This window comes from Lepidochelys kempii, chromosome 8 (genome assembly GCF_965140285.1).
Source record: "Lepidochelys kempii isolate rLepKem1 chromosome 8, rLepKem1.hap1, whole genome shotgun sequence".
NCBI classification, from domain to species: domain Eukaryota; kingdom Metazoa; phylum Chordata; order Testudines; family Cheloniidae; genus Lepidochelys; species Lepidochelys kempii.
In genome coordinates this window covers 72,682,002-72,826,180 of record NC_136387.1, presented here as the reverse complement: position 1 = coordinate 72,826,180, position 144,179 = coordinate 72,682,002, and the positions used below count along the sequence as shown (strand labels likewise).

The following is a 144,179-nucleotide window of genomic DNA, read 5'->3' as shown; positions in this document are numbered from 1 at the left end:
CAACTTCTGAATGCTCAGTTCATCAACCTTAATCTTTATGTATAGTATGCATATACGTCTCTATACATGAGTAATGTGAAATCAGAAAACAAATTAAACTACAGAATGAATGAATAATTAAATCAATTCTACCATAACATAAGAGCATGAGCTAGATGAGCTCTCTAGGTCTTTTCAAATGATTTTAAGACTTTTCCCAGTGCTGTTAAAACTGATTTCCTTATCCTTGTGCTTTTTCTTTTCAGTCTAGTTCCACTATTAGAAGGCCATCAAAAGTTTAAAGGAATATTTCCTACAAGTAATTAGTTTATTATGATTCCATAAAAATGAAATAACATGGACAACCCCCCAAAATATTACTCCTTCAAAAGTATAACTTAAAATCAAATTTAGATTGCAAATACTGTTGCAATATCAGTAATTTTCAAATGTTTTCTTTAAAAATGTGAATATTATAAAGGAGTCAATTGTTTGTCTTTTTCTGAACAAAAATTATGCAGTGGAATTTGGAGACATCTGAAAATAGGTGAGCAAAATGGACACAAGGAAGTATACTCTGAACCAATTTACTAGCTTAAATGAATTTGCCTTGCTGCTGTACCCTCAGCAAAACCAGTAAACTCCAGTGAAGAATTCAGTCCCCTTTGCTACAGGTATTATGGAAAAGCAACTCTGTTAAGCGGGGGCAAAGTACAACACTCTAGGTCTACCAACTCTGCCAATTCAAAAACAGTTTTCACCACATTGAAAATGTTCTCTCTTCCAGATGCTTAAATTTAGAACATTTACAATGGCAATTATAAAATCACAATTGGACTAATTTATTCATTAATGACCCCATCACAGGCTAAATTTTATTTTAAGGGTGGTCTTCTAAAAAATGTATAATAAGCAGAGGTCTTTTTAGGAAGATATAGTAAAGCCTAATGACAACAGTTTCTCCTTTCATAGAATCATAGAATATCAGGGTTGGGAGGGACCTCAGGAGGGCATCTAGTCCAACCCCCTGCTCAAAGCAGGACCAATCCCCAACTAAATCATCCCAGCCAGGGCTTTTTCAAGCCTGACCTTGAAAACCTCTAAGGAGGGAGATTCCACCACCTCCCTAGGTAACCCATTCCAGTGCTTCACCACGCTCCTAGTGAAAAAGTTTTTCCTAATATCCAACCTAAACCTCCCCCACTGCAGCTTGAGACCATTACTCCTTGTTCTGTCATCTGCTACCACTGAGAACAGTCTAGATCCATCCTCTTTGGAACCCCCTTTCAGATAGTTGAAAGCAGCTATCAAATTCCCCCTCATTCTTCTCTTCCGCAGACTAAACGATCCCAGTTCCCTCAGTCTCTCCTCATAAATCATGTGTTCCAGCCCCCTAATCATTTTTGTTGCCCTCCACTGGACTCTTTCCAATTTTTCCACATCCTTCTTGTAGTGTGGGGCCCAAAACTGGAAACAGTACTCCAGACGAGGCCTCACCAATGTTGAATAGAGGGGAATGATCACATCCCTCGATCTGCTGGCAGTGCACCTACTTATACAGCCCAAAATGCTGTAAGTCTTCTTGGCAACAAGGGCCCACTGTTGACTCATATCCAGCTTGTCGTCCACTGTAACCTCTAAGTCCTTTTCTGCAGAACTGCTGCCTAGCCATTCGGTCCCTAGTCTGTAGCAATGCATGGGATTCTTCCATCCTAAGTGCAGGACTCTGCAATTGTCCTTGTGGAATCTCATCAGATTTCTCTTGGGCCAATCCTCTAATTTGTCTAGGGCCCTCTGTATCCTATCCCTACCCTCCAGTGTATCTACCACTCCTCCCAGTTTAGTGTCATCTGCAAACTTGCTGAGGATGCAATCCATGCCATCCTCCAGATCATTAATGAAGATATTGAACAAAACTGGTCCCAGGACCGGCCCTTGGGGCACTCCGCTTGATACCAGCTGCCAACTAGACATGGAGCCATTGATCTATATCCGCTGAGCCCGAAGATCTATCCAGCTTTCTATCCACCTTATAGTCCATTCATCCAGCTACCATACCATACCATCCATACTTCTCTAACTTGCTGGCAAGAATACTGTGGGAGACCGTATCAAAAGCTTTGCTAAAGTCAAGGAATAGCACATCCACTGCTTTCCCTTCATCCACAGAGCCAGTTATCTCATCATAGAAGGCAATTAAGTTAGTCAGGCATGACTTATTCTTGGTGAATCCATGCTGACTGTTCCTGATCACTTTCCTCTCCTCTAAGTGCTTCAGAATTGATTCCTTGAGGACCTGCTCCATGATTTTTCCAGGGATTGAGGTGAGGCTGAGTGGCCTGTAGTTCCTTGGATCCTTCTCCTTCCCTTTTCTAAAGATGGGCACTACATTAGCCTTTTTCCAGTCTTCCGGGATCTCCCCCGATCACCATGAGTTTTCAAAGATAATGACCAATGGCTCTGCAATCACATCCGCCAACTCCTTTAGCACCCTCAGATGCAGTGCATCCAGTCCCATGCACTTGTGTTCATCCGGCTTTACTAAATAGTCCCGAACCACTTCTTTCTCCACAGAGGGCTGGTCACCTCCTCCCCATGCTGTGCTGCCCGGTGTAGTAGTCTGGGAGCTGACCTTGTTCGTGAAAACAGAGGCAAAAAAAGCAGTGAGTACATTAATTTTTTCCACATCATCTGTCACTAGGTTGCCTCCCTCATTCAGTAAGGGGCCCACACTTTCCTTGGCTTTCTTCTTGTTGCTAACATATCTTCTTGTTACTTTTAATATCTCTTGCTAGCTGCAACTCCAAGTGTGATTTGGCCTTCCTGATTTCACTCCTGCATGCCTGAGCAATATTTTTGTACACCTCCCTGGTCATTTGTCCAATATTCCACTTCTTGTAAGCTTCTTTTTTGTGTTTAAGATCAGCAAGGATTTCACTGTTAAGCCAAGCTGGTCGCCTGCCATATTTACTATTCTTTCTACACATTGGGATGGTTTATTTCTGCAACCACAATAAGGATTCTTTAAAATACAGCCAGGTCTCCTGGACTCCTTTTCCCCTCCTGTTATTCTCCCAGGAGATCCTGCCCATCAGTTCCCTGAGGGAGTCAAAATCTGCTTTTCTGAAGTCCAGGGTCCGTATTTTGCTGCTTTCCTTTCTTCCTTGTGTCAGGATCCTGAACTTGACCATCTCATGTTCTCATGTTCCAGAATGTCAAATATATATTCTGCCTTGTAGTAAAAAGCTCATAATGGATTTAAAATGTTCATTTGAAAGGTTGTCATTTGCTAGTGATCTGGAGATAAATCCTTCTCCGTTTTTAAAGTTTTGGATTGTAGTTAATGACCTTTTTCGTTCTGTGCCCAGGAAAAATATATTAACTTTAGAAACAGGCAAGGAAATTATACCTGACCCTGAACAAAAGGTAAAGCTATTTAACAATTATGTGGCAAGATCAACTGATGAGCGTTTGGTTAATCTAGATAAAGCAGAATCTATTTTACCATATAACTTAATGGTATTTGGTTACTGTGACTGGCCTATTCAAAGTGAGGGTTTTTCCCTGTCTTAATTTTTTTAAGACTGGATTTCTAGACCAGAAGAGAAGGATCAAAAAAGGAGCTGGTCAAAGGACTGTTTCTTTGCCAGCCCTGGCTACAGGGTTCCTTAGGGTAGTCTGGGATAGCCACAGTACCCTGGGATTGCCAGAGCACACTATCACTCCAACCATACCCCCTCTCACCCTGAAACACTGCTACACTGGGGGCTGCTGGGGCAGGTGGCATAGCAAACTTCTATATTAACAGTGTGCCAGCTGAGGAAAATGCTTACTTCTGAGTAATGAATTCAAGGAAATTGCAATGCAGTCATGTCCCATGAACTGAAAGAGGTTATCTTTGTCAAATAATTTTCTAAAATTATTTATTCCACTTTAATACAGTTTATATAATAGCTTGCTATTTCTGTGTATCTCTCCAACTGCAAGGTATATGTGTAGCATTGTCCTTTACTGGGTTGGACCTGCTCAGGTATGGTTTTGCTGGTTGCAGTCTGAAGGATGTATATACTAGAGCTGTGCAAAATGTTCACCAAAAAACTAACATAGTTTCAAGTTTCAACATGAACTTGAAATTCAGGCTATGATCATTGAAAGACTTGCGACAGGTTGTAATCTTCTTAAGCTGAACTGGAATCTTCTAAACATGGCCCACCTTAAGGGAGATGCCTCAGAATCATGCAAAATTCAGTTTTGTGTGGATTTACTGTGCAAACAGGATAAACTTATGGTTTTAACCCAGCTTTGTTTTTTAGATTTTGAGTTTTTAAGACTTTGGCATTGTGAATCCTAGTAGAACTCTGAAGTGAAATCTGGAATTTAGACACAGCTCTAATATTAGATCTGCTACTGTAGTACAAGTGTGAATTATTTATTGCGGTGTCCCTTTTAAAACTTCTCATATTAATTTTCACTTATCATGAAATATAAATTATTCACAGAACTCAGGCCCTATGTCAGTCTGAATAAGCTGTATGTACTAGATCTCCATTACTGACCATTTTGTTAAGGCTATCAAAGTAATTTAAACATGTTAAAGAGCCATAACTTACATTTACCAAAGCCATGATGATTTTTCCCTAGTCCACTCTCACTAGTTGTTTTATTACTTTACTAGCTGTGACCCTACTGCATTAAGGTGTAATCAAATAACATACCAGCTGTAGGCATTCTTCGTGTTATGCAATAGTTATACATTACAATGTTAGGCTGATTTTGTTGTAATTTTTTTTTATAAAAACATTTGGGACTTAAATCATCAGCGTTCCTGAGTAAAAAAAATAAAATGCTTAGACTTGTCAATGATTGCTGTTTCTGCCATGTGGAGGAAAGATAGTTTTGTGGTTAGGGCATTTGGCTGTACCTTAATAGATGTGGGTTCAAATTCTGGCTCTGTCACAGATATCCTGTGTGACCTTGGGGGTTGCTTATCTCTCTGGCTGTGCCTAAACAGGGGTGTTTGTCATGAGACTGCTAGCAGATTGTAAAGTCCTAGCATAGGTGGGGTAAGTTAGAGTTTTACCTCAGCATAGCTGGTTGAGGTGAAGACTCAGGTGAAGCCTAAACATGGCCCCTGTGTCTCAGTTCTTCTCCCCTACCTTTGCTCTGTCTTGTCTCTTTAGAGTGTAAACTGTTTAGGGTAGCATCTATCTCTTACTGTGTGTGAGACCAGCTGTTTCCTGGCTGGTCACTTTAGGTCAGTGGGCTGTGTGCCAAAGTCTTCCAACCCCTGCTCTAGGTATTGTGGCAGCTGGTGCCCAAAATTAGTGGGGCTGGAGCTGGCAATTATATACCACAGAGTTATAGGCCTTTGATATCGTGGAAGTGCTTAAAACAAGTGATACAGTGTGTCATAAATATAAAGGGAAGGGTAACCACCTTTCTGTATACAGAACTATAAAATCCCTCCTGGCCAGAGGAAAAACTCTTTCACCTGTAAAGGGTTAAGAAGCTAAGATAACCACGCTGGCACCTGACCAAAATGACCAATGAGGAGACAAGATACTTTCAAAGCTGGAGGGGGTGGGGGAACAAAGGGTCTGTCTGTCTGTGTGACGCTTTTGCTGGGAACAGAACAGGAATGAAGTATTAGAACTTGTTAGTAAGTAATCTAGCTAGAAATGCGTTAGCTTTCCTTTTGTTTAAATGGCTGGTAAATAAGCTGTGCTGAATGGAATGTATATTCCTGTTTTTGTGTCTTTTTGTAACTTAAGGTTTTGCCTAGCGGAATTCTCTATGTTTTGAATCTGATTACCTTGTAAGGTATTTACCATCCTGATTTTTACAGAGGTGATTCTTTTACTTTTTCTTTAATTAAAATTCTTCTTTTAAGATCCTGATTGCTTTTTCATTGTTCTTAAGATCCAAGGGTTTGGGTCTGTGTTCACCTATACAAATCGGTGAGGATTTTTTTATCAAGCCTTCCTCTGGAAAGGGGGTAAAGGGCTTGGGGGGATATTTTGGGGGGAAGACGTCTCCAAGTGGGCTCTTTCCCTGTTCTTTGTTTAACATGCTTGGTGGTGACAGCCTAGGGTTCAAAGACAAGGCAAAGTTTGTACCTTGGGGAAGTTTTTAACCTAAGCTGGTAATAATAAGCTTAGGGGGTCTTTCATGCAGGTCCTCACATCTGTACCCTAGAGTTCAGAGTGGAGAAGGAACCTTGACACAGTGCAACATTAAAAAGCAAACATGTGCTTTATTTCATTTCAACAATATTAGGTAGTGCCTCAGAGGTCCCAGTCAGGATTCTCTCCCCACTATTAAAATCATAGTAAACTCCCTACTCCCACACAAATAAAGCATTTCAGACCCCTTAAATAAAACAATTTTTGTTTCTCCTACACACTGAGTGAATTCACTTTGGATGTCCTATTCCCCCCTCCCCAATTTTTTGCTCCCCTCAGTTTGCCAAGTGTCACACACATTGTGTGATTCTCATTTCTCCAGTCTCCCACCCTCCAGCTCAGCCTGCGTGTCCCTCATTCCGTTCACTTCAACTGCAGTTGATATTCCTGGCTGTTAGGGGGCTGCTTTGGTACCTGGTGAGGCAACCATGTGGCTTCTCTAATACTTTTTACTTACCCATTTGGGTCCCAGCCTGCATGGAACAGGAAAGAGGCCTCACAGGCATGGGAGGTGAGGGCTAGTGGGAGGGACATGGGAGGTGTTAAGGGGACTGGAGCTATGGGATAAGGAGTTGTTGTGCGATAGTTACAAGCTACTAGAGGAACCGGCAACGGTGTTGCTCAAAGGCTTTCCCTTGTCCAGTACTCCCTCAGCAGGCTGCAGAGTCCCAACCCTCCACCAAGCTTTAGTGCTCCCATGATTTATCATACCAGGCTGCAAAGTCCCTTCTTCCTACTGGTCCCTCTTGCTACCTCTACTCTTCAAATGGACGCTGTCTCCTCTGGAGCTCTGCAAGGAAGTTGCTCAGGCTTTAGGAGCGTAATCTTCTTTAGTCCCAAAAGGGATTGAGACAGCAGTCTGGGAACATGTCCTCAACTCAGCACTGTTCCATTGTTTCAGTGACAGGGAAGCAGCTCTTTTATGGTATATCTACACTGCAAAGAAAAGGTGTTATGGTAGCATGGCTAGGCATACTTGCATTAGCATTAATTTAGCGAGCAGGGGTAATAGCAATGTAGAAATGGTTGCTTGGACTTCAGCATGAATTTACAACCAGAATATGAACCTAGGGTCCCTGGGAGTATATCTACACTGCAGCTGGAGAAGTGTGATTCTCAATGCGGGTAGACACTAATGCTAGTTCAGCTTGAATTAGTGCACTAAAAACAACAGTGTGGATTTTGTGGAACTGGCAGTGGCTCATGCTAGCCACTTGAGTTTGGTCTGAGGGGATTGGGTGGGCTCAGACTTGGGAAGCTAGCCTGAGCCACCCCAAGTGCTGCAATGTCCACCCTGCTATTTTAAGTGGTCAGGCTCAAGATAAAATTTTTTAAAAAATGTAACATATGGAAAAAAGGGGAAGTTGATAGAAATGAATATAAACCAAAAGCTAGGAATTGTAGAAAATTTGATAATGGAAGCAAAGGGACATAAGAAGAAATTTATGGCCCACAGAGCTAAGGACAATAAGAAGGAGTTTTAAAAGTATATTAGGAACAAAAAGATTCCTAATAATAGTACTGGACCAATACTAGATGGAAATGGTAGAATTATCAATAATAAGGCAGAAGTGTTCAATAAATACTTCTGTCCTGTATTCGGAATAGAAACAGCTGATGTTGTCATATCATACAAGAGCATACTTTCCATTCCATGTATCTGAGAAGGATGTTAATGTAGCCGGATGTGGCCCCCCCGACATTTGCTCTTTCGAGTGCAGTCTGCACAGTTTCCTGTTACGCCATTACAAAGCCACAAGCAGCGGAAAGTCCCCAATAATGTTAGATGCTTGCTTAAAGCTGCATTGCTCTATATAATCAATTGTATTCATACTTATGAATATGCAATCAATTAACGTAAGGAATATGTGAGATAGTGTGAGTAACAGCCAATGGCAAAACAAAGAGGCAAATATCACCTTTTATGGAACCATGGTATTATCTTGGTGAAGGTATAAATCTTGAGATGGGTGGCCAGGTCAGCGGACCAACAAGGAAATGTAACAGCACACTAAACTGGGGACTAGACCGGATACAGTAGAGCCCTCCTATGGATCTGAAGGGACTTCGGGGACTCTCGTTGCCTCACAGCCGATCTCCGGGCAGCTGTCACCTGGCCAGCCTCAGCCACCTGCAAAATCAAAATCAATCTACACCCACACCTGCAGCTGGCCAGCATGAATGTGATGTGTGTGTAAGTATAGCTCAACTCACGCCAATAAACAAACCTCAGTGCTGCTCAGTTTCACCCTTGGTCTGGGCTCATTCCTTGGCTAGTCCCAAGGACAGGTAACAGTTAATAGCAGCTGCTAATGTTAGACATTTCAAGATCAGCAGGTCTGGATAACTTTCATCCAAGAGTTTTAAAAGAACTGGCTGAGAAGCTCATTGGACAATTCCTATTGATTTTCCAGAAGTCTTGTAACACTGGGGAGGTTCCAGAAGACTGGAAGAAAGCTAATATGCCAGTATTGAAAAAGGGTCTAGGCCTGTCAGTCAGACATCAATCGCAGCGAAGATAATTGCACACCTGATATGGGACTCGATTAATAAAGAATTAAAGGAGGGTAATATATTTAATGCCAATCAACAAGAGTTTATGGAAAACAGATTGTGTCAAACTAATGTGATTTTTTTATGAGATTACAAGATTGGATGAAGAGGTAACAGTGTTGTTGTAATATACTTAAACTTATGTAAGTCAGTTGACTTGGTACCGCATGACATTTTGATTAAAAAACTAGAACAATATAAAATTAACACTGCACACATTTAATGGGTTAAAAGCTGGCTAACTGATCTCAAAATGTAATTCTAAATGGAAAATCATCATCAAGAGGGTATGTTTTTAGTGGGGTTCCTCAAGGATTGGTTCTTGGTCTTATGTTATTTAACATTTGTATTAATGACTTGGAAGAATACATAAAATCATCACTGATAAAGAGTGCCGATGACATGCAAAATGGGGGAGTAGTAAATAAAGAAGAGGACAGGTCACTGATACAGAGCAATCTGGAATGCTGGGTAAACTGGGTGCAAGCAATATATGTTTTAATAGCATTGAATGTAAATATATACACCTAGGAACAGAGAATGTTGGCCATTCTTACAGCTTGGAGAACTCTATCCTGTGAAGCAGTGACTCTGAAAAAGGTTTGGGAGTCACAGTGGATAATCAGCTGAACAGGAGCTCCCGATGTCACAATATGTCCAAAAGGGCTAATCAGATCCAGGATGCATAAGCAAGATAACCTTTCTACCCCTACTCAAGATATTTTACTTCTGTATTTGGCACTGGTGTAATTGATACTAGTTCGAGTGTCCACAATTCAAGAAAGATGTTGATAAATTGGAGAAGGTTCAGAGAAAAGCAGCAAGAATGATTAAATTGTTAGAAAACATACATGATAGTGATAGACTCAAAGAGCTCAATGTATTTAGCTTAACAAACAGAACGCTAAGGGGTGACTTGATTACAGTCTATAAGTATCTCTGTGGGGAACACATATTTCATAATGGGCTCGTCAATCTATCAGACAAAGGTATAATACAATCCAAGGGCTGGAATTTGAAGCTAGACAAATTTAGACTGGAACTGTGATGTAAATTTTTAACAATGAAGATTATTAACCATTGGAGCAATTTATCAAAGTTCTTGGTGGATTTTTTATCACTGACAATTTTTAAAACAAGATTGGACACTTTTTCTAAAAGATATGCTCTAGAAATTATTTTGGATAAGTTCTATGACCTATACAGGAGGCCAGACTAGATGATCACAATGGTCCTTTCTGACCCTGAACCTGTGAATTTACTTGGGTTCAGAATCACACCTCCCAGAGGGAGCATAAACATACCTTGGAGAGCTTGTCCCATGGTTGCTAGCCAGTGCTGAAGACTGCCACCACACTACTGTGGTCTGATATTGTTACCCATGCTAGCTAGATTAAAGCTAACATGGGTATACCTATCCATGCTGCAATTATACCATTCACTTACAATGTAGGCATAACCTAAGGCTATGTCTGCACTACGAGCTAGGGGTGTGATTCCCCTGCTCATATACACATAGTCACCACATGAGTGCTCATCCAGCTAGCCCACGCAGAAATAGCAGTGTAGCCCTGGTAGCAGCACCAGGTGAGGCACAACTGAGCTGAGTACGTACCCAACGGTTTCAGGCAGGTTTGTACTTGGCATGGCTCAGTTGTGCCTTTGCTGCCACAATCAGTGCTACCCTGGTTACATTGCTATTTACACTTGCACTAGCTGGATTAGAGCTAGTGTGACTGTGCTCGTGAGAGGGGAATCACACCCCAGCTTGTAATATAGATGTAGCAGTAATGGCTCAAAATTACCTGCCCCTTCCTTCCATGACTGCATGCCATGTTGCTGCAGTTGCAGTTGTAGAGCTAGATACGACGACCAGTTCCTCCCTCCTTGGACTGCACTCAAGGTCTCAAGACAGTATCTGCCTGAACAGCCCATTCCCCACAGACTGCACTGAGAGAGAAGGTATCTTGTAGGAAGTCTTTCTTTTCTTTCAAAAAATAAGAGGGGATTTAATTAGTGAGGCTTATCCCCATTAGTCCTTGATTACCAGTCACTGCTGCACTGGTGTTATAAAATAATAAATAATGGGGTAATATTGTAAATATGGTACCTCAGCTGGCATGTGGTATATCAGACAGCAGTTACTTGTAGCTATTAAGAAATATATAGTATGAAAATATTGTCTGTGATGTATTTGAAACATGTTTTATTAGTGGTTTGTGATGGAGTGTTCACCCCATATGACCCCTGAAGGAGTTAAAGTGACTCAGAAGAGGCTATTTAACAGGATGGGCTGCCCCTGGGGGTGGGGGAGGCTGCCTATACAGCCCTAATTGACCCTGAAGCCCAGCTGGGCTGGTGTACAGCCAGAGAGAGGAGAGGAGAGCAGAAAGAGGGTGCTGTGGGGGAGATAGTCATTAGTCACTCTCAGGGTTGAGCGAAAGGAGTAGGAAGAAGTCTAGGGAAAATAGCAGTACGGCTGAGGTCTCATGGACCATAGCTTCTGATTGTAGGGTCCTTAGGCTGGAACCCAGTGTAGAGTGTGATCCTGGGTTCCCTTACTAGCCACTGGGGGAGTGGCATGGGGATGGCAGTGGCCTTTGAAGACTGCCTGAGGCGTTTTGGTTAGAGAGACTTTGATACCATGAAAGGGGGGAAACTGTAGTGACTTGGCTGGAGGACCAAGCCGCAGAAAGGAAGTGCTGCAGTTTGTGGCATAGGTGAGAGGCCACTGAGTGAGAGACTGGGACAAGGGCTTGGCTGGGAACCCATCAGAGGAGCTGTTAAACCAGTGGGGAGCCAGATGAGCCCCAAGGAGGTGCCACAGCGGTGAGTGGAGCACCTTTTGACACAACTACATTATAGTTTTGTTAGAATGGAGGATTGAGGAGTCTCTTAAATTCTAATTTAGTGAGCCCAGCATAAGTTGTGCTGGGAACTTTAGTAGAGCTGTTCTAGTCAGTGGCAGCTGTCAGCTTCACAAATTTGGAAACTTTCTTGATTGAGTACAAAACTTGAAAGCTTTCTACATTCTGTGCACAGCTCAAAATATTAACTCTGCTCCTAGAAAAGTGTAGATAAGGATGGTGAAGTTGCCAGCTGTCATTTTATCCTTATTTGTTTTTTGTTGTTGTTTTTTTTAAGTTATCCTATTGTCATCATGTGAGCTTAGTGGTGGGTGAAATGGTGGCTCATTTTTAGCTGCTGATTGGTGTCAGAGCTGCCTCTGGAATTTTAAAATAGTCTTTTCAGTGCTGACGGAAAGATTTTACCTATCAAAACAGTCTGACATCCATTTAAACATGGCTTGCATTTTCTGTCATGTCACATCTATGAGAACAAATCCCAAATTACTGTACCACAATTAAAGACATGGACTTTGAAGTGTGGCCATTAAATTGCCCTTATGAGAGCCAACATGGGCATTACCTAACCTCATATTTTGACTTTAAGAACTAGAGGGAAAATGGTTTATAATTAGCAATCACATTTGTATTTTCTGTGTCTCAAAATGCCTGCAGGAGAGACTTTAATAATAAAACTTGACATTTCTGGAAGCCTAGTATAACAACATATTGTTAAAAAATTGTATACCAGGGAAAAGTTGGTGTCTGGAGAAGTCTTACAGGTGAAATCTAACACTTGACTTGGGCCACAGCATTAAGTTTCAGTCAACCCCTTTGTACCAGTTATAGCATCGGTACACGTATGGATTCCCCTGGCCCATTCCCACTGCACCCTTTTGAGCCAGTCTGTGTAGGGTTGGCATGACAACAGTGTAAAGGGGTTGAATAGGAATTGCTTTGTGCCCCTGCACCTATTCAGGGCTTAAGAGAGGCAGAGGACTAGTCTGGCCTTCCACACCACAGGCGAATTTCACCCCTTAGGAATGTTATCTGGAACTACCAATCTGAGTGGAAACCAGGTGGGCTTCTGACTGGGCAAATGAGGAACCTTAAAAAGAAACTGTCACGTCACTCAGTGGAAACCTATAACATACATCTTATTCTCTCTTTAAAAAAAAAAAAGGACTTAATGAAATATATAAAATAAAGTGCACCATGGCATAAGTGTAACCAACATAATGGGTTCCTATATAATTTTATATCTGAAATGCTATCTCTTGGCTTTGCCAACTATAAAGCAACTCTTATAATTTTCAGTCTGGCAGTTTTTCATCAGAATCTGCTTCATATAATTGCACTTTAGGGGTCTTCAAATATTTCCTTATCTTTGCAGGCTTCCCAAGCATCAGCCTGAATGATTTATTGTACTTCTGCCCTTTCTGTGTCTCCTTAAAGGATTTTTTTATTAGGTCTCTTTCCTCAGGGATGTACTCCTGTAGAAAATGCACTGTGCCAGGCTTGTTACAATTTTAATAGTTTATCTTGTCACCTAGTCTTGTAAATGGGCCTTGGAACTTTAGGCATCTTTGAGACTTAATATTATTTAAAAAGTGCCTCCTGCCTCTTCTCTAATTAATTGCAATCAGGAAGGCTAGTTGGTGGACACATGGTGTCACAGCTCTGTGAAATGCTGCCTGATGGCTATAAACACTGCCATATGTTCTCTGTGAAATATTGCCATAATCACTGGCAACAGGAACAGCTGATATGTGATGAAGGATGGTTTCTTCTCTTCTTTCTGTTTTATTCTCAAAATCTGTGAGGAGCTGACTGATCAACTTAATATTTTCTTTCTCCTGCCTCTACCAGTAGTTGATTTGTCTGCTTTTCAAATTTACTTCACTAACTTTCAGACTTTTATATTCATGCTTCAGATTATAGCTGCCAGTGGATTGGTTTGTATATCTTGTCACTTTGCGAACACTACGCTTTAATGAGGCTATGTCCTTAGTTCAAAGGAAACTTTCACCCTGAAATAGACAGATAATGTAATTATTAAAGCCAGGTTGCAGGAAAATGAGAAAGAAATGTAAAAACGAATGAACAGGAATTTTTCAGTTAACTAGCAAAGTTCAAGTTCTCCCATGAAAATGCAGGTGGCTGGACAGCTTCTTATCTTAATTGCTTGCCTGCTTTTTTTGGCTTGGGAAACGGTATACACTTGTTTGGAGGGTGGGGAGGGAGATATCTCAAAAGACAAGACTTTAATATTTAGTCAATATTTTTAGGTCTGATCCTTGATCATCCTTTGAAATAAAGGTAAAAGTTCATAGAATCATAAAAATGTAGGGCTGGAAGGGACTCCGGAGGTCATCAAGTCCAACCCCATGTGCTGAGGCAGGACCAAGTAAACCTAAACCATCCCTGGCAGGTATTGGTCCAACTTATTTTTAAAGGACTCCAGTAATGGGGATTCCACTACCTCCCTTGGAAGCCTATTTCAGAATTTAGCTACCCTTCATAGTTAGAAAGTTTTTCCTAACTTAAATGTCCTTTGCTATAGATTAAGCCCATTACTTTTTGTCCTACTTTCAGTGAACATGAAGAACAATTGATCACCATCCTCTGTATAGCAGTCCTTAACATATTTGAAGACTATCAGGTTCATCTTCAGTTGTCTTTTCTGAAGACTAAACCTTCCCAGTTTTTTTTACCTTGACTCATAGATAAGGCTTTCTAAATCTTGTATAATTTTTGCTGTTCTCCTTTGCACTCTCTCCAGTTTAGCCACATCTTTCCTAAAGTGGGGTACTCAGAATTGGACACGATACTCCAGCTGAGGCCTCAACAGTGCGGAGTAGAGTGGGACAATTGCCTCATGGGTCTTATATACAATACTTCTGTTAATACAGCCCAGAATATTAGCCCTCTTCACCACTGATCATATTGTTGACTCATATTCAATATGCAATCACTAACCCCGAGATCCTTTTCAGCAGTACTACCACTTGCTAGTTTGTCTCCATTTTTTAGTTGTGCATTTGATTTTCTTTCCCCCTTCCAACTGTAATACTTTGCACATGTCTGTATTGAATTTAATCTTGTTGATGTTAGACAAATTCTCTGATTTGTGATGGTCGTTTCAAAGGCTAATCCTGTTCTCCAAAGTGCTTGCAGCATCTCTTACTTTCATGTCATATACAAATTTTATAAACATACTCTCCATTGCATTCTCCAAGTAAGTAATGAAAATATTGACTAGTACAGGACGCAGGACTGACCCCTGTGGGACTCCCCTAGCTATGCCCTCCCAGTTGGACAGAGAATCATTGACAGCTATCTGACATAAAAAGAAAAGGAGTACTTGTGGCACCTTAGAGACTAACCAATTTATTTGAGCATAAGCTTTCATGAGCTACAGCTCACTTCATCGGATGCATACTGTGGAAAGTGTAGAAGATCATTTTATACACACAAAGCATGAAAAAATACCTCCCCCCACCCCACTCTCCTGCTGGTAATAGCTTATCTAAAGTGATCACTCTCCTTACAATGTGTATGATAATCAAGTTGGGCCATTTCCAGCACAAATCCAGGGTTTAACAAGAACGTCTGAGGAGGGAGCGGGGGGGGGGGGGGGGATAGGAAAAAACAAGGGGAAATAGGTTACCTTGCATAATGACTTAGGCTTGAATAGAGACTGGGAGTGACTAAGTTAATTGTATCCAATTTGCAAATGAATTCCAATTCAACAGTCTCTCGCTGGATTCTGGATTTGAAGTTTTTTTGTTGTAATATTGCAACTTTCATGTCTGTAATCGCATGACCAGAGAGATTGAAGTGTTCTCCGACTGGTGTATGAATGTTATAATTCTTGACATCTGATTTGAACTGTGCCCACATGTCTATTCAGGGGACACCATCACAGGGCCTTATAACATCAGCCACACTATCAGAGGCTCGTTCACCTGCACATCCACCAATGTGATATATGCCGTCATGTGCCAGCAATGCCCCTCTGCCATGTACATTGGTCAGACTTGACAGTCTCTATGTAAAAGAATAAATGGACACAAATCAGACGTCAAGAATTATGACATTCATAAACCAGTCGGAGAACACTTCAATCTCTCTGGTCACGCGATTACAGACATGAAAGTTGCAATATTACAACAAAAAAACTTCAAATCCAGAATCCAGCAAGAGACTGTTGAATTGGAATTCATTTGCAAATTGGATACAATTAACTTAGGCTTGAATAGAGACTGGGAGTGGCTAAGTCATTATGCAAGGTAACCTATTTCCCCTTGTTTTTTCCTATCCCACCCCCCGCTCCCTCCTCAGACGTTCTTGTTAAACCCTGGATTTGTGCTGGAAATGGCCCACCTTGATTATCATACACATTGTAAGGAGAGTGATCACTTTAGATAAGCTATTACCAGCAGGAGAGTGGGGTGGGGGAAGGTATTTTTTCATGCTTTGTGTGTATAAAAAGATCTTCTACACTTTCCACAGTATGCATCCGATGAAGTGAGCTGTAGCTCATGAAAGCTTATGCTGAAATAAATTGGTTAGTCTCTAAGGTGCCACAAGTACTCCTTTTCTTTTTGCAAATACAGACTAAAATGGCTGCTATTCTGAAACCTATCTAACATAGACATGTGCAGGTGTGTCCTGACTGGTATATTAAATCTGTGCACTTGCATTTGGAAAGGGCGGGGCTCCTGTATTGTCAGTGGTTGGAGAGGGTTCCCCATGCTCTCCACAGACAGGCTCCTTCACAGTGTAAGCAGGTGGCAGTGAGTCAGCCTGGACAGCTCAGGTAACCCTGTAATGTCTCAAACTGTTCTTTGAGTACAGGCTTTCAACCAATTGTGCACACACCTTATAGTAATTTCATCTGCACCACATTTCTCTAGTTTGCTTATGAGACTGTCACATGGGACTGTGTTAAAAGCTTTTCTAAAATCAGGCTGTATCAATGTCTATGGCTTTCCCCCCCATCCTCAAGGCTAGTCACTGCCCTGCACTTTAAGCAGGGAGGGGTTTGTCTGGCTTGCTGGGAGAAGAGGGCAATGCTTTCTGGCTTTGGGGAGGAAGGGAGATGTAAAACTGCTGGAAAAACAGTCAGCATGGTGGATGACTCACCACCTAGGAATGAGGGGTTTAAAAAGGTCAGCCAGGGCCTGGACCCTCTCCGCATCACTCAGAACAGGCTGGGCAGCACCCCCACATCCTCCCTATTTAGGTCACCAATATGCCGGGTGTTTAGCTATGTCTGCTATGGGCATCATGCTAGCCGCCCCGCCGAGGGGGGCTGGGAAGGAATTTTTCCCTTACCACCATATTGGCCAGGTGCAGCTGGAGGTTTTTTCCGCCTTCCTCGCAGCAGGTTCAGGTGGGCTCTGTTCATGCAAAGCATGACGGGCGGTAGGCCATATGTCGCAACTCTTTATTTAAGTGTATAGCGGATGTTCAGTGCAGGTACTCCATAAATTAAGGCATAAAAGAATAGATAAATGGCTTGGAAAAGAAATTAAGGAGAGGTAAATGAGCGAGCCGGGGCAGCTGGGGACCCCTCTGATTGGTACAGCAGGGAGCCAACCTCCCACAACATTATAGTCCACTGTAACCTCTCCTACGAGTGGGGGCTGGTCGGTAAGGTCCCAGAAAGGGAATTGCTGGAGGGGCCTGGATGAAAAGTGGGGGAGTTGGTGGAAGCCGCCCCTGCTCCCCCCAAAAAATTGTCTGGAATTGGAGGGACCCAGCAGTGGATCTGCTGGAGGGACATAAATTTTTCACCTGCACTGTACATTTTATCTGCTGGGTTAGTTCCAGACATCTATCTAATAATAAAGTTGCAGCCTGATTAAACCCATATCTAATGTCTCCTGTCATTCTTTTGGCATAGCCAGACAATAACCCCGTCAAAGAACAAAATGAGGCTGGTTTGGCATGATTTGTTCTTGACAATTCCATGCTGGCTATTCCTTATAAACCCTATTATACTCTAGATGCTTACAAATGGATTGTTTGTTCCAATATCTTTCCAGGTGTCAGCCTAACTTCGATTAGTCTATAATTCCCAAAGTCCTCTTTGTTTCCCTTTTAAAAGATAGGTACTATATTTGCCCTTCTTGAGTCCTTTGGGATCTTACCCGTCCCCCATGAGTTCTTGATGATAATTGGTAATGGTTCTGAGATTGCTACAGCTAGTTGTTTAAGTATCCTAAACTGAATTTTATCAGCCCCTGCCGACTTGAATACACCTAACTTACATAAATATTCTTTAACCTGTTCTTTCCCTATTTTGGCTTACATTCCTTTCCCCTTATTAATATAACTGTGTTGAGTCTCTAGTCACCATTAATCTTTTTAGTGAAGGCACTGAACACCTCTGTCCTCTTGATGCCATCAGTTAGTAGCTCTCCTTCCCCACTAAGTAAGTCTTTCCTTCATCTTTCTTTAGCTCCTAATGCAGTTCAAGAACGTATTATTGCGTTTCATATCCCTTACTAAGTATAACTCATTTTGTGCTTTAGCCTTTCTGATTTTGTGCTTACACACTTGTGCTAGTCTTTTGTATACTTCTAGGTATTTGTCCATGTTTCCATTTCCTGTGGGATTCTTTTTTGACTTTCAGGTCATTAAAGAGCTTTACATGGAGCCATATTGGTGTCTCACTATTCTATCTTGATTCAAAGGAAAAATAAGTCTGCAGCTGTGCCTTTAATATTGTCTCCTTTAGAAACTGTCAGCTCTCCTGAACTCTTTTATCCCTTCAATTTTTCTTTGCATGGGGTCCCACCTAACAATCAACAGTTCTCTGAGTTTGTTAAAGTCATTAAATCCAGCTTGCCTGGCTGGCAAGATAGAGTCTGGAATGTCCAAGAGGAATGCTAGTACTTTAGGAGTTCACACTTGTTCCTGGGTTGATGAAATCTAATTATAGAGAACACAACCAGGTTGGGGTGTCTGCCCTGTTTCTTGACAGTCTGCCCTGAGGTTGGCACTCATGGTCGTGAGCCTCTCCAGACAGTGTGACAATATCACAATTTCACCCTCCTCCCCCTTTTATCTTTACCCAGGCACTTTCAACTGGTCTGCCTCTGACCTTCTTCTGGACCAAGTGTCTTTATTTTTGATGTATATTGCAACACCTCCTTGCTCTTTTCCCTGTCTGTCCTTCCTGAACAAGCTATGCTCCTTTATATCAATATTCCAGTCTTGAGATCTATTTCACTAAGTCTCTGTGATGCCAATTAAGGCATAATTTAGCTCATGTACTAGTACTTCCAGTTCTTCCTGCTTATTCCACCTATTCCTTGCTTTGCATATAGACATCTAAGATGTTGATGATGCTCCACCTTGATTTCCCTCTTGTTGCTCCTATCTTCCTATTGTAATTTTCCAGTCCCCTCACAACATATAGCATTTTTATGCTTACCTTTGGGCTTTTGTCACCTGCCCCCTTTGAACCTAGTTTAATGCCCTCTCATTAGGCTGGTGAGTTGGTGTATGAAGATGCTCTTCTTTTTGCTCCCAGAGCTCTGTAGTCATTTCTGATCTGCTCAGGGTACCTGGCAGTGTCATTAATGCCTACATAGACCAGTGACTCTGAACCTTTCCAGATTACTGTACCCCTTTCAGGAGTCTGATTTGTCTTCCATACCCCCAAGTTACACCTCACTTAAACTACTTGCTCACAAAATCAGAAATACAAATACAAAAGTGTCACAACATACTATTACTGAACAATTGCTTACTTTCTCATTTTTACCATATGTCAAGGTTCCTCCCCCACTCTGAACTCTAGGGTACAGATGTGGGGACCTGCATGAAAACCTCCTAACCTAAGCTGGTAAAAGTAAGCTTAAAACTTCCCCAAGGTACAAATTAATTTTATCCTTTGTCCTTGGAATATCCACTGCCACCACCAAACTCTAACTGGGTTTACTGGGAAACGTAGTTTGGACACGTCTTTCCCCCCAAAATCCTCCCAACCCTTGCACCCCACTTCCTGGGAAAGGTTTGATAAAAATCCTCACCAATTTGCATAGGTGACCACAGACCCAAACCATTGGATCTGAGAACAATGAAAAAGCATTCAGTTTTCTTACAAGAAGACTTTTAATAGAAATAGAAGTAAATAGAAGTAAAGGAATCACCTCTATAAAATCAGGAGGGTAGATACCTTACAGGGTAATTAGATTCAAAACATAGAGAATCCCTCTAGGCAAAACCTTAAGTTACAAAAAAGACACACAGACAGAAATAGTCATTCTATTAAGCACAATTTTTTTCTCAGCCATTTAAAGAAATCATAATCTAACACATACCTAGCTAGATTACTTACTAAAGTTCTAAAACTCCATTCCTGGTCTATCCCCGGCAAAAGCAGCGTACCGACAGACACAGACCCTTTGTTTCTCTCCCTCCTCCCAGCTTTTGAAAGTATCTTGTTTCCTCATTGGTCATTTTGGTCAGGTGCCAGTGAGGTTACCTTTTAGCTTCTTAACCCTTTACAGGTGAGAGGATTTTTCCTCCGGCCAGGAGGGATTTTAAGGGGTTTACCCTTCCCTTTATATTTATGACACCATATAATTATAAAATAAATCAACTGGAATATAAATATTGTACTTACACTTTAGTGTATAGTATATAGAGCAGTATGAACAAGTCATTGTCTGTATGAAATTTTAGTTTGTACTGACTTTGCTAGTGTTTTTTATGTAGCCTGTTGTAAAACTAGGCATGTACCTAGATGAGTTGATGTACCCCCTGGAAGACCTCTGCATACCACGTACTGCTGATTGAGAACCACTTACGTAGACAAGTTGCATGGGGTAGTGGTCAGAGGGATCGATGAGCCTGAGCAACTTTTCTGTAATGTCTTGGATGTGGGCTGCAGGCATCATGGACCATGTCAGGTCAGCAAGTGTATGCTTTCATCCCTCTCAGAACGGAGCTCCTGACCACCAGCACCTTACATCTCCTCCTCTTGGGTGCAGTGTCTGTGAACTTCCCAGTCTTGGGGCAGGTGGCTCCTCCACCTCAGCTGTTGGGATGTGCTCCTCACCATCTATTGCCAGTAGACCACATTTGTTCTTGACCGTGATGGATGGAGACCTGGATGGGGGTTGGAGCACTGTCTACTGCACGAGGTAGCCAGCAGCCAGTCTCCTCCCATAGAGCAGCCAGTTCTCCTTCCTTCTCTGGTGCCACTATTGTAATTTTGTTGTCAGTCAGTATTCTCTGCCCCAGATGTTTCCATGTGCATCCTGTCAATGAAATCCTTGTGCTTCTGGATGCTATGCAGTTCTTGTTCACTAGTGTAGAATCGGTCCCTTAAGGCCATCTGTCAGTATAAGCATATGCTTGGCAGAAGAATACTTGATATTATACCAAGAGTGGGATAAGAAATAATAAATGTGTTTGTGTATATGATACTATGCACCAATTTTTTTCCCTTTATATGTTTTGCCTCTGACATTAAGTTCAAAACTCTGGCCCCCAGTCTGTGAACCCTTCATTAAGAGCAGCAGTTCTCTTACTACATCACTGTGCTGGAAGCCTCAAATGACTGTCTCCACAGTAAGTACAATTCAATAATGGAGAAGCAGTGTATTAAAGATGTAAAGTATTTGTGTCTTCAGTTAGAATCATAGGGCTCATTTTGAGGTAATCAAATAGAATTGTTTCTAGTCAGTTTATCAGAACTGGTTTCTTTGGAGCCCCTTTTCTATTTAGAGATGTCTTAGATTACTAATTTTAATGGGTTTGCTAGCTCTGAGAATAATTTTATATTTTTAAAGAAACAGCTGACTTTTTTTTTAACAGCTCCCTTAATGCTTTGGGAGTTGTAGGCTATTGAAACAGGTTTCTCTCTTTCTCTCTCTTTTTTTAACCTTATGTGCACAGCTCAGGCTATTAAACTGTATGCAGGTGATTGATCTCTTTAATAAAACACAGTTCTTTAGTCAGGAAAGAATGATAAACAAATGTACTTTGTTTGTCCAGTGCTTTGGAGATTATGATAACATGAGGGCATCAAGAATGCCTTTTAACTGATAAGTTAGATGAAACACATCAATTCAGACTTTATTTCAACAAGGCTAGAAACCAATATGCTTAACTTAATTTTGTTCATGCTTTCTGTTCATTTGTAATTCTATGTGCATTTTAACAGAAAATATTTCATACTTAAGTAAAGAGAGGCCCTGGGAGGTAAATGATTCTGGCACTTTCTGGACAATCATTAAACAAGGACGCTGAACAATCACTTTGTCTGATTACATGCTTTTGCTGTTCGTTCTAATTCCCCATTCTGTGTGGTTTCAGTGGACACCCGTCACAAACACCCCTGGGGGGAGTGTAACTGTAGAACAACGTGTCTCTAGTGCTAGCCCTGCTGCATGTTTAAAAAGGATGTACGCGTTACTACAGTCCTGAAAGCAAATACTCCTTGTTCTTCTTACATGCATGTGGTCTGACTGTCTGCCTTTACACTCATGTAAATCAGAAGCATCTCCACTGGTATAAAAAAAAGAGTATATGAGAAGAGAATCAAGCCCTTATTTCTTTAGCTAATCACTAAAAAACATTCTTTCTATGGAAACCTCTGTTTTCATGGTCTATGCTGTTCTGAAGGACAATACAGCTTTATTAAGAGATACCCCTCACCCCCCGACCCTGTCATGTGAACAGTCACATTTTATGGCACTCTGAAGGAAAAATACAGGAAACTTGTCATTATTTTTCTTCAGGTTGTATTGCTTTTTTCATTATACAATGTGATGAAAGACTATTGCCCTCATTTTTTTGGAAGTGTTATGGGAATCTGGCAAAACATAATTCTTTCTACTAATATATGAATATTTTTTGTACTGCTGTATTTACCAGTATTTTAAGGTGACTGTTCCTAAACTCTCTTTGAGGTGAAAGTTGGCACACAAAGTAACTAGCTCAGGAACATATTAAAAAAAAATCCTTATTTTTAGGGTTAGGCTTGAAACTGAAAGAGGAAATGTTGGCAAGTTCACATACTTTCTGTTCCTCTGTCAAAGCCAAAACCCTAATGTTTTGGGTTTCATTACTCTGTGATTCTTAATTATTTGATTTTTGAAAGAAAATTAAAAATAACCAAAATTAGGATCTCTGGTATACACAGGAGGGGCTATAGTTTTATCTTGACTGCCAAAAAGTAGCTATAGAACTCCTATCAAAACTAATGGGAGTTATCTGCCTAAATTACTTTACCTCGAGCAAAGTAATCCTTTCAAATATGAGGGAACAATATTGTTCGTTGAACCAAACATGCTGCTATATCTTGGCAGTATGAGATGAATTAATGGCAGTTTCATCCTTAACTCTTGAATTTGGGGGGGCTGGTTCACTTAGTGAGACATGCCTCACGTGCAGTTTGACCAAGCTCTCTGGCCTTCTTTTATGTAATCTTTGTGTATGTAGGATGATAGCTTTTAAAAGCATTACTCCCACCTACCCAGTATGCATTGAATTAAAGACCCACAGACACAGTACTAGAAAACAAACCTATTTTAAGAAAAGATAGCTTCTTCAAATCAAAAGCTACTCATTTCAAAGATAGTGGTGATTCTTAAACTGTATAGAACTGTTAGAAGCAAGTGTGAGAGAGATTTTCTTTTTTCATTTAAAATATGTATTTTATTAATATGGAACTTTGCCTGTAGTACTTATGACAGAGATAAATACAGTATTATTAAATCATTCTTCATGTTATTTCTCTTGTCACAATCTTACCAGTGTCATAGTTGGTGGGTTAAAGACGTTTGTAGTTCATGCAGAATAGAAGACCAAATATTAAAACAAACAAACAAAAACCCAAGCGGCCCTCCCTTTCCCCTGCAACCCAGCAGGGTCCCAATATTTACCACACTGGCTGATGAATGTAAACATATCCATAATTACTGAAGAAGTTGGGGAAAATTCAAATGATGTCACAGAACATTTGGATGCCTCCTTTGAGGCATGGCATGTTGCTTTTTAAAATGCTGTCTGTTAGTAAGTGGATTTGCAAAAGTTTTCTATCTTGTCTTTTGATTTTGACCACTACACTTTCATTTGGAACAATACCCAAGAGTTGTCTAATTTGAAACCATGACTGGTTACACTGCTGTTACACAATAAATGCCACTTGGGCTCACCTAGGCTTATGAATTCTTTCTTAACACTTTTGTGTAACACAGTGTGTGTTGGGGAAATGGGAAGGATTAAGATACAAATCTAGTTTCCATCAAGTGCACCCATAGCCACATACACTGTAACAAGATTCTGTTGGGGTACAGCACATAAGCAGATGATAAAGAGTGTGATAATGGTGCTAATGCTAAGTTACGTTTTAGGTATAGTGAAATCTCAGTTAACTGACTAGTTCAGTAGGGCTAGATCCCACTAACAGTCACTATTACCAAGAACCTTGAAGTCAGATGTACAATGCCTGGCCCGACTATTCTCACACAACAGCTCATAAAAGAAGAATGATCTTTGTTTTATTTCTTGCCTCGTTTTGATATTGTGGATGTGCAACCCAACCTCTTGTGAGTGAAGGCCTTATTGTGTTTTCAACTGAGTTATGCTATGATGGCACAGAACAGGCAAGCATTGATATTTGTTAGTAGCCATGGCAACCATGAGTAAAATGTGGGCATGATGCGGGGCAAGATCAAATGACTGACATATCTAGCATGTGCTGGAATTATTTAGACTGCGCTATAAATCTCACTTTCTTTTTCAAGGATCTCCCTATAGCAGACAATAATATATTATAATAATTAAGGAAAAACAGCAAGGCACTAATGTTGTTGCTCCAGTCCACCAGGAACAACACAGCAATCCATGTGTTATGGTTTTTACTTTCCCTTTCCTTTAGCCTCTCTCAACAGAGAGCTGTATGTCAGGTTAACAAACTGGAGACAAAAATGCTGTATGAAAGCCAAACTAACAGCAAAACTGAGGGGTGCATTGTACTGCTTCTGCTGTATTAATTTGTTTTCTCCACTTGTCTTTCACAAATATTTGTATAAGAGGTGGGTATTATTACTATACAAAGTTTTTCACCAGTAGATCTCAAAGTAATTTACAAAGGAGGTAAATATTATTAGAGCTGGGTGAAATTTTTGGCCAAAGCCTTATTTTCAGAAAAAAATTTGATGACACAAATGGTTCATAAATTGGTGTCTGTCTCATAGAATTGTTCATTTAAATAAAAAAAATTCATAAACCCAAACTTTTTGTTTTGACATTTTCAAAAATGATGCTTCATTTTAAACTATCCTTCAATTGAATTAAAAAAAAATCAAATCTTAACAAAATGCTCTAAATTAAAACAAAATGTATAGTTTTGGGTCAAACAATGTTTCATTCAACCCCAAATGAATTGTTTTAAAAATTGTTTTGGAACAGTCAGTAAACCAACAGATCAGTTATTCACATAGCTCTAGTCATTATCCCTATTTTACAGATGGGGAAACTGAGGCACAGAGTTATGAAGTGACTTGCTCAAGGACACCCAGCAGGCTAATAGCAGAACCAGGAATAGAATCCAGGTCTTCTGAGTCTAACTGCTACTCTATCTATCTATCTATCTATTGATGATTTAACTGGGAATCGGTCCTGCTTCGAGCAGGGGGTTGGACTAGATGACCTTCTGGGGTCCCTTCCAACCCTGATATTCTATGATTCTATCTATTAGGTTACACTGCCAAACTCATTTGTGACCCCTCTTCTCTCCCTTCGCCCAAGACAAGGCTGTGTGGCACAGGGTTACAGATGGAGAAGTAGGAGCACTAACATTTTTCTGGGATGAGTTATACAAATTTACAGTATAAATAAGTAGTATAAAAGTACAGTATTGGAAAAAAGTACAGTATTGTACAAGCCCCAAGCCCTGACATTTTGTCACAGAGTAATGAAATTCCATGGAAGAGCCATCACAGATCTGGTGCTTTTTTGAGACCATTTTAAGCCCCACAAAAAGACAGCAAGCTCTACAGACATATCTATTTCTATCTCAGAAATGAGCTGCAAAACAAATGGCTCATGTATGTTATGAGGGAGACTGACTCATCTACTCACCTCTGAGAGCGCTCTTCCTGGGTGTACGTGCAAGACCAGTGTTCCCCCTTCATCTTTGCTTTGTGATTCTGAAAGTCTCCTAACTATTATTCATGTTTGGATTGGAAATCCTAAATAGCATCACTAATATTTCTAATATCTGTGACACTTGGGGAAAAATACTCAATTCTATTTCCATCCCTAAGAATTTTTTTTAATTAAAATTGGAACTTGAATTATAAGAAGGCAAAGCTCTCTTGGCCTCATTGTTCAGTATTTGAGAAAAACAAACAAGCTTATTATGAATATCAGGTATTCACTTCAAAGTAAACCTTTCACAGTGTAGACACAATGTTCCTTAGGTATTTATTGTAGCTTCTTATAGTGCAATTAATTAATATGGTAAATATTATTATAGTAGCTCATTATACAATGTAAAAACCGAATACATAAATGGTGTCTTATTTAAGTGAGCAGACATCAGAACTCATCAAAAGCCTCTTTACAGTGGTTCATTTCGCATTTTCTAACAAACCTACACCTGCTATCGTAGTATGCACACTACACAAATCTGCAAAGCGAATTTCTTATGGAGAAAGCAGCCTCTGTTGCTCCAATGACAGTGTGGTTCACAGTAGAAACACATTCAATTCCACATAGTAATAGTGCTTCAATAACAGCTAAAAAGTGTTTTATGGTGGATGTTGATAACTAAATGCTTATCCCATATATAGAAATTAAAATAATTGGAATTTCTTTATAGCCTGGATCCAGTGGAGGCCACTGGAGAATACCTTGATACAGAAGGTTAAAATCAAGACTGTTTTCATTATTTTTCAGGTGTCTGGGATATGTTTAATATAGTATATTTGTATCATGGGTTCTGATTCCTGTAAATCTGTGGTCTCTTTCTTGAATGAATGAGGAGATAAGCAATTGAATTTGAAAGACACTTTATGCAACAGAAAAGCAATTTTATTTCCAGTTATCAAAGGGCAAGAAGCAAACTACTGACTGAATACTAAATATTTATAATCCTTTGTCACAGTTCAGGGCAACTGAGCCCATATTTCCCCTCCATGGTCTAGCAAGGGCACCTACGCCTAGGCTTCCAGCTCCCCCGCCGTCATATATATTGGGTGGAGACCCATGTCTTTCTCCCTCCTAATCAGGGTTTTTCCAGGTTGCATAGTTCCCAGACTATACTGTGAGTTCCCCAGCAAGCCAGTCTGCCTAAACAGGCCTACATCTGTGCTTTGTTTTCTCCACAGAGGCTATGAACTGTTGTAACTACCCACAGTTATAAATTACAGACAGACCTTTCTAAGCAAGCACACTTATTCTTAAGGTGGAAGTATTAGGGAAAACATATTAACAACAACAACAACAAAAAGCTTACCAAAGATCACACCTCAACTCCAACAAGTGCTCTGGTAGGTGATCAGTCCTTCAAACCCCACACGGGGGTCTTTCTGGGGTCACAAGTTCATAACCGCTTTAGCTCAGAACAAGAACCATAACAATTCATTCTTTCCTTTATACAGCTTGGGCCTCTAACTTTCAGAATCTGGGAATAGGTAATCAGCAGACAATGGTTGCGTCCTCAGGGCATAGCTTCAAAAGATTTAGGTTTTTGTAGAACTGGAAGTGGAATTTTTCATTCACTTCTCCCCAGGTGTTTCCTGAGAAACCCAGTTAACTTTGTTTGTCCCAAAAGTTCATTCTTGTCTGGCACATTGTTTAAAATAGTCCTTTGAAGTTCATAACACTTTCTGGGGTTTACAGTTGTCACCTCTGTCCCCTAGAGAAGTTGCATGCAAACCCACAATAATACATACATTTTGCATTTTTAATACAGTGGACTCCAAACCTACTTAAACTTAATTCAATAAGATTTTTTTTCAAGGATATTGCAGGAAATTGCCATATGTATCATAGTCTTGTGTTGCCAGTTTGTTCTGCACCCACAAGGAGCTATATTTCTGGCCGAGCTTGAGGGGCACTCAACTTGATGGCATTTCTCTGTTGGGATGTAACATGATAACTTCTGAATGCTGCATCTAATCAATTCCAGAATTTCAGGGAATGTTCTAGGCATCAAGGGGCAGAACCCTATTGATTTTGATGGAAACCAGAAAAACCAAAAGGAGGAAATGAAGGACTCTTGTAGCCCCTGGCAGCTGGTTAGCAGAGATACCAATTTCAACCACCTCTGTAATTATTGGGTGATGGCAGCCATGAACACATTCCAACATAACAGTGCCCTTTATTATAGTTCTGCCCCCACAATACAGTTTAAACTGTTGACATGCTGAAAGAGAAAGGAAAGAAGGAGAATATGAACAGTGTGGGGGATGAGTGCACACACAACCCCTGGCATGTGGGGGAATGGGGACCCTGACATGGGGGGAATGAATGTACATGCACCCTTGGCATGGAGAGAGGGTATGGGGGACCCTGGCATGGGGACCAAGGGGAGGAACTGGGGGGGACAGAGTCCCTGGCATGATGGAGGTGGTGTGGGTTGCAGAAGGTCCCTGAAATAGAAGGGGATGGGACGGTGGCACATAGATAGCTTGAGGGTTGGGGAGAGGGGGAGGACTACAAGGAATAGAGAAGAAGGAATACAAGGAGACCCTGTGTGTGCAATGAACTTGGCCTACAGAAGCAACAAAGTGTCCAGCCCTCTGGTTATAAAGCTGTGCTGTGGAGACTCTTTATAGCCAAACAGCACTGGGAGGAAGGACTCTGGTAAAAGTTAAAAGCCTTTTTCTGTCTCAGTTTTTCCCTTTGGCCTCTGATTACAAATTGTTTTTATTTAAATAGTTCTAAAGAAAAATGATGCTAGCATCGCTGCTAACATAAAGTACTACTCATAGCATACCTTAATGCTAGTAATGGGTGCTTCTTTTGTGGTATTACCGTCATACCGGTGGGCTTGTTCAGGATTAGATTTATTTTCTGCAAACCATGGCATTTATTGTCTACAGGAAATGCTACTACAGTTACCTTTGTTCCCCAAATCAACAGGTTTAGAGTGCTGCCCATATGTGGATTATTGAATCTTATGAGGTTATCAGTTTAGCCCAAATTGCTCCAGAATTTAAATATCTAACCCTTCACTACAATGGATGATTTTTCTATATAGCGTATCTTTAGATGGATGGACTTTCCTTCCAACTTGCCTTTTTTTGGTACCCATGAAACATTTTAGATTATAAGCAGAACGGTCTGATTATAGCTGTGATGGTGACATAGCATAACTCATGAGTTGCAAAGTCATGTGTCACTATTATTTATATGGCACCATAAATGTACATGAAAGGTGATCAGTAACAAGTGGAAATAAATGTGTCCAGACTTGGCACAGACATTGTGTTTATGCAATAGTATTTTAATGCCCTTCATTTGTAGCTTTAGATAGTTAACAACAGAAGTTGAAAGTGGCCCATGTGGGGGGGAGCACTGGTTGAGTGTCTATTTGTCTCTCTTTTTTTTCTACCTAACTGTGTGTGTAATGCATGTATTTTAAATAGCTGCATTTGGAATGGTGTTACCCAACCATGGTTTTCAACAGCATTTGCTTTGTGAGAAGGCTGTGGTTAACTATTATTATTAGGTAACTATACTCAAAATATAAATTATAGGTGTTTCACACCTGTTTAGCTTTGTTAATAAAAAAAGTTAGAATTAAGTAGCCTGGAATAAGGGAAATAATAAAAGTAGCAGCTGGGTATGTGTATGTTGTAAATATAAAATGTCTTGAAGAACATGAAGAAAAGAATTGTAGGTGGAAAAAAAAATCAAGGACTTTCTACATCCTCACTATTAGTCAAACATTCTGACCTGGAAGTGCAGGGTATGTTGTACTCGAGCATTTTTCCGGCATTTTGTTCACTAATTGCAATAGTGGATATTTTATTATAGAGAGAGAGAGAGGGAAAACATATTAGCAACATTAGGGAACAGACGGATGGGACAGATGGGGCCAGACGGATGGGACAGATGGACCACACAGATAGACGGACCAGATGAATGCACCGGGTGGACCGGGTGCACCGGACGCACCAGATGGACCAGATGGACTGACCAGTTGGGACAGACCAGACCGGAGGGACAGACAGATGGACCAGACAGAACAGACAGACAGACTGGGCGGACCAGACAGACTGAAGGAGCAGACCGGATGGACCAGATGGACAGAGAGATGGACCGGACAGAGAGATGGACCAAACAGACCAGATCAGATGGATGGACAGACCAGATGGACTGGCCCAGACAGATCTGTCTGCTCGGTCTGTCTCTGGTCCGTCCGGTCCATCTGGTCTGCCTCATCCATCCGTCTTGTCCGGTCCGTCTGTCCTGTCTGTCCGGTCTGTCTGGTCCGTCTGGTCTGGTCGGTCTAGTCGGTTGGTCCGGTCAGTCTGTCAGGCCCAGTCTGTCTGGTCTGTCTGTCCGTCTGGTCTGTTTGGTGTGTCCGAATGGTCCGTCTGTCTGTCTGGTCTGGTCTATCTGTCTGGTGCGTCAGTTAGGTCCGGTCCGTCTGGTCCGTCCGTCTGGTCTGTCTGTCCATCTGGTCTGGTTCGTCTGGTCTGGTCCATCCATCTGGTTTGTCCATGTGGTCTGTCTGGTCCATCTGTCTGTGTCATCTGGTCTGTCTCTGGTTCGTCTCTCTGGTCTCATCAGTCTGGTCTGTTGGTCTGTCCATCTGGTCTGCTCTATCTGGTGCATCTGTCTGCTCCATCTGGTCTGGTCCATCAGGTCTGGTCTGATTTGGTACATCTGGTCCGGTCTGTCTGGTCTCTCTGTCTGTCTGGTCCGTCTGGTCCAGTCTGTCTGGTCGGTCCGTCTGGTCCGGTCTGTCTATCTGGTCCATCCAGTCCATCCATCTGGTCCATCTGATGTGTCCGTCTGGTCTGTCTATCTGATCCATACGTCTGTCTGTCTGGTCCATCTGGTCTGTCTGTCTGGTCTGTCTCTCTGTCCGGTCCATCTGTCTCGTCCATCTGGTCCGTCTGATCTGTCTGGTCTGTCTGCTCTGTCCGTCTGGTCCAGTTTGTCCAGTCTGTCTGGTCCGTCTGAATCGTCTGGTCCGTCTGTCTGGTTCGTTTGTCCGTCTGTCTGTCTGGTCCATCAGACCTGACCTGACCTGACCAGACGGACAGGACAGGACAGATCAGGACAGGACAGGACAGGACAGAGCAGATTGACAGACCATTCAGAGAGACGCGTGGACATACTGAGAATGAGAATCTGGCCCATGGGGTTTGATGCATTGTAATGGGTGTGCATTAAACTTTGACACATTCATGGCCATTTCAAAAACTAAAGGGATAACTGTCAACTTAAAAATCACATTTCTGGCTGAACATCTTTTTTAAACTTACTTTAGAACTTACTTGTAAAATAAGATTAGAAAAATTCAATTAATGAATCCTATGTAAATTGCATTTAAAATGAAGTGCACAGAAAAATGCATGTAAAAGATTTTCTATGAAAGGTTTAACATTAGCCATGCATCTCATTAAATCATCAGAAAAAGCTATAATAAATAACAATAAATCAAAACAGTTTAAAGGAATGTATTAGTTCTACATTTATATGCCACATGAGTCAGTGGTTAGGAAAATCAACTAGTTTTACATCAGATTGAGTGGTTTTATTTTTGGTTAGTATACAAAGCTAGTGGTACTGCAAGTGCGCCAGAGGTTCCTAGGATGTCTGTGATAAACTGTATAACTATCAATCAAGTCTGAGCAAGTGAAAGGAAGATACAGCTTAATGTTTTATAGACATTTAATAGCATTTCATTCATTATCTCAGTTTACTATGGCTATGAACTACTTAACAGCATACATCTCTCAGTGTCTTACAGCTAAGGTTTCAGGTATTTTTAAAAGAAAATGAGTGCACTTTGCTGTATCCTTTGTAAATGGAACTTACAAACAGAACTGCAATTTCACTTAATAGCTATAAACCATTACTTTAATAGTTTGACATATACCTATGAGGATCGACTGCAATATTTCAACCAAGAAAGGGCTGAATATTAAATAAATGTAACCTCCCATTGGGTTCTTCTTTAACCCCCTGCTTGTTTTGGAAGGTGAATTTAAGAGCTGAAAGCATTTCAGAATAAATGTTAGGGGACGGATACAGTAGGATCTATGCAGCAGATTAGCACTTTATGCTGGTAATCACAGATCCTTTTCATCTTCCCATTATCCTTTCAAACATGTGATTTCAAAGTGCAGAATTTAAGATGAGAGTTAGGTATACAATTGGCTTGTACCAGCATCATGTAGTGGGTTACGGACAGTTAGCTGATTTCTCTGCTAGCAGTTATTCTATTTTTTTATTCTTACTTTTGATAACCTGTTTGGATTGACAATTGGGGAAAGGCAAACTGATTTGTGATTTACCTATTAATGCAATAAACCAAGATCTTAGCTTTTTTGTTTAAGCCAAAAGTCTCTGAAAAAAGAGACTCAAGTATGACACCTCTTTGGTATATTTGGCACTCAATAACTAAACTTGTTTAAAGAGAACCAGGAATGAAATTGGCAAAATGAGACACACAATGTGAGCAGAGCAGGAGACTTCACATGATTTGGGGACTTATTTCCTAATCCAAAGCAAACGTTTCCTATAATTCTCCTCTTTACTTAATTATACTTCTGACATTAGTTGATTTCAGTTGGGGGAAATGAGATAATGCCCATGGGACAGATGTTCACACTGTGTTTGTGAAAGTAAAATAGATATTTTTCATACTGAGCATAATTTTTAAATTTTAGTTACGTGGTATGGAAGTACTTGAAATGCATATATATCATGATGTAGTGGAAATTTTGGGACAAGACTTTGATAACATCCTTAGCAAAACTGCCACAGTAACAATAAACCCTTTAATTACATTCAGGGGAGAAAGAAAACATTGAAGCCCACCTGTAATGGCTGTTTTTATTATATATTTTAATTTTTTTGACAAGAGAAAGTATGCTGAAAGCTTTTGATTACCCAATTGCTATTTCTACAGCAGACAGCCAATCAAAAGGCAATTTGGATTCCTAGATAAGTGAGTGTTATCAATTATGCTCAAAACAAAAGATTTTATTTTTAAAGTTGTTCAGATGTTTTCTTGTAGACAAAGTTTTGTTAGTAATAAGCCAAGCCTAAGCAAATCTCCCACTGAAGCAGAAATTGCTACTGTCAAAGCACCTATTCATCTGCTGAGACCTCTTTTTGTTCCTAGCTCCTCTTCTGATACATTGCTGCACCTGTATTATACCCATGAACTGCTGCATCAATGCTCTTTTTCAAAGCATTACATTCTGATGGAAAAATAATATCCTTACGAATCATCTAAATTACATAAAATCTTTCCTAAATTATATGAAATCTCTTACAAGTTAGTTGATTTCTAAAGAGCTTTAATAGACACAGACACACATAATGAGCTGATAACACAAATTAGCCTCTTTCTTAGGATGGAGAATACAAAAAATGCACAGAGTCATGAGGAGAACCCCCTGTCAAACCACCCTAGTTCAAGCAGCTAGCCAGCTTGTTCTGCAGATGGATCAGCAGCCATAGCAGCATGTATCTGGTGCACAGGTGTTTTTAAGCATGTTTTTGTTCTTGAGCCAGCCAGAAACTAGTCTTTTGTGAGGGTAAAGGAATAATGAGTCATTCACAGATGTCTGCCAGTAGTAAAGTAAATTGTCTACCTATTGTAGCAACAACAGAAATTTAAGAGGTGAAGGCCATGCACACAGCTGAGAATTAATTATTTTTTGCCTTCCATTATTTCTTTCTTTGTGATAGTAGGCACAGTGGACTTAATGCTTTCCTTGCAGATAAAAAGGCCTGATCCTAGCCTTGAACTCACAATCTAAAACAGACAGACAAGTGGAGATTCGGGTACAATATCCAACTAAAGTGGTCAAGATTCTCGTTGGTCAGTCACTCACTCACTCATGTTGCCTGGCCAGTTAGAATTTGTCTTCCTTATTCGCTTTCTCTTGTCCCTTCATTCCAGTTCACCTTTTTCACCAGTAAGTAATAAAGCGTCTTAAATTGTTAACGTCTTACATTGAACAGTTTGCCATGTGGCTGCTCTTAACCAAATGCTAAGGTGTTCTTGTGAGTGAGGCAACATGAGTTCTTATGTGTCTTCTGGAAGTTGAAATCTACATCTTTATACTATTGCAAGGTTCTGCCAGCTCATCATACTGTTAAGATTATTGTACCACATTGCAGTGCACCACCGTATTCACCAATCCTCTTTCTAAATAGTAACGTACAATCTATCCCATTTACACGTGTCAGAAAGTACCACCTGCTAAGCTCAAATTTCTTCTTGTAGGGGAGATGGGGAGTGGAAAGATGCACTCACCACTGTTTGTGCAAAGCAGGCATATTTTTAACCATGCTGTCAGTAGCACTGGAGATGAGATAGGGATAACAATTTTTTCCCACAACTGGCAACAGCAATATTCTCAGTTTGTTTCTTAACACCAATATAATTAAAAACTATCGGTGAAAGAATTTATTTGGTATGGATCCTTCATCAACTCATTATTCCCTTTACTGGCTTCTTAGTCACATCTGAATCCAATTCAGAATTTCCCACCAGGTTTTCAAATATCTGTCCATTGCCTTTGACCTTATACACATGAAACTGTACTTTCCTCAGGCAGCTCCACCAGTCTTGGCCACTTCTTTATCCTGTTTGCTTTAACTCCCCATAGTTGAGCGCCGCTATCTTTCAGTAACTAACTTCCCCTCTAAACATCCTTTTATTTTTAGCCAGATTAGCTGACTCTATAAAGCATTGGTACCTACTGTGTGTCAGAATCATCTCCTCCAGTGGCAGAATCTATCTGTAAAAAGAGATTAAGAGGATTTTAATAATAAACATCATTATGCCTGTACTGCCATTCTTTTATGGGATTGTTGCTCTTCAGGCTGAGTAGACTCCCTGATTCCTCTTATCCATTGATTGAAATGTAAGGTGAAACAATGGTGATACCAATGTAATCCACTTGTTTTTCTTTTCATTTGCTCAATCTATATGTGATGGTCACTCGATTAACATGAAACAAAAAATGACCCCCCCCCACATAAAATAGCATCAGCAGCAGCAAAATTAAGAGAACATACGAAAAGTATGGTGTTAATTTTTCCCTGAAAAATTATACAAACAACATTGTCAGCCAATGTTCATCTCTTTAAGACACTTTGCAGCAGTTTATTTTAGGTTCTTAAACAGCAAGCACACTGCTGCAACTGTAGGTAGTAACCCCTGTGGCTTCAATAAGTGTGGTTCAAGAGGCACAGACACACAATAGAAATAATGCTGTAGAAATCAGAACATTTTGCATTTTTAGGTCCACATTAGTAACTGGGTAGGTAGCTGTCTGAGATTTTTTGGGCAAGGAATTCCTCCTGCCCTTTTTTATTTTGACCAAATAATGTATATTTTGTTTAATAATGTGCACCCAATGATATGTAATTGAGGAAAATTTTAAACATCAAAAACAATTCATATACTCAAAACTCCTACATAGATACTCATTAATACATAAAATATGATTCTTTATCTGACAGACTTTTAAGCACACCCGAAAAGCTTAAAAATAGTTAACACCTCAATAAAGCGCTGATCCAACAACACTCATTGTAGTCAGTGGGAGTCTTTCCACTTACTTCAATGGGCATTAGAATAGGCCCTTTCACCATCAAAATACATATACCTAGATTTCTTTCCCCACATAGCCTGGATCAGGCTGATTTCTGAAATGTGAGGACACTTCCAAAGCTAGATATTTTAGAAGTGGAACTATCGTCCCATGTCTGTGTGTTTTCAGATGCACGCTTCCTAGCATGAGGTGTAGGTGAAATCCTGGCAAAACTCCTATGACCTCAATGGAGTTAGGATTTGACCCTATAGTTTTAAAAAACTTTGGCTTATGTTACCACTGCTGGCTTTGTAAATGACCTGTTTTTAAATGGATGGGAGAAGTAACTAGAATGGCACTAGTATTCCAGTTGGTAATGTAACAAACCAGGGTTATGTTTTACTCAGGAGCTGTGAGGTGCTAATGTCTAAGGTATCTACAAACTGTTTCTGGGTCTGTTCCAGTATCTCATGAAAATATCCATGCACTTTGGAGGCTCTTCCTGTGAATGAACATACGTAAGACACAGAGTAAGTAGCCAATATTGACAGGTATTTTGGCCAGGTTTCCAACTAGTCTAAAGTCACCCAAGTTAAGCCCTAGTCCTATAAAGAGAACCTTGCTTGAGTATGGGTCTAGATGACTAGCATTCTTAGCAGAAATTAATTGTTGACATAATCAAATGTCACGAAACCTCTGCCTGCAAATTGCTATTTTTTGTGCTTTTATCTAAATTGACAAACAGAATGTTTTATTTGGTTTTACTTTATGTGTGAAAATTCTCACACTGCTCCGTAGAATAGAGCATGGTAAGAACGGTCTTGATGAATGTCTGTCTTCTTGAATATATGCTTGCCTACATATTATAGCTTAGATGGGGTTGTTTTGAAGTTCCCATGTGCAGGAAACCCTTGTGCAATGATGTTTAGGAAAACAGTTATATAACTTGAGTGAGGTCAGATATTTTCTGGTCCTGACAGATTGAGGAAAGAGTCCACAGATTTTGTGTGTCATACAATGTGTTTTTTAATTGCCAAGGTTATTAAACAAGATGTTGTTTAAGTTGAAGACAACGTGCTGTACTGTATCTACTTATTGCAACTATATGTGCTGTGTAAACATTTTTTGATGGAATCATCTGTTTTTTAGAGCAGTTGGGAAGTTCAGCTCCCCCCACCCCCATAAGAGCATTTTGTGCAGAGGTCTGGCTGCAATGTGGACGTTGAAATAAAAAAGCCAAACTTCATTGCATGGTGTTGCCTGTTTTCTGACTGGTGGATGTAGGCATCAAATCAGATGAATGTCACTTGGTCTGGAGATAGGGTGCAGAAAAAAACATTCTTGTTGGCTGAAATGCAATCCAATGTATAATCATGCCTGTGCTAATGGAAACATGATATCTGTCATCTTTTGCACACAGATTCATGAAATTGTGAAGTCACCTACAATACCAGTGTGAGCAAAGACAATAATAGGAGTCGGCTGTAGCCAAAACTGTATACCTTAAAGTTTTGGTGTGAGACCATATTAAGTAGCACCAGCCTACATAAGAAGTTTACAATGCTCTTATTCCATATCTTGTAGCTGATCAGTTCAGTGTATCTGATTCTCCTCACCATTTCATGCTGTCATTTGTCTTCATCTACACATTTGTACCCATATTAGGGAGCTGTTGCTTTTGATTGTTTAAAAAATACTTTTTCCAAGAAGCAGTGCTACCCTGGATTGGGAGAGCTGAGCATAAAAGTCACATAATCCCTCCATAACTCTGAAATGATATTTTTTTTCAGTCTCTTGGCCACCTAGGCTTTTTGTTTTCATAACTTTTCTCTTCATTCTCTTCTAAATGCTGTTTTCAACATAATCAGTAGTTCTAAATATCCACCCTTCTTTCTTCAATTAACACTCGAGTAGAAGGTAAGTTCAGTGTTAAAAACAAAAAAAGTATTTATTTATTTGGTTGATTCAGCTGATTTGATGCCTACATCTACCAGTAAAAATATAATTTATTGCATTTAAACTTTTTAGATTTTCTCAGCCCATCTTTTATTGTCCCAGCAGGAAGAAAAACAAGATGCAAGGGATGTGGTTTAATTAGGCCACAACACTGATTAACCGTACTCATCAAGGAACTATCTGGCAATACCTTGTGTAGTGCAGTTCATTGTTCCTTCCTCACTAATTTCCACCTATTTGAAGGCTGGTGTCAAAACCTGGTCCCAGCCAATTGTTCAGCCCCTCTGCCTTCAAGAGGGATTAGGACCTGGTAAAAGAGGGTTGTCTCCTTGCTGTACCAGATATCAGGAGCCTAACCCCATTCCCCAGCTTTTTTTAGAGGATGCTTTCCCCTATGTCCATTTCCAGCTCCGACTTATCAGAGAAGCTGATCCCCATGGAATGGTACCAGCACTGGACACATGCTACCTGCTACATTGTAATAACTTGAACCCTGCCTTCTGATGTGAGCTGCTGTGAAAAAGGTGAAAAAAACCATCTTGCCTCAGCAATCTGTCAGTAAGAGAGAAATTCCTTCCTAGATCAAAAAAAGGTGACTTACGTATTGCCCACAACAGACTAAAAACCTTGGTCCTTCAGTAAACCCAGGTGTGGGAGCTGCTGATCTGGGTTAGACAGAGGGTTCTGGCCAGAGGTACAGGGCATATGTATCCTCCCCCTTGTGTGTAGGGGGTCAATGGATTTCCTGAGCCTATCCAGCCAGACCATGAGCTCAGGTGATGCCTCTCCCTCCCCCACCAAAGGATGAGGGGAACCCTTAAAGGAGCAACTACACCTCTCTTCCCATTGTCCAAAGACGCCATGCCTTTGCACCCCAACCCTCCTGCAACCTTATAGAACTTGCTCAATCACCTATCCAGAGCTACTTTCAGAATTTGATCTCTTCATTACAAATTCATCTTTCCTTATAACAGAGATGGTTGTAGAATATAAGAATTCAGTTGCTAAATCTTGGATCGCCATTAGTGTGTTTGTTGGAAGAGTCTTCCCCTCCCAGGGATGGCAGCTTGCAGTTATGATGACATTTGGGCATGAAGCAACATTTTCATAGAATCACAGGACTGGAAGGGACCTTGAGAGGTCATCTAGTCCAGTCGTGGCAGGACTAAGTATTATCTAGACCAGTGGTTCTCAAAGCCGGTCCACTGCTTGTTCAGGGAAAGCCCCTGGTGGGCTGGACCGGTTTGTTTACCTGCCACGTCCACAGGTTTGGCTGATCGTGGCTCCCACTGGCCATGGTTCGGTGCTCCAGGCCAATGGGGGCTGCAGGAAGGGCAGCCAGCACGTCCCTTGGCCCGTGCCGCTTTCTGCAGCCCCTTTATCCCCTTTCTTGAAGAGGGTGACAATCGGGGCATCCCACATTTCACTGGGTATCTCCTCCTTTATCCAGATTTTAAGAATAAGCAGGTAAAGCTGCCGAATTAGCTCTGGTCCACCGTCTTTAAAGATTTCAGCGGGGATCCCATCTAGACCTGCTGCCTTGTTGTTCTTCATCTGCTTGGTGGCATTGTGTACCTCATGCAAATTGGGAGGGTCTCCGAGCTCATCCCTAAATGGTCATTGAGGAATTTGCTCAAGGACTTCACCTGCAACCACAGAATTATGGTTAAGGAGATCTTCAAAATATTCTCTCCAGAGAGAATTGATGGCTTCATTGTTCTTCAGAAGTGTGATTCCATCTTTAGAGTGAAGAGGATTCACACAATGACAAATTGGCCCATAAACAGCCTTGGTGGCACTAAAGAAAACACACGTATTGTGGATGTCCAAAATGTTGGAGTTCTTGCGCTTTCTCAGTCCACCATTTGTTCTTGATTTCTCTGGTTTTACATTGTACTTCTGCCTTGCCTTGGCAAGGGCTTCTCTCTTTACATTACAATTTATCTCGTTCTGCCAAGCACAAAATGCCATTCTTTTCTCATTGATGAGTTGCTCAATTTCAGCATCATTCTCGTCAAACCAGTCCTGATGTTTTCTGGTTTGGTAGCCTATGGTTTCCTCACAGGCATTGATTACTGCTTTCAACTGGCTCCAATGTTCTTCAATTTCTTCTGGAAACTCTGATGGGAGCTTTTCTTCTAAGACTGCTTGGACGTGGTCACGCTTAATAGGGTCCTTCAAATTTTGAAACTTCAACTTGCTCCTGACCTGCTTCTTTTGCAGCCTCCATTTGGGAGCGATCTTGATTTTCATTGTGGATCAAATAAGGCGATGATCAGTCCCACCATCATCAGCACTTGTCATTGCTCTTGTGAGAAGTATGTCACTATGATCTCGGGCACAGACTGTGACATAGTCGAGGACATGACAATGCTTTGACCGTGTGTGTCTCCAAGATGTTTTGAACTTTTCCTTTTGTCAGAAAAGAGTGTTCGTAATAATAAGTTCATGTTTAGCACACTTGGTCAGGAGCAGAATTCCACTTCAATTGCTTTTGCCAGCTCCTTCTTTCCCGATCGTTCCTTTCTACAGGTCTGAGCCTCATCTAACTCGTGCATTGAAATCCCGCAGAAGGATGATCTGGTCTTCTGTAGGGATCTCTGATAAAATGATTTACAACTGAGAATAAAAATCTTCCTTTACATTCTCATCGGCATCCAGTGTTGGTGCCTAAGTGCTCACAATAATCGCCTGTTGATTTTTGGTGAGCCTCAGTCGAAGTGTCATAAACCGCTCATTGATGCTAACTTGTACCACAGAGAGGCACCTTACAAGCTTGTTCTTTATAGCAAAGCCCACTCCATGCAATCAGGGTTCATTTATAGATTTTCCTTTCCAGAAATAGGCGTATCCTCCTTTCTCCTCCCTCACCTGTCCTTCATCAACTCTTCTAGTTTCGGACAAAGCAACAATATTGATGTTAAACTGACTCAATTCATGAACAATAATGGCTGTACGATGCTCTGGTTGGTTGCTGTTTGAGTTGTCCATCAAGGTACATATGTTCCAAGTTCCAAAGTTGAAAAGTTTCTTACATTTTCGACTGCTGACGTGGTGATCCTGCTGCCTTGATTCTTTTTCTCTTCTGAATTATGTTTGGGATCAAAATTGATCTTTTCTAGACCAGTGCACTGAGGAAGTAACTGTTTAACTCCTCTCTTTGTTTCCCTGAATTAAGATTAAAAATATTGCCACTTTGCCAATCCAACTAAGCACAGGACATGGAGGGAATGGGAGGAAAAACCTTGCCAAGAGTCAAGGGTTGTGTAGTATCTACTTAGAATTGGTCAAACCAGCAAAACTTCACGTAAAAATAAATTGGAAACAGCATCCAAGTGATTAGAGAGCCATCCATATAACCTTCTCAAATGGAAATGACAAGGGAAAAATGTTTTGAAATATCATTGTATCCCTTTTCTCTCTTTTGCCTCTCTTTTACTGGTTACCCAAGCCTTTGGCTCTTCCAGTTTGGCAATGAGCTGGGGAGATAAGTTTTAATATCTGTATGTTAAATCTGAGTGAATATATACTCTCTAGACATAACTGAAATGTCAAGGTAGATTTTTTGTTTGTTTGTTCAGGTATAATATAGTAAGTACAGGTAAATGTGTCTTGCTATAGCTTGTGTTACTGCAGTAATGGAAAGATCATACAACAGGAAGAGTATGGCTTCTTAGTGTAGGAGAAGTTTGTTACCCATCCACTTATTAGGGACTTAAATATCTTCTCTCTCTGGTTAGTTACTGCACCTATGATTATACGAACCCAAACGTTTCCCCTGGTGGTTCAGCTGACTTCTTGTAATGCCATCTTTTGTTATCCTCCTGACCTTTCTCTTACAGATATGGAGGAGGATTATAACTGCTGCTGTTGTAGTGGTTATTATTTGGTAAGCACTGACAACATGCTTGGTACGATGCACTCTTCCTTAAAGAGCTGCTGGAGCACACAATCACTTCATGTCAATAGTGCAATGTCATTTGTCTCTAGGAATTCTCCTCCTTCCCCACTGTTATTCTGTTATCCTCTGACAGAGTGAAAACTGTTACCAGATATTATCAATTAAAATTTACTATTCCAAATTCAGTTTCCCTCCCCCAGCTTTTGTAGATCAACATAAGACCATGTAATCCATTAAGATCTCAGCTAAGCTGATTGCACTGGGGTCGATATTAATCGCCTAAAGAGTAGTCCTCATTCAGATTATCTTGTTTTGAAAACTGTTTGCATTGCAGTACTGTTTACTTGGAAATATGGTCATTAAGACTCAAAATAAAGTTTAATCAACGCACATTGTATTTTTGATTCCAGATGTTCCTTGAAGTGGCATAATACAATACTTTTCCTTAACCACTTCCACCTCATTCACAAACAAATCTTCATGATGATGCAGATACTTTTTTCTAAGTGTCTCTCTTTTCAGAAGTTGTCTTGTCATATTGACTAAGAGATACATTTGATGTTGCCTAGTTCATCTCCCCTTTCAGGCACATTTTGACACAGTGTATTTGAGCACTAATAATGACATTAGAAGATGTTGGAAAGAGATCTAATTCAGCATGCAGAAGTGACTTTGCTGTCATCTCCTATTTTCTGCACAATTGACAGCAGATACTTGGGGCTGAATTTTTATTTCAGGTCAAATTTCCAAGGCATGAGGCTGTCTGTTAGAAACAGATAAGACCAAAACCAATACCAAAGCACTTGTTGGAAGTGTCAGTAGTGCTGAGAATTTGAAAAGGATACTTCAGCTTTCTGTTTAGGACATGACACGACAACATATGTTTTAGCAGCAAGAAAATCCAACCAACAACCACCTGTCAGTTTCCCAAGTTTCCTACTGCAAAGATTCTACAAAAGAAGTCTTATTTATTTGGGAAGAGGAGATGATTTGTTTTCTACTAATGTGGCATCTCTGTCACACTTTCTAGCTAACATACTCTAAAATTCTTCAAAGGAATCAAAGTAGGTACAATATCTTCATGACCCAAAATAGTAAGCCATGTATTTTAGCCTTCATTGTCACACAGGCAAATGCAATTCATATCTATATCTGTTTTTTAGTGTGTAAGATACTCAAAGAGTAGAATAAAAATGTCATCAAAGGTAACTCTTCTTAAAATTATACTACATACATTTCATAAATAAGCAGATCTCAAACAGTCTAATTCCTCTTCGGTCTCTGTCATTAGCTATGCTGCTACTCCTAACTTTCCATCTGGTGTGTGCTGTTATTAAAGTATGCACTGTAGTAACTTTGCTCAAAGGGCACCCAAAAAGTGATTCAAAACTAAAATACACAAAGGACTTAATTTTATATAGCAGCCCGATGGTTGTGATAACACCCTGGGCACCCTCACAAATGCTTCAGAAACTCCCTAGACTCATGTCTATTATACATACTTTGTTAACAAAGAGGAATTCCATTGGTCTGGAGTTCTTTGATAAATCCCCTTCCCACATTTTTACACAGCCCTTAAAAGAATCCCAGTGGCATGGCATACTATGTATTATTAAAAATGCATCTGTCGCTCTCCAGGTATGCTTGATGCAACATTTTTTATTAAAAATGTATTGGATCTTACAGATGTTGCAGAAGATAAAGTTGATGTTTGTTGGTGCTATAAGAAAAAGAAACCCTGATGCATATGCTGCTTAACTAACAGTCAAATATCTGTGGAAAGAGGTGGACACAAGAATCAGCTTCAGGAGCCAAATTTAAGCTGAAAATTATACCCTCGGTTATTTAGCTACTAAGCTGCGTTTAACTCCACATAAAGACTTTGGGCTGCAATGATCACCAAACGTATGATTTTACAAAAGTGAACAAGGTGGCTTATGCATGGTATAGAGCAGCGGTATTAGGACCTATCTGAGTGAGCAGCCAAAAAAAAAGAAGCAAAAAGCTTATGCATGTAGAGTGCAACTATATGAGTGTAAGAAATTTGGATCCCATTTTCTGATACATTTGGATAAAAAATGTTGATGTGGCCCAAAGAATGCCAGATCTCCATCCCAACTCACCCCTTCTCTTTTCCACTTCCCCCGTCTCCTCCTCCTCTCCCTATTTATACATGTCTTCTCCAGTTTTATTACTGGGACATCTATCCTAACATGCTAGGTCTATGTAGTATTGTTTGTTTTTGTATTGACCGGTCTTGCAGCTTCAACAAGTTGTAAAATTGTGTAATTGTGTTGGAGCTCCCGAGAAGCATGTGGTATTTGGAAAGATATACATGCTGTAAGCCATTTACATTTTTGTACATTTCATTCTGTTTCTTTATCAAAATCCACTAAAATGAATTAACCAAATCAAACTCAAACAAACAAAACACAACGAGCACAACGCTGATCTTACATAGGCGTAAATCAGGTATAACTTACTGAAGTCAACAGAATTACTCTCATGTAAGTTCAGAATAGGTCCCCCCGGCCTCTTCTTTGTAAGCTCATTTCTGTGTTTTGCCTCTTGTGTGTAGCCTGATCTACACCCTCCCGGAAAGTATCTGAACTTAAATTCTTGAATGGATTCAGTAATGCTCACACCTTTGGAATTGCAATGATAACCTCCTAAAGTAATTTTTTTAATAACGGAAAAAGTGGGAGATGTGGGGTTTCGGGTTTTTTATTTATATATTTTTTTTGTTTTTGTAATATGCCAAGGGAACAGTATAGTTTAGGACCCAAGGGAATACCTAGTTCTCAGTTACTCTTTAAGCTGTGTTAAACTAATCAGCAGTTAGCAGAAGTACATATCTGCAAGTCATACTGCACTGCTTATAATTCTAAATTAAATGATTTAATGCTTTTCATAGCACTTGGAATCCACTGTGATCCAGGGAGGCTTTCAGGGGCCTAATGTCTACACTAATTTTACACAATTAAAGAATTCCAATAGGCAGGTTTCTATATGACAAAACCCATGACAGTTAACTAATCCTATTGTTATCAGTCCCAGTAAAGAGCCCAATGGTTGAGTAGACTCTGGAGATTAACCTGCCTTTAGAGATGGTCCATCGAGATAAAGGCGAGTGGCTCATTGGATTGTTAGTGTAGGGAAAGTATCACTACTGTGGCCTATGTTCTACTTGTTCTGTGCAAAATCAGACAATTTCGGCTTCCAGGCTATAATCAGGCACTGGTCAGAAATATTCCATTGGTTTTCCATAAGGAGAAAGTTTTCTCTGAGACTGCATGTTGGATTTACCCCCCAGGGTTGTCTCAGACTTTCATCTGAATCAAATGATACACTACCTGTCTTCTTCCCAAAAGCATGTCTTACCAATGAAACCAAGAGCCTTCATTCCCTGTAGATATGTCGAGCTTTCTACCTGCAGAAAACAAGACCATTTAGAAGATCACCTAGGCTGTTTGTGTCCCTGGCAGAACAGATGAAAGGAGAAAATATTTTTTGCAGAGACTTTCCAAATGGATCTCAGGCTGTATTCTACAGTGTTTGTGTTGGCAGGTGCCCCTCCTGCACAAGGTATGAAGGCCCGCTCTACCAGAGCCCAGGTGGCATCAATGACCTCACTTTGAGATGTTCTGCTCATTGAACTCTGCGAAGTGGCATTATGTACTAGTACAAGCCTCCATAGCTGATGCATCTTCCTCCTCCTTCTCCTTAATGTGTACTGCTTGTCAATCAGCCAAAATGGAGTACAAACAGGGACTAGTGCGTGATGAAGAAAGAGATGTTACTTACCTTATGTATGGAATTCTCCAAGATGAGTGGTCTTATTTGTATTCCATACATGCCCTCCTTCCCCTCTGTATTTGATCCTTTACATGTGAATTGCAGTGGAGAAGGAAGAGAAAAGGCAGTTGGTCTGCACTGCACCTTGTGACCTCAGTCCAGAGCAAGAGGAGAAGCAGGGCTAGGGTGACCAGACAGCAAATGTGAAAAATCGTGATGGGGTTGAGGGGTAATAGGAGCCTATATAAGAAAAAGACCCCAAAATCGGGACTGTACCTATAAAATCAGGACATCTGGTCAGCCTAAGCAGGGCACAGGTGCAGAACAATGGAAACTGTTAGCAAAAATCTTCCAGTCTCAGGAGCATAGAGCATATATTTCCCAAAGTGGAATACAGATGGAACACATCTCAAAGAATTTCAGTCACTGTAAGGTAAGTAACTTCTCTTTCCCAGCCCCCAAAACGTGATTAGCCCACAGGCCCAAAACTCATTCCTACTCTAAGTCCAAGGTGAGGAGAGATTTTTTTCCCCTGGTGCAGAATAGTGCACTCAGGCAGGTGGGGGAGGGCTTATGAGCCTTCCCTTAGAGTTTGAGGGAGAAAATATGCCATACCTTCCTGTCCAACCAATCAGCTATAGAGCACTCTGCCTCAAGCCCACAAGGCAGTTGGGTGCTCATGAGGAGAGAAGAAAAATGGGGGGTGAGGGGGAATTGCAATCCTAAAAGGGGCCAAGGTTTTCTTTCCTGTGCTGGCATAGCTAATGTTTACAGTAGCTCACAGAAGAGAGAGAGAGAGAGAGAACAAAAAGCCTCAAGAACTTTGCTAAGAGATGTCTGTCTGTGAAGGAACATAATCTACAGATTTTTTTGAAGGCTGAACCAGTGATGAACAGAAATTCACATTCTGAAGGCTAATTAACAAGGATTTGGTTCATGGGGATACTAAAAGGAAAGGAATGGAATTGAGAGGCAAAATTTAAACATCTTCATACTGAGATATAGTAGGATTGGAAAATTTAAGCTGAGAGTAGACAAAACACTAGGAAATATGCTGTATGGAACCTTCCTATGTTGCATGAAGACGGACTTGATGACATTGTGGAACTGCTTCATCTCTCACTTTTAAGATTAATATATAGGGCTCTTATTCTTCAATGAGCTCCATGTAGCTGAACCCCTGGAGACTGAATTAATTAAAAAAGGGTTCTCTCTGTAACAGAGGTTCTGGACCTCTCTCCCTAATTGATAGTTCATAACAATGGAAAATGTGTGGATTTTTTGTAGTGCACTTATTTGAAAGAACAGTATAGAAACTGACAGGGGCACAGATGTGTGGATTGGTCTGTGAAATGTATGGTCATTAAGCCTTTGATAAGTGGCTATTTCAAGCAGACTTCCCCAAAGAATAGAGAACCCAGTGACCTTTGAGGAGAGGGGCTGAAAAGTAAGATTTCTGGACCCTACACCCATCTCTCAGCATTGGCTAGGAGGTCTGGACAAAGCTGTCTTATCCCAGTGAGCTGTGTTTCTATTAGATTGCAGAGGCAAAGCAAAGGGGAGAAGCCAAAAGATCAAAGAGATGACAAGAATTGGCAGTGTTGTTGTTCACATTCCCTCTGGCGTACTTTTGGCAGTTGAAATGAGTACTACTTATAGTTGTTCTTTGTACTTTAATGTCTAGATGTGTCCTCTACAGATAAACTTTAAATGTTCCATCTATAATAAACCAATTAATTACTCTGGTATCTTAGTTTTCTATTTTTACAACACTATTATGACTTGGCCTGATTTTCTCATGTGTCATGAGAATGGCAATTGGTAACTCTACTAATATTGCTGCCCACAAGGGTTTGTAATTTTAGAAGTAATCACTTTTTGGCTGATGTAAATTTTGTAATGAGAAATACTAGATTTATGACTGTAGGATTTCTCACAGACTGTTTTATTGCTTAGAGGAATTGCTTCCTCTGGTGGGAAAATTCATCCTTAGATGTCTGCATCAAACGTTTGATGACCGTTTATGCTTGGAGAATGCTAATGTAATCACTGAAACAATAATGATGGTTTGAGACTGTGTAATTGTTCCCGTCTTAGCTCATTCAGTGTCTGGAATGAAGCAACCAGTCAAGTTACTTAATGTTTATTTGTACCTCTTTAGAGCCAGGTTTCTCTATAACTTTAGCGTTCATATTTCTGAATCCTTGTAAAGATAATGAACTTAGTCAAAGGACTATTTGGGTGAAACACTGGAATTTTATACTCTTTTGCAGATCTGAATGACAAAAGCATTCTGTATGTATTTTACATTTGCTCTGTTGGGTTGACACAGGAAATCTAACTAATAGCAGTAAATATGTAAAGAACAAATCTTTCAAGATCAAACTTGCAGTTTTTTGCTAGAATTACAAAGGACTCCATTCTACAAGGTATGGGTACTCACTCACTGCAACCTGACTTCTTTCCCAGCAAGAGAAGCAGAGCTCTCTCCTTCTTACTGGGCAGAACTGAACTGGGCAAGGCCTTCTCGTTTTTTCTCCCCTCTCGCTGTCTGACGTTGTCTGCAGGTGTAGTGAGATGGGGTGAAATTGGGGCTGTAGAAGATGGTGTTTCTGCAGGGTTGAGCCTTTAGGGTTTGAAAGGCTTTCTCACAGGCTTCTATGCAATGTTGGTTTTTTTTGGGCTACTGTCTTTGAACAAATAGAGAGGGGGCAGCAATAGAGGAGAACTCTGGAACAAACTGGCAGTATTGTTCTGCCAGGCCCCCAAACCTGTATATCTGCTTCTTTGACATCAGAGTAGGGCATAACTCCTTAAGGCTGGACTTTGTCCACAAGTGGATCTACCTGGCCCTTTCCCAATGTATGCCCCAGGTAAGTTGTCTTGCCTTTGCCTATGCATCATTTTGTGGGGTTTGCTGTTAACTCAGCCTCTTCAAGGGACTGGAATACTGCAGCTTCTTGCCTCAGGTGGTCCTCCCTGCTCCGGCCCATGACATCGTCAAGGTAGGCAGCAGCATAACTGCTATTGGGCCAGAGGACTTAGTCCTTTTGGCATTGGAATGTTGTTGGGAACCAGTGTAAGCCAAATTATATGATCTGGAACTGGTACAGGCAGAAGAGTGTGCCAAAGGCCATTTTTTCTTGAGACACCAGCATAAATGGGATTGCTAGTATCCCTTGGTAAGATCCATTAGTTGGCCTAGCCCAACCAATCTAGTAGCTCATCAAACAGTGGCATGGGGTATGCATTAAACTTTGATGTGGCATTGACTTTTTAAAAATCTGGTGGTCCCATCCAAGGATCAACACTACTGGACTCCTCAATTACCCCAAGTTCCAGCACAGATTGGAGTCTTGTTTCCCAATCTCTCTCATCTTGGGGAAGTGGCCATGAGGTTTCCCTGACTTGGTGTCCAGACTCTGTTTGGATGTGGTTGGAGGTGAGGTGGATTTGCCCAGGTTGGGCAGACAATACTATAATGAAAGTGGAGATCAGTAGTTATGCTCAGACCTGTTCCAGAATGAGATTTGACCCAAAACTGACCATCCTGGGTCCTGAATTGGCTATCTGTGGCCCTAACTGTGGTTCTGGAGGGTAAAAAACTATTAATAGACCCTCTAAGGCTTTCCATAGCCTTAGGAGATTGATGTGGTAGATTTGTTTTGGTTTGCCCTCTTGTCTGGCTGCCTGATTTCATAATTCACTTGCCCTACCTGGCAAATATTTTCCTAAAGGCCCTGCCAGTGAGCCAACAGATTTTACTCTGAACAAGGGAGCAGAAGAGTACCCAATACCCAGGTTGGAACACTCAGAGGTGGGCCCCTTTATTAAGGGTCATTTTTTGGGTGATCTGTGAGTTTAGGAGATTTTGCCAAGTGATGGTGCTTAAGGTCTCTTGCAAACTGTGAGAACATATTGCACAAAGCTGTCAGACTGGAGCTCCGGTTTATTCCTTATTTCACGTACTAAGTCCAGAATCTCCCACAGTTGCCTTCCATGCAACAATTCAAATGGGGAGTAGCCCTGTGGATGTGTGTGACACCTTTTGCACTGCAAACAGGAGGGAAATCCCAGTAACAAAGTTTTGGTGGCTATGAAAATTTTTTTAACATATTTTTTTAATGAAAGATTCTACCAACTTGTCAGTTTTGGGATGGTAGACAGAAATTGAGGGGGACTTGATCATCAGAAGTCAGTATAGTTCTTTTAGAACCTGGGAGGGTAAAGTGGGTTCCCTGGCCTTTGAAAATCTCCCAAAGTACCCTTACCCATTCAAAAATATTCATCGCTTCAGCTGTAATGGTTTTGGCAATCATGAAGCATTAAGGTACAGCCTTGGGATATCTAGTAACGTAGTTCACGATTATGAAGATATACTGATATCCCCAGCCATGCATTCTTGAACAAGTCAATCATGTCCATTCCAATCCTTTCAAATGGTGTGCCAACCAAAGGAAGAGGGACCAAAGGAGCTGACTCCGCAGGATGCAGTTAGTTGACAATCCAGACAAGGGACACAAGTCTGGAGCCTCCTTATATATCCCCAGCCAGAAAAATCAGGCCAGGGTCTGTTCTAAGGCTTTGTCTCTGAGGTAGGGTCAGGACACCAGGAGTTAGACTCATACCATTAGAACAGGGGAAGTCTTTCTCTAGGTGGTACAACCACTTGCCCTGAAATTCAAAATGGGAAAGTACTTCTGTCTGCTGGGGGTCCATTATTTCACCATTAGTCATATGTGCATAAGCCTGGCTTAACATCTCATCATCTTTTTGCTGAAAGATGCAGACAAAGTGAAAAAACAGACGAAGTCCCTGAGCTGAAAAAGTGTACAGTTTAAAGGTCTTAATGTCTCTAACTTAATTGCATAAACGTTGATAGGACTGAACTACAGTATGGTTCATTGTAGCAGTTGCTATGATGTAGAATTTTATTTTTTCTTTGCCCACTTCTACAAGTACAGTTTGGTTTTTGTGCTTAAAGGAAGATAACTAAAGTTTTTATATTTAAGTCTACTGTAGTTGTCAACTCCGATAGCATGACACAGCAAAGAAAACTGCTGCAGTCACCAAAGTGTTTTCTTCGCCATGTTTGTATCTACAACCTGAAAGCAAGTTAATTTAACATAATGAGAGTGTAAAGATAGAAGCTCCCTAGTTTAGAGTTAAACCAGGGGTTCTCAAACTGGAGGTTGGGACCCCTCAGTGGGTCATGAGGTTATTACATGGGGGGGTCGCGAGCTGTCAGCCTCCACCCCAAACCCCACTTTGCATCTAATATTTATAATGGTGTTAAATATACAAAAAATGTTTTTAATTTATAAGGGGGGTCACACTCAGAGGCTTGCTATATGAAAGGGGTCACAAGCACAAAAGTTTGACAACCACTAAGTTAAACTGTTATAATTACTAGAATCTGAACTTCATAAAATCATTCTTCCTCTGTTATATCCCTCTGTGTCCCAAATAGCCATTCTCATTGCCCTTGCCCTGAGGACCAGTGTAAGGCAGAGAAAGGGAGTGCTTGAGTCACGTCTAGTTCATGGAGGACTAGTTAGGGCCCCTATACTCTGTCACATCCTGTTTTGATGGCACACTCATAGGATACTTAGTACAAACATACTACATGACCCTTGGGAGTTGTTTTTGGATATAACTGTAGCTTTTGTGTCAATTCACTGTGTCCATGATGCTCTTGGCATTGTGGTGTGGACTAGCATTTATTTTTTAATTTTCTATTTTCTATGTATAATAGATTTACTTAAGAGTCAGCACACACGTCTCAGAAGGATTATTTGCAGTGCAACAGAGTTTTAAATCTTTGTCTGATTTGGCAAATTTTGCCTTTTTAATATAATTCACTCCTGTGCTGCTGATCTTGTTCTTTTATTGAAACAGCACATTTGTGGATCATTCAAGTTCAATTCTGGAAACAGGTTTCAATAACTTTAATTTATTTAAACTATTAAAATAGTTTAAAATATACAGAACAGTAGCTCTCTCGTTTTTCTATTCAAATTGCTGTTCTAACCATTGAAGTAGGCTTGAAATAAAGTATCTTGAACACTGCTTGACCTAATTCAGTGTTCCTGTTAAAAAGTAAAATTACTGAAAAGATAAACTCACATGCATTCCAAATTTGGTCCAGACTATTGAAATAGAATGTTATGACTTTGCCATAGCTATTAATATATGTTGTTAATCTTGGTGATATTGTATATTGCTTTTAAGTCTTATCTGAGGAAGTTCATATTCTTTTGTAACTTGTTCTGTTGCTTTTTCTGTACTCTGACATTCTGCAGATGAACCATTGCTCAATAGGTAAAGTCTAAATGCCTCTGCTTATTCAATAAAGTACCATGTCATTGAATGAATTACAAAGCAGCTGTATCCTTTGCACATTAAGAGTGTGGGTCTGCCACTTATTACAAAATCCTGACTTTTCTGATGCTAACCATACCTTGCAAGCAAAAAATTGTTAGTCATCTAACATAAACTCTACAAATATATTCAACTGACTTTGTTACATCCATACCTCTGCTTCTTTGTGCATATGTTGTGCAGTTTAGGTCCCAATCCTGTAAGGTGATAAATACCCCTTGACTAGATGACATTAAGGCCTTTAAACTGTACACTTTTTCAGCTCAGGGACTTTGTCTGTTTTTTCACTTTGTCTGAAAAGTGGCATTTACATCACGGTACTGTAGAAGTAATAAATTTAACTGGTAAAATGGTGATGGCTTATTTTATTTTATTTTTTGCTGTGGAAAAACTCGTTACGTAGAGTGCATGCTAACATTTAAACCATTAATATATGTTTTATAATTTCAGATTGCATGAGGTTATTTCTGCCTTTGGTCTTCTGTTGTTGACTTTTTGGACCCACTAAGCATAATTGCCAGATAGTCTAGCTAACCAAATAATTTGCATAGACATGTAAATTTTGTTTGTGAGGTGAACTAGTTTTGATCGAATAAAAATACTTCAAATATAAGGTCAAATCTTATTTGATCTTTCAACAGGTAGTTATTTTGAAAAAGTGTCTTTGTCCCTCTGAACTTGTGTTTCAGAAATGAAATATAATGAAAGCCTATTTGTATTGTACATTTGACTTACTGCAAGCATTTGAATCCTCAAGAGAGTTTATAGATTGAAGTGGCTTGGTTAAGTTTGAATATAAATTGCAACTCTTAGATGTTGATTTGAAACCAATTAACACCCAAAGAGTTGAATATTTACAAATAGTTAATTATACTGTACTTATTTGAGTTTACAACCTACACTATTGCCAAAGTAAAACCTAAACCATTGCTATGTCTAGTCAGATTAATATGAATTTATAGTCTGGAAGTTTCAGTTCTCATTCTAGTTCTATTTCCTGGCAATACATAGCAAGTCCATGAGATGGAGTAAGCAGGGAAGCAATAGTTCTTCCCCCTTTTTTCTTCTCCTAGCCTCAACCCCCTTTCCTCCCATGTTCCTCTAAGTCCTTGCTCATCTCATCTTTATCCCTCCCCTCCCCACACAAGTTTATGAAGAATTAGGGGAAATAACTGTTTTGTTTAAATGAAAAATGAACATTTGTGCTTTTACTAACGTCCTTCATTTTCTGTAAAACAAAAACTGGAAAAAACCCAAAACAAAACACTGAAAGCATAAGTTCTTAAAAAGAGAGAAATGAACAGATGTTATGAAACTCAGTCATGGACTAAGGACATCCAATTGGTTAAGTTTAGCAGAAAAAATGGGATATGAAGGCTGAGTATTTCCATATACTGCATTATGAATGCATGGGATTTTCAAGGGGTATTTACTGTGGGCTTGATTCTGCCTTCACTCCATGTTGCCATGTATCAAGGTTCCTTCCCCACTCTGAATGCTAGGGTATAGATGTGGGGACCTGCATGAAAACCTCCTAAGCTTACTTTTACCAGCTTAGGTTAAAACTTCCCGAAGGTACAAACTATTTTACCCTTTGCCCTTGGACTTTCGCTGCCACCACCAAACGTCTTACACCGGTATTATTATTATTAGGAAAGAGTTCGTTTGGAAACGTCTTTCCCCACAAAATCCTCCCAAATCTTACCCCCTTTTTGCTGGGGAAGGTTTGATAAAAATCCTCACCAATTTGCATAGGTGAGCATAGACCCAAACTCTTGGATCTTAAGAACAATGAAAAAAGCATTCAGTTTCTTAAAAGAAGAATTTTAATAGAAGAAAAAGTAAAAAAAGAATCACCTCTGTAAAATACCTTACAGGGTAATTAGATTCAAAACATAGAGAATCCCTCTAGGCAAAACCTTAAGTTACAAAAAGACACAAAAACAGGAATATCCATTCCATTCAGCACAGCTTATTTTCTCAGCCATTTAAACAAACAGAATCTAACGCATATCTAGCTAGATTACTTACTAAGTTCTAAGACTCCATTCCTGTTCTGTCCCCGGCAAAAGCATCACACAGACAGAACCAGACCTTTTGTTTCTCCCCCACTCCAACTTTGAAAGTATCTTGTCTCCTCATTGTTCATTGTGGCCAGGTGCCAGTGAGGTTATCCTAGCTTCTTAACCCTTTACAGGTGAAAGGGTTTTTCCTCTGGCCAGGAGGGATTTTAAAGGTGTTTACCCTTCCCTTTATATTTATGACACCATGTAACTTATTACATAACAATCTCATTAATTTGAAATAATCCGATGTATTATAATACATATTGTTTGTTAAATATGTGTAGATCTAGAATCTTTCAACCAATTCCCCAGAGCTAATAATTTAGAACCAATAAATACCATTTGAACAAGATCTTTGTGCAGAATTCAGTACATGCTTTTTTCCTAGAAAATCCATTTTTTACTGGATATTTATTCCTGAACTCTGATTGATGTTGTTTGCTATAAAAATAAAAATAATTTATTTTTTAACTGACGGGTAACGTTCCTTATTTTATGGTAATAATTGATGCTAGCAAAAACACTAACAGATGAAGTCAGGATAAATAAATAAACAATACTTGAGACAAACGGGATCCTGCAACAGTTATTCACATGTTTAACTTTGCTGTTATGATTAGTCCCATTGAAATCTATGTACTAAAAGCACTGGCCCCTCTACTTGAGCTAAAAGAGAATTTCTATTACCTATTAGCAGCATAAGGCCTAGTACTCACAGCTAAGAAGCTTAGATTCTGTCCATTAGAGGGCAGTGACTAAATATCAGCCAGTTCATTACAATCTCAAACACATGAAAAATACAAGGGATGGATGCTGATGTAATCTTTTCCCCTTCTTTTATGTTATTTTGACTTTACGTTAAAAAAGGCAGGAAAATGTCTTACCTTACCTTTACATTTCCTTTCTTCTAGTGGGAAAGTTCCCAGATTCATTACAATGGTCTTACTTCTGCTTGCAGCTCCTCAGAGACAGAATCAAGGCAAGCTGGGCATGGCTACACCCCTGAAAAACCAGCCAGCCAGTTCCGCAAAGCTGCTTCACACAGTTAAATCCTTTAAAGTTTAGTTTACAGGGTTTTAGGTAAAACAAGAAATTCATATAAACACTTCTTCCTGCAGAACAACTTCAAATACTACACCAGCATCTGGAGTATCTCTCTATATATTGGGCTCACAAAGAAAATGGAGGAGACTGAAGGTTTAAGCCTCCTGCAGAACCATAATCCTTGTGCCAGGTGGATTGGATCTGTGGACTTTCTGGCTAGAAGAAAGGACCTTTTCAGGTAAGGTAAGATAAATGTTGCTATTCATCTTTGCAGGGAAAGTTCACAGATCCATTAAAAGGGATGTCCAAGAGCAGAGTACCCCTGGGGAGGAAAACAAAGGATGAATGAGGGAATAGATTTGTCTCATTCATCTATTTATTCATTTATTTATTTATTTAATCAGTTGCTGGGGAATCATAGTATGCAGATCCCTCTCTAAACTTACTGAAGGTGTGAAAAACATGACCAGATGGCCAGGCTACATCTCTCTCTCTCTCTTTATATGTTGGATATGAACCTTCAGGACAGGAGGCTTCCATGGCTGTGAACAAATAAGCACAAATGACTGTATGGGGAAAGGGCTTTGAAAACTTCTGAAATGTACCAATATAGTTGTCTAATAACTGATGCCTTAACAACAGCTTTTTTAAAAAAAATTGATGGTGGGGGTGACAGGCCAGCAGAGCTACAGATTTTTTTTGAACTGGATACTGCACTCACTGCTGATTTTTAGAGCTCTCCTGACATCAAGAGTATGAGTTGTGGAGTTTTGTTTTACAGGGTTTTGCCTGTGGAAAGGATGGAAATTCCTTGGAACCATGTTTATTTTAGTAATCAAGGCTGTGTGAAACCTTTGCACAACTTTGCTCTAATAAGAGGTGCAGTGCTGCTGTTCCCCAATAAAACCTTTACATCTAAAAATGCTCCTTGCTGAAGAAATTGTAACCAGGATGACCATCTTGAAAGACAGAAAATGTATGGGCTCTTCTGCCAAGGTGCTTAGTTAGGGTGTTTAATGGTTCCCAGCAGGGAGGTCTCACTGGTGTGGAGTTGAGAAGTGCAACAGCTCTTAAGACATTTTTTTTGCATCTGGATAAGAAAATAATCCTGCTGACACATGCTGTGTTTAGTGCGTTGGAAATGGCTAAATGGGTTTCAGTCTGAGGTTTTCGGCTCATTTTAAGACTTCACTGTAAGAACACTAAAACTAAAAAAATGGTTTACCTTTGCATTGACTGGCTCAATCTATGCTAGTAATTTGATGTGTCATACATGTAGATCAGGCCCTGGAAGCTGCCCTCTTTGTGGAATACTTTCTCAAGACTAAAAAATAAAATAGCGTTATAAACCCACAGGAATATGCTATATTAGCTAGTACCTTTTACACATTGTATAGTTAGATTTAATTTTTATAAGTTGAAGTGTAGAATTTTGTCCTTTAGAACAGACCTTTTTGTTGACAAGGCATAACTGAGCAATGGTTGCTACCTGAATTGGACATGAAGACCAGAACTTCCCTGGACAATGTGGGGTCACTGGGCTCCCCTTTTAAATTTTTTTTAATCATTATGACCCTGGAGAACATTGTAACGGAAAAAAGACAGCCATGCTTTTGGCCACGAGAGAGAGTGCATGATCGTAGCTATGCCCTATTAATCTCTTTTCTGGAATGAGACCTTTGGTTTCTTTGCTGAATTCTGCATGCAAATAGGCCCACTCAGAGGTGGGTGACTCGGGGCCCAGCTGTCCACTTGAAGACCTTTGGCTATATACTCTGCTTTCCTAGATTTGTTGTTTGCTTTCTTAACCAACTGCTATGATGTTTATTTCCTCTTTATGTGCAGTGCTTGATAATATAGAAGGTCTTCCCCCCCTCCTTTTTGTCCTGGAGCAAAGAAGATATTAGATGCTCATAACCAGGCTAAGGATCTGATACTGCCTTCTTTATTTATGAAAGCCACTTCTGAAGTGATGTGAGACATCACCAATAAATCCTGGCTGATCAGGACTGGAATTATAGTTCTCAGGGCCTAATTCCTTGAGCTTGAACAACTGAGATTGTGGTTTGAAGTCTATTCTTCCACTAGCCTTGGATGAAATGTTCCCTGAAGGAGTTTCCCTGCTTTTGAAGCTGGCATAGATTTTCTTCACCAACCCCTCTCATTCCAACATACTGTGGCCTTTTGAATACCTCCTGACAATGAGAAAGGGAGGACAGGAATGATGGGTCCTGTGGGTTCAAGAAATTAACTTCTGGAGTAGATGTGTGGAATCTCACTCACAACAGTATATTGGAGCAAGACTCCTTCATTCTGATCCAACAAATCAGAGCCCTGATAGATGAGAATGAATGACACTATGCCTGGTGGCCACCAGCTTCTGAATCTTGTCCTCTCATACAAACTTCTGGGGAGGTTTATATCTGTGACAACTCCACAGAAGTAATATTGATTATGTGACATCATTCAGCTCATGTTTGCTAGAAAGATGCAGAGGGTTTTCCTGCTGTATAAGCTCTGTCTCTCATGCCACTTGGTGTATTCAATCAGATAGTTGGATATCCCTCTTTTCTAACAGTTTGTCTATAGTGAGAGTTATTGAGCAAGAAGCTGGGATTAAATCTACAGCGTTGTAGCATGCTGCATGCTAACTGGCTATGTGGAACTATGTGGACCATGCTAACTGGCCATGTGGACCTAAAAGTTTGGTGGTGCTCTTTGGCTGCACATAACTATGTACTTGATCTCTGTTGTAAAAACATGGGGAAAAATATTCCCTTGAGTCACAGTACACTTTGTATACCAGCTTCAAAATGAAGAAAAAGGACTTATTGGTATTTTGACTAGAAAAGGATTAACTATATGATTTTATTGTAGAAAGTTCACTAAAGCCAGCATAACTCAAGGTCTGTTAGTGGTTCCCTTCGAACAGGGGCGGCCAACCTGAGCCTGAGAAGGAGCCAGAATTTACCAATGCACATTGCCAAAGAGCCACAGTAATATGTCAGCAGCCCTCCATCCGCTCCCCAGCACCTCCCGCCTGCCGGCAGCCCCCACCAAGTGTGCAGGAGGCTATGGGGGGGAGGAGCAAGGGCATGGCAGGGTCAGGGGCCTTGGGGGAAGGGGTGGAGTGGGGACAGGGCTTGGGCAGAGCAGAGGGTTGAGCAGTGAGCATCCCCCAGCACATTGGAAAGTTAGCATCTATAGCTTCAGCCTTGGAGTCAGTGCCTAGGCAGGGAGCCACATACTAACCTCTGAAGAGCCGCATGCAGCTCAGGAGCTACAGGTTGGCCACCCCTGCCTTAGAAAATTTTGTCTGTTTTCATCGGTGTATAATTCAAGAATAAAAACTTACACAAAGGTTGACATTTGTCATAAAAGGTCCTGTTTTGGTTGTTTCTCTAAAAGCTTATTTTAAAACTAACATATATAATATGTACATCCATTTAAAGTGACAGGAATGTTTAACAATTTTGCATGCACTTTTTTTTCCCCCCCAGATCTGAACCTTAGAAATGGATTTAGTTTAAAGTTACATTTCTCAGTCCCTGATGTGGGCTATGCTCTGTTTGGTCACTAAGTGAGCTATATAAAATGTTCAGCTTGAACTGTAAATGTACTGTATTAACCTTTGCTTTGAGTTTGATCCAAGTTTGTAAAGAAGTTCATTAGAACTTTTTTATTATTATGAATGTATTGACTTTTTAAAATTCTGATTTAAAAACTACTGCAAATACTTTACAAAAAGACATTCCTGTATTTATCCTCTAATCACCCCATTTTCAGCACCTCCCTAACTTTTATCCATGTACTATCTGTCAAAGCTTACAAGGAATTGTTCCGTCTCCCAGTACTGTCTGTTTGTGGTGCATTTCACATTTCAGTGAGTTTCACTGGGAGGGAGCAAGTTACCTGATACTACTTCTGTGTTTTAAAATGGTTGAAGTTTTCTCTTAGTTCCTATACATATGACCCTGGCAAATGGGGACCTAATAGATTATTACTATGTTATTCCCCAAGCCCAGATCATACACTGTAGATTTATGCACAATGGAGCCTCTACTTGAGTGTCTTTCTTCTTTTGCTGGACTGTTGGTGTTTTGCTCCTTCTGCTAGTTCCCTACTTCTCAAGCTAAATGCACCAGAAGAGTTTTGTGTTTGCCTTTGGGTTCAGTTGTATTCTTTCCTGTGGTTAATTTTCTTTCTGGTAGTGCTCTTACCTGTCTCAGTTTTGTCTTCACATACAGTGCAGCAGGCAAATAGCAATTTCCTGTTAAAGTATTTTGACATCAGTGATCCTAATGTGTTTACAAGGCATTTGTTACCATTCTTCCCACCCTCTTGGCAGCCAGTAGTGTCCATGAACTCTGTCTCTTGTTCTTCTGATGCTTGGGTGTTCTTTGTTTGGTTAGAAAATATCTCAGCAGCCATGAAGTTTAAGGGGACACGTGATACCAGTGCCTCTTCAGGGATAACAGGGACAGAGGACTTTTTTTTTTTAAATAAAAAGACGTCATTTACAGCATTAGTTATACCAACCTTTGTCATGTTTGTTTGGGTTTTGACTGTATTTCTGAGAGACCTATTTAGTAGTGACACTTGCACTTCTGGCAATCTTTTGGTGTTTTCATCAGTGGCAAAAACATCTATGACAGAAGTGCTAGTTGTTTTTAAACTGTACTTGTAAAATAGAGTTCTTTTAATCCAATCCAATATACATTGTACATATTATAGCTTCACCCAAAACGCAAATACAGCCACCTCTGAAGCATAAATCCAGCAACCTTTAACGACACACAACAATGCCATTCGGTGATGGGGTGTACCTGGCCTTTGTAGCTCCCTATCGGAGGCCCCAGGCTCCTATGGGGACCTGCCCCAAGAAACAGTAAAGTGACAGGAAAGGAGCAGCAAAGGTGGGTCCTCCAGGCCTGCCTAGAGAGGCTTCATGGAAGCAGCCAATCAGAGCCTATTGGGCTTAGATAAAAGAAGCTGCAAGGCCGTGGCAGATCAGTTTCCGTCTGGGACCAGGAAAGTGAAGAAGGGTTCTCCTCTCTGATCTGGAGATAGGGAAGAACCTGAGGATGCTAGCTCTGAGAGAGGGCCAGAGACAAAAGGGGTCTGGGAAAGAAATCCTGGGAAATAACAGCAGTGGATTGGAATAAGCAGTACATGGCTGCTATGCATAGAGTCTTTGGGTTAGAACTTGGAGTAGTGGGTAGGCCTGGGTTCCACTACAGGCCACATGTAAAGAAGTGGACAGGCCTTATTTTGGAGCCAGAACAAAGGGCTAAATTTAAAGGACCCAGAGCCAGGGCGGAAGCGCTTTGTGAGGGCAACTAGACTGTTAGTTATTGAGCTCTTTAACCCCCTAGAGGGGGTTAATTTGGACTTTGTGACTTGGCCAGAGGGCCAAGCCATTGAAAATCTGCCCAGGTCAGCTGGCAGCCTGCAGGGCCAGTAGGAAGAAAGGACTGTGGTACCACACCCAGCTTCTAGGAGGCGCTCAAGGGGTGAGTGCCCCCATCATACATACCCAAAGAGAAAATGTAGATAGGCAAAAGGTAATAAATGAAATTGGAATGAGCCCAGACCACAGGGGTTAATGCCTCTCTTCTGCTCTGAGAAAAATGCTGTAAGATCCTCAATAACCACATGTCATTAAAGGAAATGACTAGGAAGTAATTTTGTTTATAAATGTAGTTTAAAAAAGAAGCCTAGCTAAACAGTACTTAAAATGGCCAGAGCTAAGTCTCTGTTAATTGTGTACTGGTGAGATGCAAGAGGAGTGAGTATCAGCAAACTAGTCCCACAGCCAGATGCATGGCAATAAGTGCTTGAGAAATACCTGAGTGAGAGAGATTTCCCTATTGGTAATACATGAGAGTACATGGAGAGTAGTACAAAAGAGCAGCCCATATCATGCTTATTGATGCCTAGTGAATTTGGAAGTTAGCATGAGGATACCTAAAGGGAAAAAATTTCACCCTGAATACCTAATGTTTTGAATCATGGCCTTATCCACGAACTGCAATCAGGTTACAGAAACTGACATTGCTATGATAAATTAAATATAGTATATTGCTAACAGCATGTAAATTATACACAAGCTGGTGCTCATTTGCTACAGGGAATAGTACAGAAGGAACTAAGGGGCATTTTAAAGAATAAAAGGTTTTTTTCTGTAAGAAGTAACTAAAATAATGATGTGACAGTCTATGAGTACAGTTTGGCTTAATTTTAGAAACTCATATGTATTATTTACTCTACTACTACTACTGATAAAGCCTCAGTCAGGATTGGAGCCTTATGATGCTAGCTCCTGTCCTCAAAAGCTCATGTTCAAATGCATTTTTTAATACTGTCGTGGATCAGAAAGCTTGATTTCAAATATGCAGCTAGGAAAGATTCTGTTTGTACATAATACTCACAAAAGGGCCGTGTCATCACAGCTGGAATCACTCATGGAAGCTCTTACCAGTAGCGTAGCTGGGGGGAAGCGGGGGGAGCAGCCACTCCCCCACTGAGCACAAGTGGTGCCTTTTAAATTTTTTGGCGCCTTTTTTAATTTTTACTCATCTGGAAGCGCTCCAGGTCTTCAACGGCAGGGGGCCTTCACTCGCTCCGGGTCCTCGGTGGCCTTTCGGTGGCGGGGGACTTCAGCGCTGCTGAGGATCCAGAGCGCCGCCTGGTGAGTACAAGTGGGTGGCACCTTTCCTTATGTCCGCTCCCCCTGTTCGCTCCACCTAGTTATGCCACTGGCTCTTACCCAATGTAATCATAGCATCCACTGTCTGCTCATGTAAGTTCCAGTTGCTCATGTTACAGAGAACATGGACACCTATGTCATTTGCTGGTGCTCGTTCATCCTTCCTCTACTTGTTTATGTTAAACTTTATACTTCAGACAGGAAGAGAGGGGAAAATGTGAGGAAAGAAATAAGTTACAACATTAGAATTAAATATAAAGATATACCTGAGCACCAGGAAACTGATGTTTGCCTTACAATATTAAAGTCACTGCTTTAAAAGAAATAATATCATCTTGCACTTTTATAGAGCCTTTTTATGAGACTATCTCAAAAACTTTGCAGTGATTAATGAATTAAGCATCACAACTCCTTTTGAAGTAGGTCATTTTTATTTCTATTTTAGTGGTAGGAGTGCTGAGGCATAGAGAGTCTAAGTGACTTGTCCAAGTTCGCATGGGAATTTTGGGTCAGAGCAGGATATAAACCCCAGGTCTCTTGACTCCCAGGCTTGTGCTACAACTGCAAAACCATCCTTTCTTTATTGAAAGGTGGCGTGTTCCCGAGATGGAACTGTGTGGTCCTACATGTGATAAGCTCCTTTATTTAAATGTCTGAGACTTACGTATTTTAATTTTGATCTTAAAAAACCAGCTTCATCCCAAAGGGTGTCCAACCAAAACTCTGGGTGCCCCGGATGTACATTTAAAGACAGTATAATAGAGGAGTTGTGTAATAAAACCTCGTAAGCATCAACACTTCTCTTTCCCTCCACATTCCATCTCATTTAATCACCACTCAGTAGGCCAACATAACTGAAATATCCCACATACCGCCACATGTGCCCACCATGCAAATGCATCTCAGTCCTCTGCCAGTGCCCATTCAACCAGATGCACAGAAATCTATTCTTCTTAATTTACATGACTGAGATACATAAAGTAACAGGTGAAAATGGATTTGCATGCACAAAATTTCAGGAACAACTGACAGATTACTTCGAAAATTTGGCATGAAAAAGCCATTTAGCTCGACATAACTTGCCCTTTTTTGGTGTATCTTATTTTCACTTTCCTGTTTCTTCTCCTCTCACTGACTCTGCAATAACCTCAAGAAGGAGGGTGGACAGTGGGGATCTTGAGCATCACAAGCACATTTATCAAAGGCAGTAGTTGAAATGATCTGACACTGACTCTGTTTAAGGCTAAATTGTGCATATTTATCCTTTGCTGAAAAGGATCATTAGATTAGGCCCAGTGTTCATACGAAATCGATAGTAACATGTGCAATGAGCCTATTCTGTCTTTTATGACATTATGGAACCAAGCGTTTTACACATAAATAGGGCAAACTATCATGAAGAATGCTGCTCTTTGAGCTGAGGAATGTGCACCATAAATCAGGATGTGTGTACATAATTACAAGAGATCAGAACAAGTCCCCAGGGTATGTTTAGCACTGTAAAATGTTTGTTAGACCTGCATTTTTAAAGAACATTATCCTTCCCATTTCTTCACTCTTAGGTACCAGACACCTTTGTCTGCTGGATTAAATGACACAAGAGTAGTGTGGTAAATTACAACTGTGCCAGTATACTGTGTTTAATTGCAAAATCACAGTTTAATACTTCTTCTGATTAAATTGTGCAAAGTTTCCAAATTAATAGTCTCCAAATGTCTTAAGGTTTTGAGTATTTTCTTAGTTAACATTTGTATCTGAGTATCAAAGGTTTGCCCTTGCTATTCTTCCTGGAATATTTTGATCTGTATGAGTGATTGGCAGCTCATTGGGAAGTGGTAAAGAGCAGTAAAATTTTTACTCTCCTAAATTTGGGTATCTCCTAAATTTGAAAGCACCCTCAGTTTTCCAAACCGCTTTAGCAATCCAAATTTGCACACTATATATGTTATCCGGGAGGGTCTTTTGTACATCGCTGATCTACCAGTATTAAGTTTAAATGCTGATCTTTAGGGCTCATATTTTTAGGGCTTATGAATTTGACTGTATTATTATTTATTATAATTATACCTAGTATTTTTCATGTAAACTCTCCTTCCCTGTTCCCATATTGGCTCTGCCAGCCTTCTGTGTCACTGTTTGGGAAGGAGATCTCTGCATTCTCTACGCCCTAGACAAGAGGTTGGCAACCTTCGGCACGCGGCCCATCAGAGTAATCCACTGGCAGGTCGCAAGATATTTTGCTTAAGTTGACTGTCCGCAGACGTGGCCCCCCGCAGCTCCCGGTGACTGCAGTTCACCATTCCTGGCCAATGGGAGCTGCAGAAAGCAGTGTGGTACTTATTATTGTACTCTAATAATTACCGAGTCTCAGCTTACCATGAAGGCCAGCAGTGAGTGCATCCGTGATCTGCTTCAAGACTTGATTCAGGTTGTGTGATGTAAAATAACGGGCCAAGGTTATCATTTTTACATTGCCCACTAGCTGACTGCAGGGCAGAGCAGAGAAGTAAGGGTGACTCATAGCTCCCATGTTTGCCTAGCTTGAGAGCCTGAGTGATGAGACAGTTTGAAATGAGAAGGATTTTTAATTGCACATTTTGTGGTGGTGAAGAGTCCCCCAGCATCCAACAGGCTGCCTGCCATAGAGGCAGAGTGCTGTGTTCAGATGCTGGGCTCAGAGAATGCCTTGTGAAGGACACTTGCATGTCAATTCTACTGGTGTTTCACTAGCAGATTTACCAGGCCATAGAGGTCTCTTGTGTAAACCCTTCAAATTGGTTCAGCAAAACAAGGGCTGTCAGGAGCAGGGTCCCAGCCAGAGGCAGACTGACATCATGTATCCAAAAAAATCCCTACAAGGAGCATAGACAGTTCATTCACAACATGTTCTCCTTTGTCAAGGGCTGGTTGTGTTAGAAGTAAGGGTGGCAATGCCACCATGCTACCCTTACTTCTGTGTTGTTGCCGACAGGGATGCTGTCTTCAGAGCTAGGCACCCCAGCAAGCAACTGATGCTCTCCATTGCCCAACTCTGAGAGTAATGCTGCCACCCCCACATGATGTTGCCAGGTAATGCTTTTGTTCCTTTTGTGTGTGCAGAGGTGGGGGGGGGAGAGGAGGGCAGCTTGTGCATACCTGTGTCCTTAGAAGAATCAATAGTTTGTATGTGGTCATTTTTTGCTCTCAAAATGTCCAGGAAATGTCTGTGCAATTTTAATGAAGACCTCCAAAAACAGTTCAAGTTTTTAAAAAAAGACACTTCCGCATTGGACAACAGCAAAGTTGTATGTGAGGCGTGTGGAGCACATTTCTCTATTGCCCACAACGGTCAAAATGACATTACCCAGCACCTTCAAAGCAATAAACACAGAGATGCTGACAAAAGTAAGTGTTTAACACCAAGCGTTTCAGGATTTTTTCTGAGGCAAGACACAGAAGCTGAAAAAGTTTTGGCCAGTGTTTGCTTACCACTTAGTGCGGCATGGACACAGTTTCCAGTCTGGTGACTGTACATCACAATTAATTAGGAAACTGTACCAACCTAAGTTTTTGTCTGCTCACACAAAATCTGAGGCAATCATTTGCAATGCCTTAGCCCCTTTATCCATTGAAGAAGTACAGCATAAGTTGACAAGTGTTCCTGTATTGCGCTTAGTCTGGATGCATCAAACAAAAAAGAGCAAAAACTATTGCCTGTTCTTATACGGTATTTTCTCCCACTGAGTGGAGTTTGCACAAAAATTATTGACTTTTCGTCTCTACCTGGAGAAACTTCAGATTTGCGGTGTGCATTCATCCAGCAAGGGATTAAGTACTCTCTTAGTGACAAGATTGTTGGAATATGTGCAGACAACACCAATACTAACTTTGGGGGTGCCAGACATTTTGGGAAAAACAATTTGTGGCAAGAGCTCCAAGCCAACTTAGGAAAAGAGCTCTTCGGTATTGGGAGTGGTGCACATATTGTGCATAACTGTCTCCAAACTGCAGTCGACTGTCTTCCTTTAGATATTGAGAGCTTTGCTGTAAAGGTTTACAAATACTTTCATATCTACATGGTGCGTGCTGAAAAGCTGAAAGACTTCTGTTGATTTGTTGAAATCGAGTATACCAAATTACTAGAGCATGGCAGCAGGCAATTCCTCTCATTGGGACCAGCAATACACAGAATTTTGTTGATTTTCAATGGGCTTAAAGCATATTTTCTTTCTTAAGATAAATGCCCGACACTTCTAAAGAAGCTCTTTGATGATCCTACTGCTCAACTGTGGCTTCTATTTGCCAGCAAACAAACTGCCATGTTCCAAAACATAACGGAGATGATAGAGAAATGATTTGTCAGTGAACACTTTGAAGTTGCACTGCAAATATGTTCCCTGCACTTTAACTTATCGGAGAGGTTTGGAGAAAGATTTGTCACAATGGAAGTGAAGAACCTACTCCACACTCTTGTAGAATGTGGGCAAATGAAAGAAAAGGAGTTTTACAATGCAGCTGACAATTTTTACACAACATGCCCGTCCTACTTAGAGCACTGGAGACCTGCTTTTGAGTACACCAAAAAGTTTGAGTGGGCTTATGAGGAATATGCTGCAGTGAGAGGAAATGCAAGACAGCGTCGCTGCATGCCACACCAAAATTCGCACCTTAAATATGTTGGATGAGAATCGTCTCTTTGACAAGTGGTCTAGAGCAAAATAGATTGTCTCCAGTTGTCTTTCAGACTGGAACCATCAGAGAACGCCCATCACGAAAGGTGGCAGAAGATTTTTCAAGAGATGGACCGTAATTACAAAGATCTAGCCAAGACTGTGGAATTTGTGCTGTGCCTGCCTGGTACAACAGCGCCTGTTGAACGTGTCTGTTCAATTATGAATGATGTGTGGTCTCCTGAAAAATCACGTCTGAATGTCTCCACCACGAAGGCTGTCTTGTGTGTGCGAGTTAACTTTTCTTTAGCCTAAACTGCATTCTATGACAATTTGCTGAAAGACAAGCAAGCACTTAGAAAAATAGCATAATTAGAGAAATATAACTGGTATCAAGCAGCTTCACACCTTGAAGAACGGCAAAACTAGGAAAAATGCCAGTAACTACTGAGTTTGAAGTAAAATATATGAAACCATGAAATATATGAACATATATATATATGAAACTGCCTTATCTTTTTTGCATACTGTGAGTAAACTCCTCTGAGCACCTCTTACCTGGTGTCCTGTTTTCAGTTTAGGGAAATATGGTCACCCTAAAGGTGGGATTATAGAGCATGTAAATGAAGGATGCATTCTCCTTCTCCTCTCTTCAGGGAGAAATGCATACAAACAACTCACCAAATTTCTGGGTTGTTCCTCCAGTCAAAATCTCCACAATATTAATACACCCATGACACATTTAATGATCTTTTGAATGCTCTGTGTGTGTGTGTGTGTGTGTGTGTGTGTATATATATATATCTTCCTGTTTCTCTAAGTGCAAATATAAATGTCTTTTAATAAAGCCTGTTGATTAATCACAGTTAACTCACATGATTAACGAAATAAAATTAATCACGCTTAAAAAATTAATTGCGATTAATCATAGTTTTAATTGCATTGTTAAATAATAGAATACCAATGGAAATTTATGAAATATTTTGGATGTTTTTCTACATTTTCAAATATATCTTGTAATGCCAGCTACAACAGTGCCATGAGAACACCTGTTCTCACTTTCAGGTGACATTGTGAACAAGAAGCAGGCAGCATTATGTCCTGCAAATGTAAACAAACTTGTTTGTCTGAGCGATGGGCTAAACAAGAAATAGGACTGAGTGGACTTGTAGGCTCTAAAGTTTTACATTGTTTTATTTTTGAATGCAGTTATTTTTTGTACACAATTCTACATTTGTGTTGTAGTAGCCAGGCAAGGTACTAACAAACTTCAACAGGACTTTATTTTTTAAAGTGGAAACCCCTTTTCCAAGCTGCTGTTGCACCCTCAGTAGCTCTCCCTCAGCCTCTTCAACTCCTCCCCACGCCTTTCTGTTTTCTGTCCTTTCAGACTCCCAACAGCCAGTGCTCCCAATTCTAATAATTACAAGCAACATTTAAACAACACATTCCCTCCTCGCTTAAGAAACTCTCCCAATTACAATAAACGTTGTTCTAACCACAGGAACAAATAGGAAACAAGGCACTATACTGTTGACAGAAATATTACACTAAAAACACTATAGATGCTACATAACATAGTCTCTAGTCCAGACAAGTGGTCGTCTGGGTCTGACAGGGCGCCTCTCAAGCCCCGGTTCCAGTGCAATGTCTTGTTGTGTTGATACTATGGTGAAGTCATCCAATGCAGAATGGGTGTTGGCATAATCTCCTTTTGGTGCATAGGCAGGTGCAAGTTAAGAAGCATTCCATACCCACCAATCAGAAAGTCAATAGGGGTAAGGTCCCTTCTTCTCTATGATTTTAAGAGGAGCTGTGAATTTATGGTCCCCTTTGTGTAAAATTCCAGGTTTTTGTATTCTAATGAAGGAACCACACTGAAACTTTGGTTCCTTAGCATCCTGCCACTTGTCTGTGAAAGCCTTATACTTTTCTTGGTTCTGTTCAACTGTTTTTTCTCACATCATCCTCACTTGGGGCCTCAGGTCATGCCTTTAACAATCCAGCAATGTTCAGTTTAGTATTCATCTGTTTCCCATGCAGTAACTCTGCGGGTGATCTTTGCATTGTGGCATGTCATGTAGCCTGGTATGCTTGCAAGAAATCAGTAGTGAAGGTTATCCACAATCACCCTTCCAGTTTAGCCATTTGCAAACTCTCTTTCAAGCTTCTGTTAAACCGTTCGATTTCCCCATTGGCTTGAGGGTAGTATAGGAATGACCTTCTGTGTAAAATATTCCTCTCTGCTAGAAAAATTTCAAACTCCAGGGAAGTAAATTGACTACCATTATCTGGAACCAGTTCTTTGGGGTTACCTTCCCTGCTAAAAACTGAAGAGAGGAACTTAATTACTGTAGCAGAAGAGATTTGCAATGTAAACGCTACCTCAGGCCATTTACTGAAATAGTCTATTAAGGTGATGGCATAACGACAGTCAATTGGAGCAGTATCAAAGGGTCCTACAATGTCAATCGCCACTTTTTCCCATGCAGATTCAGGACGAGCAACAGGCTGTAATGGAGGGGTACATGTCACTGCTGTCTTATCATGCATTTAGCAAGTGACACAGGATTTTATGAGTGCTTCAGTTTGAGAGTCCATCCCTGGCCACCAATACAGATCCCGTAGTCGTTGTTTGGTTCGGACAATTCCTTGATGAGTATCGTGTGCTAGGTGTATGAGTTTTGACTGTAATTCTTCTGGCACAAGTAGCTGGTGTGTACCTTGTAGCACACAGCCATCGAGCAAAGAAAATTCATCCCAAACTCTAAAATAAGGCAGAAAAACTGAGTGAAGGTTTTTAGGGTTACTGGGCCATCTCTTTGTCAGAAATTCCTGTAGTTTTTGTTGAATTGGGCACGCTGAACAAGCAGCTTGAAATTGTTCTCTTGTAACTGAAGTAAGAATGCTTGTAATAAGTGGTTTCAGAGTAGCAGCCGTGTTAGTCTGTATTCGCAAAAAGAAAAGGAGTACTTGTGGCACCTTAGAGACTAACCAATTTATTTAATAAGCGTAACTACTACATCCTCATCCTCCGGTGGACCATCTGGTGAAGGCAAAGGCAGGCAAGAAAGGCAATCAGCTACCACATTTTGGTTTCCAGGCTTATATTCCAGTTCATAATTGAAAGAGAGTAGTCTTGCAGACCATCTAGCAATACGATATCCTGCTCTTCCCAGTCCTTTCGTGGTGAGCAATGTTGTCAAAGAGCTGTGTGCAACTTGAAAGTGCGGCCCCACAGGTAAGTTCTCCATTTTTCAGTAGCTCAGACACAAGCAAGTGCTTCTTTTTCAACTGTAGAATATTTTCTCTCAGCATTACTTAGTGTCCTTGAAGCAAATGCAACAGTCCTCTCTGTGTTGTCCTCATGAAGTTGTGTGAGGACAGCCCCAAGTCCATAATCAGAAGCATCAGTAGTTACAATTGTGGGCAATGCAGGACTGAATAGTGCAAGTACTGGACTATATACAATCAAGTTTTTCACCGTTTCGAAACTAGCTTGTGCAGCCATTGTCCACGCTAAGGTTGAACTTCCCCATAGTAATTCCCGTAACGGTTCAATGACAGAAGCATAATTGGGAATGAATTTTGCATACCAGGAGGTAAGACCCAAGAAGGAATGTAAGGTTGGCAAATCTGTTGGAGGAGGAGCATTTGAAATTGCCAGGATATGAGTCGGATCAGGTTTTAGTCCAGCCTGTGAAATTGTATGCCCCAGAAAGGAGAGTTCAGTTTATCTAAATTTGCATTTGGACCTATTGAGCTTGAGGCCTGCTTTACTGATGCAGTTTAGTACAGACTGCAGGTTATTGTTATGCTCCTCCGAAGTATTTTCAAACACGATAATATCATCCAAATAGCACTGAACTCCATGTTGATTCTTCAAAATCAATGACATCATTTTTTGGAAGGCACTTGGGGCTGATGCGAGACCACATGGAACACATTTAAAACGGAATAGGCCCTCGTGTAATAAATGCTGTGAGGTCTCTGCTATCTTCATGCAACATAACCTGGTGGTATGCACTCTGCAAATCAAGAGTAGAAAACATCTTTGCTCCACAGATTTCTGCAAATACTTCTTCAATGTGAGGAAGAGGATGGCTGTCAATCACAATAGCTTTATTTGGCTCCCTTAAGTCCACACAAAGGCAAATGCCTCCACCCTTCTTCTGCGTCACTACTATAGGTGAAACCCATTCCGAGGAGTTAATCTCTTCAATAATGTCCTCTTGAACAAGTTTTCTAAGTTCCTCTGAAACAGCTTCCCTGACTGAAAATGGTAAGTGCCATAATTTCTGTCGTACAGGCATCACATTATTCCGCATTTTAATTTTATGCAGAAACCCATAAGCATAGCCGAGTTTCTCCTCAACCTGGTGTTGGGTCCCAGCTGAAACTGGTGTGTGTACCGCAAGAATGCTTTGCTGAGGAAAATCAATTCATCCATTAACTACCCTGAGATTTAAAGCAGCCAATAAATCTCTGCCAAGGATAGGAGTGCCTTTGTGGACAATGTAGTTACACAGCAATCAGTTACACAGCAATCACCAAAAGTAACTATTGCTGGCAGGCAGCCATGTACTGGAATATGGTTTTTCAATAGCACACCAAGTGAAGTTTGGGTTCAATAAGAGGCACATCTTTAAAGTAATGCAAATAGATGGAATCAGGTAGTATAGATACTGCTGAGCCAGTGTCCAACGTTAGCTGAATAGAGTGTGATTTGCCTGAGGGTATGGTGGAAACGTTTACCGTACACTTTATTTGTTCTGGAATATGTGCAGTAGTGATTTTGTCTACGCTCAGCACAGTAACATCTGGTATTGTAACTGCATGCACCTGTTGATTGAGCTGGCTGCTGTGACATACTTTAGTAAAATGCCCAATCTTTTTGCAATGATTGCACTGAGCTACTTTTGCCGGACATCCTGTGTAGCTTGCAAGGTGTTGTGGGGATCCACCGCGAAAGCATGCTTTTACTGTGTTTTGAATTTACTGATTTGGTGGTTTTTCATTAGTTTTCCTCTTGTAATTGTTTGTCTGCAGCGACAGTGAACTTTTCTGCAAAGGAGTCACAGCCTGGACTGTACCTCCTGTATCCATGCTCATTATTTTGGCTTCAGCTCTAGCTGACTCAATCTGGGTAGCAATGGTTATTGCTTTTTCTAGTGTAAGTTGTGGTTCTAGAAGTAAACATTCTCTTACACGAAGCATGGTTGTTTTCTCAATGAGCTGGTCTCTAATCATCTCATCTGCCATATTCCCAAAGTCACAAGTTACAATCAGACTCCTCAGGGAAGCAATATACTGCATTATAGTCTCCTCTGGTTTCTGCTCACGCTGGCAAAATTAGTAGTGATTAGCTACTACATTCACTTTTGGTACAAAAACGTTCTTTAATACAGTGAGTGCAGTCTCATATTTATTGTCTGCAAGGGGAAAAGTGTAAAATATACGCTGCCCTTCTGCTCCAAGGCAGTGGATTAGCAGAGCATGCTTTCTTACTTCAGAAATCTCTGTAGCACTGATTGCAAGCAGATAAGTCTCAGACATATGGATCCAGACAATAAAAGCAAAAGGCTCACCTGGGCTTTGCAGAAAGGGTGCAGGTGGGTTCAGAGGCAGAAGATCCATCCTCGTTGCCATAATGTTGTAGTAGCCAGGCAAGGTACTAACAGACTTCAATAGGACTTTATTTTTTAAAGTGGAAACCCTTTTGTCCAAGCTGCTGCTGCACCTCAGTAGCTCTCCCTCAGCCTCTTCAGCTCCTTCCCCCTCCTTCCTGTTTGCTGTCCTTTCAGACTCCCAACAGCCAGTGTTCCCAATTCTAATAATTACAAGCAACATCTAAACACCACAATTTGTAAATTCAACTTTCATGATAAAGAGATTGCACTACAGTACTTGTAGTAGGTCAATTGAAAAATACTATTTCTTTTTTTTACAGTGCAAATATTTGTAATAAAAATGAATATAAAGTGAGCACTGAACACTTTATATTCTGTATTATAACTGAAATCAATATATTTGAAAATGTAGAAAACATCCAAAAATATTTAAATAAATGGAATTCTATTATTGTTTAACAGTGAGATTAATCACAATTAATTTTTTAATCACTTGGCAGCCCTACTTTTAATATTTTTAAGATTCACAAAGCAAGACCTCTTCACTGATTTATTTGAAATCCCTTTATTCAGATCTATGCCTACCTTTTGTGAAGTGACTAGCTGTCATTTAGCTTGATTTAACCAATCTACTCTTATCAATTAATTGGATAATAAGCCACAGGCATTCTTTAGGTATCTCATAACTATTATTCTCATTTCATAATTAACTTCAAGGTAAAATGTAACATAAACATTTTCGCAAATATTCTGAAAGTATATGCCTATTTTAATAAGATAAAATTATCATCCTTAATTTAGTTCTATTCGTAATATGGAAATCATTTGCTAAATTATTCCTGACTTCTCATTTGATTTATATAGGGACATTCTGATATCTATCAAAATGGTAATGCTATTTATGATGGCTGAAGATTTTTACTATATTGCATCTATTCTATAGCCTGCAAACTTAGCACTATTGGTTGTGGTCTTGTTAGATATTTAAAGCTAAAAAGGGTAGGCCTCATTGTCAGTATCTAAGTGAGATCTCCCCAAAGCGAAATGACTGAATGGATGGACGTTGTGGTGGGAGAGTTTGGGATTTTTTCAAAGTTTTTAGGTTTGGGATATGTTTCCCCAGTTTAGGGGAAGTTTATGAATAATAGGGCCACATAGTCTCCTAGCTGTGGATGGATGCCTTTCAAATCAAATTAAACACAAACATGGGGTGCTGCAGGAAGTAATGCACATGCAGTAAGTGGTGTTTTTTCCACTGAGTCTGTAGTGAACCAAAGTCATGGCTTGTTGTTAATCAGGTATTTTGCTGCTGAAAGTTATGGCTGAGATATCAAACCAAAGTTGTGACAACAGTTGTGTTGAATCGGTATTGCATTATTTAATCCTCAGAAGTGGCTGCATTTCATGTGATGAGTGAAGTGATTCGTTTGTATATGTGCACATAGTTTGTAACATGCCCTGGAGTCTTTTGGAATAAAAGGTGTTGTAGCTTATGACTAACAATGTGAACTTAGAGATATGGCGCCTTAGAACCCCTCCATCATTGTAAAAAAAAGTGTCAAGAAAATACTTTGCATACATTTAGCAGTATTTTTTTAAAAATGCATTTCCAATATTAGAATTGCTACTTCACCTTACCAAATAAGCTTTCAGATTTACTTTTGGCCCGTGTTTATTTTTCTGTTATTCAGGGACAATATTCAGAGTCAGATTTCCAAGTGTACTAACAATAACTTCATTGAAAGCTCAGAGAAACTTCTGTACTGATATTTTTTTTATCCATTTTTATAAAACATTCACTGAACTTTCTTTGATAATCCTGGTACATATATTCTCATTCTTGGTTTTAGTATTATCTGACTCATGATTGCCCTTCATTTTTATGCTTTCATCTGTGAAACCTTGTGGGTTTAATGGGCAATTGTATTTTAAAATGCATTTCATGACTTTAACTCTACATCTAAGAAAGTTGTTCCCCTTTCTGTGTAGCACATTTCAAAGCATTTGGAAAGATATTAATCATACATTTTTTTTAAACCACATAAAGTATGTTAGTGAAAAGCCTTTCAAATGGAAGTGTGGGAAATACAATGTTTCATATACATGTCCTAATGTTTTTTCAATGTATAAATGAAAAGAGTTTTCCAGATGTAACAGTTTTTAGGCAGGAAAAAAATCCCTCTAAGGCAATATGTGATGGCCTGCAGCCATACTACCTAGGACTTGTTATCTTGTCAGATCTCTTAAACAGCAAGGTCTTGCCGGGGAGTGGTGTTAGATACTCAGGAGGCAGTGTTTTTACCTGTGAGTTAATACTGAGTTAATGCTTTCACATGGCACTAGCAGGAACAATGCTACTGGAGAGGCAGTTGAAAAGTAAAACGCCATTTCCTGCGAACTTGAGGGTTTTTAAAGATCCCCTGGGTCATTTTGCAAGGGTAGGGTTTCTGGTCTCCATGTCTTGGACAAATTAGATATATTGCTCTTCAGTTTTCCTTCTAAAAACACTCTTGTGACTTTGTTGTGGGCTGAAGTGTTTATTGATTCAGAAGTGCCTGCATTTTAGTAGTGGATATAATGATCCTGGAAAACACTTTGGGATCCTTCCTGATGAAATATTTAGTGGGGGTGGTAAGGTGTTTTCATATAATGGTAAATAAGCAGGCATTTATTGCAGCCAACCTGTATGAAAAGGTGAATAAAAACACAATTATTGCAGGTACTATTCGCTAAAGGTGTTGGTATTCACACGTATCCATACCGTATTCAATGTACAAAAGTAATTTAGGATTCAGTTCCACTCCTGCTGAAAAAAGAGCCAAAACTCCTGCTGACTTTAGTGGCTGCCAGACTGAGCCTTAGTAACCAGCTCCAGCAGAAAATGAAATGAGCATGATGAACCCAGTTTTGTGAAGTGCTATGCCCTTAACCTCCATTAGACACTAGGTAAATTACATGTTAAGGCCTAATATGACAAGTTCTTTACCAAGGCGAGTTCAGAAGTAGTAGGAAGGGCAAAAGGAAAGTTTCTGAAACTGATTGTTCTATTTTCATTTTATTACAAAAATCTAAGCAATCTAGCTGATTAAAAACTGGAGGAATGTGACAAACAAAGTCCTGAACTAACATCCATCATCTAAGAGAGATAGGGACCAAGGACTATGTCTGCTGCTCTTCAATAGTTTATTCTTTTATTAAAAAACCCAGGATTCTGAATTGTCAGTAACACTTTCTGTTTATTAAAATAGATAAATATCTTGAGACGATCTGGAAATCATTAATAATGAAATGACAAGTGTTATGGCAGTCTACTGCTGAAATTAGGTAACCTGTTGCATGAGATCGTTCCATAGTTCCCTGCCTATACTGCTTATTATTTTCTAAAAACTTTATCCATTAAATACTCAGCCAAAATTGATTCTGCTTATTACAGGATGGATTGCCCCTGTCTATCTAGTCCTGAGTACGGTATAGCACGTAGTTATGCATCCCTAGGCGCAGCCCAGAAAATGTGTTTTAATTATCAGGCTCTTTACTTGCTCCTGAGAGGGCAGGGGAAGAAATTTGCTACTGGCCCTTCCAGGGAGTATATTATGCTCTGACATAAATGGCTGGTGCCACCCTTTTCTGCCCCCAGCCCCTTGCATAGAGGGAGGAGTACCAGACACATTCACTCTCTCTGTGCCTACAGCACAGATGTGGAGAGATCATGCAGGGTAGTATGGAGTATGGGAAGAGTGTTACCACCCCTTCTGTCCCAGCTTGTCTGTGTAGGACGGGGCCAAACTGTGGCCCAAAGAATTTGGGCATTTTAAACAATAAGGCCAGAAATAACTTAAGCCAATGTTGCTGATCCTAACTTTAAACTGGCAATACAGAGATTTCAGTATCAGCAGCCTTGTGTGGTTCAGGAAGATTGCTGAACATGCTCCATGTAATGCTACAGTTTCTGCTTTAGGATAATGGAATCAGTGGGAAGATCATCCAGCTATGGCACACAACATTGTAAATCAATAAATAGTTGCAGAGTTAACCTGGAAGGTGCAGGATTATTTTCTTTGGCCTGGCCCTCACTGTAAATTTACACTGGAGCCTCTCAAATGACCTCAAGCTCAAACACACAAATTGGCTCCATTTCTAACCCTATGCAGGGCCGCCAGCCAGTCATAACCCTGTGTGCTGCCAGCCAGCCCCACCACTAACCCTAGCTTGGGCTCACCAGCCATCCCCAATTCTGATCCTAGCCCAAGTATTTGAACTGGCTCAAGATGTAATCTTAGTTTGGGCTCACAAGCCAGCACCAGCCATGACCCGACCTCAGGCTTCCCAACCATATCAATAGCTCAGTCTCCCCAGCCAGCCCTAACTGTAATCTTTAATCCCAGGACAATGTAGCAGCCCCAGCCATAATCTGGCCACTCATAACCCTGAGCCTAGGCCTTCTAATCAGTCCCCAGCCAAGCCCTAACTTGGAGATGTGAACTAGTGTATATCCTAACTGTAATGGAGACACATAAATCATCCCCAGTTCTAATCAGCCCCAAACCTAACTCTTCCAACTGTATTGTAAATGGTAAGATAGCACTGGAGGAAGCCTACTGTTTGATTAGAAATGGAGGGAAGAGATGAGAGAAATATTCTTTATTCTTTATTTTATTTTTATTTATTAAAATATGACCTTGTGATGGGGACAGGAGGGAAAAGGAACACTGAGTATTTTTTTTAAATTGCTTTGTATATTCTTGTTTTTATTCTGCTTTTTATAATTAAATAAATCTACTTATGGTTACATGGCTGGGGTGGGGGGAAGAATTGAACGTTATGGTCTGGAGTATGGGGCAGAGCTGCATATCTATGTGTCATTCTGCAGCTGCCAGAAAGGAGTAAAAGATGATAATTTCTTCTGAAGACTTAGAATTAGCTTGTGAGCTGCTGAATATGAGGATTCCAGAGACTTAAGGCCAGTAGACACCATGGAAGACTAGTTCAACTGAAACAAGCCTCAGTGAGCATTGTACTTTGTAAATTTCCACTACCCACAAACATAAGTTACTTTGGATTCACAGTAAGCATAATGAAACTGCTCTCTTCAAGTAAATAATTAAATAAGGATTATGGTTATGAGCCACAAAACAATGTGGGTGATAGACTTGCTTCATTTTTAGTTACCCAAGTTAATCAGAACTATTAAATATCTCCACAAAGTTAGTATACTACGTCAGAAAACTTTCAGGAGATAATAACTTGGACTATTCTTCTGCAGATACACATGAGTAATTTTTAGAGGTGGTCAGAAAACATATTTTCTATCCTATGGAAAATTTCAAGATTTAATTTTTTTCTCCATCCCAAATTGGGATGAAAATCCAAAATTTTGTAATTTAGGATTGATTGAAATGTTTCATTTCATTTTGACCTTTTCATTTTTTATATAAAGTAAATTTCAAAATGAAAAGTCAAAACTTTCCTTCTGAAAGCATTGAAATGTGATGTTTTGCCATTTTTGAAACATTTTTTCCATTTTTTTCCATAATGAATTTTCAGCAAAATGATAGGATTTCACAAATTTTTGGTTTAATTGAAGCAGCAGATTTCTGATGGGATAATTGTTGATGACAAATGTCTGACCAGCTCTAGGAATTATTTAGAGGAAGTTCTATGGCCTACGTTATACAGGAGGTCAGACTAGATTATCACAGTTATCCCTTCTGGCCTTGGAATATGTGAATCTATGACTAGAGCATATTTATTGAACTCAGTGGGTTTGCATTCATTACTCAATAAAAGGAAAAGGAAGGTGTCATATTTGTAGTTGTTTGCATATTTGTACATGGTGGAAGAATACTTAGGACAAAAATGTATTTAATATACCATTTGTAAAATTGATTTTAAATTGTGAATTTGCAAATAACAGTAAATGGAGATTAAAAATCAAAGCTGATTTTGTAGTGGTTTAAAATAATAGTGCTATTATTCAGACAAGAAAGCAAGCTAAATATTGATAATTTTTCAACCGAGTCACTGGGTAATGGTATGTAAAATATTCTTAAAGGAGACTGTTTTTCACATTTGCTGTGAATTTCAAAATAGGCCTAATTTTGTGGAAATTATCACTAATACATTTTTGAGCAGAAATGGCCTATTTTCCAAATTAATTGACATGTTTTGAACAAAAACTAGGTCCGTTTCCCAGTGATATTGAACAAAAATGTGTTCATATTCCAGGAAAACGCTTTCTGAAAACAAACAAACAAACAAATCCATGTTGCTACTACAAAAACAGTAATTTCACCAAAACCGTGAATAAAGCAAAATATGGGGGGATTGGGGGAGGGGGGAGGGGCAAGGGAAAGAGTACAAAAATTTTTCTTTTCAAAATTGCTTTGACTGATTTAGAAAGTGCAGCCAGCCTCAATATTATGACCTGCAGTGTCACCTCAGTAGATACTCTAGAAATCTTTCACTGTTTTATATATAAATGGAACACTGCAATGTATTCTACAGGATATCTGTAGCACTATTTCTATATACTTTAATGGCCTAATTGAGCAAATCCTTGCTCACGTAGGTAGTTCTTGTACTTCAATGAATTATGTGGTTTATTTAGATGACTAAGAACTATTCAAATGTGTAAGGATATGCAAGTTTGGGCTCTCAGTCACTGAAGCGTTACCTTTATATTCATGGTTTCAGAATAACAGCCGTGTTAGTCTGTATTCGCAAAAAGAAAAGGAGTACTTGTGGCACCTTAGAGACTAACCAATTTATTTGAGCATGAGCTTTCGTGAGCTACAGCTCACTTATGCTCAAATAAATTGATTAGTCTCTAAGGTGCCACAAGTACTCCTTTTCTTTATATTCATGGTCACTGAAGAAACTAGGTATACTGTATAGTAGTTTGTCAGAAATATAACTTACTGAAATGCTTGCTGATTGCATAGTAGCTTGGTTGATGTTACTCGTCATAAATTCAGAACTATTTTGTTTATTTGTTATGATGCAATATTACTCTATTGCTCAGTTTTAGTAGTTTCATTAAATTAGAACATCCAAAATGTGTGCAATAATAAAAAATTAGATTCTAATTAGTGCCATTTTATATCCTTTGATAATTTCACAATGTTAATCAAGTGAGACTGCTAAATCACAGTATCAAAATATCACAAGATATTTTTTCATATTTTACTTGAGGATTTTATGCTGTAATTACTTAATTTCTGCTTCTAATATTATACTGCTTCCACCTTATTAAAAAGACAAACAAAAAAAAGCCTCTAACCATTTTGACAGCTTTGTTTTCCTCACTCAGAAGAAAAAGGAACAGGTTTCTTTACATATCTGAATGCATTGTTTCAAAGCCTGGAGTTATTTAAATTAACTTTTATATACTGTACTTGATTTAGTAAAAAATGTAGTGCTATTATAATAGTGTAAACCATTAGGCTGTAATTACATTAACACAGTACAGAGACTAATAGGTCTGTTGGAAAACAGAAGTGATGCATGATTGCTCTATTATTATAGGAGTCTTGAAGCACTGAGATTATTAAAAAATATTAATCACTGTTACAATGCTGATTTTGTTACAGGTTATAATAAAAAAACCTTACTTCTGGATTTAACTACTGTTATTTCAGCCTCTTAGTGAAGCACCAACCAATCTTAATAAGGATTCCTGTAATTTAAGGCAGTGGTTCTCAACCTGTGGTCTGTGGACTCCTGGGGGTCCACAGACTATATCTAAGATTTCCAAAAGGGTCTGCACCTCCATTTGAAAATTTTAGAGATCTATAAATGAAAAAGGTTGAGAACCACTGGTTTAAGGCATCATTTTTGTACCTTCTTCATGATTAGCTGCAGTTTGATCAATTTAGAACATTAACACTGGTAGCAATATGGGACGGGACTGCTCAGTGTGTTGCTAATGGAATAAGTGTTGAGTGAATAAAGTGTTCAGATTTAAACACGAACTGTCTTTGGTTGTGCTTGTGCACCTTTTGGCCTGAATTCTTAGTTACTAAGGCCCCTTTACAGTGCTCTGGCAGGGTAAGAGTAATTTTTGCTCATTTTAAGGCCCTTTACCCTCCGCACTAACTGAGAATTCAGACCTTTGTTTTTAATTTGCATAAACTTTCATATAGTCAATATTTACTGGCGACTGCTTTCAGGAAGTGAATTTCAAGATTGCTTGTATAAGTATTTATGTAAAGAGAATTTTTAAGGCAATGATCAACTTAAATCACATTGTCTGAATATTTTTAACCAAATATATTTCAAGTAACGCCTAAGAGGACTACAAGTGAAAGGTTAAAGAAGAAAAATATTTTTTTCTAGTTTGGTTACTTTATGCATTTCACAGTGATGGGTGTATAGACAGTCATCTTTCACACAGCAACTGAGTAATGAGAAACTTTTTTTAAAAAAATAGGAAAATGTGATTGTAAAATCATAAAAATGGGCATGGAGACTCTGGGGCAGATTTAATACCTGAAACTAGTTAAACACATTTTAAGATTGACTACATTTCACACTGATTGCATTCATGTAAATCCGTGCATGCAAGTATTCATGCCAGACGTGCCTGCACTCTCATCCATTCAGAGAACAGAAACAGTACTGCATGATTTATCTTCACCTGTGACAGTTAAACAACGTTATTGGCATAACGAACAGTGAGTATTTGAAGAGAAGGGAGGGTGAAAGGAATGGGAGAGGTGGGCAAAGTGAAGGAGAGGTAACAAGGGAGAAAGGAAGAGGAATGTGAGAAAAGGCAAGGCAACATACTGATGTTTCCATACCCTAAAATAATTTTGTCAGCCCTAACAAGAGTGTTAAATGATGAATCTACACTTGTGATAGATATTAGGTGTATTTTGAACAATATTCTGTCCCTGTCAACTGACTGTTTCTGTTATCTCCATTAATTTATTACAAACACCTCCTAGAGAAGCAAATTAAATTACCACAATTTTAAATTCTAAAAACCGTAAGTAACAGTTTCTGTTTTTAACTTGCAGGATGGGACTTTCAAATTTAAATGCTGTTTAATTAAGTGAACATAAAGTTTAAACTTATACTGAATAATCATTATATAATTAGCACAGGAAACCACTGCAATATGTTTAAAACATATACAGTGTGTATCCACTCTCTGGATCTGCAATTAACCAAGTGCTTCAGCTTATGATACAATTATGTTTTTGATCAATATTTAATAGTGATTTTATAAGTGGGCATGAGCATTAAAATGGTATGTTAGTGAGGAAAGGATGTATTTTAATGGGGAATTAACAAATACAGTCCCGGGGCAGGAGGTATTTGCTTTAGAGAATTGCTGCAATTTAAATGAGGTACTTGAAAATAATACATTAAAACTGTAGTTAAAGTTACAAATTCTGTCCTAGATGTGAAACTATGATTATTAAAATGAGAGGTACAACCACAGGATTCACCCAATGTTAGGGTCAATTTGGTGGGCGACACAAACTGGACCCTATTCACAAATATTGGCACAGTGAATTTATCTAAAGTGGTATAAAAAGTTCAAACAAAATCCTCATCAAAGATTTACCTGTTGGCACTGGCTGTCCCAACATCCTTTTGCAAAAAAGTTCTGCACTTATTCTGTTGCAGAGCATCAGTCTCACTCCTAAATTGTTGTTTTTCATAACTGAACTGCTCCTACTAAATTGAAATTCCATTTCTCTGATCAGCCTCTCTTGCAGCATCTGGGTTCCTGTCACAGATAGTGCATCATTCACTGTACAATGCGTCAGTCTTTGAAGTATGTGTGGCATATCCAGGATGAAAGAATATTCTGGTTCAGTCAGGTTTGGGAATCAGCATGCAGTATGCTCTTTTGTTACCAGGTTCTTCCACATGATGTCTGTCCTCTAGAACTATAGCCCTGTCTGCTTTACTTAAATAACATTCAGGACCCAAGACAGCAAGCATCTTTCTCCTCTCTCCTTCCTAAACAAAACTGAGAAGGGTTCAATCCGCTCTCTTGCATCTGTACTTGCCTCTTTTTATGACCACACACAACTTCCAGAAGCTTCTCACTTGACTGACATGCATGCTCCTTTTCTTTCTGCACCTATCTGAGCACGTGCAGTCACACTCCCAAGTCACATACCATTTTTATCTGCCCTACATATTTAATTCTAGTACTGACCTTTGAGTAACTCCCCCATGTCCTTATTCTGTGCTGAGTCCTGAGATAGCTAATGCTTGACAAACTATATGGTTAATTTTAGCAACATTTTTCTCTGAGATTCTGATCTGATACATTTAGTTAGGATTTTAAATAGTTTACCCCCGCAGTACTAGGTGTCAGAACCTCACATAGGTGTCATCAAACGGGTGAGGCTTTAGAAGAGATTTGAAAGAAGAAAGAGGAGACCCACTGTAAATATTGATTGGTAGGCTCTGCCAATTAACCATGAGGCAGAATGGAAAAGACACAGGTTTGGGAGTGGCTGAAGGAAAACAGGGATATTTTAGAAAACCTTGTGGGTGGACTCCTAGATCTGATTCTGTTTCTGTGCTGCTTTGTGGGAAAACATGGATTATCTTAGACCAGTATTATGTGAACATCAGATGTCAGCTTTCTTTACCCTTTCACCTACCAGCTGCACAGCCTATAGCTCTTTAATCATACTTTGGGTGCTGCTGCTCCCGTGCTCACAGATAGTAATCTTTGGAAGGAAAAGGAAAAATAATTGTTGTATGGAAAACATTGTGCTTCCTTGAACTAGTGTACATAGAACAAAACATACCATTGAAATACTGAAAGTGAAGTGAATTTCATGGCCCAAGACAAATTGAAATGCTGTCCTGCTTTATGGCAACCAAATTATCTAGTGTCCCAAGGCATTGAACTACCTTAAAGCAAATAATTCCAGAAGACAGTAAGTGTGTGTATGGGAGGGTAAAGGAGGGTAGGCAGCGTGGATAATGTTAGAGATAAATATAATTGTCAAACGTCCTGAAATTAGTATATACTTAATGGTACAAATGGGAAAATGCCCATTTCTGCTACCCCATGGGTAATATGCCGCCTCACATATGTATACTTTTGAGAATGACTTATTTGCTTATTCTATGCCAGTATAGGAACTGTGCATTGGAAGGGAGAATTCTTTGTGTCCAGAAAGCAAGGATACGTGTTATTGTCAGTCTCTTCCCTTTCTGACTTTTCTACATATGTGGGATAAATCCTCTGGTATTTGTGTGCTTAGAGGTTCATTCAAAACACTTCAAGACAATGTCTGCTTTGGGGAATGGGAAGAACAGCACACTTTGAACAAATGTCCTTGAGGAAGAGAACAACAAAAAGGGACATCTCAGCACTTTAGAGCTTATTTATTCAGATGGAGTCCAAAGTAACGTAGGTAGGGTTCCATTGTCAGGAAACATGCAGCAGTGCCATAGAGCCCTCCAAGATCAATAAAAACAATAAAAATACTTGAATTTTTCTATATCTCTGCAGTATAATAAGAAAAGGAGTACTTGTGGCATCTTAGAGACTAACAAATTTATTTGAGCATAAGCTTTCATGAGCTACAGCTCACTTCATCGGATGCATTAAGTGGAAAATATAGTGGGGAGATTTATATACACTGAGAACCTGAAACAATGGGTGTTACCATACACACTGTAACGAGAGTGATCAGGTAAGATGAGCTATTACCAGCAAGTGTGGAGCCGGGGAGAAAAACAAAAAAACCTTTTGTAGTGATAATCAAGGTGGGCTATTTCCAGCAGTTGACAAGAACGTTTGAGGAACAGTAGGTGGGGGAAATAAACATGGGGAAATAGTTTTACTTTGTGTAATGACACATCCACTCCCAGTCTTTATTCAAGCCTAAGTTAATTGTGTCCAGTTTGCAAATTAATTCCAATTCAGCAGTCTCTCATTGGAGTCTGTTTCTGAAGTTTTTTTGTTGAGGAATTGCCACTTTTAGGTCTGTAATCGAGTGACCAAAGAGATTGAAGTGTTCTCTGACTGGTTTTTGAATGTTATAATTCTTGACGTCTGATTTGTGTCCATTTATTCTTTTAAGTAGAGACTGTCCAGCCTGGCCAATATACATGGCAGAGGGGCATTGCTGGCAGATGATGGCATATATCACATTGGTAGATGTGCAGGTGAATGAGCCTCTGATAGTGTGGCTGATGTGATTAGGCCCTATGATGGTGTCCCCTGAATAGATATAAGGACACAGTTGGCAATGGGCTTTGTTGCAAGGATAGGTTCCCGGGTTAGTGTTTTTGTTGTGTGGTGTGTGTTTGCTGGTGAGTATTTGCTTCACGTTGGGGGGCTGTCTGTAAGCGAGTATTGGCGTGTCTCCCAAGATCTGTGAGAGTGATGGCTCGTCCTTCAGGATAGGCTGTAGATCCCTGATGATCCGTTGGAGAGGTTTTAGTTCTTACAACTACAATACCCACCTGCTGAAGTGAAGAAACAGATTGACAGAGCCGGAAGAGTACCCAGAAGTTACCTACTACAGGACAGGACCAACAAAGAAAATAACAGAACGGCACTAGCCATCACCTTCAGCCCCCAACTAAAATCTCTCCAACGCATCATCAAGGATCTACAACCTATCCTGAAGGACGACCCATCGCTCTCACAAATCTTGGGAGACAGGCCAATCCTTGCTTACAGACTACTTTTCTTTTTGCGGATACAGACTAACACAGCTGCTATTCTGAAACCTGTAGTATAATAGTAACACTTTCTTCCAATGCTTGCACACCTCATCGTTGTTGATTTAGTGAAGGACATGGAAAGCAAGTGCATTTGATGTACTCCTTCCTGCTGACATTCTGGAAATGGAGCAAGTCAGAATGAAATATAGCTGTTTTCATAATTAAAAATCCATTTCATTAAAAGCAAAGCATTGCACTGATAGACTTATTTGTAGATACAGCCCCCGTCTATCTATGAGTTACAGACACAGAGTAAAGAGAGCTTTTCCATAAACGTTCAAAAAGCCCAAATGAAAGGAAAGCATTCTATTTACCCGTGAATTACTTATTTGGCATGCTTGGTCATTTCCCCTCACCATATTGGCTGCCAATTACTCTGCATTCTTTCTATATTGCCAGTTTTTGTACTCCTACATATCTTTCATTTGTTTTTATCTATATCTTTTACCTACCTATCTATTTCCTCTTTGTGTCTAGAGTAGGTTGCAAATTATATTTGTGATGCAGGGAACTTTCATTCTGATTGTCTTGATTTTATTTTATACAACCATGACTACCATAAAAATTGGCTGTAATGCCTCTTTTGTGTTATTGATTCAAGCCCATTTCAGAATTAACTTGTTTGGAATGATCTAGCAATGTCATGTGCCCCAGATTCTATCAATAAGAATTCATGTTTCATAACTAAATGCAATAAAAATGTTCGAATATATCTAAACATAGTTATGTTTTGAATTTTGATGAAAACCTTATGGAATCAATCGAATATACAAGATATGTGTAAGTTTTAGTTCTGGGCTTACAAGTGCTGGGTGGTGGAGAAAAAAGACTGTATTCCTGCTTATAATCTTAAAATAGAAACAATCCACAGCACATAGTAAATAATTTTGAGTAGTAAACCAAGTTTTGTGGGTCAGATTTCTTCCTCTAAAACAGACAAACAAGTAGTAGGTTAGTATTGTCTGAAATATGCACATGATGCATTTTTAACTTAATAGAAATTCCAGATTTTAAAAAAGTTTCCATCCTATTAATAGACCATTTTAATAATTTCTTTGCGTTTATTTTTCTCTCACTATTTCACATTCTCTTCTCAACTCCCTTTTTGATTTTTCCCCTCTCCCTTCTTATTTGTTTTGTAGCCTTCCTTCCCTTCTAACATTTTTACCATTTAAAAAAAGCATAAAATAAGGCCTCTGTTCTCTTTCTGCAGCTGCAACACCATTCCCTGCTGCACTAAATTGACACTTCTGCTTGCAATGGCTCTAGTCAGTCACTCCAAGGCTGCTACTTTTAGAAGTGTCAATTCAGTGCAGCAGGGGATGATGCAACACCTGTAAAACTCAGACAAAAATAATAATAAAAAAACTAGCAAAAAATCTTATTGTAGGAGTGGGGAATAAGAGGGATGGGAGAGGAAGAAAAATGGGCATGAGGACAAAAAGAAGGTGAAGGCAGGAGTGGGTAAATGCTGATTCAGTGCAGGGGGGAGCCAGGTGGCAAAGCTGTAATGGACATGGTGTGATCTGGGGGAGGGAAAGATCATAAGAATGGTCCGACCCAGTATGGCAATGGTCCATCTAGTCCCGTATCCTGTCTTCTGGTAGAGGCTGGTGCCAGAAGCTTCAAATGGAGTGAACAGAACAGGGCGATTATAGAGGGATCCAACCCCTGTCATCTAGTCCCAACTTCTGGCAGTCACAGATTCAGGGACACCCAGAATATGGGGTTCCATCCCTGACCATCTTGGCTAATAGCCGTTGATGGACCTATCCTTCATGAACTTATATAATTCTTTTTTGAACCCAGTTATAGTTTGGTCTTCACAACATCCTTGGCAATGAGTACCACAGGTTGACTGTGCACTGGATGAAGAAGTACGTTGTTATGTCTGTTCTAAAGCTGCTGCCTATTTTCACTGGGTGACCCTAGGTTCTTGTGTTACATGAAGGAGTAACTAACACTTCCTTATTCACTTTTTCCACACCATTCATGATTTTATAGACCTCTATTATATCCCTCCTCATTCTCTTTTCTAAGCTGAACAGTTTCTCTGCATATTGAGGCTGTTCCATACCCCTAATCATTTTTGTTCTCTGTACTTTTTCCAATTCTAATATTCCTTTTTCAAGATGGGATGACAAAAACTGCATGCAATATTCAAAGTGAAAAAGTACCATGGATTTATATACTGGCATTATGATATTTTCTGTCATACTATTCCTTTCCTAATGGTTCCTCACATTCGGTTAGCTATTTTGACTGCCACTGCACATTGGGCAAGAGGTTTTCAGAAGACTATCCATAATGATTCCAAGATCTTTCTTGCATGGGAGAAGCTAATTTAGATCCCATCATTTTGTAAGTGTAGTTGCGACTATATATTTCACTGCATATTACTTTTTACTTATTAACAAGTAACTTTCATCTGTCAGTTTTTTGCCCAGTCACCCGTTTTTGTGAGATCCTTTTGTAACTCTTTGCAGTCAGCTTTGGACTTAAATATCTTGAGTAATTTTATATTGTCTGGAAACTTTGCCATCTCACAATTTACCCTTTTTCCTCCAGATCACTTGTAAATATGTTGAACAGCACAGGTCCCAGAACGGATTCTTGGGGGACCAGGCTATTTAGCTCTCTCCACTGTGAAAACTGACCATTTATTCCTACCCCTTGTTTCCTATCTTTCAGCCAGGTACTGATCCATGAGAAGACCTTCCCTTATCTCATGACTGCCTACTTTGCTTAATAGCCTTTGATGTGGGACCTTGTCAAAGGCTTTCTGAAAGTCCAAGTACGCTATATCCACTGGGTCATCCTTGTTCACATGCATGTTGGCCTTCAACAATCACCTCTCTTGCAAAAGGTTCTAATACTCCACTTATCAAAAGTCTTCTGTGACTTAAGTTCCTTAAGAGGCTCTCCAAAGGGAAGATAAAACATGGGTTATATTCACCTGCATATTACATGAAAGATGCTTGTAATATCACTTGAAGAGGGGGCATCAGCTTTGCATGTGTAGGGGTTGTGGTCGGGGTGGCCATCATGAAGCACTGATTCAGCCAGCGGTGCTGGAATAATTTTTATAGTGGGGGTGCTGATGATGGAAACCATGTATCTGTTGTTCATTATTACTACTTCAAGCACCCCCAGTACCCTTATCTGCCAGGTAGGGGCCTATGCACTAGTAGGGAAGAACAGTACCTTCATCTGCAAGATTCCTTTGGAAATTTGACTACAATTTAGGTGTGCCCTTCCCTAACAGAGCATCAACTACAAGTAATAGTGCCAGCCCTCCCCTAGTGGTTATTTGTGATTGGCAGTAATAGACCCTGCAATAGACCTCTGCTGTCACAGAGGAAACTGTTCTTTTTAAAGTATCCCTATGTTACGAGTATCACCTTACACTAGTCAAAGTGACAGAAGTTTAAGGCTGAGATTTTCTTAATGACCTATTAATTTCAATGCTTTTTGGGCAAGTAAATGACAAGACAGCTTTGAAAATCTCATTCTAAAAGTCTAATGTACTTTTCACCACTGAGGCTGTTTCATTTCTTTTATTCCTTTAAGCTTTGACAATGAAACTAGATGGCTCAGTTTCCCTTTTGTGCCAAATCTCTTTCATTGTCTGATTCTTATGCACTATCAAAATTATCCTCAAAAAATTTTCATACCCTACTTAACCTGATGTTTCAACAGAAAGTTTTGGGACTTTCTTCTTGTCTGGTCAGAGAGAAACAGAAGATGAGCATGACTAGAATTGGTTGAAAAAAAATGGCAAAACATTTTTTCATTGGAATTTGCTAATCTTATCAAAAAGAAAACAAGTCTCAGAGATGGTTTGATTTCAACAAAGTTGTGAGAAAATCCAGGCAGGGTTAGATGGAATCCTGCCTGTCCCGCAGGTTTCAAAACTTGACTAGTTTTCTGCCAGCTCACCTAGTGGACTGATATGGAGTCAGAGACCCAAGGGCTTCCATGATCCTTGCCAGACCGAGTGCCCCAGATCCAGACTCCTTTTCTTTTTGTAGATAATTTCAAATTTTTTGGTTTTCATTAAGAATTGGAATGAAATCAAATTTCAAAACCCTCCACAAAACAGAATTACCTTTCTCTGAACAGATCTAGCCGTGATCCTCCTAGAACTTTTTGCAACCCAGCAGTCTTGCTACCCCCATGCACTACCACAATGTTGTCATTCAGTGAAAACAGTCCAGTGGATTTGAAACAGGACAAAGTCAGGAGTACCTGGTTCTATTCCTGGCTCTGCGGCTGATTTGTTATGAGAATTTGGACAGGCCACTTCACTCTTCAGTTTTCCTATCTGTAACATGGGGGAGAATGAACTTACTCATCTTTAATGCCCTGAATAAATGGATGAAAAGTGCTATATATGGTAAGTGCTAAGTATTAATGTTTGACTGGGAAAAATATAGTCAGAGAGAGTGGTGTCAAGACAAAAATACAGATAAATTTACAATATACCAATTAAAGCAATTTCAGCACCTTTTCCATTGTATGTTTAACAGGATGACATCAGATGACGTTGTGCTGGTTAATGATACCTGTGAATCTGTCCAACAAAAAGGGACTTCTCTTTGCATATGGATACATATATGCGTGTACCATTCATTTGAAAGGAACAGCACTGTGTTAAATAGGCCATGGTCTTGTGAATACACACTGGCTAGCTGTCAAGGTGTTAATGAATGTGAAACTATAAAACTCGGACACCCAAAAAAGTGTCTTCACATGGTATGTTTAGAAAATCTTTCTCTGAAGATCTCTATAGTCTTGATTTTTCATATAGACCCTGATTCTGGAGGTCATCTTTATTAAGGACAAGTAGCACTTAAGTTCATGCTTGACTCCCATTGAAATCAGTAGGAATTAACCAGATGCTTAAAATTAATCACATGCTTAAATGCTGCCCTGTATTGGGGGCATATTTGGCAGATCTTTGAAGAACTTCCATCATCTAAGGAGTGTCCACTTTCCAATACTTCAAATGCTTTCTTGAAAATAGAATTCCAATTTTGTCATCTTTATAATCTTGCTGTTTATCATATTAATACAAGAATGAGCATTATGATAACTTCCTGTTGAGTCACTTAGGATGGGTTCTCATAGCATCAGATATTAGAGAGGGGAAAAGACCTATTAGATCATCCAGTACATTTTTCTGCCAGTGTGGGACTATTTCAGATAGAACATTTTTAGATGTTATGTCAACTCTAGATTTTAAATCCCCAAGGGAAAGTTTTCTCTCCTTTCCTTAGGATACTGTTTCTCACCTTAATACATCTCATTGTCAGGAAGAGTTTTTCCTGATGCAATATTCAGCCTAAGCTTTATTTCCATTACTCCTAGTTATACCTCTTTACAGCACACTAAATTCCTTTCACTTGGTGGTTTTTACACCTTTGAAATATTTCTGGATTATTATATCCTCCTTTAAATTGTTGCTCTTCTCTGAACTTTGTCCACTTTGTCCATATCCTTATAGTTTTGAAAAGAATTACCCAACATCTTCTAGTCTGAGACCTAAACCTACTAAAATACCCTCAAGATCTTGGTGCTAGGATTGCCTTTGGAGTGCTGTCCCTTGGTCCTGCTCTGGGGCTCCATTTTTCATATGAGGCTGGCTAATAGGAGTCTGATAGATTTGAAGTCTCAGTCATTCAAACCACCTGACTTTGGTTATTCTAAGGGAAGTTCCCTCTCCCCCCCCCCCTCTCTCTCTTCCCCGACCCCATTCTGAAGCCACAGCCCTTCTGGTTAGTGTGAGAGTGGGTGGGGGTTCTCTGCTACTGGCTTTGAGGGGGCAGGGAGTGTTTCTATCATTGCTTATCTCCATTTCTTGGTCCTCCTTCCCAGTGGATATTTCTAATCCCTGTTTTTGATGCTTCTCCAGGCTTTCCCAAGCAGCAGCAGAATGAAATTGACCTCAATCTTGTCAGTTTGCACAGAGGGTTCCAAATGGCTGTGGTGAAAGCTGAGGCAAATATAGAGGAAGGATAGTCCAGCGGTTAAGGTGAAAATCTGGAATTTGGAAGGCCTGGACTGAATTCCTGGCTCTGCCACAGACTTCCTGTGTGACATTGGGTAAACTAGTCTCTCTGTGCTTAAGTTCCCCATCTATAAAATGGGGATAATACTCATTTCCTACCTCACAGAGATGTTGTGAGGATAAAGATGGTGAGGTGCTTAAATATTATGGTAGAGGGGCCATCCACTAAAGATAGAATGAGGAGAGAGAGAAAAACTGTTAGTAACTTAAGTTATAACAGCATTGTCAGATCCCAATAAAATCATTACAAGAGTTTAAATCTAATCCCTTGAAGTGTTTTAGCTGACTTTCAGCAATCCATGCTGAAGTTGTGGGAAGGCTTTCCTTGGGTTGTTTTTTTTCCTGAGTCTTGTCTATTTGTCTTATCTATGTGTGGCAGCTTGCTTGTAGAGATGGACCAGATGAGTTGTGGAATACTTACTGTCTAAGCAGAGTAGAAGAGGGTGTATGTGTGGGGTGCTCACTTCAGAGTCTTTTATATTCTTCTTCTTATTTTCTTGAAATTATAGGAGAAAACATCTCTTTCAGACTTGTTTTGATTTAAATTGGTTGTTGTCACTCTTTGATTGGCTTAGGTGATGCTTTCAGCTCCTGAATATACAGTCTGTTTAATGAATATTCAACATTGCTTTAATTGCCTTTGTTCTTCTTGTGGCAGGAATGATCCAGATAATTAAATGGGAGTTAAAACTAACTTTAAAAGTTGTCTGTTTTCTCAGATATTCTTTCAATTTTATTAGTTTGACAGGAAATAAAATTCTGTTTTCAAAAGTCCAAACACCCCTGTTCTTTATACAAAAGTTTTAATTCTGAAAAGTCTTTTTAAATCAAATAACTTTTTTTTTAGCTGAAATAACTAAAAGTTGTTAACTTTACATGACAAGTTTTGGAACAATGATTTTCTTGTCTTCTTGAGTTGGAGCATGTTTTGCTTGTGTTCTTCTGGTAGTTAATTTTCTATTAATATAAATATTCTATAATTAAAGGGCTTTCTATGTTAGTAATTAGTTTAGCATCAAATGACCTTGCTATTCATCAAAACATTTTACTGTTCATATAACAATGATATAAGGCAGTTATTATATGAAGGCTTGTATCTTAGATAACAAAATATTTGCAAATATACAGTTTAAAAAAAGCTTATGCCAACTTAAGCATTTGAAAAAAAACCAAAGGTTTTCACTTATAAATGGAAACATGAATTGGAAGAAACCAATATCTTCTGCAAAACATTTCCCATCATAAATGTTTTCCAAGTTTAAAGAATGAAGACTTAAGTGTTTACAAAAGAAATCAATTTCAATAAGGATATTTCTCAAATTATTTATGTGGGTTTAAACTCAGGGTTATCTTTGAAAAGAAAAGGGTGGAACAGTTAAGCATAGGCCCATTTTATAACCTAGATTGATGGCTCTGATAACATATGTTACATTCCTTTTTTCAGTTAAAACATGCCTGGCTTACATGGTCTGTCTTGATGTTTGCTTGTCATTGGGAGATAGAAGCAGAACCCTTCTGGAATTTTTTTGATATAATTTGCATACTTTGTAACATAGCCAGCTAAACATGTGCATTGTTATATTTCCAAGCATCTTGGAGGTAACATTTTGGTAGATGTGCCCTAACATTCAGTAAAGGTGCAAACACTTTTGTAATGACTTGACTATATTAAGTTACAATAATGTTATTAAAAGCACTTTTGTGGATCTCCTCCACACTGACAATTAGATTTTTCAAGCCTTGATTCCAGTTGGGGTCACAACAGAGGTGTATAGAGAAGAAATATTCTCTCCCTGCTAAGTGACATGCTGTCTTTTGCATATGCTACCACATATTGCATTGTCTGTTGGATCCATATTGCAATGAAAACTAACCTAATTTTCTGCAGTTTCTTATTCCTAGGTATCTTTCAGAATTGCTGCTTCTAAGGTTTCTTCTCCCTGTTGACTATTTCAGATTATTTTCCCCACAGGCTTTAGCTGACATTTTTTCAAGATGGCTTTAACTTTGATTCTTTTGTCTGTGTCTAATCTCTTGAGGCCCCCATATATAATTTTTCTTTACAGATGTTTGCAACACCTTTCCGTTTTTGTACCCTCTGCAGATTTCATTAACAATATTTACTCCTTATTCAAGATAATTAAAATGAGAAGCATTTATTTTTGTATTTTTTTTTAAAAAAAGACTATTCACAACCAGGTTTCTGAATCAGATTGGAACTGCAGAGTTTGCTACTGACTTTGCCTTAGCTCCTCTTGCACTGATAAATGGAAGAAAGAAAAAGGAGGAATGATGTTGCCCTACTACTTACTAGTCAAGTTGACTGACTCAGGGTATTTGCTCTTTTATAGCTTTCTGTGGGAGGATGAAAAAGGTGTCATACATTTTTTGTTTTGGCACTCAACTACAGTAGATCCAATGAGAAGAAATACATGGCCTTACACTAACAGTGTTAAAGCACTGCTAAAGTATTGCATGTAGGACACTGACAAATTTCTTCCAGGATGTTTGTTTTCTCTGCTCTTAAGCATTCAAACTCCAGTATTTCATTACCACTGATGATACAGAAAGCCTTATTGACATTCTATCTATCTCTTCACAACATGCATTATTAAATGTGAAGCAACTAGTAGCTAGGAGTACACTTGCCAGCTACAGAACAGATTCTCTGTAGTTTGGTGCTCTCTACAAATTTTCTGGTATTCTCTGCCAGTTTCTTTGCATAATGTGCAATGGGGAATTTTTTGTAGTGTGCATTTGTATATAGAAAAATTGCATCAAAATAATTCAGTATTTCATTATCCTTGCTCTGTAATCTTTGGATACAGTTTCAAAAATCCCAGGAGTCTTTTAACATACAAGAACTGACTTTTGTATCAAGTCTCTCTAACTCTTCAGGTTTTTTAGGAACAAATATGACATGTTACCTATGAAGAGGACAATGGGGCCCTGATGAGTATCCCTATTCATGTATTTTTGGAATCAATAGGAATTAGCTTGACTATTTACAGATTTATAACAGTTGGTTGTTGAATGTTTCATTCCCAGTTGGTACAATATGTTCACAGCTGATGCTAATGGCTTGCCCATTTGATTTCACATATGGTCCACTGTTTGGGTCCTCTAAAGCTTTCTTTTGTAGTCAGGCTTCTTTAAAATGATCATATATTTAGTTTTGTTCTGTCATCTGGGAAGATGACTATGAAACTCAGGAACTTGGCAGCTGAAAAGGAAATCAGTGACTCAGTTGATAAAGATTCAAAGAATTTGGGTCAAAATGTCCAAGGAAAAACATTTTCTGTAAACATTGAATACAAACAAATACCCTACTAGACCATATGAAATTCAGTACACAAAGAAATATCCTCTTTCCATCTTTCCGTCTCTTTGAAGCTGTGCTTGAGTTACCCTTGAATATTTCAGCTTGAGGGACTTTTGAGTATTGCTGAGTATCATCAAGACATTACTTTCACAGGGTGTCCATTACATTGGGAAACAGTGTATGCAGAACATACAAACAATGTATGCAGAATTTGTGCAACTCTATCCACTATTTATATCTTTACGTAGATATTATTTTTTTGCTGATAATATTTTATAAAAGGAAAAGACTGCCAAAAACAAGTCTTTTTTCCTTTGGTTTGCTTAACAACATTTAGGGTAGGAGTGTAGGAGAAGTGCAGCATAGTAATACGAGAACAGAAATTAAAATTACAAACTCATCAGCAATCTTTATCCTCTTATACACAACCAGAGTTTATACTGTAAGATGTAACTGATAAAGCCACACTGTCATAAAAAGATTTTCAAGACTATTGCATTACCCTTTGAGGGCTAAAATACTTATTTATTCATTGGAGCAGATCATAATAGCTCTAATTCCCTGAGAAGTGGGCATTGTATGATAATTGAGAGGGCTAATATGTTAATTGTCCTCCACTTCACCTCTAGATGGTTAACTGCTTATCTAGTCAACCAGCAAACAATAATGCTCACTTATTTGTGCCTTACTGTTCAAATAATTTTTTGAACAGGGTAATTTATTTGAAATTAAGCAGGAGTGTATTCACGTGTAAGGGACATTGAAATTATGCCAGATTAACCCATTAGATGTCACTAGGTTGTAGTTTTCCAACGATACAATTTTCAGAGTAGAGTAAAACCTGCCAAGAGCGGTCACTCCTGGGACTTAGCAAAAGTGCTCGCTGGTAAGAGGTGCTCTCTCTTCAAAGATTTGGACACCAGAGAGCAGTGGTGTTCCGTGGGCTCTGCAAGTAGTCGCTCATGTCAGGTGGTCTCTAAGGCAGGTTTTACTGTACCAACAATATAATCTAGAATGTGGTATATTTCTCTAACAAATGGGACACTATTAGCAGTTTTTATTGTACTGCTTCTACTTTACTACCCATGTGTTATCACTCACAGAGGCTGTTTGTTATTGTGATATATAAACACATGTTGATGGAGGTAACATGCATGCCTGAGACTTTTTAACCTCTGGCGTTGGTGATACTGAAGTTTGTTTAGGTAGGATTCAAGTTCTGGCATCTTTAGGTTGAGCTAAAGGTTTGCACACTATTGATTTAGAATTTGAGCAATTAGAGTGGAGTGGCTTGGAACATAAATCAAACAAGAAAGATTTCTAAAGGATATGGTTAATCCCAAGAGGCTATGGAGGAAACTAAGGCAATGTCTACACAGGGATAAAAAACCCACAGCTGGCCTGGATCTTGGCTCTGGGGCTGAAAAATTCCTGTGTTTGGCTTGGGCTGCAGATAAAGGGACTTTACAGAGGGTGCTGAGATAGGCCCCCTGTTGGACTTATATCCTAGAAGGGGTTTAATTTTTATATCACATACAGACTGTGTGACTTGACTGGAGGGATTCACCACTACATTGGCGCGGAAGTGCAGGCATATGCACTCAGCCCAGGGGGCACTCGTGAGAGGTGAGTGCACACCATTACATAGAGCTACAAAATTAGCTGCACCTACAGTATCCCCTCTCTCCATATATTACACAATCAGACCTTCAGTATCTCAAATATATCAGCACTCGCCTCACTGAATTGAGCCAGTAAAAATAGCTACAGCCTTAGCTCAATAAACTCTTCCCTTCACATAACAATAAAACCTTCCCAACTCTGCACAATGTACCCTTTCCTTTCATATGACCATCCTTCTCTTACCCACCTTCATATATCATATTCCCTCCAGACAAAAAATGCTATCTGCTTCTTAAGGAAATAGTCTTCTCCTATCTCTTCTCTAATAACCGTCTTTCCTCTTACATCAAACACATGTCCCAAATCTTGGCGGTTTACTAGTAGAATCCCAGGGGCTAGGTGATAATAACCCTGCTAGTTGGTATCCTTGCCTACCAGCAGTGATATATGTTTTAAAGGCATCCCATTTCCTGCATCTTGCTGCTGATTTGGTGGGGGTATTGGGTGGAAATAAGCCAATGTGGGAGAAAAGAATGATTAGAGTAAATGGCATCAGATTATAATTTATAATCAGCATTGGATATATTTTTGGAAGCTCTGTTTCCTAGATAGAACTAAATTACTTACAGTGTTAACGTAGAGTCTTCTGCAACAATGTAAATGAGTTGTTAACATGGCATTTCATTGCTATAATAATTCAAAGCCACTAGCAAGCTTGATGGGTCTGCAATAAATGTTTTATTATTTAGGAAAATATACTATACAAGTTGCAATGTGCCATGCTTATTCATGCTGTAAATCAACAAAGATCAGCAGACTGAACAGAAAAATGAAAAGCTTATTTAGAAACTGACATAAGCTTTCAGATGAGCAGGGATGGCTGAAGTTAACTGCATTCATTTTTCTCTGCTTGTCACACTTGCCACTTGAATTTCACTGCTAAAGATGGTGGATGGTTTTGCTTTATGAAATTATATCTACAGAAACAGCTTTTGCATGTATAGAGACTTATTTATAATAGAGTTAACTCTAAAAAATACAACAACCCCCAAACAATCTAAAAATCTATGTTAAAAATAAAATTACCCCCCCCCAATTTTCAAATAATTGAATGGGAGTGAGCTATGTAGATCCGATTCACTGACTTTAAAGGATCTAACTGTAACCAACGGAAACAAGGAAATTCAGAATTATGGCTGCCATTCCATCTCTAACTCTGCTCATAGGACTAAACTTTAAAGAAGATGCACCTATGCTACATGCTTAAAATGAGAAATTTCTCAACAAATGCATTTCAACGTACTTTAAATTGTTCAGCAGTTTAGCTATCTGCATTATTTATGCTGTTTAGAGCAACTTATGACTTGGTACAGTGGACCAAAAGAGTAGAGAAGGAAAGGAGTAGGCGGGTATATCAGTTTCAATAAGGAGCTGGAGGCAGGGAGTTGATTCTGGTATGTTTGTGTTGTACCTGAGAATGGAGCTCTCATCATTGGGTAGGTGGGATCTCTATTTCCTTTCTCTCCCCGGAGCATGTGAAGATACACTCTCTCTCTACAGAAAAGTGCTATGTTCAACAGGGGCTGCATTGTGTCCTAGGTTCCCCCCTGCCTGGATGACCCTTTTCCATCTCAGGTGACTGCCCCCCTCCTCTCCCAACCAGCAGCCTGACCCCTGGCCAATGAACCCGTACCCATACCCCTTCCAAACCTGAGTGAGTGGCATTGTGACCTGCTACAAACCTGAGTGGCACTGAGACCCTGTGGAGTTTCAACATCACTGACTTAAATTTGGCCTGGCCAGCCCCTATCATGATAGCGGGCAGTCAGGCCAAATCTGAGTGAATGGCATTGTAACCTGGCACATGGGATTGTACTGCTGGTCAGCTTCGGCCTGGAAAGAAAAGTGGTTGAGCTATGGCCCAGATGACCCCCCACCTCTGGTTCCATGGCATACAATGTTCAGGTTGTGATGGATCTGCTCTGCAATAATTTATGAATATTGCTATGTTTACTGTATGAATATATTGGCTTAGTTTAATAGCGGACTATAAGGAAAAATAAGGAGGAAGGGAAAAGAATGGTTCAAGATAAGCCATTTCTTAGTGAACACTTGAGAGATGTTAAAGGACAATGCCTGAACAGTTAGCTTTGAAGAGTGTAGTGGGCTATGGTATGGGCACCTTGGTTTGAGGCTGGTGGGGTCGGACGGGCCACAGCGACAGGATCTCTTGAGGCAGTGTGCTTTGAGGAGAGCTTTTACCTCCTTCCCCTCCCCTCACACCCCCACAACTTGCAAAACTAATTTTAGTGCAGAAGGGCCAAAGTTGGCAACACAGAAAAACAAAAGAATTCTGGCAGTTTGAAAAGAATAGTTGTTCAGAGAAACCAGCCTGAGACAGGGACCCTCTAGGGTGATTGAAGAAGTTAAGCCTGCCTAGCTTACTATCAGGAGATAGTGTGTATATAAAGTCTGCTGCAGTTTCCACAGTATGCATCTGATGAAGTGAGCTGTAGCTCACGAAAGCTCATGCTCAAATAAATTGGTTAGTCTCTAAGGTGCCACAAGTACTCCTTTTCTTTTTGCGAATACAGACTAACAGGGCTGCTACTCTGAAACCTATCAGGAGATAGAAAGCCTGTACATAAGGTAGATGTGCAGACTGTATATTTTAATATCCCTTTTATGCTTTGTTCCTACTGATGAAATAAACAATACTTTGGTTGCAGAAGGCTTCTGGTCACCATGCACCACTTGTCCCAGGGCCCCAAAGGGAGGAACCACAAGGATCTGAGCTTAGCTGTACCCTCAGGATGAGAAAAGTTGATACATAGGGTACTATAGCTCAGGTCCCAGTCTAAGAGTGGGAGAATTTGCATAATTCCACTCCAGGATAGATAAAGGCACAAGGCATGATACCTGAGAGAGTGCAGTGAGAGAGACCAGAATTGGGACAGAGGTGTAGTTAGCTCTGCAACTTTGAAAAAAGTGCAGAGATGTCTGAGAATAAGAGCATTCCAGAAGGCTCGGTAAAACTGCCTAAAGATGGAGGAAATATTGGGAGTTATCAGGTCAGATTGGAGTAGAGGAGATGTGTATGAGGAATCACTAATCAGTGGACTATTATTGGCATATTAGAATAATTTTCTTTGTCAGTGAGCAGACATGTTCACAACATCCTGGATTCTGAAGTTATTTAGTGTAGAGCAAGTCTCAGTGATTATCTTGTTGCACTTATTAATAGAATGGGACAAAACTTTCAACTGAAACTTTTTTGATGAAAAATGCAGATTTGGCGAAGCTGAAACATTTTTTTGCAAATTTGTGATATTTTTGCCAAATTGTTCATTTAAAAATAGAAATCCAAATTAAAATTCAGAAAAAAAATCAAAACACTTCATTCTGACTGTTTCACAATGAACCATTTAGAAGTTTGATTCAAAACAATTTTTCTTTTGAAATTTCCTTTAATTATTTTGAAATCATTCATTAAAAAATCTTAACTGTTCAAAATTAAAATAAAACATTTTGTTTGACCCATTTTGATTGGAATTCCCAGTGAACTGAAAAATCTGTTATTTGCCCAGCTCTACTTCTTATTGTGAGTAGACCCATTTACTTCCTTGAAGTTTGCCTGGTGCAAGTAAGTGCTTGCAGAAGTGGGAACTAATGTTGCAATGGACAAAACACAGCACTTTTTGCAATGGGTCCTTTATCCCCAGTAGGGTTGCTAGGCAAAAGGCCATTTGGAGGTATCTGGAAACCCAGCTGGGTGTGGGGGGAGGCAGCCAAGCTAATGGCTGGCGCCTTCTTGTGGCAGATGTTCAGTGCAGGTACTCCATAAATTAAGGCACAAAAGAACGAAAAAATTGCTCGGAAAAGGAATTAAGGAGAGGTGCTTGGTAATTGAGCAAGCCGGGGCAGTTGGGGACTCCTGTGACTGGTACAGCAGGGAGCCAACCCCCACATCATTATAGTCCATCTTAACCACCTTCTATGAGGGGGCGTGGTCGGTAAGGTCCCAGCAAGGGAATTGCTGGAGGGACCTGGTCCCGGCAAGAAAATTGCTGGAGGGACCTGGATGAAAAGGGGGGGAGGAGGGGGAGGTGGTGAAAGTCCGTGTCCCCTCCACTCGGAATTGGCTGGAATTGGTAAGGTCCCAGCAGTGAATCTGCTGGAGGGATATAAATTTTGCACCTGCACTGCACACATTTTATCCGCCGGGTTAGTCCCAGACATCTGTCAATAATAAAGTTGCAGCCTGATTAAACCCATATCCAACGTTTCCTGTCATTCTTTTGGCATAGCCAGACAACCAGTGAAGAGAGACTTTGCAAAAAGTGGAGGAAACGGAATTTGAAAACAAAGTTCAGGTTGTTAATATAAACACAAAAGTGTGAGCACATTTTCACTGAAGTGGACCATGCCAGCCATAACTTCTCTTTTGTATGTATACATTGAAGTAAATATTTCTTTACAGCATATGGTTTGTGATCAAGCCATGTATAAAATACTAGGTTTTGAACTATTTGAGGGTGCATCTCTTATCACTCATCAAATTACATTTGCATTGTTCAGTAGTAGTTTTTCAGTTTTCATGATTTCATACAGCATTTTTATATGCGTACTTAGAGTATGTCTTTTGGACAATAATGGACTGATTCTGGTCCTACAGTGGTATAACTCAGTTGACTGAAATGGAGATACTTCTAAAAGTACACTTTCCACAGTATGCATCCGATGAAGTGAGCTGTAGCTCACGAAAGCTTATGCTCAAATAAATTGGCTAGTCTCTAAGGTGCCACAAGTACTCCTTTTCTTTTTGCAAATACAGACTAGCACGGCTGTTATTCTGAAACCTTCTAAAATTTATGCTGGTTTGAGAGAGATCAGAATCGGACCCTTAATGCAGCTAAAGAAACCCAGTAAGGAGCTGTGTTGATCAGCTGACTTGGTCTTAAATTTTAAAATGTTTCTAATATGATTTGAAGGATGGACAAAGATATCTGCTGCTTATTCTAGTCAAACCATTTAGTCTCCCCCTAATTATACTTTATATGTGCAAATGGGAACCTTACATGGGAATTTTCCCACTCCTGTATTTAAATCCTCCGCCTTAACTTTTCATTAACAAATATTCTGTATGTTTAAGAATCCCTTAGATGTAGCGTTGCATCATCTCAACAGAACTACTTATGTATTTAGTCAATAGATAATTCTGTTCAGGAAGTATTTATTTTTTAATTGTACTGTAGGCTTAGCCTCCTTTTGAAATGACATAATTTTGCTCTCACTTGGTTGGGTTGTGTGTTGTTTTTTTAAATAGCAACAATTTCTGCAAAATTTTTAAAGCTAAATCATTCTTAGATCAATTTAAATAAAATAGTCCGAAATAATGAAAAAAAATGTACCCCTCTAGAACATAGTTAATTGAGATAATCCATGTTGCATTTGGGGTTTATTGTTTTCCCAGAAAAAAGTTTGCATCTGAATTATCAATTTATATATCAAGATAAATCCAATTCAGATGGCTGAATTATAAGCAACATAAAATGGAGAAGGCAACAGACATTTAATTATAACTGTACTGGCAGTCACCAATATAACAAAAGAAAAAATGCTGACTTACAACACAAAGTACTGCCTGATACATTTAGTGTAATAAAGAAATTATATACAGTGAAACTGCATTATATAATTGGAAAAACTATCTTCTGTTTTTTCGGGAAAGGGTTTTTTCCAATTAACACACTTAATGGAAAAGAATAATTTTTTATATGAACCTTTGATTCTGATCACAAGTTAAGAAAAACCCCACACACTTTACAGCAAAAAGATAGCAAGCCTTAGGAAGCTGATTCATGACACAGAAGAATGTATAATTGATGTGTGTGGCTGGTTGGATGGTAAAATAACAATACCATCCATTAGAGATGAGAGCTGTAACAACTCAGGCAGTGAGGCAGTATGTATTTTATAGGTCACCTGGGCTCCATTCGGATCTACAGGTTGCTATTCCTTCTCCATACTTGAAAGCATTTAATGGATTATTATAAAAGAAAAGATATGGTATGCAGTAATGGTTTAAATTGAAGCTCTGTGTGTGACTTCTAAATGAGTGCTTCACTTTTAAAATTCTCCCATGGCATACGTGAAAGTTTGCCAGAGCATCAAGGAATCAAAACAATGAATTCAGCAGCAGAGTAAAGGACACTGACTAGTGTTTTTGTTTACTTTCATAGTATAGACATATATAAATAAGGAAAGTTAATCAAGAAATAAACTATTCTCCACACCTCAGAACTATTGTCTGTTATCTTTAAAAATGTTTTGCAGTTTAAACTTTCTTGAAGTATCAAAGCAAGAAAAAAGGGGTTTCAAAATGAAACTTAAGGAATCAAGAAATTACAGGCTGAAAGCTCATGATAAAATCATGGGCTGAAATCAGAAAATACCAGCTTGCCTGGAAAATACCTCCTTCGTACCAAAACTAATATAAGATGCAGTATGGAGAATCTTTTCTGCTTTGTTCCTCTTGAGCCTAAGTTTTATTTCTGCCTTCAATAAGAAGTATTTTACAAATTTAATGAAACATAATTTTACCAGGTTTCCCTAAGGGAATGTCATAGCATGAATACAGTCCCATCAAATTTAGTATAATGCTTACAATATACAAGCAAATATATCTAGGTATATCTCAAGTTAGAGAGAGACTGAAATGACATTCAGACAATCACAGAGCAGTGCACATGCTGCAGAAAGATTTTGCAACAGATGTGCATTAAAATATCTGTTTCCTGCAGCCACAAATACCTTAAGTAGGGTGACCAGATTTTATAGGAACAGTCCTGATATTTGGGGCTTTTTCTTATATAGGTTCCTATTACCCCCACCCCCTGACCCGATTTTTCACACTTGCTGTCTGGTCACCCTACCTTAAAGTGAATGCTTCTCTCTGGTATATAGACATGAACCCAAGTCCAATTCTCCTCTTTTATGTTGGTGTCAGTAGGTCTGAAGGCAATGGATTTACACAGGTGAGTTGAAGAGAAGCAGGCACAACCGTTTTTCCCTCCTAAGAAAAGGGCAGAACAACACTTTTGTTATGCTGACTTAAACTACTTCCCTTTTGAATCATTGTGTCCACACATGGCTGCACTCTTTTGAAACAAGCTGTCAGGTTTCCTTCCCCACTCTGAACTCTAGAGTACAGATGTGGGTACTCACATGAAAGACCCCCTAAGTTTATTTCTACCAGCTTAGGTTAAAACTCGCCCAAGGCACAAAGTCTTTGACCTTGGATTAGGTAAACGCTGCCACCACCAAGTGATTTAACAAACAACCAGGGAAAGGACCACTTGGAGTTCCTATTTCCCCCAAGCCTTTACACCCCCTTTCCTGGGGAGGCTTGAGAATAAACAAGATAAGCACAGACCAGCCTTGGATTTTTAAGACCCAAAAAACCCAATCAGATTCTTAAAAAACAGAACTTTATTAGAAGAACAAAAAAAGATAAGAGAACAACTCTGTAGATCAGAACGGAAGATAATCTTACAGGCAGTCAGATTCAAAACATAGAGAATCCCTCTAGGCAAAACCTTAAGTTAGAAAAAGACTCAAAAACAGGAATACACATTTTCTCCAGCTCAGTGAATTTCACAAGCCAAAACAAAGAAAACCTAATGCATTTTCTAGCTAGATTACTTACCAACTTTACAGGAGTTGGAGGGCTTGCATCCTTGAGCTGTTCCCGGCAAAGGTATAACACAGACAGACAAAAGCCTTTCCCCCCCCCTCCAGATTTGAAAGTATCTTGTCCCCTCATTGGTTATTTTGGGTCAGGTGCCAGCCAGGTTACCTGAGCTTCTTAACCCTTTACAGGTAAAAGGACTTTGCCTCTGGCCAGGAGAGATTTTATAACACTGTATACAGAAAGGTGGTTACCCTTCCCTTTATATTTATGACATGTCCCTCAAATCACAGATAGTGTTTGAGAGCTGGTTCCACACTGGCTGTTGTTTCTTCCTGGAGCTCTAGGAGAAAACAGAGTTAATAAGACACATACACCTTTAGATTCACTACTGACTATATAAAAACTAACAATATTTTCCACATCTCAAGGACGATTTTAACCAGTTGATTCTGGGAAACCTTCATGGGAGAGTGCATCAGCCACTTTGTCAGAAGTTCCTGAAATGTGTTGTATTTCGAAATCAAAATCTTGGAGAGCTAAACTCCATTGAATAAGTTTTTTGTTATTGTCCTTGACGGCGTGAAGCCACTTCAGCGCAGCATGGTCGGTTTGTAGTTGGAAACGCCATCCCCAAACATATGGGTGTAGCTTTTCCAGCGTGTACACAATGGCGTAGCATTCGTTTTCACTGATTGACCGGTGGTTTTCCCTCTCGGACAGTTTTTTGCTGAGAAACACGACAGGATGGAATTCTTGATCCCCTTTATATTTATGACATAAGCACACTGCATTCTGGGCAGACATTCCATGGTGCATTGTTCTGCAACTAGGCTCTATGCATTCTGGGATTTTTCTTGCAGGACACGGCGGAATAACTACTGGAATTCTGGGACTTGGGGTGGGGGTCAAACTAATAAATTTGCATGATTGCTCTCCTAGTATCCCATGTAATTTGTCTTTCTCTGTGAGCCAGCACCACTTTTAAAGTGCTGTCAGGCAGCATAGAGGAAACATGTTGAGCACCATGATCCTGATGTTTATTAATATGAACAGGCTGATGCACATGTTTTGGCAGTCATAGAGCCAGCTGTCTTCAGATGCCTTGGGAGACAGCCCCGGCTATGCTGTAGTGATACAGATAAAGAAAGAGGAGGATGAAATCGAGCAGTTACTTGTGCATGAACTTTTTCTGGAGCAGCTTCATTCAGTGTAGCACTGCTTCTGGGCTCAGCCAACTAACACTGGCTGGGGGGACCAGCACTGGCAGCAGAACCTCAAGATGACAAAAGCTGTTTTCCTAGAAATCAGTGCATAGCACACCCTGGAGCTGCCGGGTTAGAACAAATACAGAAGAGCTGCCCTTCTTAATGACCGCAGGTTTCTCTATGCTATCTGGAAGCTTGCCACCCCTGATCACAACTCGTCAAGGCCTAACAAGTTTGGTGTTCGTGTATCAGCTGTTGGGATTCTGGCCACTGTTGAAAGTCAGGATACTGGGCTAGATGGATCCTTGGTCTGACTCAGAAAGGCCATTCTTATGTTCTTATGACTGTTGTCATGGAGGTGTGCCTTAGTATCAAGAAGGTTCTGTTGCCTCAGGTCATGAATCTTAGAGGTTATTGATGGATTTCATAACTGGGGTTTCAAAATTGTATTGGGGTCAATGATGGTACCCATGTGCATATTCTTTGTCCCCACACCAGGCCTCTCAGTTCTTCAACAGAAAGAGGTATATTTTCATGATGCTCTGAGCCTGGTTGATCACCATGGAAGGTTCACCAATAGTAATGTAGGCTGGGCTGGAAAGCTCCATGTTGCCAGGATCTTTAGGAACTCAGGTCTGTGTCCTGCAATGAGATAAGGAACTTGTGATCCCAGGACCACTATGGACATTAATGGTGTGATTCCTACTGTCATTCTGGGAGACCCAGCGTATGCTTTGCTTCCCTGGCTTATGGAGCTGTTTACTGGACACTTGAATAGGAGAAAGGACTTGTTTAACTATGCCCTGAGTAGCTGCAGAATGACTGTGGAATGGGTACTTAAAGTCTGAAATAAAGGTGATGGTCCCTCATGACCAGGCTGGAGGCTGCTGAGCAACATATGTCTTGCGTGATAGCTGCTTGCTGCATTTTGCAAATACATCTGTGACAGCAAGTGAGAGAATGTCACTGATGGGTGGGAGGTGGAGAGACTTTCTGAACAGATGTTATGAACAGCCAGAAAGGTTGCCTCTATTGCAACTGATCAGCGGCACAGGGCCAGCAATGCACCATGCTCATACTTGGAGGCTAGGTTGTAGTTGAAAAGTGTGTGTGTGTGTGCGTGTGTGCAAGCACCTTTTTGCAAGGATTTTTTTATTCTTTTTCAACCAAGTAGTAAATAGAGTTGTAAATAACCTTTTTTTGACTATAACACAGTACAAACTAAAAACTGAAAGTGCTGAGTGAATACATATTTGTACTGATGAGGTAACAAACTTGGGTTGGTGGGGGAGCCATTCTCATTTTTTGGGATGTGGGACAGCGATGGAAGGTTCTGTCTCTTTTAGTTGTGCGGGTGCCCCAGTATTCATTGCTCTCCATGTTTTGAGCTGCGGAGAGGGGAGGCAAGGGCCTGTTGGAGAAATGATTCTCTCTTCACTTCCTTTCTGGATATCTATCAGAGACTCATCTCTATGCACTGCTGATACAACAGTGGTTTAGTATTCCCTTTGATCAGACCTGCGAAGGGTAGACCTTGCTAGCCTGGCTGGAGGCAGGCAGGGGCATTTCCCAATTAATAGTTCTCGATTTTTCTCTTAAAGAGCCTTATCTCTAACATTGCTTTGTTTCCTGTTTGTTTTCCCTCAGCAGCTCCTTTAAATGCAGTAAGGCTGGATAATATCAATAAACTAAGGTGCATATGATATTTATAAAAATAATACACAACTCCCTCATTCTCCACAGAAGAGAAAAATGGAAAGGGATACTTAGGAGAGAAAAAAGGAAGGGGAAATGTGAACTGAGAGGGGAAAGAAGAAAAGATGAGCACAGAGGATAGAAGAAGTCTTACATACATTTTGGCAGTGGCAAGGGGAAAATTTGGGAGAACCACCCAAAATTCTAGTCAGTCAGTCACTTGTGTGTATATATTTAATAATTGTGTGTGGTTTTTTTTAAATATTTGGATCCTCTGCTTGTGTAAATAGGCATAACTCCATTAACTTCAGTGGAGCTATAGCAGTATACAGTAGCTGATGAGCTGGCTCTTGAGTTGTTATATAGTAATTTATGGGGTGGTGTGACAGTACATAACACGTGTATTTGCCGAGCAATGGAGTGTGTGAATAATTTCACAATAATTCATTCTCTGGAATATATTTGCGGTTAATTAAAAAGTACTGTATCTAAATGTATGTATGTGCAAGAGAGAGAGTGTGCTTGTGTATGTGACATAAAAGACATTTTAGTTTCATTGTCCTCAAGAACATTTAACAAAGTTCTGCCATTAGGATCAGGTGGACATATTGATTTGACTTGGTATACTCTGTTTCCAGGTTCTTTGTTCCTATTCAATCGTGGTAAAGCATACCACAAACTCTAGAACAGTGGTTCTTCAACATTTTTAATTCTGTGGATCAAATCATAAAAGTCCCTTTTCAAGACCACCTTCATTCCTAATCCCTACTCACGCCTTTCTTGGTCCTCAAAATCTTTCCATATGATAGCTACCATAATCACTGGCATTCCATAGACCTTAGGTTGAGAACCACTACTCTAGAATAAAATGGACTTTCTATGATATGCTATAGACATACATATATATGATATTCTATAGACATACAGTGGTGGCATCATAAAATCTCACATTCTGAGTCACTCATCCATGTGATGGGTAATGTATGTCTCACATTATTTCAAAATAACGGCTCATGGTCAATATTTCACTGGACATCCTATATATATTATGAAATACTGAGATTTCTCCCTAGCCAGGGTGAATTTGTCATGAGTAGACCAGGATAATTTCTTATAATTTCTTTACTTTTGGGCAATATAACATTTTATGGGGGAGGGATATTCCTCTTTAACATTTTCCTTTATATTGTGAATGAAAGTTCTCCAAGGACTGTTTCTTTAATTATTTTAAAATATTCCATGACTGTTAATTGCCATTGCCTCTGGACCATGCAGACTCTGATGCCATACATTTTAAGGTTTGAAATATTTGGCAACCAAGCATGGTGCTTATAGGGTTAGAGTCTCAGCTGAGGTAAACTGCATTAACTTCAGTGGAGCTACACTGATTTACACCATCTCAGAATCTTGTCTGTCCCATAATCCTGCAAGGTGAGAAACTTTAAAAAATAAAATATCTCATCATCAAAAAATCTTCAAAAGAGATGTGATGTGAGCTGGCAGCCTAGGAGACTGTCCTCCCATGATCACACCAACTTTGAAAAGATAGAGGCTAACAGAGAATTAGATCTGCTGGGAGCAGCGGCAAAGCCAGAGAAGGAATTCGGTCACAAAGCAGAATTAGCAACTAAGATCAATAAACTGTATACTTTGAACAGAAATACAGGCCAAGGAAAAACATGATGGACAAACAGCAGGGCCTAGAACAAAGAAAAAGCTATATAAACAAATTGGCTCAGAGGCTACTAAGTAGAAAACAGTAGAGAGCAGTATGGAGCCATCTTTGACACAGGAGCCCAGTTGATGAAAGCTAGGTATCCCAAAGAATAACACAGAAGCCCACATGCTGATGGAGGTCCTGATTTCTTGTTCTCTTCATGCCTGCTTTCTATTACCTTGTGTAGGCAGCAGGGCCAAACTTGCAAGAAAATACATAAAATAGTCAATAGTTTTATGATTTTCCATGTGTCTCTGCTTTCATTCTCCTAAAAGCTGGGAGCCGGGTCTTGTTTGAGGAAATATTTTTGTCAGCTGAGAACAGCTTTGTGAGGACACTAAGTATGTTTGGTTTCATTTAGATTCTGAAAAGGATATATTAATCAACATTCCATTGCCTCAAATCCATACAAGCCCCAGTCAGAAACAGAATATACACTATATTCATTGTGGCATAGCTGCCCATTCTCCCTTTAGTGTCTGGTTTGTTTTTAGAATCCTCTCATATTGCTAATCTGTTTTGCTGGATTTTAATCTAATTGATGTAAAGATTGAGAACTATTTAAAAAGATAAAATATAACACTGCTTTAGAGGACAAAAAGTGTCTCTTCTGGCACTGTACTATTGTCAGTAGATATCTGTGCCTTATTCTCATTAAAAAGTATGAAGGAAATTAGTCAGAACAATGTCTGTAAATGACACTCTGGTCCTGCCTTTATTCATCATTATCATAATGTAATACTGGCCTTCCAAAATTATTAGCCATAGTCACTCAGTATCAGTCACAGAATGGTGTATCTTTCCGAGAATCAACCCTTAACTTTAACAGGTATATAATAAAAAAAGAATGTGAACACTGAAACACTAGAATCAATGTTTCTCATAGTTATGCTGGGTCCTTCTCTCATGCAGCATTTATTGTTCTTTACCGTGTCATTAAGGAGCAGGACCGTCGTTTTCTGGGTCTGAAGTTGAAATGCAGAAACCTTTAAATAACAATCAGGATTTCTCCTTTCTTAGAATGAGTTAAAGGTCATCCACTACTTAAGGCCACCTCTGTCAAATTAGCACTAGTCATCTTCCATCCCTGCATCAAGTGAGGTTTTTAGAATAAAATGGATATTCTCCTAAGACATACCCCTGGGTATTAAAGAAAGATGCTATGATATTCTGTATCAGAAAGGTTAAACTCATAGGATTATATGTAAACATTCATTTTACCCTGGGTAACCTGTAAAGATTTCATTTTGCTTCATTTATCTTCTCTCTTACCCTATGCTAAACCATCCCTGGCTTCGATGAAAGAATCATGTCTCCATTCATTTCCTATCTTGCTGAATTGCCTTCACATTTCCTATCGTCTGCACATAATCCTATTCTCTCCATTATTGTCTTAATACCAAGTACAGCACAAGATAATGGATAGGCACTGTAATAACAGTGTGGCCTGTAGGAGCCCCTCGAGGGAAATATCTTTGACGCTGGTTGAATATTAATGTATCCCAGGTCCCTGATCTTCCTCTTTCACTTCATCTCCTGTTTTCTAAACTACATAATGACTTTCATATACATGACAAAAGCATTAGAACAGAAAAAGACTCATTGATGAGCAGCAGGGCAGTGTGATATTAAGAAGTACTATTCTCAGTTCTTTGTATGATTTTTGACCACCATCAGAGACTGTGTATGCAGGTAATTTCTGATTTGAATGATACAGGCATAAAGAAACATTATCATACTCTGTTAATCCAAATGCCCATCACAGGCACTGCATGAAAATAAATTAAAATGTAATTCTTCAATAATGCATCTGTCTACAGGATAATTTTCAGCAGATTAAAAACAAACAACTTGATATCACTTAGAATAGCTGGTGGATTGTTTCTGAGAAGCTTAATCATCAACAGATTATGAATGGAACAGTAAATCAAACCAGGGTATGTTAAACCATGTAGATTGTGTTGTAGCTACAATTTACTGCTCATAATTTTTTAATAAAAGAGAAAGAATTGATTTTTATGAGCATAAACGTTGAGTCCTATGAGAATTTAGCTGCTGTTACTGAAAAGGTAAGGGTAAGGGTATTATGCCTGTCATGCAGTAGCAAATCTTTCATTCCCAAACAGAAGTTTGTTTCCTATGGCTTTACCTTAGGCAATATTATCCCCTTTTCATTTTTCTTTTTTTTCTTTTTTGACAGAACCCCCTTCTTTTGCTATAAGTGGCTGTTAACAAGAACTAATTCTAGTACAGAAGGTGGCAGGTAGGACATTCTTTCTGGAGCCTGAACACAAGGATTGTTTAGAAGGTTGGCCAAGTAGGGAGTAGCCCAAAAATTCCCCTCTTTTAGGGAAAAAAATTGACAAACTTGCTTATCCCCATGAATTCTCTTAATTTCTAAAACTGGAGGACTACTTGCAAACTTCACCAATTGCTTGTGTACATGAGGGATTTAATTTTTTTTTTAGTGAATCTCATGACTTGCAGGCTTCTGCAGAAATCATGTCTGTCTGCCTGCCTGCCTGATGTCAGCAGTATTAGAAGGAACTCAGCTATTGACCATCAATCGTTATAGATAATATCTGGAGAAATGATTTCAAATAGAGGCAGCTGAAAAAAAGAATTCAGGGGGTGCAGAGGAGAATAAGAGGGGAGAGAAGAGAATTTAGATCAAAAGCAAATAAATGACACTTTAAAATAACAATAAAATGAATTTTGGGGTGAACAGCAGAATCAGTGGTGTAAAAGTTTGAAAAGGCAGAATTATCAAAACACAGACAGGGATGAATAGAGAAAACCACTATAAAAATGCACAGACGTTCTGTGCCTCAAGAAAGCGCTGCAGCTTTTCCCTCCACATCTCCCAGTGAATAGATGCTGCCTAAGTACCTTTCCTTTTCAGGACCCTGTTAATTAGTGCTAGGTCCTTACTCAAGCTAGCAAGGGGCAGCAGTGGGTCCAAGAAAATGCCACTCCAAGGGAAGTGGCTGAAGCCATACTAAAAATAAATCTTCCCCAAGAGGAAAAGAAGAGACAGTCTGTCTACCCCTTTGCCTACGTTGTTTTGTTTTTATGCTTTAACTCTAAGATAATTAATTTGATTTTTTTTTAGTTCTTATAATGTTCCATTTTGAAAATGTTGAGTAGTCTAATATTAGATTACAATGCTCCTGCATTTTAAACCATGCTCACAAAGAGAAAAAAAATTAATATGAAGCTACAAGGCATTGCACTATACATCAGAGATCAGAAGCTGTCCCTTTAAAACACTTTTAACATTGTTGCCAAGTCCTGTTGCTTTCATTATAAATGTGATGTTTTTATTTCACATATGTTTGCTTGCCAAGAAAAAGTGACACCCATTGTAACCCTGGTAGCGTGGGAAACCTGTGTAAGATACTGTAAACAAGAAGGGGGGGAAACCAGGGGGAACTTACTTTACTATTTTTAGAACTCACTCTAAAATTGTGGGGTCTAAATTTCGAGTATTTCTCAAAGGTTTTGAGATCAGTTTCATTTGTCTCTTGAAAAATGCAAGTCCTGGGCTACTATTTGTGTTATTCCTTATTTATTACGTTAGTTCTCCAATTGCCCCAGAGGTGAGGAAAAAAGTCATTTTCAAACAAGGGTCTATTGTTTACATAGCCTGTTTTAGGCACATAGCAACTGTTATATCTCACAAACTGCACAGGAGATAGCCATAGAGATGGTGATGTTGCCTGGTTCTCTCATTTTGTCTGGTCAGAAATAGAAAGGGGCAGAAAGCAGTTTTCCCATCCCAGGAGAATTTTAGAGATTTCAAAATTTTTCTCATCCTGACCTGGGACAAAAAGTCATAACCTTAAACATTTTCATGAACCGATAATCTGAAAAAAAAATCACATCAGAGGGACAAGGTGGGTGAGGTAATATTTTTTATTGGACCAGAATCTCCAATGAGAGATATTACCTTACCCACCTTGTCTCTCCAATATCTTGGGACCAACAGAGCTACAACAGCACTGCATAATTCATATCAGGTCAGTTAAAATGTTTCTTTTCAGTTTTGAACATTCACTTTTTTTTATTATAAATTAACTGAAGTTCTGAAACAAAAAGTCACTTTGCACCAAAATTGGAACTTTTGTCTGAAAATTTTCCAAATGAAACATTTTGACAATTTCAATTTTTTAAAATATTTAATCAGGAGATTCACTGAAATCTTTCCCACGAACAGTTTTGACAAACCAATATTTTCTAGAAAAAAGTCTAAACATCTTTCAGGATCAGAAAAAAAGCCCAGCACTGTTGTGGCTGCTCCTGGGGCCCCTGCATGTGGCAGTGATGGCCATGGCAGTTATGGGCAATTGCTGATCAATAGAATGAGCATGCTGCTGCCCAAAGGAGGCTGCTACACTGAGTACATTGCCTAGTGAAAAGAAATGTCCAAGAGGGGTAGCATGAAACTGTACAAATATCTTATTTCTGGGACTTAAAATGTAGACATTTCCTTCCAGCTGAAGAAGATTCTTGTCTACTGCTGTAACATATTTGTAACTTGCTGTTGTGACCCAGGGAACTCTTGATGCCAACAGAGGGCATAATGGGAGCATAAGGGTTATAGGAATCCCATGTACCTGTTATGTACATTCTAGTTCACCAAAGAGTGTCATGTGAGGTCTCTAATAAAAACTGGTGTCACACTGGTCATCATGATAATTGTGAAATGTATGTATGTACAGATACTATATAAGGAGTTATATATATTTCTGAAAATTATATTCTTATGAAACTTGGGGGTTGGTTTCCAGCAAAGGTAAAAATTGGGTTTTTCTCCAGGAGAGAGATGTTTATCCATCAGTCTGTTTACGTGTAAATTGCGTATTGTCTGGTTCACAGTGGGCAGCCATTAGGATTCTAAGTCAAATGCTAATGAAAAGCTGATGTGGGGGGGGGGGAGTTTTAGAAGGAAACCTACAAGAAGAGGTAAACCTTGGGGGAGAAGGGGAACCCTATCTTGAGGTGCACATACAAGGTGTGTTCTGGTATATTTGGGGTACAAAGAGAACACCCTGGCATCCTGCACTGGGATGTAAGCGGAATGGAGTTTGCTTCAAGAAAAAGGGATCTCAGTCAGGTTTGGCTGAGAACGCTGGTGAGAACTTTGGGTGAGATCAGCTTCTTTAGGCAGGAGGCTAACTTGTTAGTTAACTGCAGTCTCCAGAAAGTGGGTTATGATTTTGTTTTATACATAAACATTTGTTTCCAATATTCTTACTCACTATCACTTAAATTTCTGTTCTTTGATAATAGTTATTCTTTTCACTATAAATCTATCTAAACATTGTGTGTTTAGCAGAGCTGTGTCCTAAGGTATAAATGATAAGGCGCGCTGTATTGTTCCTTTGGGAATAGCAGACCTGGTCATTCTGGGAGTGTCCAGTGAAACAAAGGTTGAACACTAGAGAGAATGATCAGCAGACTCTAGGGTTGTTGTGTGCCTATCACTAATCTGTACAGAGAGTGAGGCCTATAGAGGCCTGGAAAGTAGTGTTTGTGTTGCCAGAGGTTGATGGTTTCAAAGAGCTGATCCACAGCAAGCACAATAAGAGCAGGTGGTGATGAGGTGCCTCACAATCCATGGTACTGTGGTGCTTCCTATCAACAGTTGCTTTAGTCCACACGTTCACTTCACATCACTTTCATTTCAGTTTATGATGAACTCCACATGTGAGCACAAGGGTTGGGAAAGAAGCTCCTTGTAATTCTTCCAACTCCATGCACATCTTGCATGTGTGTTCAGAGAGCTGGCCTTGGCTCTTATTGTTTCATTTGTATATACCACATTTACCCCACCTGTATTATTACTATGAATTATTATTTGTAATATCGTAGCACATAAAGACCCAGGTAAAAGCAAGGTCCCAGAATGCTAGGTTTTGCACAAACACAGTAAAAGACACTCTCTGCCATAAAGGGCTTACAATATAAATAGATAAGACAGCAAAGGATAGTCTCTCAGGATGGACTGGGCCCTTTCAGAAGGACCTGCTCCAACCCACCTGAACCTTATTAACAGCCTCTTGATGGGAACTGATAAAGGGCATCTGGTCTCTTTAGAGAGTCAGCTGGAAACAGAAACGGAGAAGAAGCTGTGCTGGAGTGAAGCTGAAGAGAGTTTAGATGGCTCCTGCAGGCTGCTAGAGATCCTGAGACTTCCGTGATCAGAAGACTCCAGCCAAGTAGGACTGGGAGTGGCCTGCCAAAAGCAAGGGAAGACTGCAGGGGGGAAGGTTTGGGGGTGGCCCAGGAGAGAGGAGGATTCTTGTCTGGGAGAAACCCCAGAACTGAGTGTTGTTTTGAATTGTATATAAATAAATTAGATCCATAAGGGAAATGTTTCAAGGACTCTGGACTGGTGGAGCTTACTTAAGGAGGCCTACAGAGGGGAAACCAAAGCAAAGTGTTGCAGAACTATCCCAGGCCCTCAGGGGATGCTCGAGTGGTAGCTGCCCTGTCACAGGAAGGACAAAAGAAATATCCTCATTTTATAGATCGGAAACTGAGGGACAGAGATATTAGGGCCCCAATTCTGAAAACAGTTGCACATGCGCTTAACTTTATGCATTTGAATAGCCCCACTGAAGCTAGCTAGCTACTTTCAAGAAGAAAGTAAAGCATGAGCATAACTGTTTCCAGGATAGGGGCATGAGTGACAAGCCAAGGTAACACAAAGGCTGTGGCAGAATCAGGAACTGAACTCAGGTCAATGAGTCCTAGTCTAGTGTATTAACCACAAGACTACTCTTCTTTGTATGCATGCTAGATCAGTTTTAATGTCAATTAGAAATAGATGTATAGTCTCTTGCTTTCGACTCCAATACCTATCCTCTCTCCCCACCTTGGTTGGACTGAAGGGAGAATGTACTGTCCCTGGAAGAGAAATGTGGGGGAGGAGATCCTGTGCCTGAAAAACACCTTCATCTGACCTCACTGGGTCTTGGGACAGTTGCAGGTTGGGCCAAGAGGGAGGGGGAAGAAAGTGCATGCTTCAGCTGCTCTCCTTGGGTTTCACTGCATACTTTGGACAACCAGGAGAGGCGGGTGGTAGTGGATTAGCTCCCATGCTCCACCCCTAATAATTTACATGTTTCCCTGCACTGCTCCAGCCGCTTACCATTTATTTCTCCTCCCTGTAGCAATGGATAGGGAGCTGTATTTCCAGGATGCCGTGGGTCTGCCTGATCACCTGTTTTTCAGGAATGGGAGGGAATTTTTCTCTTTGGCCAAAATGACTGAGGTCCAATGGATTTTTTTGCTTCCCTGGCAACCTTGTGGAGGCACATCTGGGATTTAGAAGCCTAATATTAAAAAAAGAAAATAGGGAAATACAATCACAACTTGTTGCCTGCGTCCAGTGTGGATAAAGGTGAGAAGTGTCAGCTCCCAGAGGTAAATGATACCTGGGATTTTAACTGATGGACCTTGTATCTATAAGGGGGAGACAGAGGCCCCCTTTTGGGTGAAGGAGTTAGAGGAGTGAGCTGAGTTTTAGGAGCAGGCAAGGGCTCTACCTCCAAGTTATATGGTTATAGGGTAGGAGCCCTGTAAGTCACACTGTACCCAGTTTCAGAGTAACAGCCGTGTTAGTCTGTATTCGCAAAAAGAAAAGGAGTACTTGTGGCACCTTAGAGACTAACCAATTTATTTGAGCATAAGCTTTCGTGAGCTACAGCTCACTTCATCGGCTGTATACTGTGGAAAGTATAAAAGATCTTTTTATACACACAAACCATGAAAAAATGGGTGTTTACCACTACAAAAGGTTTTCTCTCTCCCCACAAACCCACTCTCCTGTTGGTAATAGCTTATCTAAAGTGATCACTCTCCTTACAATGTGTATAATAATCAAGGTGGGCCATTTCCAGCACAAATCCAGGGTTTAACAAGAACGTCTGAGGGGGGGCGGGGTAGGAAAAAGCAAGGGGAAATAGGTTACCTTGCATAATGACTTAGCCACTCCCAGTCTCTATTCAAGCCTAAGTTAATTGTATCCAATTTGCAAATGAATTCCAATTCAACAGTCTCTCGCTGGAGTCTGGATTTGAAGCTTTTTTGTTGTAATATCGCAACTTTCATGTCTGTAGTCGCGTGACCAAAGAGATTGAAGTGTTCTCCGACTGGTTTATGAATGTTATAATTCTTGACATCTGATTTGTGTCCATTTATTCTTTTACGTAGAGATTGTCCAGTTTGACCAATGTACATGGCAGAGGGGCATTGCTGGCACATGATGGCATATATCACATTGGTGGATGTGCAGGTGAACGAGCCTCTGATAGTGTGGCTGATGTTATTAGGCCCTGTGATGGTGTCCCCTGAATAGATATGTGGGCACAGTTGGCAACGGGCTTTGTTGCAAGGATAGGTTCCTGGGTTAGTGGTTTTGTTCTGTTGTATGTGGTTGCTGGTGAGTATTTGCTTCAGGTTGGGGGGCTGTCTGTAGGCAAGGACTGGCCTGTCTCCCAAGATTTGTGAGAGTGTTGGGTCATCCTTCAGGATAGGTTGTAGATCCTTAATAATGCATTGGAGGGGTTTTAGTTGGGGGCTGAAGGTGACGGCCAGTGGCATTCTGTTATTTTCTTTGTTAGGCCTGTCCTGTAGTAGGTGACTTCTGGGAACTCTTATGCCTGGTGTGAGAGATGGGTAAGCATATATTGCCCCCATACAGTGTTGTGATAACATACTTGCAGCTTGCCACTTAAAATCTATTCCATTGTCTGTCTTTCTTTCACCTGCATGTCCTGAGCATACAGCCAGTATTGCAGATGATGATAATGATGATGTCACCTAGGCTGGGGTCAAAAACGCCAATTATAATTGAAAACTTTATTTTCAGCTATATTTCATGACACGGGTTAATTCAGTCCTGGTGATCCTTTGAACAGTCAGACTACAAGGCTGAGAGTTTTCTTTTACCTTTTGAAATTTAGAATCTTCATTTATGAAAGCCCATTGTTATAGAAAAGCATGCGTATAGATTCCTTTCAGAATCCTGCTATCCACTTCTCTCTCAACTGTACTATTCTGACTTGCTAATTATTACTAGAGTTTTTTCCATGTATTTATCCATCTACAGTATACTATAATAACCCTTTTAATCACAATGACTAAGTCATTGCCAACTGAACTGGGGAGGTACCAGGGATCAGTGATTCTGGACCATCATATTTTGCCTATCATGTCTGATGTATAACAGAAAGATCTTGTACATGGACTTCCAACAATTAGGCGCCACATTGCTGTTCAGAAATGGTTTTAGGAATTAAAATAACCTCAGTTTAAAAGCATTTGGTCAGATTTTAAAAAAAGATTAGATTCTGAATTATATGGCTGAATTTAGCAGTTCTTTATGGGAAACTTAGAATCATAGATGATTAGGGTTGGAAGAGACCTAAAGAGGTCATCTAGTTCAACCCCTTGCTCAAAGCAGGACCAACCCCAACTAAATCTGTCAACTAAATCATCCCAGCCAGGGCTTTGTTAAGCCGAGCCTTAAAAACCTTGCATCCGATGAAGTGAGCTGTAGCTCACGAAAGCTTATGCTCAAATAAATTGGCTAGTCTCTAAGGTGCCACAAGTACTCCTTTTCTTTTTGTTAAAAACCTCTGTGGATGCAGATTCTACCACCTCCCTAGGTAACGCATTCCAGTGTTTCACCACCCTCCTAGAGAAAAAGTTTTTCCTAATATCCAATCTAGACCTCCCCCACTGCAACCTGAGACCATTGCTGCTTGTTCTGTCATCTGCCACCACTGAGAACAGCCTAGCTCAAGGACTGGCAGCCTTTGGCATGCAGCCCGCCAGGGTAAGCCCCATGGTGGGCCAGACCAGTTTGTTTACCTGCCGTGTCCACAGGTTTGGCTGACCACGGCTCCCACTGGCCATGGTTCACCATTCCAGGCGAAAGGGGGCTGTGAGAAGCCGCAGCCAGCACATCCCTCGGCCCCCGCTGCTTCCCGCAGCCCCCATTGTCCCTTGACACAAGACTGAAAAAGTGGTCTGTAGGAAATAATCATGCATTTGCAGGAGATAGATAGAATGATCTGATATGTCCTCTGAATTATATGATCCTATGTACAGAAGCATAATCATTGAATCAACAGGCTTTAAATTCTGGATTGGTGTGTACATGGTAACATGTTCTGTGAAACACATACCACATACCATGTGGAGCCACCAGACATACTATTGGACAGTACAAAAACTGCTCAGGTTTACAAATTGTTGTAGTAATAGGTTGTATGGTGATAGTCAGATACTGTAGAAAGCTGTTGAATAGTTTGTGTTTATGATCAGCTTAATGAATAGCTTATGATTTATTAGGTGTGATTCCTGATTGATTTTCCTGCCCTCTGTTAATGGTAGTTGCTTATTCACTTGTCTTCTGAGAGTATATGGGATACAAACAATTCAATTCTAGATCCTTTGGGTTTTTTAAATCTGCCTGTATATGTTTATATAAACGTTCAGAATTCTTTGTGTTGTACAGATGACACATTAATTTGCCACCACCAGTTTCCTTAGCTGTTTCCGTCTTTGTTTGTTCAAATTGTTATGAGCGATAAACATGTGAATGACATATTGGAAGTGAAACTGCTTTTGATGAATCCACAGTATAATGCTCACTCTCCTATGTACAACATTGTTCCTGTTTCCAAGGCTTTTCTACATAACCAGCATTATCAAAGGCTCTAGTTTAGTGAACTTATTTCTGCAGCCATCATATCAACCTTCCATTCCCTCAGAAATGCTGATAGACTGAAAGCTCTCCCTTCAGACAGTGATGCAGGATTATTAATTAATATATATTTTTTTTAATTCCTAACCTGGAACATTATAACTTTCTCTCTAATGGACTTCTAGATTATGCTATTTGGAGATTAAAAGAAATTCAAAGAACTCTGCCAGAATTTTCTTACTGGTACTCAACTCCACATTCAGGTTGTTCTCAAATCAGTCCGTAGACTCCCTCCTGGTAAAGCTTCAAATTCTTTTTAAAAATGTGATTGGTCTCATTAAAAGGTTCAACATCTCTTTAATCCCGCCATCAAATTAATCCTGCTGATACTGTAAGTATTTTTGTAATGAAATGTAAAGATAAATAAAACTGCAATTTGTCCTTTTCAGAATTTCAGTACTGCTGAACTGTCATGCAAAATTGTACCAGCCATCATGCTGTCAAGAGATGCCCTAAAAAAGCTTTTCTACCTCATTATCAACTGGAACAATTGCTATGTCTCTAAATAATTTTAGGCAGACAGAAATGTCTGATTCTTGGCTAAAAAGCAGGGCATCTTACGCAGAATACACTTCTCAGGAATATGAACTCTTGTCTTCATGTTTAATGCCCTGTTGTTTACAAGCCTGAGATCCTCTTTTAAACATACACTTCCTCGCTGTGCCCTTGAACATCTCCAGAATTTAACACTGTACTATTCATGAACATGAATACTATATTCTTGCCTTTGTCAGTATTCAGTGCCCTGCTGTTTCTGTCTCTTAAAATAAACTCCTTTTTTTCATGTAAAAACCAAGAGGCCTGACTATAATTCTTGTACTGCTGCCCTCCTCGAAAGAATCTTTCATTTTGTCCCATAGCTCACATGTTCTTTTCTCAGAAATTCAAAATATAAACACTCTTACAGCACATCTCCTAAATCAGTGAATTACTGCACACAGTAGTTAAACTTTCATGGAAAAAAAATCGCTGTCAAGTGGGCTTTAAACAATAGCTATAAGGAGAGAAATTTGAAACTATGGATAATTGGTTTCAGAGTAACAGCCGTATTAGTCTGTATTCTCAAAAAGAAAAGGAGTACTTGTGGCACCTTGGAGACTAACCAATTTATTTGAGCATAAGCTTTCGTGAGCTACAGCTCACTTCATCGGATGCATACTGTGGAAAGTATAAAAGATCTTTTTATACACACAAACCATGAAAAAATGGGTGTTTACCACTACAAAAGGTTTTCTCTCTCCCCACAAACCCACTCTCCTGTTGGTAATAGCTTATCTAAAGTGATCACTCTCCTTACAATGTGTATAATAATCAAGGTGGGCCATTTCCAGCACAAATCCAGGGTTTAACAAGAACGTCTGAGGGGGGGGCGGGGTAGGAAAAAGCAAGGGGAAATAGGTTACCTTGCATAATGACTTAGCCACTCCCAGTCTCTATTCAAGCCTAAGTTAATTGTATCCAATTTGCAAATGAATTCCAATTCAACAGTCTCTCGCTGAAGTCTGGATTTGAAGCTTTTTTGTTGTAATATCGCAACTTTCATGTCTGTAGTCGCGTGACCAAAGAGATTGAAGTGTTCTCCGACTGGTTTATGACATCTTGATTTCTTGACATCTGATTTGTGTCCATTTATTCTTATAATAATATATAATTCTTGACATCTGATTTGTGTCCATTTATTCTTATAATAATATAATAATGCGTTGGAGGGGTTTTAGTTGGGGGCTGAAGGTGACGGCTAGTGGCATTCTGTTATTTTCTATGTTAGGCCTGTCCTGTAGTAGGTGACTTCTGGGAACTCTTCTGGCTCTATCAACCTGTTTCTTCACTTCCGCAGGTGGGTATTGTAGTTGTAAGAATGCTTTATAGAGATCTTGTAGGTGTTTGTCTCTGTCTGAGGGGTTGGAGCAAATGCGGTTGTATCGCAGAGCTTGGCTGTAGACAATGGATCGTGTGGTGTGGTCAGGGTGAAAGCTGGAGGCATGTAGGTAGGAATAGCGGTCAGTAGGTTTCCGGTATAGGGTGGTGTTTATGTGACCGTCGTTTGTTAGCATTGTAGTGTCCAGGAAGTGGATCTCTTGTGTGGACTGGACCAAGCTGAGGTTGATGGTGGGATGGAAATTGTTGAAATCATGGTGGAATTCCTCAAGGGCTTCTTTTCCATGGGTCCAGATGATGAAGATGTCATCAATATAGCGCAAGTAGAGTAGGGGCATTAGGGGATGAGAGCTGAGGAAGCGTTGTTCTAAGTCAGCCATAAAAATGTTGGCATACTGTGGGGCCATGCGGGTACCCATAGCAGTGCCGCTGATTTGAAGGTATACATTGTCCCCAAATGTAAAATAGTTATGGGTAAGGACAAAGTCACAATGTTCAGCCACCAGGTTAGCTGTGACATTATCGGGGATAGTGTTCTTGATGGCGTGTAGTCCATCTTTGTGTGGAATGTTGGTGTAGAGGGCTTCTACATCCATAGTGGCCAGGATGGTGTCATCAGGAAGATTACCGATGGATTGTAGCTTCCCGAGGAAGTCAGTGGTGTCTCGAAGGTAGCTGGGAGTGCTGGTAGCGTAGGGCCTGAGGAGGGAGTCTACATAGCTGACAATCCTGCTGTCAGGGTGCCAATGCCTGAGATGATGGGGCGCCCAGGATTTCCAGGTTTATGGATCTTGGGTAGTAGATAGAATATCCCAGGTCGGGGTTCCAGGGTGTGTCTGTGCGGATTTGATCTTGTGCTTTTTCAGGATGTTTCTTGAGCAAATGCTGTAGTTTCTTTTGGTAACTCTCAGTGGGATCATAGGGTAATGGCTTGTAGAAAGTGGTGTTGGAGAGCTGCCGAGCAGCCTCTTGTTCATATTCCAACCTATTCATGATGACAACAGCACCTCCTTTGTCAGCCTTTTTGATTATGATGTCAGAGTTGTTTCTGAAGCTGTGGATGGCATTGTGTTCTGCACAGCTGAGGTTGTGGGGCAAGTGATGCTGCTTTTCCACAATTTCAGCCCGTGCACGTCGGCGGAAGCACTCTATGTAGAAGTCCAGTCTGCTCTCTCGACCTTCAGGAGGAGTCCACCTAGAATCCTTCTTTTTGTAGTGTTGGTAGGGAGGTCTCTGTGGATTAGTATGTTGTTCAGAGGTGTGTTGGAAATATTCCTTGAGTCGGAGACATCGAAAATAGGATTCTAGGTCACCACAGAACTGTATCATGTTCGTGGGGGTGGAGGGGCAGAAGGAGAGGCCCTGAGATAGGACAGCTGCTTCTGCTGGGCTAAGAGTATAGTTGGATATGTTAACAATATTGCTAGGTGGGTTGAGGGAACCATTGCTGTGGCCCCTTGTGGCATGAAGTAGTTTAGAAAGTTTAGTGTCCTTTTTCTTTTGTAGAGAAGCAAAGTGTGCGTTGTAAATGGCTTGTCTAGTTTTAGTAAAGTCCAGCCACGAGGAAGTTTGTGTGGAAGGTTGGTTTTTTATGAGAGTATCCAGTTCTGAGAGCTCATTCTTAATCTTTCCCTGTTTGCTGTAGAGGATGTTGATCAGGTGGTTCCGCAGTTTCTTTGAGAGCGTGTGGCACAAGCTGTCAGCCTAGTCTGTGTGGTCAGTAGATTGTAATGGATTTTTTACCTTCAGTCCTTTTGGTACGATGTCCATCTGTTTGCATTTGGAAAGGAAGATGATGTCTGTCTGTATCTGTACGAGTTTTTTCATGCAGTTGATAGATTTCCACTCCATACGGCTAAATGCAGTGCCTTGCATAATGACAGGTTTCAGAGTAACAGCCGTGTTAGTCTGTATTCGCAAAAAGAAAAGGAGGACTTGTGGCACCTTAGAGACTAACCAATTTATTAGAGCATAAGCTTTCGTGAGCTACAGCTCACTTCATCGGATGCATACTGTGGAAAATACAGAAGATGTTTGTTTTTATACACACAAATCATGAAAAAATGGGTGCTTATCACTACAAAAGGTTTTCTCTCCCCCCACCCCACTCTCCTGCTGGTAATAGCTTATGAAAAGTGATCACACTCCTTACAATGTGTATGATAATCAAGATGGGCCATTTCCAGCACAAATCCAGGTTTTCTCCCACGCCCCCACCACACACACACAGACCCACTCTCCTGTTGGCAATAGCCCATCCAAAGCGATCACTCTCCCCACAATGTGCACGACAATCAAGTTGGGCCATCCCCAGCACAAATCTAGGGCTCAACAAGAACATCTGAGGAGGTGAGGGGGGGTTAGGAAAACAAGGGGAAATAGGTTACCTTGCATAATGACTTAGCCACTCCCAGTAATCCAGGTTTTCTCCGCACCCCCCCCACACACACAAACCCACTCTCCTGTAGCTGTAACTACTGTACCATTCACCTGTGACTATGAGAACCTTTCTTTTTTAATGCTTTTTTTTCTTTTAGTGGGGAAGCTGTTGAGTAAAAAAAAAGTTGACCATGAGACCATAAAAGAAGCAATATATAGATTTGTAAAATGCCTGTTTTTAAAACAAGGGACTAAACTGTAGTCTCAGTAACCAAATGGAAACTGTATCTGGAGACACAGCATTCCCAAAGGCAAAAGCTGCAAGGAAATTATTCTCAGATCAAAATTGTCCTTAAATAATTCAGATTACTTGCTTTTAGAGGACAGTGGGTCTGCTAAAAGCAAGTACTAATTTTTGAAGTTTCATAATGCAGTTGCGTTGTGTTGTCCCAATATGCTATTATACCAATATATGCTATTGTGTCAGATTGTGATGCACTCTCTTTCAGGTAATATACTCACCATTACTTGAAGTGATTATCTAGCACATAATGAAAGAAATGAATAGAATAGAGGAAGGTGTTATTAGTCAAGTAGCTAGCCACTTAGTGGCTCTTATTGTGGTTCTTTAACTTTTAAGGCATCTGTTATGCACCCAGCTGGTAGATCAGGAATCTATGGAACTTGCCAACGGGACATATGCTGACATTTGGGGGTGGGGGCAATACGATTGCATTAGCCAAAATAGCATCCTTTCCTTTGTTTATAACAGATAACATTTGTGGAGAACCAGCATACAAGAAACTTCTGCTTTTGCAGAATTAAAAGTCAAACCATGTAGAAAAATCTCACCAAATTCATAGAGATGAGTTGAAACTACTGTCTGAACTGCTCTTATCATTAAATAAAAGCTAGCCATTCTTTCTCATACAATAAAAAAAAACTGTGGTGACTTTAGGTGCCCACATCTAGGGACTACGAGCATGATACATTTGTTGTGCTCAGTGTGGAAGCACAGAATGAATGATGTTTTCTTGAGTAGCCAGAACCCAAACTTTATAGGGTTAGTTCATGGAAGGTAGTCACTGCCTCGAATAGGGGTGGTGTGTAACTACTGTGCTCTGGAGAGAGCTCTGGGAGATGTTGGACTCCTTCAGCTTCTCAGTGTGCAGAGGGATGAGGAAAGTTGAACCATTCTCTTCCTTCGCCTTGCCTAGCTAGCTCTACTAATTGTCGTGTAGTGGGGGAGGACTGTGTCTATGATTCCCCTTAGCCTCTGCATGAGATACACAAGGGAGGGTGGGCTCCTTGTCTTTGCCTTCACTCCTGTACACTGGTACTATGTCATTAGGATATGGTTGCTGGAATGTCTCATGTGAATTATTATGTGATCGGTTTGGGATATAGACTGGCAACCCGTGATATTTTATCTCTGTCCCTCTGTACATACACCATATGTAGGGTATCTACATCACTCCAGTAATTGCATCCTAATAGCACTGTATCCTACTGAAATCAATAGTGCGAGCATCCTACTCATTCCAGTGCTGATGTAGATCATGTATTTAAGAAGTGTTTATTACAGATATATGTGTGGCAATTGTCAAAGTAAATATCTTGAGCCATCTGACACATTTTTTTCCAATATTCTAAAACACTAGGTAATACAGCCGCTGAACCTGTAAAACTTGGCTTTTGAAAACTCATTTTTAGGCTTTTCCTGCTGATCTTGGCAAAAAGAGGAGCATTTGAAAAAGAACTCGTTCTTTTTAATGCTCTGTTGCTCAGAATAGGTTAAACAGTCATAAAAATTTCCATATGCAGACTCGCCGTCTGTGTACTGAGCTTCAGAGAAATGCCATTATCATGGCCAAGATTTTGCAGTCTGGATTCTTAATGGGAATGCTGCTGACAAAAGTGTAAATTGTGAAAAAGCTTGTCTTTATTACAGATCAGCAATCATCAGTGAATATGCTGAAGGAGTTCTTCTTACCACATAGCTGGTACTAAAGACCTCTCATGATAATTAAGACTGTGTGGTTAACTTATTTTTTGGTTTACTGGAAGTTCTGAAAAATCAAAAAGGAAATTCAGTTCAGGTTGAACTGAAACTGAAATTTTTCAGAATTTTTGGCAAATTGAAAAAGCCAGAAACAGGTGTGTGTGTGCGTCTGTGTGTCTGTTCTGTGGGTTGAACAAAATGTTTAATGTGAAATTAAATATTTTGTTTCAGCATTTTAAACTTTTTAAATAAAAGCAGAGGAAATGAAGGATTAGATTGACAAAATTCTCTAGAGCAGGATCTTAAGCGCAGGTCTCCCTCTTCCCAGGAGAGAGCCCTAGCCACCAGGCAGTAAGGTATTCTTGGGGGGGGGGGGCTCTTTCAGTCTCTCCTGTTGGAGCTGTTCTGCTGGGTAGAAATAATTAAATATTAATTAGGCCAGAGAGAGTGTGAAAATGACACTATAGCCTTGTGGTAACTGAAAAAAGAAGAAAAATCAGAAATGTTAAAATGAAATTTCAGAATTTTTTCCAATGAAAATGATTCGCTGAAATCAGCATGAATTGGTGAAATGTTTCAGTAAACCTGAAAATGCTTTTTTTCAAATAAAAGTTTTGGCTGAAAAATTTTGCCCTACACAATTTATAATAGTTTTTGCCCCCTATAGCATATGTGATTACTGAAACGTTTTTCTACTATATGCTCTATTCCAGCCCTTTTCTTCCTTTTAGCATTGCTTGTGGCAGAATCTTGTGCATCCAAAGATGAGCCCCTTAGGGCTGAATCCTGCAAGTTTTGTCGTAGTCTTTAAAGGGAGCAGGATATGTGTCTTGCAGATTCTTCACCCACAGTTAGCTCTGTGATTCTGGCACAAGACGGTAGCTACTAAACTCAGATATAACTTCCATATAGCTATTCACAAAATTTTTCCAATAGGCCCCTGGACTATTGTCTTCATCTGGGTCATTTCAAATTTCCCATTAAATTCCTAGAAAGCAATTTAACTTTCAAAAAATGTTCACCAATTTCAATGACCCAGATAAGTACATTGTCTGTCAATTTTAGACTATGATACTACACATGTATTACCAATCCTAATAACATTTGGTATCAGTGGAAGAAATCATAATCTCACTTGGATTAAAATGTTGGACAAGGTCACGAGCCGAGGCCACTATAATTTTCCCCAGGTGTATTAGTAATTGCTTTTATCAAAAGATGACATTTAGCTAAAATGGAAATTTAATATAAAAGTATACTAGAGGCAAAATACAACATTTTATACTACCATTTACCTTTTAACACATGGTTTACTAAAAAGAATATAATATCTCTATGTAAGCAAAAATATGCATACAATATGAATACGCTTTCCTGTGGCTTAGCTGAGTGACAAAAGAAATTACTGCTTTATGTTGACAATGAAAATGGAATGAATCTCAGCTAGCCATTTGTGTAAGGTGAATTTTCCCACCCCAAAGCTATTTTTTCACTTTCAGTAAGGAGCAACACACTGTAACCTCACTTACAGCATAAATGATTGCAATGAAAGAGTGTTTTACTTGAGGGACCTTATGAATCCAGAAATAGAGAGAAAAGAATGGTTTGATAAGTAAACTTTCTATGCACCAGTCTAGCCTAGCTGGGTTGAATATAGTGAAAGAAACAGTTTTACAGATTGTAACAGAGTAACACTGAAGCAGTTATACATCTGTATCTCTTGCTGACCTCTAATAATTCATGAACTGAAATATATCGCTACTCAAGCTTGTCAGTACAATTTTAAAATGGGGAAAGAGTAAATAATTTGTTTGAACATTATAACAAGGTCACTTTAAATACTTTATCAGAATGATATTTAGTGGGATTGCATCATGCTCCTTAGGCCAAGCATTCCCTTAGATGTGACTGCCTGCAGATCCATCCTGATGCAGACCATGTTTATTGGAAGGAAGGAGGTGAATACATACATTATAGCATGGGAGTTCCTAGAATGAATAATACTTCCCAACTAGAGTAATCCTGGCTATGCCACATTACCCTGATGAAATCACTTACATTCTAAGTGCAGACTCAGAGCCCTGACCCTATTGACAGATTTTAGCTCAAATCTGTCTGTCACACTTACTTTCTCTGATGCACTTTACTTTGTGAGCCTGAATGTGGGAAAAAAAGTTTTTGTAAATGACCTCCTTATGGTAGATTTTCCCTGCATTTTTGTTTAAAACAAAGGCAGAATGCTTAATAAATTGTATTGAAAATATTTGCATCCTACTGAGGAAGCACAGAGAGAAAGGGAATCACTCTGCTTCTCATCAAGTGTAAACAGGAACTTTTCACAGTTATGTCAGATTCTTCAAGGGCTAGGATATTTAAACCAAAAAATGAGTGGTTTTGGCGTATAGCTGCCCTATTGGGCTGATGCATTAGATCCCAAAAGCAATTACACACTTACAGGAGGTGCTGGTTGGGAACTTGTGACAGGTTTCATTTCAGTTGAAAGTAAGTTAATCTCTTGACATATCTTAAAACATAAGCCTCCCTCGTGACTTTCCATTTTTTGATGCTTTACTGAAAAACTAATGTTACAATCTTGATTTAAAAAAAACAAATAATTGGTCCAGCAAATGTATGATTTATTTACTTGACATAGCAGCTGGACTACTGATTTTCTCCTGGCTCATATGTAAAATCTGCATTTTCAGCTTAGTGTTTTGTTTTGCTTAATTTCTTGTAAGGTTAGGTGGAAACTAAAAAAGAGGATGTTTGCATGATGAATCATCTCTTTTTCATGTAACATCTTCAAATTATATAACAACTTATTATGTCAAGACATCTCAAAGAACTTCACAAAAATGTGACAATTTAGTAATACAGTTTGTGACACTAATGCATGAAAGCAAAAGGAAAATAGGGGAAGTTTCAGTTTAAAATAAAGAATGAAAAGGTGGTTACATCACTGGGTAGAGAGTTCTAGAAACAAGGTGCTAAATTACTAAAGTAGTTCAATAATACTGTGTTGTATAGATGGAGCCTGCTGAGGCAAGTAGGTCAAACTCCTCATTTAAAAAAATCATACAAAAACAGTCCTAGAATACAGTAGCTAAAAATGAGGATCTCAGACTTTCCAACTTACATTAATGTTAGTACAATGCTTTCAACTATTACTGTGTTCTACAAATACTGTTATTTTAAGGATCGGGTGATGTTATAGTGCCCTAGCATTTTGTACAAGTGGTGATGGTTTTTGATGTTAACTTTGCATGCGGGGAGAGCAGCTAAAAGGCATAGAAGAATCTAAATGGGACAAATCAAAGGAATGAATAAGAACATCCACACAAATCAGGCAGAACTGGGGACAGATGGAGACCAGTGTTTAAAGAAGAGCTAGTAATATGAGTAATAAATGGGGCTGGATCATTCATGTATTCTAGACCTATATTTAAAGGTCAAGGGGATGGGTAGTTCTTGTTTTATGTATGAATCTAGATATGCCAATGTCTAAAACTGTATGAGAATGAGTAAATCTGGATGCAACAATGGAACAAAGCAAGTGGTGATGTCAGCTAGATTAATGGTAAAAGCAGAATTCCTAATTGTATCTGTTTTTCTAGGGTGGAAGTTAGACACATTCTCCAATGGGAGGCAGGATATTATCACTATATCTACTGACCACTTATTGTGCATGATAAGAGTACTAAAAGCAGCTGCAGAAGCATGTCTAATTACATACTTGTTGCACTGATGAAAAACAATTTCTAATGTCTCTTAAGAACTGATAACTACTAGAGCTGGTCAGAAAGGGGAAAGGACAACCCTAAAGACAAAGAAAATGAAGATCCAAAGAAGCAGCACCGTATATTTATTAGACAGCCTACAGAATGAGGCAGAATAATCATCTTAACAAGCTTGGTAGGTCCAGTTGTCTATGTTGTCCTCCATTTAAAGCTGGGTTTCAGACTGAAATAAATTAGAAATATAGAAATTGTTATTATAGAAAGTATAAATTTCCATGATTCTGGAAGGGTGTTGCTGTAGCTAGAAGAGGCAGGATGTCCTGGAATGCCCTTGGAGTTAACTTTATGGCTCTTTCTTAACCTGGAGATAGTGCTGATTAACCTATAGTTGTAGAAGTGATTATGTGGGTCACTTCCAGGGCGTTGTTAGTAAAGCATGCATCTTTGTTGTTACTACACTTGCCTGTCTGTGCTCCTGGCTCCTGCCTGCTCCAGACAGTGCAACATGGAAAACAAGGAATGCATCTTACATTTGAAAGCAAATGGAAAATGAAGGGAGATGAAGAGGAGTTGGACTATTGGAGCAGCAGGCAAGGCTGCTTTACTTGTTATAAATGCCTAATGTAAGAGTAAAGCAAAGTTTTTGTGCCTAAAAGTACAACTGATCTCAACAATCCTTGAGGTAATTCTATAGCCAGCAGAGCAGATGGTCAAGAGGCTACAGAAGGAGTAAGTAGGGAGCTAGCTTTAAGCAAAGTGAGCTTTGCTACAGGCACACATTTCCAGCCAATGACTCTGACTCCTGTGGATGTCTAGCACACTTCGTTGTAGTTATGAGTTTTGGCTTTGGTACAGGAACACATTTTGGAGGAGACAGTTGCATAGGTAAGGGTCTCAGCAACAGGGGGAAGCAATGCCAAGTTGGTACTGAAAAGAAATAACATCTTCCAGTCTTTAATTCAGTTCATTTGCTGTTCAGGAAAGTGAAAGTTTCCCCCAACAAGACCTACTCCTAAGGCTATAACTGAAGCACATTCTTATTGGAATGGGATATACAGCATAGGATATTATTGATCAAGAGTTGTACACAGAGTGCAAAATATTAGGCACTGAAGTACTCTGTTTACTGAGATACCAGGACATAATTCGTGGCACAGAAGATGTTATATAGAGTTCCCTGAAAAGTGCACTAAAAATAGCCTACGTTCTGGGGGGTGGCGATGTGGTGAGGTGAAACATTGATAAACACTAACCGTGGCCTGCTCCAACAATATTCTGTACCAGCTCTATGCTGGGAGAAAATTATAAGCTTTTTATAAGGTAATAAGAGAAAACAGAACAAAAGCAAACAGAATTCTGCCTTATCTGCCTCTGGCCTCTTCACTCACACAAATGTGTGCTGTGAAAGAGAAGTCGGAAATGGGGGGGGGGGGGGAAGTGAGGCGGGAAGGATTTTGATTGTTGGGGGAGGTGGTTTTATAGAGCAGGAGAGAAAATGATGAAAATCATGCTTCCAACATGATTCATGATGAAAAATAAAGTAAAATCCTCTGTTTCAAGCATAAGGGATGCATTACATGAATGTTTAAGGGATGTAGTTGTTGGGTGCATAAGAAGTCTATACTCCTTGCAGGTTTTTACACATATCCTATTAATAAAATGTAGTAGCCTCTCTCGTAGGGCTTCAGGAATGCTGTTGGAAGGGGACCAGCACACAGAATAATAAATGCAGTTCAACATTACTATAAATTCTCATAAAACAAGGGAATGATAACTTTTGTTTCCTTTCAAAAAAATTATTAGAGGAAAGGTATCAAAAGGTACACAGGAAGTTCCAAGATCTCCAGTGAAGAACTGTTGGCTCCTTGGACTACTTACTGTAGGTTGACCCAGGACTCTGACCCTGAAGCCTTATTCATAGCAGTAATACCAGAGAAGTTCAGGGGAATCATATACAGACTGTGTAGGATTGTAGGGTAGCAAACTGTTTCCACCAGTTAGATACAATTCTGATACATACGTTTAGAATAATAGAATATCAGGGTTGGAAGGGACCACAGGAGGTCATCTAGTCCAATCCCCTGCTCAAAGCAGGACCAATCCCCAACTATATATTTATGTTTAGAAATATCTAACATAAATAGATAGGCATCAGTGGTTCCCTCCATTGCACTGACAAGAATTTTTGTTCCCCAGGCTTTAGGAAAAAGAGAGTAAAAGTACTAAATAGACAACAGAAATGATACCATGATGAGGCCAAATTTTTATAAAGAGAAGATACATAAGGAACAAATATAAATGTATAAAGTCTAGAAAAGAAAAGTCTGTTAGTACCTTCAAGGTACTAACAATGTGAAAGAAAAAAGGGAATTATTCATAGTGTCCCATGGAGACTAGTGCAAAGGCAAGAAAAGTTTAGGATAAACATTAAGAAAAAGTTTTCCATAGGGTGAACAGTTAAGTGGTTGGGTGGTAAGCTGCCAAGAGACGTGGGAAAAGCATCCTTGAAAAGATGTGACACTAGAAGGAATCTATTCTCCCAATGTGTTTATCTTTTGAAATCATGGGCTCTACTCCGGGTAGTGTTTTGCAACATTTTGGTAAGGTGAAACATGCAGTCTTGGAAATATTTATGAAAAATCATTTCATAGTAATGTGCTGCAAGGCTCTTGATAATCCCTTGATCAAAGTCCACTGCTAGACTGGTGAGAGGTATAGGGTGACTTTCCTACTTCTAGTGAACTTTAATGCTTCTCTGGATAATGCTAAATCATCGTTGGTGGTGATAACTCATCCTGAGGCTTTGGAGCACAAAAATACATTTGAAGTGCAGATTTATAACCTGTGGATTGTGTAAGGCATACATAGTATTTATGCAATGTTTGGAGCGCTTCCATTGTGCTGGGAAGCACTCCCTAAACTCCATAAGATATGTCATGCTCAGTTAAGGACTCCACAGAGCCCATGAATTACATGTAATAACTAATTCTGGTGTGGTCAAAAGCCACAGTTCTCAGAAAAACAAAAAGATTAACTCCAATGTGGGATTTGTAGACCAGGCCACTTTGGAATTATGATGAACCAAAAGAGTTAGGAAAGATGTCTTAAATAGTAAAATCAATTCACCTCATTTTTTAAAATGCTCCAATCTCCCAAATATCAAAATTTCAAGAAAAAAGTTGTCCTGCCCTAATATCATTAATGTAATATTTTTGGCAGATTAAGTTAGTTTTGGTGAATGAGACAAAATGAGGCTCATAAAGGAAAGTAAAAATCAGGTTTTCTTAATACAGTTGGAACTGTAGTTAGTAGAGTGTGATCCATGTCACATGATGGGATAGTAACCTCTTATAAACCAGACCAATTTTATGCAGTCAGGGCCAGGAAACAAAGACCTGTCTCTTACCATCCCTTCTGGGGACCACACTTTTACAGCAAAAATGTTAAAAAAAAAAAAAAAAAAAAAAGAGGTTAGAAAAAAATGAATTCATTTAGTGAATTTTCCTGTCTCTAATATTTCTTCTAAACTATAATTAAATACTAATGATGAAGGGCCATATGTTTCTCTCTACCTGTGATGCATGGAGGGATGCAGAATGGCTCCAGTCTTGCAGAGGAGAGTGAGACCGGGGGTGCCTGCAGAGGAAGAAAAGGTCCTAGGTAAGTATTATGCAGGGGTGCAAGGAGGGCGGTACTCTCCAATAAGCAGTACTGGCAAGAGATTTGTAGTGGATAGGGGTACTGGAAAAGCTTGGGCCTAGCTCCCTCCTGCCCCCACCCTTTAAAGGAGCAGAACGGGGCTAAGGAGGACATTCATTCTTTATATGGCTTTAACAGCACAATACATAGAGGTTAACGAACTTAAACAAAGGCTTTGTTTAAGTTTGTTAGCCTATGTTTTGTGTTGTTACATTAGTCAGGAGTCCTCAAGAGGGGAGGGGTGGCAGGGATGGAAGGTGTTTAAACAGCGTCTTTGATTCTGTTTCTCCCCATTGGTCTGAATTATCCATGACATCCATACTGCATCACATCAAGTCCAAATCTTTAGAGAAATGCCTCTGCTTGCACTGACCAGACCATGTTTGGATTCTCATGTCAGCCCAGTTCTGCAGCCTGATGTGAATCAGGAGTTGTCCCCAGTGTACCTAGAATTCTTCTTTGCAGCCAAACTAGTCTAACATGCATTTTGTTAACTGGAACTGGAGCAGCAAAACAAAGGAAACAAATGCCTCATTTTCCAGCTTTGTGGGTGAGAGAACTATAAGTGAAGATTATAATGCCGGAAACTGTTGGTCTTAAACCAGATGCCTCAGGAATCTGCCAAGAACTTAGTTGAAAATATGTTTCTCATCTTAGCAACGGAGCTAAGACTTGTCAGACATTTGCCCACCTTTATTCGTATGAAGCTCCTTCTGATCTGACAGCTCAGGCATTGTCAGTTTCATCCAGAACAATTTACAAACTTGGAACCTAATCCTGTAAACCCTTTATCATTTGATCAATCCCATTGAAGACAATGAGACTATTTGTGTGACTCTGGACTACTTTTGTAAGCTGGTAAGAGTTTCAGGAGTCTGTTCCTATAAAGGAAGTTGAATCCCCCGTTGAAATACCATGTTTGGGTACAATACCATAACGATACAGTTCTACTTATGTAACCCTTCTGCCCGTCAGAGTTGGCAGCAACAAGGGCCGGGTTCAATATCTAGGGGATCTATTCCAATAACACAATGCAAACCGGCTCGAGCCCCCACCCAGTGACCTGGGACAAATATATACCACCCCAGCTGGGCGCCTCCAAGAGACAATACTTCCCCTCTCGCAAGCACATAGTCTGAGTGTAGCAAAAGCCTTTTAATAACAGAGAGAAACAATGTGGCATTATGTTGGGGAAACACCACCAACAGGATTCATAACACAACCCATGAGCAAAAAAAAAAAACCCACCCCAAGCAAATTGGGGCATGCCCTTTTCCCTTTGGTTCTTGAGTCCAGCAACCCCAAATCACCCAAAGTCCCAAAAGTCCAATGCCCCAAAAGTCTCTGTCCCTGGTCAGGGCAGCCCCAGAGTTCGAAAGTTTATCTGCGGAGCTTTACCTCCCAACCTGGGTGGAAATGGGACGGGGGTAAGAGGCACCTTACATGATCTGAAGCTGACCGCCCCATAGCTCCATAGCGGCGCTCTGCTCCGCCAGCTGCCCCACGAACTCCTTCACTCAGCTGCGCTCCGCTCTGCCAGCCGCCCCACGAACTCCTTCGCTCAGCTCCACGGCCCGCAAGCAGCTCCTGCCATCCACAAACTGCTCCGCGTCGAACTGCTTCACCAGCCGGGCTGCAAGGCACTCCAGCCGTCCCACAAACTGCTCCACAATATATCTTCAGGCTCCCCCACTACTTAACACAACACTCAGTGATTTCAGCTCTTAGGTGAATTCAGCTTGTAGTAGGGGAGCCCCAGTGCTGGTGCACTGTCAGCCCAAAGTGAGCTTAGCAGCCTATAACTAGACTTCTAATGAAATCAAAATTAGCTCTGATATTCCACAGTGGAGAGAGGAGGAAGTGCAATTAGCATGTAAGGCCCTCACCAAGGGGCCCATGCCACCAAGTATTAATACTTGTCCCCAGCCTCTCTCCCTTCACACACTTTTGGAACCCATGACCCTTGCCTAGCGAGTGCTACTTAGTTGATGGTGAATCCCTCCATCATAACAAAAGGCCACGTACAGTTCCAAGCACAGTTCCCATAATCAGGGTAATAACAATTTATTCTTCCTGCCCCAATAACAGAGACACTGGGGATCCCACAGCAGCCAAAGTGACCATTTGGGCAGCTATGGTCTCATTCTAGGCGGGGTGGGTGTGCCTATGCAAATGAGATTGGCCCCTGAAGTTCTTTTCCACAACTTGCCACACCTCACCACCAGATGTCAGGGTGGAGCTCATCCTGACACTGCTTACACTTAAAATTTGTCTTTTAATAAATCATACATATGCTGAAATGGCTCCTCACCCAACTCCCATATTCCATATAAACAGACTGAATGCTACATATTTGGGGGGGAAAGTGAGTAGTTAAGCATGTTGATGTTTGTATATTCAAAGGGGGGTATCAGAGGGGATGGGGAGAGTGTGGGGGCCCCGGACTGGGGGCAGAGCAGGGAGAACTCACATGGAGGGTCACATGGGGAGGTCACGTGCCCCCTTGTGTCCCTCCCATGTGTGCAGTACTGGCAAGAAATGATTTCTACTTGCACCATTGTAATATGTTTCCCTCTGACTGCTTTTCCTTTGTAGCAGCTATGTAGGCACTCTGTGTCATGCAGCAGACATAGGAGGTGCCAGTGGGAGAGGTAAGTAAGTGGTGAAACTGACATTCATTCTATACAGCATGTTCTCCTCTTAAAGGCACTTACTATGTACTTGTATCCGTAACCTCTCCAGAGCTTTCAGATGTCCAACAAGGTTTGGTGGCAGGGCCCCAGACATTGGCAGCATGGTAGACTAAGGGTAGACCAATATAGTCTGTAATCTGCTAGCTCTTCCCTGTGTATTCCCATGTCGGCGCTATGCCAGAAAACCTGCCCATGCTGCTTCCTGCTCCAGCCTATTAACCCTGAGTCGATGATGTCTCAGACACTGGTAGCTCTTCCAGGGACATGCTGCTTGGGAGATCTCCACTCAGTCTGTATGTGTTTGAGGTAGGCAGGGAAGCATATTGTCCCTAATTGTACCCTCAGATCTCCGTGTATTACTGATATGAACTTCAGGCCAATGCAAACTGTGAGTGTGTATGAACGAATGATTTGGTTCTAAGTACTGCTGGGAGAATAGAATGAACACAGTTTGGTAACTGCTTCAGCACTATTAAACCAGCAGAGTGATCAAACCAGCCAATGCCTGATAATGTCATTCACCTGTTTCAAGGGTACATTTATTCCTCTGGTAGAAATGAATTCTGGCACTTTTTTATGTTGAGATTGTGCTGCATCAAGAATCTCCTAGAGAAGAGGGCTGGTGTTACCACTGTGATAGACCCACTGCATATATACGTGGAGAGGGCAGGGAGGTCATAAAGATGTATATTTGTGAAAATGACTGTTTGCTGTGATAACTATGATAGTGAAAAGCTATCTGCCTTGTGTTCTTGTATAAAATGGTAATTTTCCAATAGTATGAGAAACTAGTTTAATGATTCCTGATGTACATGTTATTTTGAACTTGTTTGTGTTTAAGAATCACTGCACAAAATATATAGCATGGTTTTAGACATTGCATTTGAAATATAATTGTCCTGTCGCTAGTTTTAGCTTTCTAGGGGAAAATCAACACTATTTGCTGATTTTTATATTATTATTCATTTTATACATCTTTGATCATACTTGTCAGTAAAAACCCAGCAGCACAAAGCTGTGGCATTCACTTACAGTACTATAGTGACCAGTGGTTGGCAAAGTAGCAGTGTAAAAATAATTTGCATTAGAGCTAATAGCATACAGTGTGCTGGAAGAGACCCCAAAATGTGTTCATCTAACCAATAATGGCTGTTGATTACACAGGTATTTTAGTCAGAGTAACTGGTTTTCATTTGAAGTTTTAGTGTAGTGTAATTGTAGACGGTAGTATTGCACCTATAATTTTAATCTAATATACTGTACAGTGTTTGCTTTAAATGTTAACATTTGTCAACAACTTTGCCACTCTGGTGTTTGAGACATTGCATTTCCCCCAAACTAGGAATAGGAAAATAACTGTAGTTTCCCCCCCCCGGACTGTGTGGTAACTCTTGTGGTAACTCTTGTTAAATGCGGACTCTCTTATTGTGACCACTGTAGGTGTCACTTTGGAGAATAAGCTATTTTCTTCATCTCTAGTGCTTAAACGTCTTTTCAGAAACCCACCAGGCGTAGCTCATGCTTAGAAAAGAAATTTTGAAGGGTGGAACATAGTACTGCTTGAAAAGCTAAATGCCAAAACTATATTCTTGATTCCATCCCATTGTGAGCTTAATTTACCTGTTACAGAATAGTAGCTTCTTCAGAATAAAAGTGTCAGAACTGGGGAAGAAAATATCCCACAATACCTGGAAGTCTTTATAATGTATGCTCATTGTAAGACCATAAAATGGAAAGCATTCATACATTGATTTTACACAAGTGAACATGCACATTATTGTCATGTACAGTACACATTTGTGGGTTTTATGTGATGATAAAGATTGATTGGCACTTCTAATAGTATTGACAAGTAAATAACATCTCTTTTACAGAATCCTTGACAATACAAGGATTCTGAGTAGGATTATTATAGAGAAAAAGTTAACAGAATTTACTTTTACTGTGAGCTATACAAGAAACAATGAATCAATCCATCCTAAGTTCATTTAACCATATTTTACATCTAGAACTGGAATTTTGTAGCCTACAAAACAATTTATATTTTATCTGTACCATCTAATTAATTAAATGGCCCCAGAGTACCAGACTCACAAATCTCGTTAATAGCTGAATACTGAAATAAAGGCTGTTCACCCCTACTAGAATAATATTTGCATATCCCCACCTGTGATGGGTAATAAGTACCTGCCACAAATCAGAATTATGAATTTTGTATGCCTAACAAAACCGCAGGGGAAATTATACCTCAGACATTCCATAATAATTGCAGCTAAGCTGTTTAGTGCCATCCATTTATTCTGCCTGAAGTGTTTAAAGCGGCAACAGTTGTAAATGAATTCAGGCACACATTCAAGAGAAAATGTTTTTAAAAGTTTTTCTGTCTTTCTATGTGTAATTATCTTTATAGAATGTTTAACTGTGAGTTAGTTAGAACACACTCACATTTAAAGTTGCAAATTAAAATATAACTTCTTTTAAAGTACATTTTGTAAGAATTTTATTAATGAAATTTTGGCAGTAACTAAGGCCATAGTTGCTGTGTTGGTTCCCTAGAATGAGTGATGCAGTATATCAATAACCAGAGCTAGTTGTTTGATTTTTGCATTGCTTCTTTCCCCCAACATCCCAAATTCCAGAGGGGGGCATTAAATGTAAAATCTTGCACAAAAATATACTGCAGTGTAGATATTCTTTCATAGAACAGGGAATTGGAACAGTAGAGTAGGCTGCAGAAGTTGCCTCTGGCTTGTTTATTTTCATGAGAGGAAAGGCATCCATGTTTGTGGAAGGGAACTGAATGAAAGAGGTATGAAATGCAAGTGGTTTGTATTATATGTAGTTGGGTAGTTGGGTTTGTGCTGCACATTAACCCGAAAACATCAGCCCCTCCTTTTAAATGGCCAATGTGACTTTTTCAGTTTTAATCTCCCTTTTTTTTCTCCTGCAGCTGCAAATGTTTCAACGCTGCGACTAGCATCTCCATCCCAGAGGCTACTGCAGATAAGAAGGCAAAAAAAAAACCACACTCGCAATGAAATGTTCTCTGAGCTCATGCAGTCCACCCAAACTGAAAGAGCGCAGCAGAATGCGTGGAGGCAGACAATGGCAGAGTCCAGGAAAGCACAAAATGAACGCGAGGACAGATGGCTGGAACAACAGGGGAGGTGGCGGCAGCATGATGAAAGGAGGCAGGATGCAATGCTGAGGCTACTGGAGGATCAAACTGATATGCTCTGGTGTATGGTTGAGGTACAGGAAAGGCACAGACTGCCACTGCAGCCCCAGTGTAATCAACCACCCTCCTCCCCAAGTTCTGTAGCCTCCTCACCCAGATGTCCAAGAACACGGGGGGAGGGGGACCCTCTGGGCACCCAACCACTCCACCACAGAGGACTGCCCAAGCAACAGAAGGCTGGCATTCAGTAAGTTTTGAAGTGCAATGTGGCCTTGTCCTTCCCTCCTCCCCTCATCCACCACCCCACCCGGTGCTTCTCTCCTCCCCCACCCCTCCCGGGATACCTTGGCAGTTATCCCACTATTTGTGTGACGAATTAATAAAGAATGCATGAATTTGAAACACCAGTGACTTTATTTCCTCTGAAAGCGGTGATCAAAGGGGGGAGAGGAGGGTGGTTGGCTTACAGGGAAGTAGAGTGAACCAAGGGGGCAGGTTTTCATCAAGGAGAAACAAACAGAACTGTCACACCGTAGCCTGGTCAGCCATGAAACTGGTTTTCAAAGCTTCTCTGATGCGCACCGCGCCCTCCTGTGTTCTTCTAACTGCCCTGGTGTCTGGCTACACGTAATCAGCGGCCAGGTGATTTGCCTCAACTTCCCACCCTGCCATAAACGTCTCCCCCTTACTCTCACAGATATTGTGGAGCACACAGCAAGCAGTAATAACAATGGGAATATTGGTTTCGCTGAGGTCTAACCGACTCAGTAAACTGCGCCAGCGCACTTTTAAATGTCCAAATGCACATTCTACCACCATTCTGCACTTGCTCAGCATATAGTTGAACAGCTCCTGCCTACTGTTGAGGGTTCCTGTGTACGGCTTCATGAGCCATGGCATTAAGGGGTAGGCTGGGTCCCCAAGGATAACTATAGACATTTCAACATCCCCAATGGTTATTTTCTGGTTTGGAAAGCAAGTTCCTTGCTGCAGCTGTTCATACAGACCAGAGTTCCTGAAGATGCGAGCGTCATGTCCCTTTCGCGGCCATCCCACGATGATGTTGGTGAAATGTCCCTTCTGATCCACCAGTGCTTGCAGCACCGTTGAAAAGTACCCCTTTCGGTTTATGTACTGGCTGCCTTGGTGGTCCGGTCCCAAGATAGGGATATGTGTTCCATCTATGGCTCCTCCACAGTTAGGGAATCCCATTGCAGCAAAGCCATCCACTATGACCTGCACATTTCCCAGAATCACTACCCTTGATAGCAGCAGTTCAGTGATTGCACTGGCTAATTGGATCACAGCAGCCCCCACAGTAGATTTGCCCACTCCAAATTGATTCCCAACTGACCGGTAGCTGTCTGGCTTTGCAAGCTTCCAGAGGGCTATTACCACTCGTGAACTGTGATGGCTGCTCTCATCTTGGTATTCTTGTGCTTCAGGGCAGAGGAAAGCAAAGTCACAAAGATCCATGAAAGTGCCCTTACGCATGCGAAAGTTTCGCAGCCACTGGGAATCATCCCCGACCTGCAACACTATGTGGTCCCACCAGTCTGTGCTTGTTTCCTGGGCCCAGAATCAGCATTCCATGGCATGAGCCTGCCCTATTGCCACCAGCATGCCATTCTCTCTTTGAGAGAAGTCTGTGTCCATGTCCTCATCACTCACGTCACCGCGCTGCCATCGCCTCCTCACCTGTTTCTGCAGGTTCTGGTTCTGCATATACTGCATGATAATGCGTGAGGTGTTTACAATGCTCATAACTGCCAGGGTGATCTGAGTGGGCTCCAGGCTTGCCGTGGTATGGTGTCTGCAGGAGAGCAGAGTGGCAACGGAAGCAGTCGTTCACTGACGATGGTTTGCAGACCTACTGCACCATCTGCTGCCAGGACACAACAGCTGAGCGAGCTGCACGCTTGCTGTGTTATGGTGAGACAAGAATAGCCGAGCAGAGTTGCAGCGGAAGCGGCCCTGCGAGACCACCAGGAGAGCAGAGTTGCAGCAGAAGTGGGAGCCCATGAGAGTCAACATGGAGAAATTTGCTATTGAGATAAGAGCAGGAGCGCAGAGTGGCAGCAGAAGTGGTGGTTCGATGATGACGGTTAGCAGTCCTACTGCACCGTCTGCTGAGAGCAGTATGGCGCCCGCACAGAAAAACGGCGCGAAACGATTGTTCGCCGTTGCTTTCACGCAGGGAGGGGCGACTGATGCCATGTACCCAAAACCACCCGCGACAATGTCTTTGCCCCACCAGCATTGGGAGCTTAACCCAGAATTCCAACGGGTGGCGGAGGCTGCAGGAACTGTGGGATAGCTACCCACAGTGCAACGCTCCGGAAGTCGATGGTAGCCTCGGTACTGTGTGAAATTTTTCCCTTTGCTTGGGATACAGGCTTCAGTTAGCTTCAGCAACTTTGACTTAAAGTAATTCAAAGTCTCCTCCACATTCAGATTCTAGAGTTCTTCAGTCCAGTCTACTTCCCTAACTATTTCCCTTAATTTTTTTAAGTTTGCCTTTTTGAAATCAAGGACCTATTATTGTTTATCCTCCATTTAATTTAAACTGAATTAGGTCATGGTCACTCAAATGAAGGCTATCCTCTACAACCAGTTCTTCTATGAAGTCTTCGCTACTTACCAATACTAAATCTAAAATGGGATCCCTTCTTGTTGGTTTGGTGAGTATTTGATGAAGAAACCTGTCAGTTGTCACATCCAGAATAATTTGGGCCCTACCATTATTAGTAGCACTTGTCCATCTATATCTGGAAAATTTAAGTCTTCCATAATTGTACAATTTCCAGTTGTATTTATTTCATTAAAAATATTAGAGGTCTCTATCCATATCCAAATCGGATTCTGGGGGTCTGTAGTATATCCCAAACACTATTCCAGTGGAGCTTCTGTTAACTTTCTTCCCCAAAGTAATTTTTGACCCAAACAGATTCTGTTTTATTCATTCCATTAATTATAATTTCTTTACAGTCTACTTCTTCATTAATATACAATGCTACTCCACCACTTTTATCTTTATTTCTGTCTTTCCTGAAAAACACAGACCCTTCAATACCTGTGCTTTAGTCATGACTACTCTTCAGCCATATTTATGTTATCCCTATAATATCTGGCTTCACTGCCTGCACCAGTAGTTCTAGTTCCTCCATTTTGTTATCCAGGATCCTTGCATTGGTGTACAGATATCTTAGTTGTTTCTGCTTGGCTTTGCCCAGATTCCTCGCCTGATTAGCTACAATCATTCTATTCCCAGCATTGCCTGCCTGGCTATTAGTCATTGTTATTGGCACTTTCTTTCCTATTGATGTCCATTCTCTTACCCTCTGTTCCTTTCTCCATTGCTGTATCCTCCTGATTTTCCTCTAGCTCAATGTGAGAATCAGGCATGGAGATTACATGAGCATCTCCCAGCCATCTCCCCCAAATTCCTAGTTTAAAACTCTTTTAATCAGTTATGCCAAATAGAATTATATGTCTCTGTGTGGTGTTACTGTCCCCACAGTTATTCTGGGGGACCCTGCATAACCACTCCAAGCATGGTTTAGGAAGCTGTACTCTGACATCGCCAATCCAAGAAAAATGGAATTCAACTATAGATTGAGTAGCTGCAGAAAGATGGTGGAGTCTGTGACTGCTTGTTGATGCTCGTGGACCCATCTTGATGCTAATGTAGCCAACATGGTTCACATTATCATGGCATGGTGTGTCTTGCGCAACATATGTGAAGTTAAACGGAACACGTCCACAGCAAGTGGGCATAGGACAGATCTGGGTTTCAAAGCACGTTGGCAGCTGGATCCTACCCATGTGCACATTGCTCCTGTTTCCTGGTGATCCAGGGAAATCTGTGATGCAATTTGCTTGCACATTGTGAATCAGAAGTCTGGAGCAAGAAGGTGACTTGGGATTGTGCCAATGGACACTATTGTGATACTATGGTCCTGCATGGAAAAGCTCAATAGAGCATTACAACATACCTCCATGTGTTTTAATTCTCTGAAGCTAATGTTAATGTGCTAACTGAAAGCAGACAATTGAGTGAGGGCTTTTGAGGTTAACACCTTTTGGCTGTGGTTTTGTGCTGCAGACTATTTATATGCACTTTAATGTCATCAATGAGCAGTGTTTTTCTGTTATATGTTAACAACTCTGTTTCATGGTGCTTTATGGGGATTACTTAAGAATTGCCAAATACATTTAAAAATAGTTCTCTAAGGTTTTGGTAGGGGCTTCACATATACCTTCTTCACAATGTTGCTCACAATGCTTATCAGGTGCTATGCACAAAGATCACTCCCATGAGTACTCCCAGAGTTGCAAGTGGTGACTGTGTAGTGAGGGTGAGGGAGGAGGGATTGTAAAAGCACTGTTCAGTGCCATTTATCTTCACTCTTAATGTCTGTTTGTTTCCTTTTTCTGTATTGTCAATTAAGTTGTTAACAGAGCCATAAAGACACTTCAGTTAACTTCACTTCTGATTTTTCATTCTGGTACCTCAGACAGCAATAGCTATTCCACAGCTTAGTTCGTTGTCATGAACTAGGGCTTTTTTTTTTTTTTGGTAACAGTAGGAAATTCATAGTTGGGGTAGGGAATGGGACATGGGAAGGGTGGGGGACAGAATTCATTGCATTTCTTTGGCACCGTACATTTACAGAAACAGTCATGCTGTGAATCTTGCTGACCCATCCCAAACACATGAGAAATATAATTTTGATCTTACTCAGAAAGCAAAGTGCCACACAAATGAAATGAACAGCACTTTTTATTTGCAGACATACAATGAACATAGAGTTAAAACAGTCTGTGACAGGAATAAATGAACCAAAAGCCTAGACAAATTCCCTGAGAATTGGACAAACTGTAGACATGTCTCCTTGCCCTTCCCCTCCCCCTGCAAATTTAGATGTAGCCTAAGAGGGGAAACACGATCCTTGGATATATAAATAGGGAGATATCAATACCAAATATGGCAGTTATGAGGTACTATTACCTCTGTATTCCATATTAGTGGAATACTTTGTCCAGTTCTCGTGTCCACACTTCAAAAAGGATACTGAAATAGTGAATGGAGTTCAGGAAAGAGCTACAGGAATTATCTGAGGTCTGGAAAACATACCTTATAGTGAGACTAAAGATTCTGAATCTATTTAATTTATCCAAAAGAAGGTTTAGGGGTGGCTTGATCAAGGTATACAAGTACCTATATGGGAAAGAGATTTTTTGATAGTAAATGACTCTTTAATCTAGCATTAAAAGGCATAACAAGAACTGATGACTGGAAGCTGAAGCTAGACAAATTCAGGCTAGAAATAAAGCACATGTTTTTAACAGTCAGGGTAATTAACCACTGGAACAATTTGTCTAGGAATGTGGTGAATTCTCTGTCACTTGAATTCTTTGAATCAAGGCTGGATTGCATTTTACAATGTGTATATTAGCTCAAACTGAAGTTATGGGCTTGATGCAGAAAGTATTGGGTGAGGCTCTTTGGTCTGTGTTATATAGGAAGTCAGATGATGCTAATGGCCCCTTTTTGTCTTACATTCTATGAATATGCTATACTATTCAGTAAGCTTTTCTGCTACTTTGTATATTGTGCTTAGAAGTGAAAAAATTAAAGATTATTGCAAGAGAAAAGGAATACCAGTTATTAATTCAAAATTTATATTTATGTGATAGCAATGGGATATAACTCCCCTGACACTGTCCCTTATGTAAGGGGTTAAAAGAAGCTGGAGTGCTCAATAAGTGCATCCAATTACACCTAGAGAAGGGGCCAGGATGAATTTGGGATGAAACCCCACTGGGTAGGGCTGTGTGGCTAAAAAATAGAGGAGGGAGAGGTCCCCGGGAAAGTAGGCCATGGGATTCTCTCTCCTGAGGGGAAGTGCTGGAAAACGGACAAGAAAGCTGGGTTGTAGGGGAAAGGTACATTCCTGGTCAGAGGGCCCTGAAAGAAGGGCATGACTGGTGAAAGTTTTGAAAAGGGAGTTAGGCCCTGAAAGAGGGGCAAGGCTTGGAAAGCTGAACTTTGGAAGAAGGACTGGATTAAAGGGGAAAGAAACAGTGGTGGGGCATGTAGAAAGGAGCTTGTACCCTGGTCAGTAGAATTGGAGTTAGAGGGAGTGTTATTGATGGGCAACTAGGTACATGGGAAATGTGGGGAGTTAGGCTGGAAGCAACTCAGCTGGATGTACAGAACAGTGTGCATGATGTAATAAAGTTCCACTTGGTCAACTCCACCTGCATTGAGGCTCCCTCAGCAAATGGAACACCCTGAGGCTGCCACTGCAGGGAGAGGGCAA

The 144,179-nt window shown here is 40.1% G+C and overlaps 1 protein-coding gene across 2 annotated transcripts; it reads left to right on the top strand.

Moving 5' to 3' along the window:
* Positions 1-80,051: 80,051 nt before the first annotated feature.
* On the top strand, positions 80,052-138,238 carry LOC144929067 (uncharacterized). 2 transcript variants are annotated; one of them, XR_013636184.1, is made up of 5 exons: positions 80,052-80,140; positions 128,320-128,458; positions 131,879-131,943; positions 134,578-134,633; positions 137,626-138,238. XR_013636184.1 is itself a non-coding variant. In XM_073356980.2 (5 exons), the coding sequence occupies exons 2-5, from the start codon at positions 128,428-128,430 to the stop codon at positions 138,102-138,104; spliced, it is 639 nt and encodes a 212-aa protein (XP_073213081.1). In that variant the 5' UTR covers positions 80,052-80,140; positions 128,320-128,427; the 3' UTR covers positions 138,105-138,238. The 2 variants fall into 2 exon arrangements, 1 of the variants encoding a protein (XP_073213081.1); XM_073356980.2 differs by having other exon boundaries at positions 131,871-131,943.
* Positions 138,239-144,179: the final 5,941 nt, after the last annotated feature.

Coding starts and splice junctions, on each gene's coding strand:
- LOC144929067 (XM_073356980.2), top strand. CDS start 128,428: ATGAGGCAGAATAATCATCTTAACAAGCTTG. Junction 131,944..134,577: donor AGAGGAAGAAAAGGTCCTAG/GTAAGTATTATG, acceptor TTTCCTTTGTAG/CAGCTATGTAGGCACTCTGT. Junction 134,634..137,625: donor AGGAGGTGCCAGTGGGAGAG/GTAAGTAAGTGG, acceptor TTTCTCCTGCAG/CTGCAAATGTTTCAACGCTG.